Source organism: Acanthopagrus latus, chromosome 22 (genome assembly GCF_904848185.1).
Source record: "Acanthopagrus latus isolate v.2019 chromosome 22, fAcaLat1.1, whole genome shotgun sequence".
Lineage (NCBI taxonomy): Eukaryota > Metazoa > Chordata > Actinopteri > Spariformes > Sparidae > Acanthopagrus > Acanthopagrus latus.
Window position 1 is genome coordinate 19,519,411 of NC_051060.1, and position 115,626 is coordinate 19,635,036.

The following is a 115,626-nucleotide window of genomic DNA, read 5'->3' on the forward strand; positions in this document are numbered from 1 at the left end:
TTTAGTGGAACAATTAGCCTCACAGCCTTCAGCTGTGATAAATGACTCCGTCACATCGTATACAGTGTAAACAATGGACTGACAAAACTGTAATAAACACTTTCCTAAATTACCCCAAAAGCCACTTTCTGTTCATTTGCTGTGATAAACACCTGCTGACAGGTGGGTCCAAAACACAAGCGCTGATTGATGGTTTGTAAGTCGCGCTTCATGTGATGTTTGGGGTAAGTAGCAGGAGCTCCGATGGCTGGGGACGCCAAAAAAGGAGTGGTCGTGAGTTTCTCTCTCAGCAGAGGCAGATTGGTCCCATCAGCCTCTGAAGTACTTTGAATTAATGCCTCGGGATGCCTGTAAACATAAAAAAAAAACCTGATCCGCATCACAATATAAGCTCAGGTGTAGAGATGATAAACAGAGCTGGTGTTGTCTTCTCTCAGCACATCAACAGGAACACGTCATACACATCAGCGATCCATTACACACAAAAACACAATAAATTAAGCCTAACAAAAGCACAGCAGTGGGTCAAAGTGCACAGACGCGGGCACTGACAAGCAGCACTCGTTTTAATGAATTGAATTTTCATCCGGCAGATTTTGAGGCAGGTTGAGAGAATAAAAGGAGAGTGCGGAGTGAGAGAGGTCGGGCCACCATGTGTTTTTTAAAAAAAGCCATCAGAAGAAAGTGTTTGTGAGCGTCGACAAGACATGACGGGTGTTAACAGTCCATTTGACTGAAATGTGTTTGTGCGTGGCGGGAAATTTGTGGCGGCTGTTTGTTTTCTGCGTTTGAACTAATATTGATTTGTGTGTTCTGTGTTGATGTGCATGACACTTAAAAGCAGCTGCATACAGTGGAGCTTCTGTTTCCACTTTTACTCAGCAGGATACCAGGCGGATTCATTTGTACTGATAAGCTCCCCTGCTCCCTAAATCAATCATCCTTTAGAGATTCACTGCATCAGGACACTTTATTTGATGCTATTCATGGTCTGCATCTTTTTTCTTTTTTTTTTTCAAACAACAGCCATTCAAGGTATTTGCATTTTGTAATTGCCTCTGTACGTAGGAGTCTCCTTTGTTGCTGGCGGGGTCCACCACTCCCACAAGATTCAAACTGCATACTAATGTCAAAAGGGATTCACGAGAGAGGATGCAAACATGAATTTTACATTATGCCAAAGACAAACACGTGCACATTTATTCCACAAAATGCAGAGGACAGATTTGAACATTTTTACACTATTATGGGATGTCCAAGTGGTCCTGGGATGAAGGCCAACCATGAACAGTGTCATTTCCTGTCAGTCCCTATCTGTATCTGTGTCATGATCATGAGATAACACTAGACTGTCCTCTAAAGTCCCCTTAAAACAACAGTTCAAATGAAATGATTTGTTTGACTTCACAGGAAACAGCTTAATAAGTTCTGTTGGACTTTTGGGGTGAACATGTGAGTCCAAACAATCATTATGAACTTAAGAAACATTTTTGATTAAAACATTTTTTAAGGAAATTTAATTTTTTTTATTCTCCACCTTAGAAGACGAGAGAATAAACTGACGTCATACACACTTCAACTAAATTATGTTATTTCTCAGAGTCTGGGTATGATTTTAATTAGATAATCAGTGTGCATGTAAAACCAGACTGCATGTGGATTCTCCTTCAGCCACAAAAACAGACTAAAGGACGTTAATGAAGGTTTTGTATTGGCTCATTAACTCCAAATTTGAGTACACTTAGCCTCACTCAATTGATTGTCTGCCTTCAGGGGAGACTTTGGTTTCATTCCAAGCCGGTTCAATATTAACATCAACTGGCAGTCGCTTCTGTGAGATGCAGAAACAATCCATCACGTTGAGCGTGCAGCAGCCCAAACTGCACTGAGTCGAGTCACACAAGATGTTTTACTCACAGCGGCTTCTGGACATTGTTTGATTTCAATTCCTCCCTATTTTTAGCTAATTTTAAACACACTTGATCATTTTACTCTGTTGGGCTGCCTTGAAAAAGTGGGTTGGCTTTAGGGATTCAAGTCTTATTCATCACAGAAAACATTTTCAGTGTTGGACTGTAATAATTCTGGATTATTGTGCATAAATATTGCAATAAAGCTGGTTTAAGGTGATGGTAGGAAAGGTGTGGTTATTAGAAATTAGTTTTTATTAATTTGATTTAAATAATTACAATCATAATCATTCATTTCTAATAACCACATCTGATCTACCATCAGTTCCAACAATGGTGCCCAGAGTGAGGTCACCTGAAACCAGCTCTTTTCTGATTCCTCCTCCTCAGTAGCCCCTCTGATCTGTGGCTGACCCCAAGGCTCCTTCCTTGGCCCTTGGTTAATCCTTGTGCACACAGTGCCACTGGGACACATCAGGCACTAATCCAAAATTCAGTATGCATCATGGTTACACAGCTGAAACACATTATACAACATGTTTAAGACAAATCTCGGCTCTCTTTTTGCAAATGTCAGACCTTCAGGATAACGATTCTGGTGGCCTTTAGTTTGAAAAACAAATTACAAAAGATGTTTTTATCAATTTGAAAATCCGTCTTTTCTCTCTCTTTGTCTGATCTCAAGAAGCTGTTTCATCATGCCGATGTCCTACTTTACAGGGTCGTTGCATTCAGGGTCAGCCCGAAGAATATCCCACAAGAACAAAAACCCAGCTGCTTGGCTTTAAACAAACACTTTCTGATGAGATGGTGTCATGCCAGATATAACCTCTCTTCCCTCGTTATCTGTCAGTTTTAGTATTGATTTTAATATTCTACTGAAGATCTTTCAAGCACTTCATGGTTTAGCTCCCTGTTATACTACAGGGTTTCTTTGCCAGTGCTCAGTGTCAGATCCTCTGTTAGCTGTTCTTAAGTCCCAGCTCAAGACTAAAAGCTGACCGCGCTTTTACTGTCAGATCCCCTGGGCTCTGCAACGCCCTGCATGAAGATCTGAAGCTCACAGAAGCAGTGACATCTTTCAAACCACTTCTCTCCATCACTCCACATGTTGTTGTTATTGTTCGTATCCTTATTGTCGTGTATTTAATCATTTTTGAGTGATATTAAGTCTCTTGTTTTATTTGTCTCAGTCCGTAAGTGTTTTGATCCCCTTCCGACCATGTAAGCAATTGTAACTTTGTTTTAAAAATAATTTTGTATAAATACAGTTTATGATAATCAATTTTTGGTCTAAATTCATGTCCAGCACTTCTTTGTTGGTGTGCGTTCAGGTGCTCATGGGAAACTCTTACATAATATTTTAAAGTCAAGAGGTAGGTAACAAGATTCTTTCATGACTTAAAGTAACTTTTCTCATACCGTTTTAGCTCCTGTCTCTTTAAGGATCCCCTCTTCTCCTCTGATTGGTCAGCTCAGACACGCCTGAGCCAGCACTGCTAACAACAACAGAGTAGCTGTGCTAAATCGAATCTTACATGCCACACCAATTGGAATTAGGCGGGACTACTGACGAGGTGTCTCAGGAACAGTGTTTTCTGTGCGAGAGAGGAGCTTCGGCTGGTGAGGACTTTGACCTTTTTAATTGTCAAGACCTGTTACATGCACAAGAACATTTATGAAACACTGAAGGAAAGGAACAAAGAGAAAGCACAACAGGTCTCCTTAGAGTTGTTGAGCTGCAAGCACCGAATCCACAAAGATACGATATTTCAAAACAATCTCTGCAGCGGCATCGGCAAATCGTGAAAATGATTTAACACTGAAAAACCAATTAAAAAACGGATGCACACTCACTGAGAAGCCAGTTACAAAACATTGCAGGGTAATTTTTATGCCAGTGCCTGGAAGGCAGAAATCCAACGAAAAAAAACCCAAAAAAAACACAACTGCACTGTGCTTTTGAAAAATGCTCTGGCTGTGATGTGAAGTGATTTATAATGAATGAAAAACTGCTTGCATGTTCTGATTCTGGGCTCTGATTGTGGCATTATGAGCCCGGTCATTAAGAACAGGAACACGGTGACATACAAGGAGGAAGCAGAGGATTTATCGATACGTCATCACCCGCCAACGACTGAGTGTCTGACAACCTCGAACTGAGATTTACGTGTGTAATAATAATTGCAATTTCACTGACGCCGGCTAATTGCTCTGTGAACATCCTGTGTGTGTCTGAGGGTGTGATACAAGGCTGCTGTTCTGGTTTTTCTTTTTTTTTTTTCTGTCTAAATGCATCTTGTGCAGCACTCTGAGCCATGAGAAATGTCCTTGATGCGGGCACAAAGAATTGGATCTGAAATAATAATCCCTTCTCTGCTTTGCCTCAATCGGAAGTCACTGTGACCAGAACATACAGATTCATAAAAGCTGCTTGAAAGATTTTGTCCCTATTAGTGAGACACACACACTTGCAAATGTAACCAAACATTCCCACCCACGCAGCGCGGGCACACACACACAAACGCACATCTAGTATCGGCAAATAACAGCTGCTGTGTAACTGTTGATGCTGCAGAAGAAACTTCCAAAGCCACAAATGGCCAGAGTGCACCGACAAAGAAGTGTTTACCATAGTTCAGGATGCTTCAGTAACACACAGCAGCCGCGCCGAGGCTCCAAATACACCCAAACCTCTTGTGAACAGACAAACACACCCTGCTCGGGCCGTTCTGGACAGAAATGAAGAAACAGACTCAGGACAGGCTTTTGTCACATTGTGGGTGTTTCTATCATCTGCACGTTCAACTTTGTCATTTCCCTCCCAAAGCTCCGTCAAATAATCCCCATTTCTTCAGAACAATGTTGCTGATTTCCTTTGTTCAAAATGTCCAACTCGTCCTCGAGCACCCATCAACCTGAAAACTCACCGAGCAACGGCAGAGGACTGAGGGTGTTGTTTTCTGCTTTCTTAATCAGCAGCGATGAAGGTGAGGATGTTGCCCACTCTCTTTATCATCACACCATCTGGCCACACACACACACACACGCTGCAAGGCAGGTGGGACTCCTTCAAAGTGAATTCAAAATGGTTCACAGTCACAGAAATGAGTCACCAGCACTCACTTGAGTGAGCTCTGACTAAGCACCAGGAAAAAAAAAAAACCTAAAAAAACAAAACACCTATAACTCACTTTTAGTATCTGCTTAGCTGAGTGTGTGCATGGTGTGTGTGTGTGTGTGAGTGTGTTCAGATGGAAATGTGCAGTGTGATGATTAAGGCAGCAGTCAGTGCGTCAGCCCAGGACAAAAATAAAGCCTTTGTTCTCCGATCCCTATATTCTGCTGCGTTCATCCTACATTTAATTCAACACGTTTCCATGGGTCCAGTCTTTTTGTTCTTTTCTTTCATCAATTCACTGATAATCGCGCGGCGTTATTCTGTGTGTAATGGATTTAAAAGTTTTTTTGTAATCAGCCGGAGACACGCTGCTGGCAATCAGTAATCTACAGAGCGCAGAGCCGTTTACGTTCCAGTTCAGCTGGAAATGAAGGATTTCTGCCGCTGCTCTGCACGTTCGGTGTTGGCACAGTTGTACGAAATCTGTAACAGTCGGTCTGTGACTCGGGGGGACGTCAGGCTAAATATATATGTTGTGAGGTCCTACTGGATGTGGACATTAAACATTTAAAACACACCATAAACTCTGGCTTTGATTTATGTGACTCCAGCAGCTGAGTGCGGTGCAGTCAGTGCAGGTTTGACTCCGACATTAACTTTTCCAGTCCCACGTTACAGCAGACATCTGTTGTCGTGTCCCTCCTGAATTATTCGGTCACGCAGGTGTCTGGATCTGATGGTGGCCTGTCAGCAGCACAGATGCTACCGAATGATATACTGAATATTACAGGAATTCTTCCAGCAGCAATGTTGGGACTTCACCACTCTATAAACAATAAGCTACAATATTATATAGTATTGACGATTTTGTCCATACAGTTCAGAGACAATTACAGATCCAAGTCCAAACAAATCTGTCTGCTACTTCAGCACCACGGACAGCGCTGTAAGTGTATTATTTATCGCATTCAAGTTTTTAATGGAACAAAAAACACAATAATGGTGTCACTCTATGATAAAATGTATTCCTTTCAGTTCTGCAATTACTTCCAATAATCAAAACAAAAGATGTTCGCTGCGTGGGAAGGACCGCTGCTCAGCCGGCAAACTCTTGGAGAAGAAACTCGGGTGACTGTAGAGAAAATTTACTTCACCACTCGAATGCAAATACAGAGAGGAGTGAGGAAAAGAGGAGTGAGAGAGAGAGAGAGAGCCGGAGTCTCTGGTGAGCGTACAGACACTTTCAGTTTGTGTCATTGCTCGCTGTCTTATGGCTGAAAATGTCATATGGCTGTTTGGGTCGAATGAACACACAATCCTGTGGTAGAACTGGCCTCGCAGTGGGTGAATATCGTTTAACAACCACCTTTGCTGATGCTGAAAATCAATCTGACTGTTCACAGACGAGGTAATGTTGAAGTTTAACTCACTTCAAGTTAGATCTCGTTTCGCGACTTCCCAGAAGTGTCAACTTGGGACCAAATGAAACCGTTTAATTCCTCTTTTCTTTGGGTTAATATCAAGCACACAACTCAGAAGTGTAAACTGAAGTTGTCTGATAAACATCACAATTGTTACATATTTAATTTGCATTGTTTACTGACTGTGAACATGCAGCACTCTGAATAAAACGGTCAAAATCAGTGATCAGTGATTTTGGATCTATAGATTTCTTGGATTTGTACAGATTGCTTAATTCTTTACAGCTTAATTCATTACTCCATTTATATTTAACACTTCAACTTTGATTGTTGTCTTTAAGTGCAAACTATCAACATCATGTGTCACTGAGTGCAGACAGTGCACACAACTTGTTGCCGCTCTCTTCATCTTCGTCCATCTGTCTCCGTCCTCCACAGTAATCCTAATTACTGATGATAATTACGTCAGTAATTGCTTCCTCTCTGGCATCATTATAATCCTTTCTGCATTCTTCAAACACACACAAAGACACACCTGTAAGACGAATCCCATCTTAGCCTGATTTCTGCTCTGACTTGAGTGCAATCCAACGTACAACAGGTGTGACGTTCAACAACTGTGTGCCGGGAACGATGAAAAACAACACCACACTTCCTGCTGTCACTTTTCTCAACCCATCAGTCCTCTCCACTTGCCTCCCCTTCTCTTCACACCTGTCCCCCCCCGCCACACACACACACACACATCCCCCATCATCCTCTTCTACGTGTCTGCGGTCCTCGTCACAGAAAATAAGATCGTCCGATGAGATTCAGGATGATGGGGTCAGGAGACCATCACCTGCGCACGCACGCACACACACACACACCCACACACAGATACACTTAGAGATCAGGCCGAACACCGGGGATGCACTCACCCCCCCTCCCGCCACCAGATGCACCCTGTAACCATGACAACCCCGGACGAGGAAACTGAGTGCTCTGTGTTTGTGTGTTTAGCTCAGAGCTTCCCATTTAGCAATAATTGAATGTGAAGGAAGGACAGAGGAAATGCTTGAGTGTGCACACTGTGGGTGATTGCGGTATCGACTTTACAAGGCTGCGTGCACGCTCGTGCATGTGTGTGTATGCTTGTGGCTTTTTGTGGGGGAAATAAACAAAGAGGCCAAAGATGGTGTCAGTTAATCCTGGGGAAAATAGTTTACGACTGTAACTGCAGCATTAAAATCAATCAGTATGTAAACTGAGGCTGTAACAGCACGATTTTGAATAAATAAATTGTATATAACCTCTGAACTATGTAGCATATGTGGTGATTCATGTCCTGTACAAGTAGCAACAACTACCTGTGGTACGTCAATTGACTTTATTTCCGGTCTTCTGGTTCACTGAAATCATTTTAGGCATTAAAATGACGTGTTGCTTTAACACTCGTCTTTCAATCCTGCAGGCTTGATGCGTATCCGCCGACTTTAACAAGGCGGTGTAATAAATTACTACCAATGTTTCCACAGCGTGGCTCGGAGACCTAGATGAGTTTGTGAAAGAGTCATCTCCTCTCCGCGTGTATTTTGGTTGTGAGTGGGAGGCAATAATCTTTTACTGGAAAACATTTTCATAGACGTTTTCTCTTGCTGCGAATGTATTTGCTCAGGAATTTTATCTGATGTGTGCACATGAGAATAAAAATGTTTCGACTTCTGGGACTGAAACTCGAACAATGAAGATGAGGAGGTTCAAGTAAGAAGAACAGAACGGATGATTTTCTTCTTTTTTTTTTGAGTCCACAATCAATACTGGATGACACATTCATGCTGGAAACCTGTCGGTCCACAGCTCCAGCTCAGCCTTATATACAGCCAGGCTATATATAAACCCGGGGCTTCCCACGCGACGCTAACAGAGCTGAAACAGTGACACACATATGTGACGACAGCTTTACTCGACCATGCTGCAATATGAAACTAGCCGTGCATCCACATCACACAGGCCAACGTGTTGTCACACTACATTTAGGGCCAGAGTTTAAAGGGTTAGCCACGGGGGCTAACAGTATATAGGATGACCTACATCTGAGCCGGGCCTTATACAGAGAACATGTTATGACTCACACACACACACACACACACACACACACACACACACACACACACACACACACACACTCAGAGAAAGAAGAATGGGATTAAAACGCCCAGAGTACATGGCATGGGCTGTGATATGATTAAGTCACAGTTGACCTAGTATGCATGAAACTTTAATGAAGAGGAATAATGATATCAAGCTTCGTGTTCGGAGAGCTAAAATCAATGTTTCTCAACATGGAGCCGCTCGCTTTTTAAACCACAAGCGAGGACGACCAGGAGCTCAATTTGCACTGTCATCTCGATGGAAATCACAAGAGATGTCCTGGTCTCTAATGGACTTAAGTAACAGCTTGCATAATGTTCATGTAATTCACTTAACCGCTGACCCAGTGAAGATGCAACTCAGATTGGTTGAGTAGGAATGATCGATTACGGGTTCTTACTTTACCCAAGTGAAACCCAACTGGGATATTTTTGAGCACTTATGGAAACATATAAGTGAAATATATGGTTTGGTACCTGAGCAATTTTAAATGGTACAGATGGTACCAAAAAGTGCCAAAATGGCACATTTGGAGATTCTGCCCGAGTGCTCTGGACTCAAACCTCATTTTTAAAACCTAATTTTATCCTGATTCACTTTAATAGCATAAAAGTTGGCAGAGGTGATGTTCAGATGTTTTGCTGCAGCTGCTTCATTCCTCAGGGATATTCATAATAAAATTGCAGTTGAATAAAAAAAAAAAAAAATCAAAAAGGCTTCGTGCCACCACAATGTACTGGGACCGAGTGACATATACACTGATATTTACCTATCTGACCAAATATTCCAAGTGTTCCCTTTATTATGACACTTCGATTATTCAAATAGACCTCAGAGTTGCAGCGATACACTCATACACTACAATTATCGAGCGGAGACACAAAATAGAGTGTAGCTCTTAACTGGCTAACTTGAGAGGATGAAGAGTTCACAGAGAGACTTCAGCGTCACTCAGGAGAGACTTGATCGTGCTGAGAGGAGGTTCGTCCTCACATGGAAGTTAGACATCCATGTTGGGTCCTTACAGCTTCGTGATTAAATAAAACAATTTAAACTGGAAAACTGGCCGATCACTTCACAACATTAACATATATTATCATGTATTAAAGGTGCGGTATGTAAGTATTTTAACTTAAATCATCCAAAGAACATAAATAATGAACAGTTCAAGTGTTATGACGTTTACATCAGTAGCCTCACAGAGATGTTAGCAAAGTCTCTTAGTGATGATGATTGTGCTGCACTTATTTACTTTTGCAGTGACACAGACTTGACGCGATAAAAACACTGCTTTTCAAGTAATGTGGTGGTTAAATTACTCCTAAAACACCTGGCGTTTCTTAAGTTTTTCAATTTTCCTTTTTCCACAACACAGAGCTCGACAGTTTCTGAACGACTGGTCCTTAACTTCATCCACAACATCCGACAATTCGACAGATTTGACAAAACAAACTACTTCTGGCAGAACGAGAGCATCATCGATGGCTCAACTCTCCAGTTTGCTAAAAAAAAAAACAAATGGCATCGCTTCAATTATAATCTAATTTACTGACTGGAGAAACATACATTCCCTGGATTTGGTATCAGGCCTTTCTCTCACCGTTAGTTCCATTTCCAATTGTCAAAATGGCAAAAATCCCAGATCTAACTCACTGCCAAAACTCCTAAGTGTTCTTGGCTCAGAATCGGCCTTTCCACCAGTGAATATCTGCTCAGATGTTTCTGAGATACCCCTGTGGCAGAGAGACAGGAAAATAAAATCTAATGGGGCTAGTGGGATCAATGTTTCTCTCTCTGTACTCCAGCGACAAAAGGCAACTTTAAATGTTCAACTCCCCCTACTGGCCTCAGTTACAATGTTTTTGTATTTCTGTGACACAGAAACTAAGAGCTGCCTTCTCAGAAATTGGGATCATCTGTGTCATGACCTGCCTCAGCGTGACTCACCTGAAGATAACGGTGTTTCTTCAGAGTGCGAGGTGAGTGTAAGCTGACCTGACAGAGACGCTGTCGCTCTCACACCACAGGTTATCACGACTCCGGAGCAACACGGAAAACCAGCCAAGGAAAGACACCTGTTATAAATATGATTAACAGATTTTGGGTGGATTAGTTCAGAGACGACAGGTGTTTTGAAAAGTGCTCACCAGGAATGACGGATGCTGAAGGACCATCAGTAAAGAGTTGAACCCAGATTACCAAAACCTTTTTTTTAATGAAGAGTCAAAATGTACAATATAAAAATTGACTACAAACAGAAAAGTAAAACAGATGGCATGATAGTAATGAGAAATTCTGTGTGTTTGTGACCTTCTTGAACGCAGCAGAGCAAGAGATTCTCCACTTCAAAGATGTCTTAATGTATCAGTACCTCTGAATTCTGTTCATGATTCATTGTGAGAGTTTCCTAGAGAGCAAAACAATTGTTTTTACACACTCATGAAATGTTCCAAAAACACAAAATATAACAGTCTCTGATGTGGTCACATGTAAAAGTCAAGTTGTCACGACTGTGATGAGCTAAGTCGCCTACATAGGTGTGTGTGTGTGCTGTGTGGAGGAGGGCGAGGCGGCGGCGGAGGATGACGAGAGCGAGGAGGTGGACGGCTGAGGGGTGGAGGAGGAGGAGGTGGAGGAGGAAACGGAGGTGGCGGTGGCAGCCAGCGACGAAGTCTCTACGATGCTGCTGTGTGTGATGAAGCGCAGGCGCAGCTTCATCGCCGGACGTAAAGTCATGATGATTTTCTCCACCTGGGATAAAAAGGAAACACAGAGAAGATGATGACAACGAGAGAGGCAGAGAGAGACGAGATCAGTTCAGGGAGAACAACATGATTCTGTTCTGTTGTTTGCAACCGAGTCAGCACAAATCACATTCATTATCTGTAACATCACTTAATTCAATCACAGCTCCTAAGTTATAAAACATTTAGCTCAGGTAAAGTCTACTCTCGGTGTTCAATAACTGCCTTGTCTGTTAAATTAATTACTTGAAAAGTCACTTGTCTGAGCCTCGAGCACAAAGTAGAGCCACAGCTTCATCATCTCTAATTAACTCTGGTGTCAGGTCTGGACCTGGTGGGGAGTTGTCTTACTGCACAGGAGGTGACAGATTCAAACTATAAATGGAAACTGGGAACAGAAAACTGTCTCCTGAAAAGGCTGCCGGTTCATAGATGTCATCCGACTCTGAAGTCTGGGTGGCGAAGGTCTCCATTTTTAGTTTCACGTCAGTTTGTTATTTTGCTGTGTGAGCTTGTTGCCGTCTACTGTAGTTTAATAGAAGACAGCCTCACCTGCTCCTTCACGCTGTCTCCAGTGTACATGTATTTGATGTGATAGAGGAAGTCACAGATTGGATCCATGTAGCTGAGATGTTGGGAGTGCTGGTCCACCGCCTGGAGCATCTCATAGAAGGCCACGCCGATCTGAAATACACAAAGTAAAAACTTGACACAAAGAAGTAAATCTGAAGATCTTTTGCTGCACTTGTTATTAGAACTTAGGCCGATCGATATCAACTACTGTCCCACCCTAATATCACAATATTTGATACTACCTAATGCAGATTGAAACAATTGAAACAATCTATTTTGATAATTTATCGTTTGTTTAAGTCATTTTTCAGGCAAAAGTCTCAAACATTTGCTGGTTTCAGCTTCTTAAATGTAAAGATTTGCCACTTTTCCTCATCATTTATGACAGTCTCTGAACAGTGTTTGAGTGAGCATAAGGACAAAGTAACCAATTTGATGACGTAACTTTGGACTTCAGGAAAATAATCAGTAGATTAATAGATAAATAATCATTACTTTTGCCATCTAATAATCTATGGTCAAACTTCTCTGTGTACCTCCAACATGCATCGGGTCCTCTCCTGCTGGAAGCGCTGCAGGAACGGTCCCACCAGGTGATACACGTAGAGTAACTGGAACTCTGTCTGGACGACGGGCTTCAGCGTCTCTGACAGGAATCTACACACACAAACACACACAGCCAGACATTTAGGATGACACCAGAGCCACAAAGAGCTCATGAAGAGTGACAGAGGAGCATAAAAAGAAACTTCCTTACTTGGGGATAAGAGACAGCTGTCCGATGGAGGAGTGATGCCAGACAGCGTGCGCTAATGCTAGCACATAGCTGCAGTTCATTTCACTGTAGCTCTGGTGGCAGGCTGTGAAGTCCAGCAAGGCGAAGGGACAACCTGCCCACTCTGTCTCAGACGTCAGCGCCGGAGAGCTGATCACAGACACAATGCGGTCGTGGAGAACGATCCAGTAGGGCTCCTGGAAGTGGGTCATGGTGAACAAAATCAGTGCTTATTCATCAAAACAGTAAAGGAATGTGATGGGACTGTATTTCTTACAGGAAGTGCAGTAATCACAAGCCCAATGGCATTCATCCAAGCTATGATGCTCTCCCTGGGAACCAGAGGTTGGCTGAAAGGTGAAAGAAAACATTGTGTGACTCATCAATAATCCAAACTCTTATATCTCCAGAACACACATCCAAAAAGTACCACAAAAATCACACGATGCTCAAAATTCTCAAATCAGAGCCATTAACAGCCTAAAGATGGCAAAGCATTTGTCTGTCGTACCTCTTCAACACAACGTTGAGCAGAGCGTTCCCGACATCTTTTCCTGGCACGGCCAAAGCCATCAGCTCCACGCAGGTGACGTGCAGGGCGTGGGCTGCGGGGTTGGGGAACTCATTGAACCTCCAGTCACAGTTGGGGAAGGGGCCGGGTGACTTGCCAGCCATGGGTGAGACAGAGAGTTAAGGAGGTCTACAGGTCACTGGAGGAGAGGCATGAATGAATAAAACACATCTAGTTTTCAGTAACTCTTCCCTATGAAACAGCTACATTGCTGGTGATAAAATAAACTTAAATTGAATTAACTACAGATGAAAAAGCTATTTCTACGTCCCTTTAAACCAAAGAGGCACTTGGGGAAATCACAAGTATTGGCAGCAAGGTAACTATATTATTCAGGTGCCCCAGAGGCCCGTGACTTTTTATTATCCAGGTTAGAGGGAACAGTGGTGGATAAATCAGCCAACAGAGGGAGATTAATGAAGGATATTGTCCACCAGGCGTCCAATCAGCTTGCAGTAGTAGGTGTCATCAGGGATCCACACGTTGTCCTCTCTTGGGTTCATGCCAAACTTCAGGTAGGTTTCACTCAGGCACCAACCTGGCGTACGGTTGTCCTTTAAAAAGAAAAAGAAATACAATGTTAATATGACCAATAAAATGCAATAAAAAAGTTGTAATTCAATTTGACGTTGCTACAATTGCTGGTAAACATGGCTTGTAAAATGTCATATTTACTCTAATAACTGCATAAATATAAGTTGTTACATAATGTCTGTGTGTCTCTTTCTTCTTCCTCTGCCTACCTTCAGTGACGACATGATGGCGTGCACAAGCTTCCTCTTCAGATTGGTTCTGTCTCTCAGATGTCGCTCGTAGTAGTGAAGTGTGTTGTAGAGGTAGGTGACTGGGCGGTCTGCACACAAACACATACATCATTTTTACATCAGTGTGCACAAACAACAGCCTTGACATTTCATCCATGCAGTCCTATTTCAAGACTCACCATGAAACTTGTACAAGCCTCCCAGATGATCGAGGAGCGTTTCCAGAGACTTGGAGACAGGAAGGAGCTCCAGGAAGCGGTGGATGACGATATCAAAGACGGGCAGGAAGCGCAGGCACACGTTGCCGAAGTAGATGGGCAGGTACTGAGGCTGGAGCTGCATGGGAGGGTTGACTTGGTCTGCAAGGCCCTCGAAGTACAGCTTCTCTGGGTATTTCTGGTAAAAGAAAATCAGAAGAATACTGAATGTTCTGTCCTGGCTCTCTCTATTCATTTATCTTTTTTTTTAGATTGAAGTGTAGTCTGAATGAGATGGATGATTAGGGAAGGTTCTGTTACATGCGTACCTTGTGGTAGCTCATGTGCTTGGTGTGCCAGTCGCTCTGCAGCCAGTGCTCAGGAGCGTTCTCCTTGACAAAATCGTTAACTCGGTTCCTGAAGTCGTTGGGCTTCAGCAGCAGCAGCTGGATTATGAAGTAACAGACCTGAGCCTCGTTGCCCTCGTGGCTGCGCATCGCCTGTGTGAAGATGAGAGGAAAAGAGAAATGAGACAACTAAACCGTGTCAAACAGCAGACTTGTTTTTCTGTATGCAAGTTTCTCCGCACCAGACACAGGATGAGTCTGTCCAGGGTGACTATGTTGTATTTCCAGACCATGTCGTTGAGAATTTCGATGCACTTGTTCAGCTGCTGCCCGCCGGCAGATGTTGAGAACTCGTAGACAAGGAAGTCTGCAAATGTTCGCACGTGAGCCACCAGTGCACGAGCCCCGATACGCTCCAAGACCCTGAGGGACAGAAACATCAGGCGACGGTTCACTCATCATCTCACAAATCACTGTTTCCTCCCTCTGGATTAATTAACTACGGATGTTATTTAGAGACTCGGGAATGCCCAACCTCGGGCTAATTAGTGGAAAAGTTAAAATGCCAGAACATCAGTGAACAGACACATTATTAACACATGCCTCATAAATACACACCCAGGAGTGTCACTAACTGTTACTGGTACTGTAGGAAAAAAAAAATTGTAAGCCAATTCATAAAGATTTGTTTTTAAGTTGATGTTTAACAATATTGTTTCTGCTGATGAGCATGAAACCTAATTACTTTCAGTGGTGTTCAGAGATAAAACACGAAAAGGAACACGTTCTAAAGACACTGTTTGCACAATATCTGTGACTAGAGCTGCAGCAATTAATCAATTAGTTGACAGCTAATAAATCAATCAACTATCATGATAACTAATTTATCTTCTTTTAATTTTTTCGTTTATCAGAAAATAAAGGCAAAATACTCTGACAGCAGATTCTTAAATGTCAATATTATCTGGTTTCTTTACTCCACTATGACAGTAAGCTGAATATCTTTGTGTTGTGGATCTAACGAGACATTGGATGACGTCATCTCAGGCAGTGGGAAATACTGCTAGACATTTTCCCCATCTTTTGACATTTTATAGACCAAACAACTAATGAAATTAATCAAGAAAGTGATCAACAGATTAATCAACAATGAAAATGATGGCTGCAAAGGTATATATAAAGAACATAAAATAATGACATCAAACCTGAAGCCTATCTGGTTTATGTGGTCTGTCTCCAGCAGCATCTTCCACAGCAGACAGAGGAACAGTGGGGGCGATCCCTGCATGGAGAAGTGGGTAATGATGTCGTTCTCATTGGCCATGGACTTCCACTTTCTGTACTCCTCTTCCACGTTCTTCTTCAGGTTGAATCGAGACTCCTGAGGAACGTTGTTCTGTTTGAAGAACGCCTGAGAATAAGAGAGACAGAGATAGAGGAGTGATGGCTGTTTCGACTGGATGAATGCATCTGATTTGAATCCGTCAGTGTTATTCATGCCTCAGTGGCCACAGCGCACCTGTAGTGGAGCAGGGAAGCAGGAGAGTGTGTGTGATGCCCAGTTATGAGGCGTGAAGTTCATGATGGTTTGGAGGATGTCTTTACACCAAGTCCCATGGATGGAGTCGGACCCTGTGAAAAAATCTACACAGAAAAACATAATGAAGAGAAAACAAGATACAAGGGAAAGCAATAAGTAAAAGACAAAGACAGAGAGGAACTACGAATTCAAGAAAAGAAAAGATCTGAGAAAGTGCTACCAGTGACGTGTGTGGCTCTGGCCAGGGTGAGGATCAAGGCTCGGTTCAGCTCCTCAGATTCAGCTGACAGAACCGTCTTTGGGTCGTTGAGGAAGCGAGTGAACTGGGGCTGCACTTCAGAGCTCCCCAAGGCTGTGATCAACCGCAGAGCTGTGCTCTCAACACTGGAGGAGGAGACATATACAAGAAGATTGTCATTATGAAGATTTTCCCTTGAGTTTTTGTTTTTCACCACCATCAGCGGAAGTGGACACAATATAAACAATGTGTGTACAATGTGAGGATGATGCTGGATTTAGGTGACAGTGTTCTTCCACATTACCACAGATGCAGCTGGTTCTGGTTGGTCTGGGGCACAGCAGCCAGACTGTGCAGATGACTTAGCAGTTGGACTCTGTAGTGTGGCTGGATGTGGTGCATCCTGTAGCTGAACATCTCCAGTAACGTGTGAAGGATTCCCCAAGCGTGACACTTAAACACATTGGGCAGCAGCTGGCCTGAACAGACACACACAGTCACACTATTCAATATGTGTTCGCTGCCCGGAAGGGAGTCGAATTCATGAATAACTCAAATGTTCTGAGTCAATCTGCTCAAAATGCAACACAGAAGAGGAGCAGCGATGACTGAATTTAAATTGGACTAAGAGATGCTGCCAGTCGTGCCAAATCACTCATAAAAACGTTACTTTCTTGATCATGCTCATGTTCAGAAAGGCGCGTATCAGAGACTTAAAAGGGTAACTGAGATTATCCTGCTGCCACCTTAAATGTAGCTGTAGTAAGAACTTCAAAGTGAATAAATCCTTATAAATGTGCATAGTAATGCATGTCAATCATGGTACACTGGGGAAAAAATATTAATAGGGAAAATGTTATCATTAGTTGGACTTATAATAAGTTACTTCACAGAATTTTTTTTATTGTTTTTTAAAGGTAAGTTAGTCTAGCTAGTTAGTTTTACACTGGTTCAAACTATGACCTGTATACTGTATGATTAAGAGGAGTGGTTAATTAAACTTTTTTTTCTTTGCATTCTGAATGAATTTACATGTTTCAATGACTCACTGATGAATCCTTTGATGCCCAGTGACTCGATCTCCATGTAGACCAACAGTCTGCTGTATGTTTCTACCAGTGCAGGGGCCAGAGCAATGCTGGATTTGGCCTGGGCCAGTTTTATTACCCGTGTGGCAATACTGTGGATCAGACTGGAGGCAAACAGAGTGGGACAAAGAGACACAGAGAAGTTTAAAGTCACTGTCTATCATTCTTGAAATCATCAACATATACATTTTTAAACTCAGTTTATTCATCTGCACATCCCTCCTCACCTCATCTTAGCGTGCACTGTGAGTGAATCCAGCAGGTTCATAGGCAGCGGGGTGACAGATCCTGATGCCATACAGTTGGTGCCGGGTAGGTTGATCCTCATTGATCCGTTCCCATAGATGGTCTCCACCAGGACGCCCATCGGCAGAGTGAAGCACTCCGAGTTGGTGCTGTAGGCGTTGCACAGCAGGGCGATCTTGTAATCGGACATCCCCAGAGTCTTGTTACGCAGCGACTGCTGGAGAAACCTAACAGATGGTAGGGAGATTAGCGGAAAAGCGTTGTATGTGTGTGCAGTTGTTAGGAAGCACTTGCATGTGGAGGTGCGCAGTTTTAAGGTATTTATTGATTTATAGCACATATTGGTCCAGTTATTTAAAGATACGTACTCATGGTGCAGTTTCAGAGAATGTGGTATTGGTATCTGGAGTTTGGAGTTGTCGTTCTGAGCTTTGCGGTTCAGGTGGATCCAGATACAGGTCATGGCGAAGGAATGAGTCGACTGGGGCTTGTTAATGTCTGGAACTGGAATACACTGGAACAGGAGAGAAATCAAAAATACATCTGATGGAACTGCTGCCAGTAAAAAAGACACACAGTACAAAAGGCAAGAAATAACAGAATAAAATGGGGCAACATTAATAATGATCGTAGCAAAAAACAAAACAATTTCTTGGCGGATGTGCACCTCTTTTTCTGGGTAAAGCAGGTCAAAGAGCTTCATGACAGGCAGGAAGTCAGCTAAGGCGTTCTTCTGAATGCTTCCCGATATGAACTGCAGCAGGACCCACATCAGGTGGTCTCTACCTTTAATGAGACCTCTACCTGCAAGCTAGAGAGAGAAAGACCAACTCAACAACAAGGGACGCAACAGCTGACACTTGTTTTATAATTCAAACACTCACTTTGTAATACTTTTGTGTTTTCCAGGTTAATTTAGCTTTATTTGTTGTTTTTACTGCAGTTCCTATTAGCAGTTACTGTTTGTGGATGTGATATATATTGTTTTTACACATGTCAGGAAGGGCAAATGCATCACGTGGGTTTTATGACTTCTGAGTATGTGTGACTTAAACTAAACCAATTGTACACTTATCTTAAGAAGGGTGAAATAATTCAGTCATAACTCAGGGTAGAAAAGGTAAATCTTTACTTGAGAAAGCGTTTCTCCGTCTTGGTGTCATGGGATTGATGAGCTACCTCCTTTAATTAAGGTCAAAATCTCCAGACAGTTCTGACATCCGTGACAGTTTTTTTGTTCTTGTTTTCTTAATGTCAGATACTGAATATCTGTTTCCAGTGATAAAGGTTGGCGGAGTGTGAACAAACCAAATCAAATCAGACCTAAATTACCCTTTATTTGATAATGAATTCTTACCCTCCTCTACATATCCCTCCTCTTACCTTCTGGTGCAACGACAGCACCATGTGAGGGAAGCTTGCAAACTGAAACAACACAAAGAAGATGAGCTGGGAGGAGAGGTGCTGCCACAGCAACTGGCTCGTGCCCCCGATATCAGCGTCAAAGTGTTCCTCGGTCTCGGAGCGCTCCATGGCGTATACCACGAGGTCCACCAGCTGCTCCTCTAGCACCGGGCAACGCTGCTTTTGCTGGCAGGGGAGGAGGGGAGTGTTAAAGACAAAAAAAAAAAAAAGAGGGCAGGAGAGAGAAGTTAAATGGAGAAAGGGAGGGAAAGACGTCCACAGACAGACAGACAGAAAGAGAAGGGGTAGAGGAAATGAGGAGAGACAGCGGGAAAGGAAGGGAGAGAATGAGAAGAAGATCATCGTTAAGTAACTTCACATACACATTTTCATGTCAAAATAGTCTCCAACAGTTGGCACACTTTGAAATCTTTTCATCCCTTGCATGCAGGACAGCAACTCCCTCCTGCTTCTGTCAGCTGGGTAAACATTCCTCTGGCCCCATGTCCAAATTAACCTTCAGCTCCAAATGTCCTTGTTTTTCTGCAATGATGTCACTATGCAAGAACAATTGCTAAACTTTTGAGTCCACGCAACTCCAATAATTTGCCTCAATTTGGACATAGTGAGGTTTTTGTCTAATCTTCTGCCGCAAAATGTTGCAGCAACTTCACATGACGATATTTCACAAAAGAAGGATCATGTGCTTTTTAAGACATCTGAGCCTCAAGATGTAACACTGTATATAACACTACAGTTGAAAGTCAGCTGGCTGGCTGATACCAACATACTTAATAAATAAACCAATATCTTAAATTACTTTGAAATAATGTAACTAATGCTGATGCATATAACATATAGTCAAGTCAAGCTTAGCCAGACATCTAGTGAAGGTACTACCTGCTTTCTGAAATGATCCTAGAATATAGGAAATCATTTATAATTTAAATTATACGACGCTCATTTGGGTCACCAGCCAGACTTCCATGTTTAAAAAGGAGTATTGATGAAAGACGGGAGCAGAGAGGGAAGAAGGGGAGGGGATCAAGAGAAAGCATGAAAATTTGCAGGGAAGGCAGGTTATCAAGATCCTGCGGATGATTACGTAGACGTGGCGATTATTAAACCAATGGACTGAAACATTCACAGAAATATTTCAGACCTTATCATTGACTATTAACTGACATAATGTCATATCAAATCAAGACCGTGTTCATTTAAAAAATTTGGAAAGATCAGAAGCTACTAATACTGACATTTCCTGTAAACCCATGGTGAGAAACTTATCTTCACCCATCAGTGACAGAGCAGGAGTGTCAATCTCTGCAATGGGTACAACGAGGGACTTAAAAGAGCATTTTGCTTCTTTTTTTTTTTTTTTTCACGTAGCATAGCGAGGAACAGCACAGCACAGCACAGAGCAGTTCAATATATCACAGCACAGCACAGCACTTAACACCAAACCACAAAACAGTGCAACGTGTTCCTGCATGCAGGCTAACGGGTCTGGAAAGGTGGGGAGGTGGTGTGACTGGGAAGAAGAAGAAGAAGAGGAGGAGCTGCGAGGCTGACTGTCACCTCTCTTCCTCTGCCACCAAACACACACTGGCACTCTTGCACACAATCGCGCACACAAAAGAGTGAGGGCAAGAGAAAAAACGAAAAAGAAAAGAGAGAGAAAGAGAGAGGGATCGACAGGCACATCATCCATACTGTACAAAAAAAATAAGCCCAGTGGCGAACCTAGTTACACATCCCAACCAGAATAAACCACAGAGAGACAGATCTACTGTTCTTTATAAATGTGAGTTCATGTATTTTTATGCAATTTTCACAGCAGTATATCTGGTAACAATTCAACTGTCTCTTGGCCCGCATTTATTTCAAAATGAGTACTGACGAACTGATTGTGATCACTGCAAGTCATTAGTTGTTATCAAGTAAACATGTCACTTATCCTCCACTGACATTTCAGGCTCTGTATTAAATTAAGGAATATATTGGACTCAGTAGTTGTTTCTGTAGGATCAAGATTGAATCTAAATTATTACTTGATTGTTTACAGTAAGTGTGTTATATGAGCAGCTGAGAACAACATGACATGTTGATGACAAAACACTAAACATTTAATTTGGGGCCTGTTGGTTCACTTTGCTCATTCAGTAATTGGCATAAATAAATCAGACATAAAATAAGATGTTTATTGTGCACTGCAGCACAGAGCCATTATAGATAAATATCTATCAAAAGGTGCAATCTGGAGAAAATAAAACAAGAAGTCAACCACGCGCATCTTCAACCAATTCAACCAATGAACACCACAGCACAAAGGTCAGACTACACTCATCCAGTCAGACAGCCAATCAGAAACACTCAGCAGACCTGGGCAAAACACTGTTCAATACAGAAAAACAAAGAAAATAAACGTAACGTTCATTTGGCTTCCTAATCCACACTTTGCCATGTCTTCTTTATTCTGTGACCTGCTCGTGCTCATGCCATTTAAATCTGCACGCTGCTGCTCAAAATTTTATAATTACAAAAGTATCCCTCCATCTCTCCAACCTGGAGAGACTCTGGAGAATGATTAGGTTTATATAAGGATGAAAGTGAAGTTAGCAGAGCATGAACATTGCAAATTACAAGCCGCTTATTAAAGAAGCTGATATCAGTTTGGATGTTAATTGACTGGATGGCATAAGTTGCATAGGAATAAGGTTCACTAACATACTGCAGCATCGCAGCACAGAAAGTTTAGCCTGGAAGCAGAAGACATGACAATCAGAAAATCGTTAAGGTCCACCAACTAACAATGCCTACCTTTGAAACTAAATGTTTTTAATGATACACAGGCCTGCAGACTTCTTAATATACTGCCTCAGTTTGGTTGCTTCTGGTAGCCTGACAGGCCTGACCACTATTCAGTCAACATGGAGTAGTTTTGCCCAGGTCAGCGCAACAGAAAGCAGCGTAAAAGATTAGACACGAGAGGACCTCACTAACAACAGGCAAGGACCAGACTACATTCACACATGCAGTGCAGCAGGACTTGAAATGTCGACAGCAGGGTTTAAAATCAGAAATACTTCATGGGAGCCTGTCAGCTGGGACCACAGACGTATGCACTGAATGGCTAAAATAAAAACTGCAGTGTGGAGAATCTGCAACCATCTCAGTCTGGACGACAGACTGTTATGTCGTTATCAGTTGGCTCAGTTTAATTAAGGGTTGTAAATTAAAATCTCATTAAGCTTTGGAAACTGGGCCACAGCGCTGCGAATATTCAATATAGCAAATGAGGTGTGTTAAACATGAACATAACAAGCAATTCCAATAATGCAGAAACATTACTGAGTATACATTTTATGCAGTAAAGCATCAACAGCTCTCTCTCTATGAGCATTAGTGGTGACGAGTTAGTAATGGCTAATGCCTTGTTTTCATTTATAAAAGGCACCATTATAATGGGCATTTAATTCTATTTTGGGGGGGATCAGTGTTTTCCATTAAATTTTGCATTTCTAAATAAAAAAATATGCAAGTTCTACTTATTTTAGACCATTACTAATGTCATGTATATGAGAAAATAGTTGGAAAAGCTAGAGCAACTAATAAATAATCAACACTTGACAATAAAACTCTGCAACCATAAGTCATTTAGTTAGTGTTGTTGCTCTCCACATTGATTTCACATTCATCTGGCTTAGCTGGGTGCTGCGCCTAAGCCCTCTAATGGAAGAGATATGACTTGTTTTTCCCAGAATATCATCTTATATAAAGAAACTGAATATCAACGGAAAATATTGGACATATGTGGCTTTGGTCAATAGACTTTTTATTGCTACTGAATTTATTCTGCTGCATTAAAGACAGCGATAAGGCAGCGTGTGACGCAAAACTAGAAGAACAGGAAACAATTTATTTGCACTCCCCCCTATTATCTGAACAATTTATCTATGGTTAATGATACACAAACAACCCGCCTTCCCACCAAATGTTGATCTGCTTGTCAGTCTGTGTGCCTACCCAGGATTTATCTGGCCACATCTGTCTCTGTCAACTAAGTGCATCTCTATGAAGCCCTGCTGTGACCATTTCAAGCTCTGTAGCATTTCTCTTTACTCCATTTAAGTTTTCTTTTCTTTTTTCATGTCCAGTTTTCAATGTTTTTGACATCAGAGTGCCTAAAAAAGCTAAGCGTCCGATGGGCTGGTTAGTTAGGAGGTCGGGCGACCAGGAGGAGGAACAACGACATACCTGGGCAATGTTCAGAGTCTAGAGAGCGTATGGCAGAGAGACGGACAAACACAACACACAACCAGAGAGAGAAAAGAGAGAGAAACAAAGAAAGGAGGAAACAGAGAGGGGGGAAAAATGAGAGACAGAGAGAGAGAAAGTGGTGACTAAGGAGCTAGGTTGTTCACTGTCTGTTCAGCACAGTTAGCATCAACTCAGCCGATTCAAAACAGACAAGATGGAGTCTGGGGGCTTTGGTCAAAATCAGAGTTCTGGTCTGTGCAGATTATTCTGTAAGCGAAGTGAGAGCTGGTCAAACTGTGTCTGAGGTGCTCAGTGAGCTGGGCTGAGTTGAAACTGCATGAACCCAACAGGGAAAACTAACACCAGTGCATTATGGGTCAAGCACACAGCATAGGTTGCTTTACATATGGTTTCATATAGCTGTGTTACTAGGGCAACAAAGGAGGGGAGAGGGGTCAAATGAGAAAAAAAGGTGGGGAAGAAGAAGGGAACACAGGAAATTAACAAAAAAAAGGAACTATGAAGAAAAAGATGAGGTAAAGATGAAGAAAACAAGCAGCAGAGAGGAGATAAGAATGAGGGAAGAAGGAATAGCAAGAGCAGGCAAGGAAAGAAGGGAGCAGATAGCAATTAAAAAGAAAAGGGAGCATGAAGGGAGGAGGAGAATTTAAGGCAGATGGAGGGCCTGGTGCAGAAGCAAAGGAGCAGAAGTAGAAGAAGAGATTGTCATACCTGTTTGTTGAGTCCTAACATGTTGCACACCATTTCTCTCGAATATGGTTGCTCTAACACGTAGCGCAGCAAGCCCGTCTGTGGCTCAAACAGGTCCTACATAGTGAAAAATATACAGTTTAATACTCTGTACAAGTGTGTGTGGAAATGATTGTATAATACATTTATGTTAATATGGTACCTTGTCAAATGGCAGCATGCCCTTCAGAGGGAAGCGTAGAGTAGTGGGGTCTAATTTCCACGAGTTACAGATGGCCCCGCTGTTATTCACTACTGGTAACAAGCTGCACCGACCTGCACACATTCACACAGGAAATAACTTAACAGGAAAACTGCAAATTGACGAGTTGCATTTTGAGGTTGGGTTGATCTTTGGAGTTGGAAACTTTCAAATGTTTTTCCCAGCTCAGATTTCCCTTCATCCCCTTTTGGTTTTAAAAAAAGGAAGAGGAGAAAATGTTGCCAAATAACAGGAACCCTTGAAAATAACACAAGTCTAAAAACTATTTTTTCAATCAATGTTTTATCAGTTTGTATGTGCTAATGTTTCTCTTACCACAGATGGAGTTGATTCTGGCTGTGGGTCTGAAACTGTCCTCAAAGTCTGATATCATACTGCCAAGAAGCTAAAAATAGACACCAAATGATGGAGAGAAAAAGAGGGAGAAAAAGCAAGGACGGATGAGGTCGGGGATAAAACTAAAATATTTATTGGATACAGATGACATGATTGCACACGCCACACATTTACACACAAGAACCCCACACTTACCCAGTGCGATAACTGTCCTTCTGGATATAGTTTTCTGATTTCTGTGACGGCAAAGTAGGCTGGCAGGAGGCAGGCATTTCTGTCCAGGATATATTCTACCACCTAGAATACATAAAGAGCAAAACATTAGAGTGATAGACTTGGTCTGCTTAGCGATGTGTAATGTAGAGAAAGATAGACAGAAAAATACCTCTCTGGCAGCCAGAAGCTGCTGGACTATAGCTGAGCTGACAGTGTTAGGAATGGTTTGAATTTTATCCAGTACAGGTTTCAACAGATCTCGAACACCCTGAAACAGACACACACTTTAACATCAAACCAAATCTGACGATGGAAGATTTCAATTTCGACAGCAGTCTGTTAAAAAACTTATTTTAAGAATCCTAAAAAGCAAATAAGTGTCATTTTTGGGAACTTCGAGAAGTGCTCAAAAGTAAACATATATTGATCATTAAAAAAATAAAACAAAGGTACTAGTGGAAATTATCATCCAAAAGCTTCTTATCATTGAGCTTGTTGATGAATGCTGTGCTTGTGTGTTTGTGTGAGACCTTGTAGTCCACTCCTCCGATGATCTTGCGAATCAGTCTGAATGTTAACGCCCACAGTTGAGTCCTCTCCCACTCCAAACTATCTGAGCTTATCAGAGCCACACACACCATCCTTCAGATACATGCAAAGAGATTCATTATAGAGGGATGATTATGAGAAGAACCAGACATAATAGATTAGAGTTTAACGGATTACCTGCAGAGACATGTTAACATGACTAAAATATCCCATAGATGAAAAATAATACTTTCAATTTAAGAATTATTATAATCCATATAGAAGATCTGTTTTAATGTCACCTTAGGAAACAGACAGTGACACTGAGGCCTGGACAGATACCTCAATTAATTGTAACCAATGAACGGGATAATAATGCACTCTGTCAAGCCCCAGAATATAATTGAATGTATACTTTACTTTCTAGGTGTGTACAAGTCTGTGTGTGTTTATACCTGGGCGTTAACAGGCTGGTCTCAACCGCCATTGCTAGACAGTCATAGAGGAAGGAGATCCTTTTTGGACTGTGCTGGCTGTGTATAAACCGCACTATCCACTGTACACACTGTTCATGAGACTCCTGCACAAAGATACAAAGACAGTTTAAAATCAGAGTTAATCACTCAGCCTTGTTGTTGATTCAGAATTATACTTTCACGCTCTGAAGAGACAGCTAACCAAGAGCAGGTTATTTATTCTTTTACAGTAAACCAATTTGTAACTCTGTTTTCGAAAGGTGCTTTATAAATAAAGTTATCATTATTACTATCTCATTATGATCAGATTAATTGTGTGTGAGCGTGTCTGTGTGTGTGTGTGTGTGTGTGTGTGTGTGTGTGTGTGTGTGTATATAGACCTGTGGTAGTGTCCCCCAGTAATGCCTGAAGGCTCCGAGGCAGCTGATTAGTTTGGTCCTCTCATCCTCTGGAGTGTCCATAAACATCCTAATAAACACAACACACATGTTATCTTAGCCTGTAGTGCTTTCAGATTACACTGTACACTTTGACACATTATTGTTGAAATACATGAAGTGTTTGTCAACTCTACAACGAGTCAGACCTGTTTTACCTGCATAATAACAAAACAACAGGAGATGTGTGATGTGGATGTCTGGAGACAACTTACCCAGCAAAGGCCTCTTCGATCATCTCAGTTTTCTGCGTAAAAGAAGAAGGCAGCAACGTTTAATCAACTTCTCAACTAATCAGGAACATCCCTTATTCATTTTATACCTTTCTTCTGAAGGGTCCTCTAACAGCTTTCCATTTCTTTACACAAGAATAGTCAGCCCAAGAATAACAGTTCTCACTGCGACAGAACAACACCTGATGTTTCAACAGATTAAAGTGCCTTGCTCAGGGACACTTGAGCAGGGTGGATGCCTGTCAGCTGCGGGTTTGAGTGCAGGTGCAGTCCTATAAGTATGTTATTCAAACATAGTAATACGGCGATTTCCACTTTTATCTAGAGCTGTTCCACTCTCTTGGTGCTTTTTCACCATTAACTTACAAATAAAAGAAAAACACTGGCAAAATTTGGAGCTAAGTTATAAGTGAAGGCACTTATATTAAGTAATGTTACAGAGGAAATGTGGATTGTTGCACTGTGTTAACACTTCTTGCGAAAATCAAATTTCAAATGTGACATGCCATTATCATGACTCGCATTGTAATGGAAAATTGTGCCAGTTAATACTTTAACTGAGTTGCAGACATAAAGCAGAGTGTCTAAAACCTTCCAACAATTTTGAAATATTAGCGCTACGTTAGCGATAAAACCCGTAAATCTTTATAGTTAGCTATAACGTAACTGCATTTAGAAATAAAAGCTGCCTAGCTGTGTTATTTGAACTCATATTTGTAACACCACATCGGGTTCATGTGTGAAAATGTATTGAAAAGCGCTAACACTGCCGGAAAATGCTAACTAATACTAGCTTTAAACCCCGTTAATAAAGATGCAAACTTACCACAACATCCTCAAAGATGCTCTGGAGCTGCGTTTCCATGGAGAGCGCCATGTTTGCACCAAAAAGTGTCCGTTTTTAACGAAACATCACGCGAATCAATGAGGTTAACTACTGCTTCCAATGGGCGCAGACAACGCTAACAACAAGCTACATGCTAATAGGCACCCGGAACGAAACCGCCGAGATACGCGCAACTGCAAAAACAGTCCGGAGACACAACAGAGACACACGATGCGTAGTTCCGTTTCATTTTGTCACGACATTATGCCTCGGTGATTAAAGCTTATGATAATGATATTGTGTAATCGACGGTTATCACATAAATATACAGCATCATAAAACTAAACAAGTCTGTATTTTTCGGTGTAAATCTTTAGTGTATTAAAGGCGAAGTGAGACAATGACAGTAGTTGTCCGCCAGATGTCACTGTCGACGATATTAATGAAACTTCTTTCTACTCATTGTGATGCTGTTTTCTAATTATTGTGTCGTGTTTTTTATGTTACATTTTCGGAATGCCAGTGAAGTTAGTTGTGATTAAGGTGTGGCAGAGACAGTTTTCTGTCTAACTTGGAACCTGGACAGCGGTGAAACACACAGAGTCAGGTTTTACACACCAAGGTTTTCCAGATAACTCATTAACCTGCTTCTTGGAACGGGTCCGAGAAGAAATATATAACACAAGGCAATGTTCATGCTCCAAAAGGTCGCATGTAACATCAAGCTGACCTAGTTTTATATCTGCAAGAGGGCCTTGGTGGATTCAGTGTCTTTTTCAACCTTAGAATATTAACTAGTCTACTTCGAGACTAAACTGATAATTATTTACTGTTTTTATTTAAAGGGTTTTAGTTTTACATTTCATAACGCGTAAGTGGGCATAGTAATTTTGGTGTTTAGCGCATCAATTTACTCAATTTTGATGTACTTGTATTTCTACCTTTCCTTTACTACATTTGGGAGAAAAATATTCAACATGTTCTGTTCTACATCATCTACAACAGCTGTAGGGGCATTACTGATTAAGATTGAACCTCCAAATCGTTATGTATGTGCAAATAAACAATGAAACTATTAATAAATGTAGTATTTACATACAGACCCAATGAAATATACTTGAATTAAAACTAAAATCAGGCTTGTGTAGTACAGGTAGGAAGCTGTAGTTTATATAAACACTTTTTCTTAAAGCCCAATGAGAGTTTAAGCTTATTTGATAAAATAAAAATGATAAGGGATGGAAATAAATGTAGTTTACTAGATTAATATATAATATAGTAAGTATGATCAACCTCTAAAATATACTGCATTGTTATCAATCAAACTTGCCATAAACGACTTAAAGTATACGTTTATAAATGCTTACATGTTGATTAATCAATAATAATAAACCACACAGGGGACATTTTACATGATCAGTGTTATGTATTCATGTTGTGTTGGTGATATAAGCTGCTGCTAAGATAACTATAATTTGGAGTTTTTTTGTGGGTCTTCTGATGAAGTAGCTTCATGGATCTGATTACTTCTTCCAGCGACGCACTCACGTGCGCGTGCACCTTCACCTGCCACAGGTGTAATGTGCACAAACTAGTGAGGTCACATTCCTTCCTCGTTCACGGAAACCTGTCGCGCGGCTTGTTTTACTTTAAACAGTTAAGAGTTTAGCCGGCTGCCACTCACCTGTATCCAACTATACAGACTTAATCCACTCTTTCTGCCTGGACGTAAAAGCGCATGTTTGTTTTGTAGCTCTGCTTCTCTTCTGGTCTGTTTGTTTTGTTGTATCGTGTGGATTAACACCGGGCTGCCGACAGCTGAGCCGCCGGAGCAGGTGACCGAGCCTGCAGAGCCGTCAGGCCGCTGGAGGAGGCGAGAAGCTGCCGGAGAAATGTTGTGAAAACATGAGCGCCACATGCAGAGATGTGGACTCTGGTCATTCTCCTCAGCCTGGGGGCTCTGCACTGCTCAGGTAACTCCACGACCACTCTGGGTTTTGTATTTTATATGTATTCTTTACCTCACATTCCTGTTTCAACAGGTCATTGCTCATTATTGATTTTTGTGTTAAGGTAAAACCTAAATTGTAAGTTTTCCACTTTATGTAACAGGACATTAAAACTTAAAAGATGGCTGATTTTTAGTAATGCAGTGATGACGACACTGATCATGCGGACTGTCACTGAGCTTTGTGATGCTGTAAAATGATGTTAAATGAACTTTGATTTGGACTGGAGCTTTTATTGGGCTATCTGGTTTCTGTGAACAACTGATTCCACTGACAGCCTGTGTGTGTGTGTGTGTGTGTGTGTGTGTGTGTGTGTGTGTGTGTGTGTGGTGGGCTGATGTGATTACAACCACATGAAACCACAGACAGAACATCTCTCTTCGTCCAGTTGCTATAATAATAATAATTTTAAAAAAAGATTTATCATTACAACATGCAAATGAATGTGTGGTGTCTTATGCTCACACAGGCTGGATGACACAATAATAAAGACTTGACTTATATTATATAAAATATTCCTGTTAATAATCTGTCCATGTATTGGTGTCATCGCCTCTGTAAAGTAGGTGAAACAATGGATCACAGCTGTTTCTTGGGTGTGTATGTGGCATTAAAATCACGTTAATGAGTCATGTGCAGAGTTTCATGTTAAATCAATCATCGGGTCACATGTCTGCAACCAGCTTGGTTCTCATGATGAAACTCTCATCAGCTGTGTCTAAGTAATCTAAGTTTACATTGTCCTCAATTACTGTGCTTAAGAGCAAATTTTACTGCTACTTTATACTCCCACTCCACAACATTTTGGAGACAAAATATATCTTTACTGCACTATATGTACTGACTATTTAATCAAAGAAAATGCTGAATATCACATCCAATAATCATTTTATATTTTATTTATTTTTCATATAAGTGGTTGAATCAGAACAGCCAGTGGTTTGACAGAACAACAATGTCGTGTATTAACAAGTCACAAAAGGAAGTTAACCAGCGAACCAACATGTGAGATTGAATTGTGTAACCAGAAGCTTGTAGAAAATCTAACAACAAACACAATGATTTCACATTACAGTAAACATGTGTCTCTTATCGTTCTGAATCTCAACTTTTTATTTCCTCCTCAGTCTCCTCCGCTCCTCCCAGCCCCATCAATGTCATCTTCTCCTCAGTGAATTTAAGGAATACACTGCAGTGGGTTCCAGGAAATGGCACACTGGATGACACACACTTTACAGTGCAGTATGCTATGTAAGTGAAGATTTTGGAGTTTAAATAGAAAGAAAAAGGAGTAAAAAGCCGTACAAAGATATTGTATTGCATTGGTAATACTATAACTTTACCTGGTTAAAGCTGAAATGAATAGACTTAAATTTGCCTTTCTTTAGAACACCTCAAAGGGACCTTCTTACACACACAAACAGAGAAATAAGAGAGGAGGAAAAACAAAAGAAGAATGTAACGAGATCTAACAGCCTACATAAGCTGAAGTTCTTCTTGTTTGAGGGGGGATTGAACGAGGAGTGTATTTTCAAGTTCACTCCCTCGGTACTAGTTGTCCAAGCTTTTGCCAGCTTTCAGAGCAATCTTCCTCTGATCTTGTCTTTCCCAGCTACGGGGACAGCGTTCAAGACAGCAAAAGAAGACGGGCGCACTGGAGGACAGTACACCGGTGTACGGAAACGGTGCGGCACTGGTGTGATCTGAGCAACGAGACATGGGATCTGGACCACGGATATTTTGCCAGGGTTCGGGCTGTGAGCAGAAGAGCATCATCCAAATGGGTCATGACACGGAGATTCGATCCGAAGTTGGACAGTAAGTTAAAGTGACATTCTGTCAAAGAATATCGGCTGTGACATAAATAAGAACAGACAGACACACAGGAAGGCTGGACAGAAAGACAGGTGAGATGTCCCCACTTCTAATCTTCAATAAAGTACTACAGATCAACCCACTGAACTTGGCTCCAATAGTGCCCAGTGGTTCAGTCAGGATCCTGTATGACATTCAAGGGAAAATGCAGACAAGCTCTGTTTCCTCTTTCATAATATCAGGCTCCTCAAATGGAATTTGACACACTCAAAATCAATCCTATCTAGATTTTTCAGTTAGTTCGATGTTCAGTTCCAAGGAGAGCTGCTGCTCCTTTGCAAACTATCTTATTTTATTGGCCTTTAAAGTCTGCCACTTGCCACATTTACGTCTAACTTGAACTTTTTATTAACTCAACATTAACATTTCAATCTGAAATGTTTCAAATCTTTTTTTCTATTTTTGCATATCCCAATAGCTACTTTTGGTCCTCCACTGGTTTCTATCGAAATTGAGAACAACTCTGCCGTCATCACTCTGAAGGGTCCAATGAGATATCAGCCTAACAACCACACCCCAGTGGTTTCCATGGCAACACTTTACCCCCACATGAGATACATCCTCTCCATCCACAATACCCATCGTGGCCAGATGGTGAGTAAAAACATAGCTCATCCATCTTGCACAGAGAGGCTGTTAAATCAGGCACACATGAAGTTCTCCTAAAGCACTGACTAATCTCTGAGTGTTGGTTTGTAGAGCCATTTCCCAGTGGTCTCCAGTCCGTACAAATATCGCCTGATGGACTACAATACAGAGTACTGCTTCTCTGCCAAGGCAAAATTCCTCTCTATGCCCGTCCAGTGTCATTCCTCAGCATGGCACTGCATAACCACACCTCAAGGTACAACCACACTTGCAGCAAATACTTTCCTCCCTGTTTGACAGGTAGAAAAAAAGGAATGTGACTCAACCTGATGCAAAAGCGAAACAATGATTGGTGTTTGTTCCTGAGACCTCTTGTACTGTTTGTGTTTGTTATTATCAAGCGTTTGTTTGACATTTTTCTTGATTAACCTCTCCAGACCCTGTGATTGACCAGCTGAAGAGGGTGGTTGTGGGTATTGTTGTCCCATCTGCGTGCATATGTATTATGGTGGTGGTTGGCTACCTTCTCCATCACTACCTAGCAGGGAAAGGACAGGAGAGCCCATTATTCCTGGTAATGCAAACGCACACACACTTTTACCCACGCTGCCTTTTGTGTAATTACTGTCCTTAATGTAATTACAACTTGTCAACTTGGACATTTAACCCTCCACCACCTGCTGTTCCACCAGCAGGATGCAAGCGCAGTGCAGATTTTAAAACCAGTTTGCTTGCATGGTTGTAAAACCTGGATTCCATTAAAAAGTTGGGACGCTGTGTAAAATTTAAATAGAAATAGATTGCAGTCATTTTCAGACGAACTGTGGCTATTTACATACATTAAGTAATATCCTTTACACAGCCATGTGTTTTACAAAGTAGTGAACATTGTCCAATCCTTGTTTGTGAGTTACTGAACCTTCCAATGCCACTTTCATAACTAATCATGAGACTGTCACCTTTCAGCAACTAACCTGTTTACCTATATTACAACTTCCCCAGTCTTTTGTTGCCCCTGTCCCAATTTGTGTCAAAAGCATTGTTGTTGTTATCAAACTCAGAACAAGCATTTATTTACCAAATCAAAGAAGCTGATGATCTAAAACATTTTGACATGTCATGAGAAATTATCAGCCTGGTTTTGGAGACAACAGATGTTTAATTCAAAGCCAGCCTTAGAAATAATACAGTTCTGACTACTGTCCACTCAGCATGTCTTTATTTTTTAAAATGTTTCAGAAGCTAAAGGTCCATTTTTTTTCTAATGCACACTCTTTTAACTTCCAGAATCAGCCTTCTTATAATTGGTCTTCTCTGACGTGGCCCCCCGTGACGTCCTCCCTTGACATTCATGTCATCCCCGTCCTATGCAGCATATCAGACCCTGAATGGCCCAAGCAGCAGCCACCTATCGCAGATTCCCCCCCAGGATACGCCCCCCAGAGGTCCGAAACACCCCAAGAACCTGAAGGACCCTTTGACGATGTATCAATTGACTATGCGTTTGTTGGCAGAGCTCCTATCAATGACAGAGATTGGCGGCCTGACGATGGAGAAGATGGTAACAGTCTGAATGGTGAACATCAGAATGGCGGATCAAGAGCAAATGAGGGGAGAGTTGAGGGCGATGACTCCACTGGAGTTCACACTCCTCAGAAAAAGTCCTTCCACTCACAGAGGTCCACACACATACGTTCACAAACACATGCACAGACAGAGATGAATGCACTTACACAGGTGCAGGCATGTTCACAGGTAAGTTTAGTTCCTCTAACCCAAATTCAGGCACCATCACTGTCTTTTCAGGGAGAGGTGGATAGAGAGAAGGAGGATAGAGAGTTTCCAGGTTTGTTTATAAACAGAACCCCACAAAATGGCCTTTTCCACATTCCTCTGAATATGCAAACAAAGGAGGGAGAAATGGAGGATGAAATTAACCAAAACGTGAGCGTAAGAGCAGATGGACAGAGCAATGGCGGTGTGGAGGAAGTAAGTGAGAGCGAGGGAGTACCACTTCTCTCCGCTTATGCCTCTCAGAACAACAAAGTAAGGTCCTCCTCCCATGTTAACCAATCAAATTACTTACCAGATGACTATGGTGTTCTGAGACTGGCCACAGCAGATGAAATTGGGAGAGATGAGGAAGAGGAGGAGGACGAGGAGGGAACTAACTTTATTGACTGGGATCCCAACACAAGGAAACTAGTGTTGCCAGACATGGCGATGGAGATCACCAAGGTAGCAGGATTGGATGGGTCGATGCAGGGAGAGAAGGGGGACAGCGGAGTGGTAGGAGAGGAGATGAGTGCAATGAAGGGCGAGTTGAGATTGGCAAATGTGTTTGTCAGACAAGGGTCAGAGGAAGAGGCAGAGGCACAGAGAACGAGGGAAAGAGGGGAGGCAGACGATATTATCGCCAAATGGAACTTGGTAATCTCGATGGACCCGTAGATGATATTCATCAATATATTTACCACATTATTACAGAAATGCTTGTCTTCTGCACTTAAGACTTACATGTCATGATGAAAATATAAATCCTTAGAAAATTGACGGAAATCAGTTTTATGTAAAATACGCATGATACTATGAAATTCTAAGGTACACTTATTACTGTTGTAGGGTTTGTTTTTGTATCTTTGAATGTTGATTCATTATTATTATTTTTCTGTTGATACTATTATTCTTATCGAGATCAACAGTTTTAAATTGGAATTAACTCTGAAGGGAAATTATCGTGCCTAGAGAGAAGTATTTGCCTTGACTTTGAGCAAGATCTGTTGAGATGTAGTCAATGTACTCTGTATGTATTTGTGCTTGATATGAAGTCAAAGGTCTTCTGACCTCGTAGCAAACTTTTGTTACTGATATACCATATGCACCATGGTCACCAGTGCAATATCTTTCAACCCAAACAGAGCACTAATGGACTGTTGTGGATCAGTGTCTGTGACATGATCTTTCAAATTCATTCTTAAAATAACAAATTGTGGAAGATTTTGTGGTCAGGTTGAAAACTCTTTAGGATTTAGGGTTAGGGTTAGGGTTAGGGTCATAGGGTTAGGGTCATAGTATGAAAGCCCTTATAAAGACACGTTATCTTTTTACTTTTGCAGTTTGTATTCAATATTTTGTTTGTCAGTACTCCATGACTGGAATATATGTGTTTACTTGATAACACATCAAGCAGAAGTCGTTGTGGTTAGTTTTGGTCTACTCTGTTCCTGTTTTAGTCCCTGGTGAAGCACTTAAATTGCTCTTGTTAAACCACCCTGGGACTGTATTTGTTGGTCTGTTGGCGGTAAACTGGTCCGATTCATAACTTAATTAAGTCCTTCTTTCTTCACTCAGTGTTTGAAGCATCTGTTTTATACTACCACACCATTTTTTTTATATATATGAAGGAAATTCAGGTGTTTAGATGAATGTGATGTGCATCTTTGTGACTGTGCTCTTATACTGTATAATGAAGTAAAAACAACAGCACTGTACTTAATATTTTTTCTACTCAATCGAGTGATTATAGTTGCAGCAGTATACATTTTTCAAGGTATACCATGGTATGAAGATAGATGATTATAATAACACATATATTTGGTCATCCATGATATTGAATTTTACATTCTACAGTAGTGTTATAAAAATTAGAAAAGAGTAAAAAGAGTATTTTACATTTGTATTGAGTTTTATGTCTGACAAAACATAACATTTTGTGAAATTATGATATGGAGTCTGTTCAACCAAAAAACCTCCTCATTCTGTCAAAGGCCTTTATAAATGGTTATAGCAATTGTAACAGTTGTGTAATACCATTTACTGTAAAATCGTGATATATCTAAGCTGGTTATTGTACCTCACACCATTCTACTAGAGATTCTATGATAGCTGAGATTGTCAGGATAGTTTATGTTGTACGTCTAAAGGTTGTTAGACTTAATTATCTACTACTTTCCCTTGTCAATTCCATGAACATAAATATTAATTGCACTTTTGTACCTTTGTTATTCAAAAGACTGCCTTATGGATTATGTTTCAGTACGTAGCAAAAGAGGAAATCATTCTGCTCTTTACTGTTCTTCTTTTTTGTTTGTTATTCTGTCCACATGAAGTCATAACCACTCAAAATGATATATGAAGGATGTCTTGATCTTTCATTAGATCCATACAGTAGTTATCGGTGTTTTGCTTCCTCATAGTCTGACCTTGGGAATTTACTTGGCAGTGAATTACAGTAAAACCTCTTCCTGTATACTGGTAACGTGCGTGTATCCAAAGCCACAGCAAACATGAGTAATGAAAGTCTGCAGGTTCATTCGGTTTCAGGTTTATGTAAATACAGAACTCAGGTTATCTGCAATCTGATGAGAAGTACAATACTGCGTGTGAAGTTTCGTTAAAATGATTTCATTCTGGGAAAAGAAGTCATTGATTTTTTTTTTCATAGTTTTGTATGATTTAAGAATGATTGTATATTCAAAATAAAATGTAATGATAAAGTCAACTTCTCAACTGTTCTGTTTTGCTATTTATTTATTCTTTTACCAATGTTTTCTTTTTCTCAATTAAAGTATTTTATTCTCACTAGATTATATATATTCTCAGGAAGAATCTACAGTTCTTAAATATTCTTGCAAAGAGGAAGAACCCTAACCCTAACCCTAACCCTTTGCATGGGCCAATGCTGACCTTTGTTTTACCACTTTGATTACCTTCTCGTCCAAAAGCTGAAAACAGAGACATCTGCTGGCCAAACAGCAAACACATCATGAACTTGTATTTTATGTCACCACTACAGATATCAACACTACATTATAATATTAATATGTATAAATTAACAATGTAGTTTTTTACATTCATGAACCTGTGGTCCATGCTTGACATCTCTGGGAAAATATGTGTAATTTGTAGTTTGACACAACATACAGTAAATATATGACATCAGCACTTATACACCAGTTTGAACTGATTATAGAGAAGGCAGATGTACATCCTGCCAGCCAATATTTTCAGAATGATTGTAAACTTTATGAAATGTATCAATGACACTGGTGGACAAAAAAATATTACTTTACTTATAACACAACATAGAAATGCTTTATAACAAATGAAAGTCCTGCATAGAAAATATTAAGTAAAAGTCTACAAGTATTATTATACTCAAAGTGACAAAAGTAAAAGTAATACTTATGTAACATTAATGGATTGGTAATAACAAAGCATTAATATTTAAGTAGCATTTTCCTGTTCTGGCACGAAAAGGTAGTTAAAGCTAATGCTACTTTGGCTACATTGATCCATAACCCTTTTTAAAACGTGTTGTGAATTAAAAATCTCAATGTGAAAAGAAACGTAATATTTGTCAGATGTATTTTAGTGAATTAACAGTAGAAAGTTTCAACAAAATTGAAATATTCAAGTACAAGTAAGCTTTTCATTAGCTAGTGTTGGCTAACTAAATATGGCTACTTTCCATCGCTGACATGGGTTATTTCAGTTTTAGGAAAACTATTGATAATGTTCTTATTTAATGTGTATGTGTATGAAAATAAGCTGTATTATCCCCTCAGAGCAGGGGACGTTTGTATCTTTACCTTTAGGTGGCGCGCTGTGCCTCAACGGAAGCTGCACCTCCAGCTCTCCTCATCCATCATGGCGTCGTCCCGCCCGGCTTCAGCTCCAGCATCATGGGCGGGACCGCGGAGGGTCGGACTGCCAGCCGTTGGGCACTTCCGCCGGGCTCGGGTTTCCTTCGACTCGGCATTTAAATTGAGCTGCAGGACATCAGCTGCTGCTACATTCAGCGCCGTGCTGTGACAGAAAAACCGCCCGTATCACCAGCCAGACAGGGCTGCTCTTATTTTTTTTAGACACGAGTTCTGGTCCGTGTGAGGAGGTCCGGCTCGGTTTTTGCGAGCAGGACAGCGGGAGCCGTTGAACAATAACGGCGGTTGCGCTCTTGACAGCAGCTCGGTGCATCATTTTTTTTTTGGAGGGGGTGATTCCTCTGCTAGCTCCTGGACGAAATTGAATCGCGGTAACGTGATGTTGTGCATGTGAACGCCACGATTTAGGCTTTTGTTTGTTTTTTTTCTCCTGGGCAGTGTTTGTTTACTGAGAGATATTGGTAAACAACAATAAAGTCAGTGAATGCGGTGGTTTTCGGCCCAGCAGCACAAGTGGCCTGGAGTTGGGAAGGATCGATGGACTGGATGATGAGAGTGCATTTGAAAGGGTCACGTTTACGGTAAATTCAGATAAAATACACAACAAAATTCGATTATTTGCAACTATAGACATTAACAGAGACAGAAATTCTGAAAACAGATTTCAGCTAGGCTGAAAATAACATCAGCTCCGATCAATACTACCATCAATAACAACAGTCACCACCCAGTCAGTGCAGCAGGACAGCAACACTGACTATTGATAAATCTATATTTTCCTCCTGAGAGAGAATATCTTAGATTGTAAGATATTTTTGTGCATTTTATTTTTCAGAACAGACTTTTAATGTATTTTTGAGAACCTTTCCAGAAAAAAAAAACAACCTGGAGGAAACTTCAGTATAGATTGTTTTTCAGTGTGTATATTGCACTTTTATTTTTTTGTTTTTAATTAGGTGAGATTTTCACACAACTTTTTTGAATTAGTTTTTAATCAGTCGGCGACAAATTAAACATCAACATTTGACCAGTTACACCCACTCGAGGCTTTACTAGTCTGAAAAAATAAGAAATTAAAAAAGCAACCAGCAACGATGTTCAGCTGGCTTGGAACCGACGACCGGAGGAAGAAGGACCCAGAAGTCTTTCAGACGGTCAGCGATGGACTTAAGAAGCTCTACAAGACCAAACTCCTGCCGCTGGAGGAGAGCTACAAGTTCCACGAGTTCCACTCTCCGGCGCTGGAGGATGCTGACTTTGACAACAAGCCCATGGTCCTACTGGTGGGCCAGTACTCCACTGGCAAGACCAGCTTCATACGGTGAGAAATACAGCACACGCACACGAAGAGCTTCATATATATCGACGGGGGGGGGTGAATGAGACAGAGGGGCCACCAGAGAGATAGGACGGGAGAGGCTGACACACCCAAACTGACTCTTGTCAAGTTCAGGCAGTAAAACACAACTGGCATAAAACAATTGATAGAAAACAATAAAAACACAGATCAGAGTGAAAAGAGGAAGAATAGCTAAAAGGTCACAGACTCAAAAACACTCTGAGGAGAACTTCTAGCAGCCACACCTCTGCAAGCTCCATTAAATCCAGTAAAGAAATAGTTTACATGAAAGCCAACACGCTTAAATCATTTGTATGTTATTGACAGATCTTGTTTTCAGCAGAGGACGTTTCCTTGAAGGATCATGTTGTGTTATCATGTTGTGTTTCCAGAGTTGTATGAAGAGCAACTTATGACCTGGAGTATATCTGCGTGTGTGTGACAGCGGGAGGCATTAGCAGTTTGGTGTTGGGCCTCTTTTGAACTGCGGGGCAGCTCCTAACGACTTGTTCCTCTCACACAAACACTCACACACTCTCAGAGCATAGTGGGTAATTAGTGGGGTTAGCCTTTTGAAAGCCAGAGAGAGGATGCTGTTAGCGACTTCCTGTTGGAAGACAGGACAGCGCAGACATCCCTGATCTCTTCTCCTTCTCCTTCTCCTTCTCCTTCTCCTTCTCCTTCTCCTTCTTCTTCTTCTTCCTCTTCCTCTTCCTCTCTCTGTCCCTGACACTCAGTCTCACTTGCTTTCTATTTGCTCTTCTACTCTTTCACTGATGATGACAACACCCACAAGTCAGCAGCCTGACCGACATTGTGACAGTAAGATGCAGAATGTACAAACTGCTGAGTAACCCCTCAGTCAGAGCTGCCGCTACAAGGTTTCATATCGCAGCGTCTCAGGCCCTGAAAGTTACCATGATGATGATTATTTGCATCACATTTTCTCTTGAAGGGAGTTTATAAAAGTGATGGAAGGCAAATTGATGTCTGTCTGGCAGCTAAAAAGGAAGAGAAAGTGGATGTGAAAGATAAGAAATGCTGGAGGAGGCAGCTATAATCTCTCTTCTTTGGCAGTTATTCAGAGATCAGTAATGTGAGTCTGTCTTCATTTTAGGGCTCAAAATTGTATTGATTTACCACTTCTGACACACATCTGCAAAAGACCCCGAACATGACTGTAGCATATGTTTTCCTTCAAGGTGACTGGACCGGTATGCACACTCAGACATGCAGTACAGACAGCTGTACACGTGCGTGGTTTTGCATTTGCATTGCACAAAGTTCCCACAGTCGTACAGACAGGAGGGCTCGAACTACACAGACACGTTTGCAAAGAGACTGCTCTACCAGGCACTGCTAGCTCCTCTGACAAGGTGTATGTGTGTGTTTGTGTGTGTGTGTGAGGAGGAGATGTATACGTGAACCATTCTTCTTACATCTGGGAGCACTTTAAAATGCATTCACATCCCGCACTTGGAAATTTATGGCCCTTTTAAGCTGTAAATCTTTTTTTTTTGCCTGCACGTCTTTTTCGTGGGCGGCCTTCATATAGTCGGAGTTGTGAAACTCAACAGAAAAATGATCCACTAATCCTCATTTGTATCACATGTGATGTCACCAAATTATATCAGATGAGAAATCTGCACTTTCACACCCAAAAACATATGTGTTGTTTCTTTGGGTTGTTTTTATTGTAGGTTTCCCTCAAAAAGGGGTTCCTGTCAAAACCGTACGTACATAATATTTAATGGTTGGTGTCCTCCTTAACCTTTCACCCCAGTCAGCTGTTTCCCATCATCAGTAAGCATCTGGAGAGCAAAACATATTTGACCATTCTTCTTGACCATACTGAGAGACGTCCACCAAATTCTTGTACAGATTTGTCGTCTGAATCCAGTTTTTATTTGAGCCCTATTATGTGTTTAAGGTCATTTGTTCCTTAAGAGCACTTCAGGTTTTCCAGCTTACGGTTATACTGAAAAACATTCATTCAAACATACACAAGTGGTGTTTTCGCCAAGTGTTTTGTGGGGAATAGCCGCTGGTCAGAGGTGCCAGCTTCTAATTGGATTGTGTTTGGATCTGGAGCAGTTTACAGATGGCAGGAGACCTCAGAATATTTTTATTTATTTATTTATTTTTTAGGGATTAAAAAGTGGATTTATCTTCAGTCCTATCAACCTGACTGCAGCAGCAATGTCTGCGTTAGTGTCACCTCGCCAAGTAGTGTGAGTTGACCTAAATATTAACACGCAGACAAACACACACGCTCTCCTTGCTGGCTAACAATAGCTGAGGGCTAACGGAGTAAAGTGATCAGGCTATTAGCGGTGGATAAACACTGCATGAGCAAGGCAAATAAACGCAAACAATTCTGCGGTCAAACTCGTTTTTGCTGGTCGTGAACACACCATTGAACAATCAGCACTGCTGCCGAAAATCTATCTGACGTGACTCCGACACAAGTGTTCACAGACGATTAATTTTTTTAAAGTTTTGCTCTCATTGAATTTAATATTGCTCTCTGACTTCCCTATCCCGGAAGTAACGGCAGGTGACCCTAATGAAACATTCCTTTGCTTTTATTAGACTTTCTCTGGGTTTGAACTTTGTTTGGAACAATTGGAATAATGCACCTACACAACATTTTAATACAGAATTCCTGCATAATATATCTTTAATCTTTCTATGTACAGTTTGATGAGCTTGCAGTATGTCAGTAAAAGAGTGCGATGCTGTTGCTCTTGGGGTTGAATAAGTCACTATTTCCCCCACAACCAGATTTTTCATCCTTTTAGTCCACTTCTGGTAAAACAGGCTCCACCTCAACTCTCTTACACAATATAAACTTAATCAAATGTTATGCTGCTCATTCTGGAGCTCTCCTGTCTACAATGACGTAAAAATTCCCCTAATCTTTGTTCCAGTAGCTTCTAATTCAAGGCAGACCTGTTTTTCTAACTGTGTCCGACCATCCAGACCAATTTCCTTTGCAGTGTAATCGCTTTGAAAAAAGGCCTCGCAGCACTCGTTTTCAAACTAGAGACTGAGGGGGTAACGCACATCTGTCCTGCTTACAGCTGACTGTCAGGATTCAGTCAACTCACAAGAATAATGGAACTAAGCAGATGGGGAAGTGGTTGGTAACCATTCTCTAGCTAGAATGCTTAATGTTATTTATGATGACATAATTTTCCTCCAAGACAAATTCTTTGGATGCTAATATCTTTAATAAAGTCAAATGAATCTCTTGTAATTTCATTTTACAGCATGCTAGCTGCACACTGCCCTCTACACCATTGTTCATTGTCTTGGGTAGCATCTTCTGTAAGGATTAACTGTGTGTACGGTTGATCTATTCTTAAAAACACCTCATATCTCGGCTTGTTTTCTTTAACGCCACGTCACACTATCTTCCCCTGCAGCTACCTGTTGGAGCAGGATTTCCCCGGAATGCGAATTGGCCCTGAACCCACCACGGATTCCTTCATCGCGGTGATGCACGGCGACACGGAAGGAGTCATCCCTGGCAACGCTTTGGTGGTGGACCCCAAGAAGCCCTTCAGAAAGCTGAACGCGTTCGGTAACGCCTTCCTCAACAGGTAAACGTGCAAACGCACACCTTGAGAGAGTGCTAGATAAAGCGCACTGATGGCAGGTGCTGTCAGATGTCTATTGGGAAGGTGGTGGTGGTGTGTGTGTGTGCTATAAAAAGTGGCGGACGAAGGTGAAGTATGTGGACACAGAGGGGGGAAAGTGTGGAGAAGAAAGAGAGGGTGAGAGTGCTGGTGAGAATCCACACCGCAGCTCTACATTCCTGTGTGATTGAATTTCCCTCTGCTCACTGGTCAGGCTTTTCTCTCCTAATGGCTGGGTCTGTGTGCGAGAGAGAGAGAGATAGAGAGAGTGAGAGACACAGCCAGTCATCTTTGCAGAGTCATCCTTCTGGAAAAAGGAAAAATGCCAAAAGATTCTTGCTCTTGCGGTAGTGTCCTGGCTGCGAGGGCCCGCCGCTGCAGAAAGGAGACAGAAGAAACGCTGACTGTCAGAGGGGATTAGGGGGGTTCAGAGTGAGGACGACTGCTAACCTGTTAGTATTTATACAGCTGGAGACGAGGGGGAGAGCTGCAGAGATGGAAGACAGGGGGCGAGGGACGACCGGAGTGGGATGATGTTTGTTATTCAAACGTTTTACACTTCTGTCCAGTTTCTTTTAACTCTCCTCTGCGTGTGTGTGTTCTAGGTTTGTGTGCGCCCAGCTGCCTAACCCAGTGCTGGAAAGCATCAGTGTGATTGACACACCGGGGATTCTGTCTGGAGAGAAACAGAGGATAAGTCGAGGTAAGACACACACATTTTTATCCTCTTCTGTGTGTGTTGTGTGTGTGTGTGTGTGCGCACGCGTGCGTGTGTTGTGTGTGCGTGTCAGTGTTCGTTCACTGGACCCATTCAGCTGCAGCCCCCTTCATCCCACTGAACTCTGGACTACCATGTCAGCATTTCCTTTGGATGTTTGCGTGTGTGTGTTTATTTTAGCTTTTAGCTATCAGGAGGATTATGCTTCATTCATTTCAAAGAACCGGAAGCAGCGAGTAAAAAGATGAGCTTTGAACGTGCACGCTCTCTCTCTCTCTCTCTCTCTCTCTCTCTCTCTCTCTCTCTCTCTCTCTCTCTCTCTCTCTCTCTCTCTCTCTCTCTCTCTCTCTCTCTCTCTCTCTCTCTCACTCACACACTCACACACTCACACACACACACACACACACACACGCATGCACACAGTTCCGACTTAACATTTTCTAACAATGCACCATTCAGTACTGAACCTGGGAGTTTGTGAGACTACAGGACACTTATATTGGCCATATTGATTTAAAGCAAGATGCTAAATTCTTGGACCTGTTTTCTGCAGCAGCCCTGCAGACCACCTACACATCTCTGACAGCATTTTAGAACCTGACCCTCAGAGACATGTGACGCATTAATCATCTGCAAAAATCTGAGGTAACTGAGACATTCTTATTTTTATTATGATCATATTGGGAGGACAGACACAGATTTCTTTTCATAAATTGATGTCTAAATACATACCAGATGTTCCTCTCTGTAATGCAGGTGTGCATTCATTGCAGTGAAAAGAGGAAATGGAGATTTTCTTTTATGGCTTGTTATAAATGTCCCCCATCTGTCCAAATAACTGCAGATGGAAGGCAGGAAGTGATTTATGATACATGTAGTGTAACATAGGATGCACTTTCACAAACTCTGCACATGTAAAACACGGTTTGCGTCGTTTGTTTACTCGCCCCAAACCTCCATCTGCTCTGTCAGCCGCTTTGTCAAAGATAACTTTGTGCATTCTATGTAGTCCCGTGTCCTTACCTTGTTACTTTAAAGGTGCACTATGTAGTTTTGTGAAAGACCTGAAAGATAATATTTAACTTTCCATAATTGCATAAACGAGCTGTTCGCAGTGGGTAAGTAAATTCTCCAGCACACAGTTTGAAGCTAGAAAGGAGGCAGTTGTTGATTCAGTTCACTGACTTATGAAAATCAGTCAGTGAAGATTTTCTTTTCCAAAACTACGTAGCGCACCTTTTTAAAGTTATTGTTTTTACTTATTTCCTGTGCTGGACTTTGTCCCCCTGTAACTGAACAACAAGACAAAGCAACAATAACCAACTTTCTTCCATCTCATCCATTCTGTGTTTCCCCCTCCATTGCATGTTGCTGTTTATTTATCCACCACTGCTTATCTCAGGTCAGCTCATGGGAATTTACCATAACTGAACATTTTTGATTGAAAGATTATTCTCCTTATCTATAAAAAGAGTGAACCAGCGGTGCACAGAGCCCAGCCGTAGTGTTGAACTGAATGCAGAAACCGCAGTGTGAAGAGAAGTTTAGGTGTGAAAGACTTTGTTGCAGTTTGATGTGTGTCCAGCACGGCCGGCATTCCCCGAGCTGAATGCTGGCATTGCCATACCAACAGCTAACAGGAACAAAAGAGCTGGGATAATTAAAGACAACTGTAATTTAGTCTCACCCACATTCACTCTCTCCCTCTGTCATCGTCCGTCTTTGAATGTCTTTCATTCCCTCCTTTAGTTTGTTCTCTGCTGACAGAAGTACATTTGCACAATTTCTTATGCTGAGTAACTCCCACATGGATTGTTTCTCTTTGATAAAACATTGTTGACATTTGTAATATTGACTGTCATCACAGTACACTTGGCATCAATAACACCTCAGAGTATCACAAAAAAAAGCTGGGTAATTGGGAAATTACCTTGAAATTGAATTACTAGTAAGTGGGGATGCATGTATTAATGCTTGTTTTTTGTTTGTAATAGTGCTTTTATCAATATTAAATGGTTAATAGAGTATTGATCAGTCTCAGTTGGGCCTGATTACATTCAGATCGAAGTTAAACTTGGATTATTTAATTGGTAAATTGAGATATCGGCAGTCAAAACTGTTTGTAAGGGCAAAGTGATCATTTCATTTCCTGATAATGTTATGATTGCATAATGGTGTGATTATGTCATTTTTCCATATATACATCTGGCAGTATTTCAGCTGCGCCTGTTGCACAAACACTTGCAGAAGGACTATATCATTAAACAAGTGTTGACATTATAAAATACATAAACACACTTGTGAAGTTCCAAAAGCTAAATAAGAACAATGAGCATGTTCTGGTCATTGAGTTCAGCACATTACTTCATCGCAGGGCTGGGTCTGGATTCATGTTTGACATGAGAACCTTGTTGTTGTCTCGAACACTCTTGTCAGCACCGGCTGAACTTGAGATGTGTCGTTTACGACAATGATTAATTTGATTGAAGCAGACGGACATCATCTCCGCTCTACTTTGTCTTTGTTCAGCCAGGCTGCCCTCTGAATGCTGTCAAACCAAATAAACAGCACAGAGAGGTGTAACCCTGCTATTGTGGGTTGGATATAAAAAAAAATACAGGCTAACATCAATCTCTACTGAGTCAGCACAGCTGTGTTGTCTCTAGGGACGGAGAGAGAGTGTGTGTGCATGTGTGTGTGTTGTGGGGCTTTTGTTTGTGTGTTCATTTTCTTTTTTTCCATCTGTGTCTTTATTGCATGTCATGTATATACTTTCATGTTTCATTTGTACACATGTTGTGTGTACGTGTCTTATTCTTTTCATTCTTTGCCATTATTTTGTTTCTTCCACCCTGTTGCATTGTTTTATCAATGTCTGTATTCGTGTGTGTCTGTGTGTGTGTCCAGATGAGGAGTTGTCAGGCTATAGCTGCCTACATAGATGTCCTTATGGAGGTATTGTAGAAAAATAAAGCTGAGCATCAGCCAGCTGCAGAGAGGTTACTAAAGTGATACTTTGAAGAATTTATGGACTGCTACATGTTCTCCATCAGGCTCTTGTCACATGGTTCGGGGGGGGGAGAAATAAGTGTTTGTCCCTGAGTTTACCTTGTTTGCAAGCCAATTGGATAATTTCGTCCCATTTTTCACATGGACAACTTCAGCTACAATGTCTGTTTTTCCCAGTCCGCCCAACACTATCAGAGCTAGATGTTTCAACATTTACTTTCCAGCTGCCTGTGAGGTTCATATTACTGATTCCCAGAAGGACAAATCATAGTTTTTGGGGAGATGGTTTTAGTGATCTTGTGGTCTTTCTTCTTTGCCACTTACTTATAAATTCCCCCTTTGAGCAACACCTCTGTCCTTGACCTGCCCTAATATTTTTATTTGTGATCCCCTGACCTTTATTCTTCCACCACCGTCAGAACAGACTTCCAACTTCAACTTTTTACCCCCGCACCATGTGAAAAGTTCTTTTGTGTGAAGAACTGTCCACTAAAGCTCAAAATATCGAGTCATCTATCTCTCTTAACCCTCCACAGCTTCGGCCAAGCAGCAGCATGCCCTCTGTTTCCTCTCAGCTGTGCTCCTACAGGACACAAAGACGCAGCTTGAACCACTTTCCACCTTTTACGTACTTATTGCTACAGCCGCTGAACTGCTCACATCCCAGTCATCTGTCCCTTTATAATTGCTTTTGAGGCAGAATTTCAACATTCAACAGCTTGCTAACACTAGAGTTTGAGAAGTTTTCATTTTCATTGTAGAAATCATTCAGTGTTCTATAAACTGTTGCGTTACTGGGAAGAGAAGCAGTGCAGCCACAGCACAGTAGCAAGAGCAGGTTGCTTCTCTAGAAGCATATTAATATTATATAATTATATAATATTAATAATATATTTATATGGAATTTAGAGAGAGGTTTTCACAATTGTAGCTCCTCAGAAAATCCTTTTGACCTTCACTTTATTAACATAAAGCTTGTAACAGCTGATGCCTCCTAGTTGCTCTCCCATAACTTCAGCTGTAACAGGTTCACCGCTGACTCAGCGTCTCTTCTGCGTCCTTCAGTTTTGGTTTGGAAATCTTAGCTGACTAATCCTCCATCCTGTCCTTTGTCCTTTGTTCTCCTCTCATATACTGTGGAATTTCTGCAGGTAAGTTTTGTCCTTGTGTAGGACAGAAAGTCAAAGGAGGCAGTGATGTAGTCCTGCTGACAGACTTGACCACTAATTCATTTATTGGTGCATTCATTACTCTGTTCATTCATGTAAAAAGGCCATGAATACGTTGAACTTTTGCCTCTCAACCTGTTCATTAGTGATGCCAATTTAAAAAAAAATAAATCAGAGCCAGATTTGCAGATAAAATATCAATGTTTTTGGTTTCCCCCCTCATTATTTAGTCTTAAAAAGCCTCTTAGTTGAACCCTGGCTGTGCTGCCTCCATCTGTAAACAGACATTCTTTCCTCTCAGCATGTTGTAATATGGGCGTCCTTCTTGTTGCCTCCTCTATGACATGAAGCCATTGTAATGGTTTTCCTCTTGGGACTATTGCAACATCACAGTTGCGCTTCATGGCCCAGGTCAGGGATTACAGATCATGTTGCTCCTCGTAAAGACTAATATTTACCACAAATTCAAATGCCTCTGTTTAATGCAATTTTCACACTGGTATGGGATGGGAGCAAAGAAACAGGAAGTAAACTGATGCACAATTGACTCTCTCTTACACTCACTTTTTATCCAAACCTACCGTGTCTATCATCTTTAATCTTAATTTCACAATATCGCCTCCTCCCCTTCCTTGTCCTCCTCTCAGGCTATGACTTTGCAGCTGTCTTGGAGTGGTTTGCAGAGCGAGTCGACAGGATCATATTACTGTTTGATGCACACAAACTGGACATCTCTGATGAATTCTCCGAGGTGATAAAGGCCCTGAAGAACCACGAGGACAAGATCAGGTACTGTAGGGTTGCTCCGCCAGAAGAGGCGGGAATTCTTTTTGTACATTCATATCAACGTCAGTGGATGTTTATGCAGCGTATCTGTCTCTTTCTTTGACACAAATCAACGTGTTTCTCTTGTGCTGATTTATTTGTAGGGTTGTGCTGAACAAGGCTGACCAGATAGAGACCCAGCAGCTGATGAGGGTCTATGGTGCACTGATGTGGTCACTGGGGAAAATAGTCAACACCCCTGAGGTACTGTTCAAGTCAAAGCCTTGAGTTTGGGCTCCATGTTTCCAGCTGTTTCATTTGGGGAAACTGAGATAATCTGGAGTCATTTTTATTACCTTGTTTAGTTAGAACACAGTTCATTTCCGTCTCCTTCACCCCGACAGGTGATCCGCGTCTACATTGGTTCCTTCTGGTCCCACCCTCTGTTGATTCCAGACAACAGGAAGCTGTTTGAAGCGGAGGAGCAGGACTTGTTTAAAGACATTCAGTCTTTACCCAGAAATGCAGCGCTTCGAAAACTCAATGATCTGATCAAGAGGGCAAGACTAGCGAAGGTAAGGTGCAAGTGAAAGAGGGAATTGTTAAAAGAGGATGTGGATGTTAAAAAGCACTGTTGTATAGCTCCAAACCACATTTTTTACCTGTAAAGTAGGATTATCAATTTGGTATTCCATTAAACTGTTATTATTACTGTTTAATCCCAAACATCATCTTATTTACAATCGTTTTCCAGGTGTGGGTGTTTCCTATTTATGCTTCCCATCACTCACCCGCTCTCCCCGCCCCGTCCAGCTGTTAACCTTGACAAAATAAACTTGTCACTGTCACAGACCCAATACAGCCAGACAAATTCTCTAGGCTGTGTTCTCCTCTGAGTGAATTGTTTCCTGCTTCCTCTCCAGACAGGAAGTCAGGTATGAGAGGCGACTGTCTGCTCTAGTTTGAGGAAACAAAGAGGATGTGCCCGTGGAGACACTCAAACACACCCACACACACACACACACACAGATGTATCAAACCGAGAGCTGAGCGCAGTTTTCCTGTTCGACAGCTGATGGGGTTTGTGTGTGATGAGCATCAAGGACACGAGATGGATTCAGGGAACGGCTCCCAACATGTCGCCACAGCAACATAACAAATAGGGGTTTTCCCATCCCTTTTTCTGAGGAATATTAAAAACAAATCTAAACAAAGGTAATGTGAGAGATTCACTGCATGACTAATCTGGTCGAATGAATGTTTGGTGTCCCCAGACTCTTGAGTTCAAACAGTCCGTTGCTTCTCTGTTCGTTTATTCAAAAATTTGTATCATCTTGTCATGATGCTTCAGAACTGAACAATGATAAAACCCGAAGAACATCTTAACTTTGTTGATCCTTTATCTGAAGATAATTTAATGATTGTATCCTTCATTGTTTGTGAAAGAAATTGTAGTTTTTGCTGGTCCCGGGCACTCTGAAGTGGAAACATGATTGCGTTGATACAAGCAGAGCTACATCGATATATAAAGACATGTCAACGGATCAAGAATGGGTCCTTTGCTAAATCTTTAACTTCAAGAAGCTGACCTGCTCTCACACTAAATGCATCTTTCCCTCTCACAATGCAGGTCCATGCCTACATCATCAGCTCACTGAAGAAAGAGATGCCGTCGGTGTTTGGGAAAGAGAACAAGAAGAAAGAACTGATTGCCAGTTTGGGGGATATTTACAAACGCATAGAGAGAGAGCATCAGATATCACCTGGAGATTTCCCTAATCTGAAGAAGATGCAGGTAAACGGGAAAGAGCAAAGGAATGTAGATTCACTGATAGAGATGGTTGAGATTGATAAGACCTAATAGTGTTGTTTTTTGTTTTCTGTATTTGCTCTTCCAGGACCAGCTTCAAGCCCAGGATCTCAACAAATTCCAGCCCCTGAAACCCAAACTCCTGGAGGCGGTAGATGACATGCTTGCAAATGACATCGCTGGCTTAATGGTCCTGGTCCGCCAAGAAGAAACCCAGCGTCCCAACCCAGTTGTGAAGGGCGGTGCGTTCGACGGCACTCTGGACGGCCCGTTCGGCCACGGGTACGGCGAAGGAGCCGGCGAAGGCATCGACGAGGCCGAGTGGGTCGTCGCTCGTGACAAACCTGCATACGACGAGATTTTCTACACATTATCTCCCGTCAACGGGAAGGTGACAGGAGCCAACGCCAAGAAGGAGATGGTGAAGTCAAAACTGCCCAACACAGTGCTGGGAAAGATCTGGAAGCTGGCAGACATCGATAAAGACGGGATGCTTGATGATGAGGAGTTTGCGTTGGCCAATCACCTGATAAAAGTGAAACTGGAGGGACATGAACTGCCATCTGAACTGCCGGCACACCTGGTACCCCCATCCAAGAGGAAAATCCCAGAGTAAATGCAAGCTCGCACCTTTCCCTGCCCCCAGAACCTGTAAGTACACCCCACCCTCCTCTACCCAGAGAAGAATATCCCAATTAAAATAGGAATATTCCTGTAGCATTATAGCAAAAACCACATTTCCAACTCCAACATTTGCAACCTCTATTTCCCTTCATGAGCAAAATAGTCTGTTACACTTAAAATAAAATCAAGATAAAGGTGCAATATGCAAGTATTGTAGTTTTAAACAACAGCAGTTTTGATGTTATCTCAAAAGACGTCCATGTATTGTTTTGCAGAGATATCTACTGACGTTAGCATGTTAGCAGACAGCCCATAGCCACTTTGTACTTCAACAGGTGACAGTCCTGATATTAAACAAAAAACAGCGCTCCCAGTCCGAGCTAGCTACACAGGTTACTGAGCTTACAAGCTAATGGCAGCTGCAGTAAGCAGCAGTCACTTTGGTGGTATGCTGTGCTTTACTAATTCTTACATACTGCACCTTTAGTGAATGCTTAGCAACTGATTCAAACGCTCCATTTCTGCAATACTGAAACAACTTTTACAAGGATAGAAAAACTGGATATTGACATGTCTGCGGTAAAGTCACAGAGTGAATTATTTTGTATTTAGGGGAGATATATGGGGAGTTTTTAGGGTAGGACAGATGTTAGAGATGTTAGGACAGATTATTAGTGAAGAGTAACAAATGAAAAGTCTAAAAAAGAAACACTGGAAAACAGCAAAATGTGAGTCGATCCAAACTACTGGAAGAAAATAGGAGAGTGAATACAAGAGAAGAAGAGACTTTCGTTCAGAAGACTGGAACATAAAAATGCAAATGAACGGCTTGCGCCCATTAACACTTCATATATAATAGTAACTATTTTATTGACTCTAGTATTTCACACAGCCGGCAGAACATTCCTCAGTTCTTTTCTCTCCTCTCTCCTGGGCTGGCACGGCTGAGGATTCTGGCTTTTGTTTCATGGCGACACATTATAAACAGCTACAAAGACTTCCTGACAAGTGGTCTGAGAATACACACATACAAACATGTAGAAGCACACACGCAAACACACACGCAGGCCTGGTTACTAACCGGAGGAGATGATGGAGCGTGTGGAGCAGTTCACATTCGGTCACACACCTGATATTATCATAGAAAGGAAAACGGCCGACATCAACTTTTTAAAATTGTGAACGTGATATGCAGATGTTGATGTTTGTGCGTGTGTGTGTGTGAGGTGGAGTTTATGACATCACTTATTGGATTCACCCCGCTGCGTTGACGGAGAAAAGGCTGATGATTTTAAAAAAAAAACCATTAACAACGTTTGGAAATACTGTGACTCTGATATGAAACTCTTTATTCGGGTATTGTTCAGACACATTCTGTACGTGTGCTGACACTCTCAGTATAAATGTATTGTAAGGACTGTATTGAATGTTGAATGTGCTGACGTTCACAGCTGTGTGTGGCCACATCCTGACTATTTGTATGTGCGCATCTGACCACATGTATCAGTGTTATTATTTGTAACATATATATATGAAGTCTCGGGCGCTCCACATGCCGCTATTGATTAATTGAAAACTGATGAATCAGTTCACCTTCTGAAAGTTATCTAATCTAACACAGCTTGTTTTGTGGCGATAACACGACACTAATTGACACATATTTTCGAGTGTTTCTATTTCATGTGTTTAAATCGTATACATGTAAGAAATGTAATCTGTCTGATTTACTGTAGCTATATGCCAGTATGTATATATACTTCACGTCAGGACCATGTTTGTGGTTGTTATCGGTGAGAGATGTTGATGAAACTAACTAAATTTGGGTTCCCACATGATAAGAAAGTGTTCTCTGTGTGTTTTATGAGTGAGGCTGTATTCATCCAGGTTGAGCCACAGAACTGAAACATTTTTCCAGTTTGGTTTCCCCCTCCTTCTCCATGTGTCTCTGTACTGTTACTGTGAATCTTCTGTACATAGTAAGACTGTTTGCGATCCATGAGCGCAAATTGGGAAATCATCGGCCTCCATCTTGGGTGCTTTTATGCATCACTGGCTCATATTTCACAGGCGAGCCAGATCAGATCAACAGAATAAAGATGTGGGGGGAAAAAAAAAGAAAAAAGGATGCTTGTTAAATGTGTGACTCTGCAAAACAAAGTCCTTCAGATTCACAGGTTGTTTTCATAATCAGACGGATTGCAACATGGAGTCCTGTGTGAGTGGAAACACTGGTGTTATGGTATTTTATTTTTGCTGTTTTGAGATGATTATGCATTGCAAAATCTGTACTTAACCGCTTTTCTGTCATCATAAACAGTCCAAATGTGTAATAAAAAAAAGTCATTACTCAACTTTTTTTTTGCCCTGCTTTGTGCTTTATGTGTGTTGGGAGAAACTGAAACTTGGCTGTAATAGATTTTACTGGATCCAGCCGTGAGAATAAGAAACCATTTAACAGTTAAATAGTAGAGTTACATTTGGAGACTTTGTGTTTTCCACTCTCATGAGATGTCTTGTCTGAGAAACCAAAAATACTAACTCAATAATGACGGAAGACTTGAAAATGTCGTTATATAATTAACTATTTTAATGAAATTAGAGTGAACTCAGAAATGATTTTTCTAATCTGCAAGTCATGAGATTCACATTGGACAACCTTAATGTCAGCAGTAATGTAGGAGGCAAAAAAAGTCTAGACATTTGGATTTCAATGTCAGAGAAACATTAGGTCATGTGTTTATTGACCTGTCCGATAATCAGCTCCAATTTTCCTTCTTCTGATTACTGTAATCTGTGTTTTTTGCCAATAAATTCATTTATAAATGTATAACGTTGACTCTGATCCAGCTTGTATAATGCAAAGTAACTAGTTACTAAAGTTATCAAGTAAATGTATTGGAGAAAAAAAAATGCAATGATTACATCTAAAATGTTGAGTGTAAGTATATAAAATAAGAACATAGAAATAGTTATGTAGAATACCTTAGAATTATACTATAACTACTAATGAATATACTTAGTTACATTCAATTACTGTTTAACAGTGTGATGCCTATAAACTGTCTGTGTTCACAGAGGAGCATAATCCTCTGTCTGTAAACACAAAAAAAACCATAAAAACTCCTCAATAGAATTTACATGAAACAACACAAGGGTTGAATAAATTCACCCAGGAGAGTCAATGCATTAAAATACATGTTTAACTCCAGCTAAAGAAAAATGGAGGGAGGATACTATTTCTCAAGGGGTCCTTCTTTATCTTGGATCAAGTTTAGGGAGGTTTTCTGTTACAGTAAATCAGCGAGAGTCATTCAGCATCAATTTGTTTACGCAATGCCCCTTTAAAGTGCTCCATTCTGTAGATAAATAAGGAGCAGATTTATTACATGACATGAGCCAAAAATGACAGGAAACATAGCATTAGATATTAGCACGGCATCCTAAACGTGACTGTATTATCAAGGGACTTCTGTGTGTGTGTGTGTGTGTGTGTGTGTGTGTGTGTGTGTGTGTGTGTGTGTGTGTGTGTGTGTGTGTGTGTGTGTGTGTGTCCTTTCGGGGTCCTTGAGTAACAGTCAGAGGGGATGCTTTGACTTCCTGCCACACACACACACACACTCCATGCAGGGAAGAAGATGCCGCACTCTCTCCTCTCACACAGGAAGTTCTGTTCTTGTCCACTATTTCCTGTCTGTCGCACCTTGACCCTCACACACACACACACACACACACACACACACTCACACACATCCTCCATACATATATATATATATATTAAAGTTAATGTTTGTGTTGATGTATGTGGATCAGTCATGCGAGAGTCAATTCCATTTTTATTTTCATCTTATTTTTCAGAAGTATGCATATTTTTGATGATGGAAACACTGAAAAATGAAGCTGAAAGTGAAGCTTTTAATGTCGTAATCCTTCACTTTTTTTTAGATTTTCCTTCTAGAGAGCAATTAACAGCCATCAGAGAACAAAGAGGCGACTATTGTTGGGTTGTTTGGATTGTACAGGAACCGTCCCTGGATCATAAAATGGACAAAAATAAACTAAAAGTAAAAAACACTATAACTATTTTAAGAGTAGTATTTTAGTCTTTCCTGGAAAATGTAGAAAAGTAAGATGGGATGAGCGAGCGAGAGAGGAGAAAGAAAGAGAGAGAGAGAGAGGAAAACACACAGGAGGGAAACAGAGGGAGGAAGAAGTATTTGGAGTTGGAGACAGCTGAAATGTGTTTGTCTGGAGTATTGGATGGCATCTTATCTATGCAGGAGGCAGAGAAGTTTATTGTGAACTGGCGTGTCAGAGGTAATAAATGTGGGACGTCCGTCAACAGTGATGTATGGACGTCTGTGTGTGTGTGTGTGTGTGTGTGTGTGTGTGTGTGTGTGTGTGTGTGTGTGTGTGTGTGTGTGTGTGTGTGTGTGTGTGTGCGCGCGCAGTGGGTGCATGTGATCGATGTATGTATTTGTCTGGCGGAGAGGGGAAGCTATACATCAGGATTAAACATAAACAACAAGACACACGAGGCAGCTGCTATCTGAGAACACTGGGCGTGGATGATGCTCTCTCTCTCTCACACACACACACACACACAAACACACACTCAAATTAACACACACACACACAAACACACACACACACGTCACTGTCAAGGCTGTTGTAACACAAGCTTATGACATCGTCCAACTTCAGGATAGAGAAGAATACAAAAACTACAAAATAATCTCAACTGAGAGTCTGATTATTAGCTTTCTTTGAGCTTTCAACTGTGTCTCACAGGGAAGAGAGTTGGCTCAGTTGTCAGGGAGGAGAATGTGCTGTTCTTTACTGTTCTGATAATTAATGTTAATTAAAAACTGATGACAAATTAGTGTCATGGAGCATTTTTGTCTTATATAATAAGAAGGTTGTATTGTTTTTAAGCTCTCAGTAGTTACATTATTATTTTTCTTTTCCTTCAACCATTGGAATATTGTGTTTTAGAAGCTTTAGAAATTGCGATAACCACTGTACACGTGTAACGTATTAATGTCTATTTATCATTAATTGCAACGTAATATAATATAAAGGCAGAATGTTTGACCGCTGCAATGATCCTCAACAAAGTGATGAGCACATAAAAATTGTGGATAATGAGTGACTTTAATATTTCTTGGGTTATAATCTATGTTTAATTGATCTGTTTCTATTCATACAACATCTAACTTTGTGTCTGTGAAGCGTATTCGTATGGTGGCCCTGAGGGTCAAAACTGAGAGACTTCTGTCCAGTCACAAAACATACTGTTTCACCTGTTCCGTAATATGACGTGTTGTCTTGCTTCGTGAAATGTTGTTGTGTTTTGTAAAATTGTCTTAATTTTATGAGAGTTGTGTTGTGATGTATTGTGTTTTGACCTTCAGGGCCACCACAAATTCTTGCCCTCTGAACTCCTTGACAGTGAAAGCCTGCACATATGTTAGAGTCAGACAGATGTTCTTCTTCTCTCTTAAAACCAAACTTTAAAGTCATAATCCCGAAGATTTTCATTCGGAATGCTGATGGTAAGTCACCATTAAGAAGCGGATGTCTGTGGCAACATTCCTCGGAAAAGAAATCCCAAGCAGCACACAGTTAGTGACGCATGTTCCATCACCCGGCAGCGGTCGGTCTGCCAGAGACGCAACGTGTAGGCGAAGCTACCGCAACACACTCATCAACTCATTTGTGTGTGAAGCAATGCACTGTTTTCTGTGGTCTCTGCTAGCGTTGCAAGTAAAAGATTGCTACGGCTTGACAGACAATGAAAGGATCGATGACTACAGATGATGAAACACCGTAGGTGTTGTCAAAAAGAACAAAGGGGAGAACTTTGTGATCGTTAATTTCAGTTAAACGTGGCTTCTCCTTTATTTAAAACCAACAGTTCTCTTCTGACACACTGCAGTCAGACCTGAGAAGGCCTGCAGACAGATGGACGCTTCTTCTGTGACAGTTATAGTCGCCATCTGTTTTGTTTCACCTGCCAGTGTTGAGCTTCACCAGGAGGACACACTTACTCCTCAGATTAACCCCAACTGTGCAGGCAGTGGAGTGGCAGTAGGAGCCCTCACCAGCTTCCCACCGTCCACTACTGCTGATTTTGTTTGACCGACCACGGAGATCCCTCTGCCCTGGGGTAGCCGGTCGCACTGACACATCCACTTGTGACTCTCTGTGACTCACCGCTGCCCTGATGCGTGGGTGCTGGAGGGTGGAGCAGTCACAAGACGGCCGCGGGGTGACACCCTGCTGTTAATTGCCCGATGTCTCCATGGCAGCATGCATGTGAGAGCAGGACGTGATAACAAACGAAGAACAAACGCAACAAAAAAATCAGACACAGGTGAACTTGCTGGCGCTCTTCATTACCCACAGTGTGTTTCAATAATCTGATTTTATTCAGGTTAGTTGTAGTCGGACTTTCTGTTTCCATTCTGCATGAAAAAAAAAGGTTGTTCGAGATCAGATCCCAGAACAGATGATTATGTTTGAGCTGGTGTCAGGTCAGCTATTTCTGCCATGTTTATATCCTGTTACTCAAGTGTGTAAAAGGTCTGTGTATGTGTGTGTGTGTGTGTGTGTGTGTGTGTGTGTGTGTGTGTGTGTTTGTGTGTTAAAAGTAACCCTAAGTCCTGGTGGTCATTCCTTGAACCCCTTCCTGGCTAAAACAGAGGCCATGGTCGAGGTCAGCATCCTGTGAAAACACACACACACACACACACACACACCCACTGCATTCATGTTGCTTTCGTTCATTTATTTGAATGCTCCTAAGCACGTCCATCTCAAGCTGTTCCTTTCTCAGAGAATCTCTCGTGGCCTGACCTTCGACCTTCAAAATAACAAGCATCATTGTTCATAAACCAGGAAACATTTCAGGAAAAACACCAACTTTTGACCCGAGAATGAATTTAACCGACCCGTTTACGCTGTTGCGATGCCATTTCAGACTCTCGGGGTGGACAAATAAAGGTACTGTTGTGCTAAATTAAGGATTTCTTCCCAAAGTGATGTGCGGCGTCTCAAAATAAGTTAGACTTTCATCATTTTATTGTCTCGATCACTTGTTTTAGTTGTTCTGAAGACTCCTGCCTGCCTCTGGGAAAGACAACAACACCCCTCTTACACAATACGATAAGACAACATATCACACTATCATGATCTAACATTTCCTCTAACGTATTATAGTTTCCACCTGAGGACCTTCAGGATGTTGCTGTACGAGAACTTCAGATAAAAGGTCTTTTTTCATCCTTTATTTTTGGTAAAAACAAGCCACACCTCAGATATTCTGCATTCTAACGAGCCAATCGTTCTTCCTGACATATTCAGTCATTCTTTACTGCGATGCCAACCCAAGAGGCCTATTAAAATGCTGATGTCCATTTATTTTCAGTATATTATTCATGTGCGCCTGAGTGGAAGCGGGAGTGTGCACGACCTGCAGGAACAGAGTTTTCATCATTCTTACGTAAGTATTGTCTGAATGAGGAATTCTCTGATATGTTATCATGTTTTTTTAGGGAGAACAGGCTCCAGTCTGACTCAGCTGTAGACAGCAGAACGTAATTTTTATTTTTTTCCAGACGTGGACGTAATAACAGGTCGTCACTATCATTCACATTCACATTGTATTCAAATCAATCTAAAAACGGTATTTACACAACCGCCCTCATGGTTGCTGTTATGGCACGACCAGGAAGATTTTACAGAACAGCCGCTAACTGGCGCTGCTCACTACAATCTTTCCTGAAGCTATCTACGGATGTAGCTACTATTTGTCGTTAGCTAGCTGTTCGGTTTTTATTTTTTCGGTTGCAAGAATATTTCCTTTCTTGACATGTTGTGAGTTTGTTTTATTAATTAAGCTGAAAAAGCGAAGAGAACTCGCCACTAGCATACATGTGCAGTTTAAGGCTACTGGAGGCAGGACAGGACAGGGCTAGCTGGTTAGCATGCTAACCTCAGTAGATATCACTGTAACGAAACACACAGATGTCTTTAATGTAACATCAATACTGTTTTCTTTTCTTTTTAGACTAAAAATCTTACGGAGATTTTACATATTGCAGTTTTATTTTGAAAAATCTCAGGATTCTACAGCAGTCCTTTCACTGTCAACCACCTGTAATAGTGAGTTATCTTAGTATCCAACTCCAACAATCTCACTTAAATTTGATTTATGTGAAAAGTAATCAAATTCAAATACATTATTATGTCACTTCCTATAACTTCTTCTCCAATTTCTCTAACTTACTGTATGAGATGTGACATTTCCAGCCAATTTATCCTTTTCATGTTGAACAATGCAATAACACGTATTGACTGTCTCAGATTAAATGCAATCCTTGTAGTTCATCACATGTATTCAAAGGTTTTACTCTCCACAGAGCACTTCTCCTGTCCAGCCTCACTTCTCAGATCCAGTCAGGCCCTCTGGATCTCTTCCCACCAACAATTCCTGCTCCACTTGTGATTTAAACTCACTTTTACAGAGACAAATGGACGTATTGTGCTTGAATTGTCTTATTTTGCCTTTATGTCGGTTTATATGAAGGCTGAGCATTTTTCTGAAGGCAGTGTAGTCGTCCTGGGGAGGCAGCACGCTGATAGAAAACGGGGGGGAGAACAGTGTACCACTTGATGAATGAGCGTCTGTTATCTGAACTGGTCAAGGGCCAGGATGAGGAGAGGATGTGCAGAGAGGAGATGGTGGTTATTGTTTGCTAAACATGTTCCTCTTTGAGACAGACAGACAAGCAGGATGTATTCTCAGAAAAACTTGAATATGAACAATTTAGTCCTAAGAGCACAGCAATCCAATCCTATTAATTCCTGATATATATATGTATAAAATAGCTCCCATCTTATTTCAGACTTCCAGAAGGATTTCTGTGGACTTCATATTCGAGAAACAACCACAAGGTGAAAATATGAGAGCTTTGAATGTCCCCCGAGCATTTATCTAAGACACAATTTCCTCATCGTAATCCGTCATCTGTTGGCTTCTCTGGCATTAAACTTAACCAAACAAAAAAATGCTTAAGATCATCTGTAAACTGTTAGAATAAATTGAAAAGGAGAAACAGCAGCGACTAAATTCATTCTCAGTCTTAATTTAACTCTGCCGCCACCTAGTGATCACAGAGTTCCTGCTTCACGCTCAGAAATCTGGACCAGATTATTCTTCTGTTTTTGAGGTAAACATCACGTCGATTAAATAACGCTTTGTTCTTCTAAAGATATGATTTCTCTGTAGTGATATTAAGACGGAGCACATTTGATTGTCTTCGACGTTTAAACCTCTCTTGATGATCCAAGTTGATTGTCTTTGTTGAGGAGAGGTAGTTACTGATGATCGCAGCTCTGCTTCAGTGTCTGGACTAACCTCTTAAAAACCAATATTAGAATATGTCTTCCTCCCCAACCTCTATATTTATATTTATTTCTATATCTCACTTCAGCCTACTTCCCGAAAATTGAAAGATTCACATCAGTTGTTGTTTAAAACCTAGAAAGGCTGCGATAGAATGAAATAAGTAGACGAGTCGGAAGAGTTAATCCAACCTGCTCACCCACACAGTCTTGAAATGAAGGCCTAATTAGGCAATGAGTGACAAAGAAAGTGTTTGTGATCCTTATGTCATCTTTAATATTTAATCCAGAGGCTCACAGATTATCAACCTGTTGTCAGCCCAAAGACAAACAGAGCTGTAGGTTTTATTTCTGCCTCGAGAAGAGTCGGATCATCAGGATTGTTGTTTTCATTGTTTAGTGAACACAAACGCTGAGGAAAATCTGCCTGCACGACTCAGGCAGAGATGTTCAAGTGCAAGGAAATGTTTTAAAGTTGAACTCAGGTTACGTTCCGTCTCGTTCGGTGACTTCCTCCTACTTCCCCCGAAGTTGTAATGAGAGGAGGCAGAGTGAAACGCAATATCTAACAATACATTTTGAAGAATGTTGGAAACATTTGGGCTAATGTGAGAACACAACTCAACAAAATATATATTAAAGGAGTGAATGGTTTTTTTTTGTTTGTTTTGACATATTTTCATGCAGACATACGTTTCCCTGAAAAACTTTGAAACTTTCTCCCGTGAAGGACTCATGACGGACCTGAGCTGAGTGTTTAGTGTGCGATACAAGTTATTATTTCACCTCAGACTCACAACGTTACCTGCTGGCTCAACTGCATCGACGTGTCGGGGTTGTCAGTTCCGACACCACATCTTGACTTTTGCTGGTAGTTTGCTGAGGTCACCGCGAGCAGAAAAGTATCAAAAAGGTCAGGAGAAATGCTGACATGAGCTAATTAGATCTGTGATGCTGGCAAGTAACGCCCTCTTCTTCCCACCACCCTCACCACTGCACCACCTCGGGGTTTAAAGTGGATTTTTTATCATGTCACTCTTTCCAAACCACATATAATGATCGAATCTGACCACTGATTCTTCCACAGGAAGCCTTTATACAACTTCTCACCCACATTTCTACCACCCGTGATCAGTCAACGGTATTGTACATTGATTTGTAGAATTGGTGTTTCAGAATATTGAATTCATTATCTAAGATAATCTCAGGTTGTTTTAATAAACACATCCGAATTTTTACCCTGTTGGTTTTCACACGTTTGAGTGCAATCGTCGTTGCTCTGTTCTCCTGCATCGCTACAAACCACAGGTTTCAGTTTGAGTTAGCAGAAGGTAGATTTCTGCAGCCGTCAGCCTCTGAGGTTTTGTGCTCTGAGTGTGCGTCTGTATTAATAATCCGTATGTCTACTGTCGAGCTACATGTATTTTATGAGTTGTAACCAGAAGAACGCACACTCAGGCTTTGCTTCTCAGCAGAAGTGACTTTGTACAGTGCAAGACAAGTTTAAAATACAAATCGTGGACTGTGAATACTAGCAGGTGAGACGCAGATCGATCAGGCTGTTTGAAATGAGGCAGATGTGTAATTACTACACATTTAGGTGAAAATCTAAATATTAGTGATACTTGTCTATAATGAAGTGATCGTGTCAGGATGATCTGATATTCAGAAAGTCAAATGTTCACAAATGAACCCTTTTCACAAGTGTTTTTTTTTTTTCCACTTGATATTGACCTACATGGTTTGTTATGTGTGTCATGTCGTATGGCCTTGTGGTTTCCAGGTGAAAGTGCTGTTGACCATTAACCGCAGCATCCTCTGTTCGAGTCGGGTTGGGGGCGTCGCGTGTTCCTCACACCTTTCCTGTCCCCTCTCGACTGTCAAGGAACAAACACACTGACCCAATTTTGATCTCAACTCACACGCCAGTAAATTTCATGACTGCATCAACACGAATGTTGAGTGTGAACTCTTTGCTGGCACCACGGCAGTTTCTGAATTTGACCTTCATTCGTCCTCACCTCACCTGCGGTCCACAAATCACACTGACGACAAAAAATCTGTCCACCGGCTCGACAGACATGATAAACACATTGCAAAGAACTCAAAACTGCTTCTGTGACAGTTTTCGCGACCACAATTTGCCATGACGACACACACACACACACATTCACACACACACACACAACGCCGTCACTGCAGGTAATAACTGCAAAATCAGTCGCTTGTCTAGTGCCGACAAGACAAACACCAAGTTCGACACAATAATTCTTTTCTAGAGGTTCTTTTATTGCTTCCAGGCAGGAGCCACACACCAGCAGCAGGTAGATGACGACTGAAGAGAAGCCGTCGCTCCTCATTCTTCATGATAACCCAAAACAATAAAGCATCATTCCAGTCATCTCAACATCCGCCTCATGATACACGTAAGACTTCTTATACACTTCAACCATTGTTGTGTGTCATACGTCAGCCTAAGGACAGAACACTTGTACATGTAGGAGGCTTCACCAACCCTCTTAAGGAATAACTCCTTTACCGAAGTTCCTTATGTTTTCATGGCACATTACACCATATTCAATACATTAATACATCACTTCACACTCTGCGACCACATAACTGTCATAAGACAGAGCTCGTCACTGAAGCCAACAGACATAAGATTTCATTTTCACATAAATAATTATGTTGTATCTATATATGAGTTTCTTATGTAAGAACAACATATCAGAATTATAAGGGACATTTGAGAATTTCCCTCACCACCTCTAGAGAAATGTGACGGAGCGATTGTTAAAAAAAAAATTGCATCATTATAGTTAAAAAACGCCCGTAGATGTTCTTAAAGCGCCTCTGAGGTTCACACAGATCTGTTATCCAGCTCTGATGCTGCTGCTTCGTTTCCACTCCGCCATTTAACATACAGCACAGAAAGCTCTGTGGTGAAAATATAGAATAAACTGCCATGGTCACAAAATCTCCGTCGTAAGGCCTTTGATTGTCAGTCTAGTCGAAGGAGGTTTGAAAATAAAACTTTAATAAAAGTTTAGTTTTGTCAGGATACTAGAGGAAAGACAGATTTTAAACGGGCTTTGTAACAGCTGCTTAAAATAGACATTATTTACGACAACATGTTCATAAAAGCATTTAATTTATCGCGTTTTATCATTTTAAACAATATCCTTTTAAAACCACATGAACTAACAGCATGGAGAAAGCTTAAAACCACAGTGCATCTGCAGACACACACACACACACACACACACACACACACACATTAGGTGTGTGAGGTACAGACAGTGTTTTCTATTCGACTCACCGCGTCCCCCACCCCCGACTCTTCTTCTACACCTCTTCGTACTGAGAAAGCGTTGACCACATGACCGCAGTGTTTGCATGCATGCTGGGTAGTTTCAGGTTATTTCTTTCTTTATTTTGTCATGGAAACTTTTTTTTTTTTTACCACCTGTACACACACACACACACACACACACACACACACACACACACACACTGCGACTTGCATAATAAAAGAGAGGGACTGTGAGTGAAGCGGGCAGAAGGAAGACCGACACCGTTAAAGAGGACGAGACAGACAGCCAACAGCCTCAAGCATGATGAAGATGATGTTGATGATGATGAAGAAGCCCATCGTTCTGGTGGCCTGTGTCGTGCTCGTCTCGTCTCTCGCTGTTCTGGCATCAGACAGTAAGTTGGCTGTGTCCCACTTATTTTTCTCTTCAGAGGCAAATCTTGGCTTTATTTTTTTTGTTACAATTTTTTTGAATATACTTTATGGTTTTGTGTTGAATTTTCTCTATAATATGTCTGTTTCTTTTCTCGGTTTCCCAGGCAGTTCGGCTCCAACTGAATGCTGTTTTGAGTTTTTCCCCCGCAGGCTGCGTACGAACAACGTGGTGAGCTACCACTACACAGATGACCGTTGTGCAAAGAAGGCCGTGCTGTGAGTAAACTTGTTTTTTGAAATTAATCTCAAAGACCGAGCGATCTGTCTTCTGACTACTGAATACAGCATCAACAATCTTTGTCTCTGTCTGTAGTTTCACAATGAGGAGAGCTACTGCCGCAGTCTGTGCCGACCCGTCGGTGCCTTGGGTCAAGAACATCATCGAGGCCAAAGAATGGACCCATATTAAGAAAGGGAACAGCTCTGCGTCCGCAGAAACCGAGTGACTGACTCACCGCATGTGAAACTCACCGAGGCTCTGAACGTTCAACCTGCAATTTATCTTCTCAGCTTTTGCAGTTTTTATACAGAATAATTTTGAAAGTTTAAACAATAATAATAACTCCTAGAATGTCTTCTTTTGTCTGTTCTCAAGTGATGTACTGAAGGATCGGATAAAAGATATTTTAGAGTTTGGCATGTGTGCAAAATGTTTTCTGATATGTTATTAAAAAAAAATCATGATGAAATGTATTTTCTCTTTGCTCTGATCTGTCATGTGTAAGCCAAACTTCGATAAAGAAAAAAATAATGACAAAAACAGAACAAAACAAGTGAACATTCACCAATTCTACAAATTAAATTGTGTTTTCCGGCCTTGAGGAGTCCTAACGTGTTAGTGAAAAAGTAACATGAAGTCTTTCGTGGCTCCGGAGGAAACTGCGTGTAATCCGATAAATTGCCACCAGTGATGTCACTCAGTGGCTGAGTTGCATTGTGGGTAATGTAGGCTCCAGGTTTTAAAAAGGAAGACGAATGGATGGAATAAAAAAAAAAAAAAGTGATATCGGCGGTTCTGCTGCACTGATTTTGATGGTTTGCTTATTCAAACTGTCCATAATGATTCATAGGAAAGTCCCGTGCTGGACTTCCTCGCCTACATTACCCACAATGCAGCATAGCCAAGAGGGAAGTTAAAATGAGCGACTTGGATGAATTTTGAGCAGATTATTTCCAGTGAATGTTGCATTAATGCTGAGTTTTCCTGATGTTTTATGAACTTTCATTATGCAATTCACTGTCTGTATTGTGTGTGTGTGTATTTTTTAAAAAGAATTATGTAAAGTTAAAAGGCTTCTTTCCTAAAGATCACAGTGTTTTCCTCCCCCTGACACCTGGCCAGTGGTCAACCCCCCCATCGACCTTTGGCGACCCCTAGAGGCTCCAGAGGTTGTGATTCTTTGCTCTGGATAAGTTTTGGTTCAAATTAGTTTTAGAAATAAAATCACTTTATTTGTATTTCTGTATAACGCCTGATGAATTCTACTTCAGCTGCCCTTGACTTCCAGTGTCGTGTGTGATGTTGTTCTGTGACCAGCAGATGGCGCTCTTCTCCCTGTGACGCATTCTCTCAATTCCAAAATGTTTCTTGGCGGTGTCTAACGCTTCTTTTGTTATTGCTTTGTTTTGACTGCAGCAAAATGAGGAATTGTTTAATCTCACTTTTGTAATTGCGCCCCGGAGAACAGCAGCTCACTGAGATCGTGTTTGAAGTGTCTCAGCTCAACCAAACCACAGCGCAGTGAATCATGGAGATATTCTAAATGTGACAGCTAAAAAACCCTCTCTGATGAATACAGTCTGGCCTCAGCGCTAAAATGAAACAACTGAGGTGAATAAGAGGAACATAAAAGTTTAAAGGTGCACCACGTAGTTTAATCGGAAGAGATTCATTCAAACAAAACAATTTCAACAGCCAAATTTGGAGCTTCAAACAGCAACATGAGAACAGAACAACATCTTTTGAACTATTTGGCGTTTGAATTTATATTTCAGAACTACATAGTGCACCTTTAACTCCTCGTGCTCTTATTTGTTTGACAAACTGACCCAAAAAAAAACCTCCTCCTGGCCCAGAACGACTCTTCAAATGACGTCAATGCGGTGACATCATCACCCAGCTTTTCTTTAAATAGTTTCAGACCCAGATTTTTAACCGCATGTGCTGCGAGCCTCCACGCTTCATGTGCGTGTGTGCACACAGCGTTGACAACCCACTTACTCAACGAGAGCTCACGACAGAGGCTTCACACTCTCACCACAGGTGACCTATCAGAGAAGATGGTCTGATTAGATTCTGGAGGACCTCACTGCATAAATTTGCATATTAATGAGGAAATAAATCAGGCATTAGACGGGGCAGCTCGAGTGCTACTTGTTTGCAATTGTGATATCATCAACAATCATGTTTCTCAAAAGCTGATTAAAAGCCGCCGTTTATCATTATCATCTCGAGTCAGCGCTCCGGATTTGACGAAAATGTTCACTGGAGGGACTCTTTGAGATGTCCGGTTGAATTTGCATGCGAGGACGTCTGTCGGCGTGACCTACCTGTGGCGGAATGAGGACACAAGCAAGCAGCCTGAGGATTCACAGTCAGCAGTGGTGGAAGAAGTGTTGAAATCTGTCTGAAGTAAAAGGTATCATCGATGAAATACAGGAGAAACATGGCTCAAGAGTTATATATGACAGTGCAGTAACAGGTTATTAGCATTAGCAGGATTTCATTGTTGTTAATGTGGAGCTGCGACTTTGTTTTGGCCTCGAATAATAATTTGAATGAAACCATCTGAGAGGTTAAGAAGGGGAATCGCTCCTTAGTGGAATTACCAACAACTCAGTTTAAACTGGAACATGTCAGTCGAACATTTTGATACATCCCAACCTGCAAAATAACCAAAAACTACGTGAAGTACAATTAAAAGTATAATACTAGCCTAAAATTGCAATACTTATGTACTTATGTAACTTCAAAATTGTGTTTTAGTCCTAAAAGTTGCATATTTAACAAACAACGATGGAGCCCTTGGTACAAGGAAATAGGGCAGTTTGCAAGAGCTAGTGTGTTTTAGATACAAAGCTTTACGTTTGTTGGACTAATAATCTAAGTTGTTCCTAAAAAAGTTACATATTTCACCTTTAATATCAAATGGATGGATTCTTAGATACAGGTTCGGTGTATATGGGCATTTTTCATGACACTCAGTACAGGTTTAAGATAGAAAAACTATTTGCATTGTATACGAATACTGTGGATTTAAAAAGTGTTCGATTAACTGCTTTGTATTAACATATAAGTGAGACTGTGATCTTTTCACTTACACTTACCAAAGTGAATCTTAAAGTTTGCATTTCGTGGCCCTTTCATGAACTGAAACTATGTTTTCCTAACGTGTTGATGAAGCTTTCTTGCTCATTTATCATACACTCATATAAATTAAGGAGCTGTATCGTAGGCAGCCGGACTTGTTTCAGTTTCTTGAAGCAATTCGTCTCTCATCCAAAAAGGCTTCTTCATTTCTTACTAACCGGAGGGGAGTTGCTGGGCTAAAATCTGGATTCTGGTGTGACAGTCCTGCATGTTAAAAAATCTGTGTCCATGTAAATGAATCCTGTCTTTATGATTTGTGATGATTTTCACAAGCTGCAGCGGTGATGTTGTGCTGTTTGCGCTGGTGTTTACTTGCTATATCAGATGCGCTTCGACCTCCTCGGCCTTCACATTCAATTCAACAGTTCACGCCGCGTGGATGTGTCAGCAAGTGTGTTTGTCTACCGAGGTATTTGTTTTTTAAACATGAAGTGATGCACAAAATAATCTGATGATCTCTGAAGCTGTACAAACCGTGAGTCAGTGACCTCTCAGTGAAGAATCACCGAGGTTGGTGAGCACAGAGAGAGAGAGAGAGAGAGAGAGAGAGAGAGAGAGAGAGAGAGAGAGAGAGAGCGTTCATGATGTCTGTTTCCACAACAAATTGGAAATGAATTGGAAAGTCAATCAGCTGAGACACACCTGTGCATGGACGTCACATGGTGTTTAAAGGAGACTGAGGGAAAAAGACAAAGTGTGTGAGAGTGTGAACAGTACAGATACAGCCTGGGCGTGAGGGACACAATGGGGGTAAACACACACACACGCACACACACACACACACACACACACACACACGAACACATGAACACATAGATGTATATAAATAACCAGTGTGTGATGTCAGCTTTCCCTGACAGATGGGATCAACATGAATTAAACCCTGGGAGAAAGAGGGAGTGTGTATGTATGTGTGTGTGTGTGTGTGTGTGTGTGTGTATGTGTGTGTGTGTGTGTGTGTGTGTGTGTGTGTGTGTGTGTGTGTGTGTGCAGAAGCAATAAGGCAGACGTGGCGGAGAGAGAGAGAGAGAGACTAAAAGTGGTTGTGCAATTTTAGCAATAAAAGTGTGACAATATGACCAACACCTGTCACTCACGCATGCAAGCACACACACACACACACACACACACACACACACACACACACACACACACAATTACAGGGTTATTAAGCAGCTCGTCATTATCTGCACCAGGGGAAATTAGACTGTAAATCACCTGTCTTAATCACTAACCAAAGAGAGGAACGGTTCTGAGTCACTGGTGTAAACTCTCCCGACCCCAAAAAATGTCACTTTAAGATGGCTGCCGCTGAACTTTTTCCTCGCCGCGTTGTCATGGTAATAAGCATCAGCGCGTTACACCGCATGCCTTTTGCCGCCGCAATCCAATGGTGATTGAGTTCAGCCATCAAGATTACTCAGAGTCCTTTTCCTGTCAGATGCAAGATAACGCTGCTTTGCATGACAAAGGGAAAAGAAGAAGAAGAAGAAGGAGGAAGGGAAAGCCACCTCGAAAGAGCGGCTATCTTCTGTGTTTCCAGGAAGATTAAGAGGAAATTAAAAAATGGGAATTGGACAGAAATTAAGAAAAAAGAGAAGAGGAGCAGAGGAAGAGGTCGAGAAGGAGGAGGAGGAGGAGGAGGAGGAGGAGGAGGAGGAGGAGGAGGAGGAGGAGGAGGAGGAGGAGGAGGAGGAGGAGGGGTTTGGAGAAGAGACCAAAAACCTTGAGATCAATATCATCTGTTTAATTACCTTCAGCTTCCCTGGGTTGCTTGGAGACCAAATGGAGAAGAAGAGGACGAGACAGACAGAGAGAGAGAGAGAGAGAGAGGGAGAGAGAGAGAGAGAGAGGGAGAGACATAAAGCATGAGGATTGTTTCAAGGTTGCACTGATTTGCTTTGTGTTTTTTTTTTTTTTTCAACTCTTGTGTCTGAACAGAGCTCACGCTGGCGGAGCGGGAAGAAGACGAGGAGGTGAACAAAGAAAAAGTGAGAACAAAATGAAAGTCAGAGGTGGAGTTGAGGGAGGAAGGAGGAGGTGGGGAGGGGAGTGAGGGGACGGAGAGACAGATATGTCTGATCTGTAGGGGATTGGCTCGCATGAATAATTCCTGAGATATTGACACAGCCTGCCTCTTCGTCATCCATCGTCCTGACCGCCCTCCGCTCCTTTTTCATCTCCCCTAATCCTACGTACACTTTATCCCGGCTTCATTTCACTTCTCTTCTTCTCTTTGTGTCTTTATTCACGTCTATATCTTTTCCCTCTTCCTCTCTCTCTCTCCTTTGCTGCCTACTATTCCCTGACGTCCTCTCTTTAACATTTCTTTCTCTACCCTCCAGCATCTGTGTTTATACCCTCACAGCAACGCAAGCAGCAAGCTTTAAAGGGGCATTGTGTAGTTTTGGAGAGGAAATTCAAAATCAGGATATCAATGTTTATAACATGAATGAGGTGATAATATGAATTCAGGGATGTATTTTTTTCCATAATTAATTAAACGAAATGAACAAGCTGCTGTCAAAGGAAATAAGGTCCCCAGAAACCTGTTTGAAGCTTGTATCACTGGCAGGGTCCGCCACATATAAACAGAAAAATTGTGTTGACCTTCAAGGTCAGCTTGTTTAATCAGGTTATTCAGCCATGAAAATGAAGATCTTTTATTCATGTAGTTTGTTCATCAGCTGTAATGAACTATTATTTTACAGACCAAAGACAAATGTTTCTTTCTTTTCAGCTCTTCCTCCTCACTTCCGTGTCTCCAGAATGAGTAAATGAGCTGAATAAACAGGCTGACAATAAACTGTATGAGCATTAAACTGCGGCAAACATTTCCAGGTGCTCACGTTCACTCTTTGCATTAATAATCTGAATGAGCGTCAAGCCATTAGTCAGTCATTATTCAGATGCACCGTGTAATGGCTCGAAGAGCGAGAGCTCATTAAACGGGGGAGCGTTTTTTTTTTTTTTTTATCGGCGCACTGTTCCTTTAAATGGAGGGAGAGGACGGGGAGTGGATAGAGAGAGAGAGAGAGGGAGAGAGAGGGAGACGTAGTAAAAAGAGGGGGGGTTGTTGTGTGCACTTTGTCTCGGTGAGGTGTGTGGGCTGCACTGAGAGAAAGAAAAGAAAAAGAGAGGATAAAGTGACTTCGGGGGAAATTACTGAAAAGAGCCGCTCATCCCTTCGAGGAACTGTCATCGACTCAACATGTTGGACGTGGGGACGAACGGCAGATCTCACTGACCTGTGATGAGACACTTTTAAGGACCAAAAAAGGTTTTTTTTAAATGAGGCTAAATCAACAGTTGCTCTAAATATTCTTGCTTTCACTCCAAACTCTTTCCTTGGTGGGACTGTGAGGTGACTCTGAGAGGATATTTCAGAATTTACTTGGGAGATTATTGGAGATGAACGTGGTCCAGTGGGGACTGAAATCTGCTTGAATATTGCGGAAAAAAGAAAGCAGGATATTAGTAAAATCGAATATTGCACAGTATTTAACATCTCTGGTTATTCTCTGAACAAATAGTGATTTTTTTTTTCTCTTCACCGATTTGCCAGTTTGAGACGACTTTCAGACAACTTGTTGACATTTTTATGAATTTTGTCAGTGAATGTGACAAAGGCGCTGACTTGCAATCTGATTCTTTAAACAAATAAAAGAAAGACAGAGGAAGAAAGACAGAGAGATGGCACAGAAGGAAGGCAGAACAGAGCAGGGGAGCGCCAAGACCGGGGACAATCTTGGGGCCAAAGCCATGGTCGGGGCCCCCACAGCCGGCGGAGGGGTGGTGGTGGAGGTCAGGGAGAAGAAGGGACCTCTGCGGGCTGCGATACCCACAATGCCTTTCCCTGTGGCCGTCATCTGTCTGTTCCTGAACACCTTCATACCCGGGCTCGGTAAGTCCTGAAGTCCGCGTTCCTTCCTCTGTCTCTCTCATTCACGGTTTCTGTGTTATTCTGCATTAAAAAAGACAAACAGATGTTGAGAGAGCAAACATGCAGAGAGTCACACGCAGGGTCGAAAATAGCGAAACGAGAGCGGTCGTGAAACTGGAAGAGCCGAGCAGACGTGGAGAGTTTTATAGCTGTGCTGCAGGCAGGGCATGCCAGCAAATACCAAGATAAACAAACAGGAAGGGAAATAATAAAATATCAGAGAGGAATGTAGAGCGGCATGGGATGTTTTCATGCGGTGACTACGGCCAAAATTAGACTGGAAATAAAGCTCCTGTCCTGTCCAGCTTCACATGGGAAACAAACTTCTCTCAGATTTGAAGGAACCAGAAGGGACTTTTTTTTTTTCTTTCAATATATTTGGAAATATATGCCTCAGTCTGTGTTTGCCTGTGTATATTCCTGTGTACAAGAAAAAGGAAATTGGTGACAGAGCTCATTCACCTGGCCTCAGTCTGCTAGGTGTTAATGCACACAGTTGATTCGTTGACATCACTGCAGGTAAAAAAAAACACATCACCTTTTGGGTCCATCACGTTCGCACTGCTATCATGCAGGGAAACTATGACATGACAGACATGTGATCGTTTACATTATCTGTTCATCAAGAGTTTTATCAAACACAAAATTGCGAATTCTCACAGTTCAGTCTGTGTTTCCGCCCTTCTTTTGGCTGCGGAATGGAACTTGGAGATACGGCTTGTGACTCTAAGTTTAACCGATCAAGTCCCTCTGAGATTAGCTGGTAGAAAAATTTGGCTGTTCACCAGCCTGCTCTGATGAACGGATGTGTTGCCTCTGAGGAGATGATTCACTCTGCAGCTAAGATCAATCGCCAGAATGAATGTTGGCACAGTAGGCTTTCTGCACACAGCGGAAACTAAACATCTAATTCTATTTCTTTGGGTTTTCTTTAATTTATTTTATTTATTTTTTTAATTTTACATTGTGACAAAGCTGTGCTTATGATCCAAACAGGCTTAGGCACAAAAAACACTCGGTTAGAGTTAGGAAAGATTTAAAATACCAACTTTGTTCACCACAAACAGCTACAGACGTCCTGAATATCGTTTTTTTTTTTTGTCACCATGAACAAACTCGGTTGGAAAATGTCTCTTGTTGCCTTGTGAAAAATATCCTGTGGTGTCACACTTACAAATGATGAAACACAGTCTTGAAGCCAGTCACGGGGTGCAGGGAGGAAAATATAATATCACTTATTAAATCACTTGTTTCTGCAACTTCAGTGAAAGATTTGCATGGCCACTCTTTTAAGTACACTTGTAAAATCTAATATAATCCAATACAACAGCTCGGCCATGAATTCTGCTTTTACTAGAATTAGCGCTCACTGCCACTCCCAGCAGTTTTACCTCCAGTGGTGTGACAAAAACATGACAAATTCATGTGGCTGTAAATCAGGAGTGCCGAGTATGACCTGTGTCCAAAGCCCTAATCCTGTAAATCTTTCTTATTCTTTTACTGTGTGTATTTGCATCCGGAATATCTCCTTTTATTCGGACGCCTCGGCCTTTCGTCCTTCCCTTCCATCTAATCTCCAGTTCCAAGTTTCAAGTCTCCGCGTTTGTGTCTGTGTATAATAAGATTATGCAACAACATCTGGTTGCTACACACACACACAGGCAGCGTCAGCCTCATCAATATGTCGAGACTCTCGGCAGACACATGAACACATACACACACTGTAACATATGACAGGTAGTATCTCCAAATGACACACACTTTACGTAACCCACATACAGCAGAGTCACACAGTATTTAAAGTCACACACTGAGCTCACACATCTCATCACAGTCATACATTCACACACAGTCATTCACTAATCTGGATTAGCTCAGTGGTTTAGCTACAAAAAAAAAAAAAAAGATAATTTGGAGGATTTTTTTTCAGGAATATGGAGCAGTTCATGAATTAAAAGACCATATAGTAATCCTCTATACACATAACCTCGCTCCGTCTTTGCTTGTGAACGATTTGAAGACTTTTTGCGGATGCCCCTCCCATACCCAGTCACAGTACTATCACCTACCAATGAACCTGCTTCCCCAGTCATTTGTTGCCAAAAGGGTTATGAGGGTCAACATTAAATATATTGTCTTTGTACCATTTCTGTTGTGGTCTTAAGGGTTGGTTTTGTGATTTCCTGTTTTATTTTGAAAGTCCCTCCTGTTACTTTCCACTTCCTGTCTCTGTCTCTTTCCCAACCTTCTCCTGTTCACCCTCTGTGTATTTAAGTCTGTGTTTTTCCTTCATTCTTTATTGGTTCATCCGTGTTCATGTGGTTTTGTTTTGTATTCTGTTGTCTCACTTCAGCTTGAATCAAAACCTTTTGTGTTTTATCTCTCACAGTCTATCACCTGCTGTATCTAAATAACCTGCTCTGTGTCCTCTCAGCCCCTGATTTGTTGGTCATAAATCCCGGCAGACTTCTGCTTATTCATTCATCTCTTCCCCTCTTCCCTCTTTACTGTCTCATTGTTATCTTCTTGAGAAAGGCTTAAGATGCCATCTCTAATTCATTCATCCTTTTTTCTTCATTCAGAAATCTATTTTTTCTGCAGCCCTTTCTCCAGTAAAAGTCAAATCATTGACCGCTATGTAACAATGTAAGAAAAACATGGTCAGTGAACACACAATGGTCCAAATAATAATTTTTCCCCCTGGCTTGGCGGGACTGAAACCCGACACGCTGCCTTAAAATGTTGTCTGAAAACCATCAAGGCAACACCTCTTCTGTGTACAATATGAGTGTGTATGTAGGTTGGTCTGAATGCCTTGACATTTCATTGAACGGCTGCGACTTGTTGCCATGACAACACTGACTGAAATGAACACAATACTTGTGTGTATGTGTGTGTGTGTGTGTGTGTAAGTGTGTGTGTGTCAATGCCATTTGGGTCTAATTGACTGAGAGTGAAAACAGCGGCTTGCTCTATTCATCCTCCAGCCAAAATAGAATTTTGAAATGTGTAATTGAATTTGGACAAGAGGCAGAGCCGAACACACGGGCGCGCACAGGTGCGTGTGTTGAAGTACACACACACACACGGAAACATGCACATATACAAAGACACACATTGGTGCTGTAAAATGACTGATAATGTCGGGCACTTTTATAGCAGAGCAGATCTACAGCGTCAGTTCAGGACACCTGGTTCCCTCTTATTGGTTTATGTCTGCTGCTGTAACATCACAGTGAACGAGAACCCGTCTGCTCCAGAACATTTACTGCATCACTGAAGCTGAAACTCCAATCTGTTTGTGATACACTTACACACATTCATGTCTGTTACTGTTGAACATTTGTCCACCATCATATCACGTGCTGGAGATACTGTACATACTAACAGCCAACAAGTCCTCCGGATTAAATGACAAAAGCACGTTGTTGGTCCACGAACATACAAGCTTTTCTCATCTGTCGCCACTGTATTCTTTCACACACACTTCCAGCTATTTCAGGGTGCTGACCGAGCTGCAAGTCAATGGTGTCCGAGTCATCTAGTGAAAAACAAAGATTGGAGCTCCAATCATGAATTCGAATATGAAAATATAATTTCCTGAAATCCATGAGCCATGACAAGGGTACAGAAAGAAGAGCGACTAATTAATCCGTAGGGACAGTCCTGCAGTCCACAAAGTTTAAACTTTTGTTTATAACGTGCCAGAGCGCTTGGCTCCAGTGCACAAATGTAATTGGATGACGTTTTCTCATAAGTACTGCGAGGAAAGATAAATATCGACTCTGTATGTTTTCGGGTGCTTGAAAATGCACCTGCTGTCTGTTTGTTTGGACCTCGGCCAGTACGGCAGATGATATCACATGGAATTGTGGGTAGATTCAAGTGAAAATTAGGATAATTTTCTCATAGGCTTACATACAAGCAGACTTCTATTGAAACCAGGAGAGTTGTCACCTGCTGGCAATTTAAAAAAACTGCAGGTTCATATTTCACATTTGGTTTTTTTTGTAATAAGAAAAAAATCTCAAATGTGGATCCTTCAATCAGCCTGGATATGTTATAAGTTAGCCTCAAATGTGAGAAAAAGTGTGAACAATGTAGTCCCACACCACAGACTATATATAGAGTTTATTTTCCACACACAGGGATCCACGGCGAGCTGGAGGATTCAATCTAACGAACTCCTTTACCCCCGGTCTGCTTGTTTTTAACTTCACATTAATCCTGCCTGACGTCAAGTTGCTGGACCCCCTCACACTGTCCTCACGGTGTAATGAAGACGGAGTGAAACTGTAGTGGAGAGCAGCACAGAAGCTGTTAGTCAGCGCAGTGTAAACTGACTGAGGAGCTGTCGACTTGTTAATAATTACACATACTTGTTGTGAAGGAGACCACAGATCGCTGCTCGAGCTGTGTCACCGTCTTTGCCATAACAGGACTGGAAAGGCTTTGACACGGGGAGCTAAAGTGAATATATGTAATTTAGCCCCCAGTGTGTGTGTGTGTGTGTGTGTGGGTGGGTGGCCGAGGTCACGTGTGTGTGTGTGTGTGTGTGTGTGTGTGTGTGTGTGTGTGTGTGTGGTGTGAGTCGACGCATGTGCGCACATGTGTGATTGATGGTTTGTGATATTAGAGACACTGCATCGGTTTACGTGGTCATGTTGACATCTTGCCTCTGGATATGTGTGTGTGTGTGTGTGTGTGTGTGTGTGTGTGTGTGTGTGTGTGTGTGTTTGGAATTCCATCTTTATGAGAACCAAAATGGACTCACCGTGAAAGCGAAATAAAAAATAAAAAACCTCCAACACACAGACATTTATGTTGGCCCGTGTCCATGCTGACCTGAGGTGAAAGGGCACTAACTGCATCAGGAAGGAAGCCCACATGGCACTGCTTTTAAAGGGCAGCCACGTAGGCCTCGCATCACGTTTCCTCCACTGGCACGCCACTCCGAAGGGCGCTTCATCTTCATCATTTTATCATGTGTGAGCTGTAGGTTAAAAAGCAACAGTTGGGTCAACTTTTACATGAGAAAGTAGGCCAGGCCAGAGGTTGCACATTCATTTTGACACTACCTGCATACAGGAAACGACTCTCACTGGTTTTCACTTTAGGGTCTTGATTACCCTGTCAGCATTTAAAGGTGCAGTATGTACGAAATGTGGCCACCCTTGGAATTCGTAGCCCCAGCAAACAGGGGCAGCACATCAACAGAGTGACTGTGCACTGTAGCTACGGTTGGCTTGTTAGCTTATTTTGCACTTACTGTAAACAGCTGTGAGGCTTACAAAGGGCTCTATACTGCACAACATGACTGTACTGCTGCAGCTGCTGATGCAACCATGTACAAACACTCTTGTGTGGAGCAAAGATGGTTTGATGTCTCTTCATGACCTGCTCTGTATCATCTACAACTCTCCTGATGTTGTTTTTATAGATAAAGACCAAAGAGCTGTTTTGTACTGTAGACGGAGGCTGTGTGTGTGTGTGTGTGTGTGTTTTTTTTTATGTGTACATGAGGATTTTCCCGACAAACTGTTCAGGCTGCAAATCAGTGAGCTTGCGCATTAATGTAGATTACCGATACTGACATGTGGCAGCCTCAGATACACTGTCAAACTGACTGCCGGTGGGTTGAGATTGGCAGGCTCACAAAACCAAACAGCTAAACAGCAGGTGAAATTTTGTTCCATCTCCGCTGTGACAGGAAGTCTGGCGGTGTTTTCTTTACACGTCAGCATCCAACAGTGTAGGAGACCTCGGTTAATATCCTGTAAACAGTTTAATGTAATTGGGAGGTCCAAATAAATCATTTAAAACAGTGTGTGCATTAACGAGAGTATATTCACTACTTACAGTAGAGAATGGCTGAAATTAGCTGTGCTGCTCTCTTAACCAACCCGGTAAAACTTCACAGTGACGTGATTCTTTTTTCTTTTTTCATCATTACAATTTCAAATACATTAGTTGTTTATTTGTGCCTTAAGTAGAGAAACATGTGAGAGAGGCATGTTAGCTTAGCAGAGTGCAGACTGGAAGTATAGGAGGAGATTTTTTTCCAGGGATAGCAATTAACCGCCCCACCGTGCGAACGTGATATTCTTACTTTCACTCCCATCAATTTCACAGAGACAGCAAATCAGAGTACTGCAGGTAATGACTTCGCCACCCAGGAATAAAGATGTTGCTGTGGGGAGTTCTCTGTTCGCTCCCGCCAAACGTGGATAAAAGGCCTTTTGATGAAGCGGGTCTTATTTTATTTAACGTGTGTTCTTAGCTGGTGAGCTGATGTTGTTCGCCGGTTGGTTTGAAGATATGTGGAGCCGGCTGCCACACTGTGAGGACTTCATGCAGTCACCAGGGCTGAGCTAGCTGTAGCTGTCGGTGGTGAGACTTGATGCATGTTAAAACAGATTTGTCACAGGTTTTTTTTGTTTCATCTCTACACCTGTGGTCATAGTGGAACCATCAGGATCAGAACTGGGCTTCAGGGCAAATGACTGTATTATCATGATATGATGCTTCTCATCCAACACAATTTGGAAAAAAAAGAAAATGAATAATTTTTCTGTTGATAAATTGGCAAATTAATGTAAAAATGTTTTCTAATCGAATATAATTAAATTCTTTCTTTCTTTCTTTCTTTCTTTCTTTCTTTCTTTCTTTCTTTCTTTCTGTCCGTCTGTCTTGTCTGTCTTTCACACTCTATCATTAACCTCCCACACTAGCAGTGGGGGCTTTGTTGAGTTCTGTGTAATTATGGTCTTTAGTCTGAGTAATATCCAGGCACACACACACACACACACACACACACATACATCCCCCACATGCGACATACAGGGGCTCCAAAAGCTTTTTACACATAGAGCATCGTTAGAGTGGATTACTCGAGGGCGAGAAGATTAAAGATTTATTTAAACTTTATATTGCATAGTGGAGGATTTCTGAATCCAACGGCACACATTCATACACAGCAAGATATTTCCTTCATTGTTTGTTTGTTGATTTTGATTTGTGTCATGAAACTATGTTCAGAAAGACATGTGCAGGGTGATGATCTCTGAGATGCTTTTCCACTGCCTAACAAAGCGAGGTAAATGTGTACCTTGATGACATGTTACACAGAATATTAATATCTGGTTGACAAGACTTGATTTTACTGAAGAATTAGCACCACTAATGACAAGTTGCCAACTTTAGAGCAAGCACATTTGCAAGTTTTTCACAATAAAAGCATTCCACCAGGTCTCACACGGCTAAAAGTGATCAGTTAACACTGAAATAAGCCTGACGTATGAATCATGGCCTTTGTGTATCCATTCCGAAAAGAAAAAAAACATACTGGAGCAGCGTTAGCATAGCAGTGTGTTAGCTATATGCTAAGCAGCATTAAAGCACCATGGCTGGGCATTAACCCTGCATTCACGTACTCCCATTTCCCATGTTCAGAAGAAGAGAAAAAGAGGCACACAGGAACTGATTGAAAAAATTCTTGCCAAGATTCCGAGTTGTCTACTTGAGGGGGTGTTTGTGTGAATTTTTCCAACTTGGAACTCCAACATCACATTATCAATTCACTATAATTCAGTCTCTGTCTTCTCTCAGACACTGAGTATCTATCATCACTGTCCTTATCCCTAAAATATTTAGCAATCAGTGAAGCATTTGGCAGCTGAAATGCCAGATGTTTCGCTAAGTGGGTGGTAGTGACCAAAAGCAGAGCAAAAAGTCGAGTAAAGATTAAACTTTCATCAGTTGTCAGACTCCAAATACATAACTGCAAATGTTAATGTCCAAATAAATGTTAACACTGTATCTGATGGCTGTTTAAGACTCATCAGCTAAAAGGTTGCCAGGTGTTTTGTTTTACAGCTTGTTTCTGCCCCCAGGTGGCCAAATAATCCCTTATCATAGGTTTGAAATGCAAAAAGATAAATAAATGTACATTAACTTGTTATCATCTTATATAGATGGATTGATAATTACTAAGCTGTTAAATAAAATGAACACAGCCTGAGGACAGGAGGTGGTCTGAAGTCTGGTGGTACTGCAGCTGATACTTGTGTATCTCTTGCCAGGTAGCAGCAGGGTGCACAAGCTGTGGCTGGTGTGGGTGTTTTTTTTTGTTTTTTTTCCAGTATCCTTTCAGCTCTGTGCAGACACCTCACTTCACCAGTGTCACTGATACTGACGTTAGATTGGTACCAAATGAAATCCTGAGCAGTTTTAATCACCAGCTGCAGAGCCTTCCTGTCCTCGTCCGAGCACATCCCATGCCAATTTGTGGTGCCAAGTCTGGATGTGGATTTTATGGTGCTCCTCTATTTAATGGTTCCAATTTTCTCTAATGTGTATTTGCTCATTTCCGTAAGTATAGCTTGTACAGTACCGTCTGACGAGGCTACATTAAAAACGATGGTACTCTGGGCTCTGGGAAATTGCTTTTCTCTGCTGCCCGACATTTATTGACATAACAACAAACTGATGCTAATCAGAACATTCAACCAATTATGAAACTAATTATTAGCTGCAGCCCTAATGAATGCTCATGTTGATCGTGTTGGCAGGTACAGAAAATCTCAACTTCTTCCAACGCCACTTATAGAAAAGCCCACATCACACGACTGGTACCTGAAAAACTGAAAGAAGCCAGGCCGTGTAAGTCCTGCCAAAGATGGAGGTGATGTGTAACCACTCCGCCACCAGCTTGCTGTCAATCACGGCTCACGTCTGGAGGTGGGAAGCTCCACCAGGAGCCAGAGCATCTGCTGGTGGGTGTGGCCTCTGCGACCCGAACATTTATCTGTCTGATCAGACCAGATCGGCTTTGGGTGGTATCTCATTTTATCCTCACTGTTGCTCTTTCTGCGAGATGCTTTGGAAAATGAGCATCGGCTAATAGCTTGAAAGGAAAAGCAAATATCTAATTCATCTTCAACATGTAAACAAGCACTTTTTTTTTTTTTTATGTTATTTTTCCCGGTCTGCTTACTATTCTGGGAGTGTGCTCGCTCCAGAGTTGGACTTTTTGGAAGGCAATCCAGATAAGGCCAGTGAAGGCCATGTGAAAGTAAATATTATGTTGTACATTCAGATAAGTTGGAGATTATGGGGCAAACCAGAGTATATCTGGAATGTTTGTGTTTCTACAGAAAGATTGACTATGACAGAGCCCTCAGACTTTTTATTTGCCTGCTAATCTACAGTCAATTAGACAGAGCGATGAGTAAACACAGAAACAGAGAAAATGATAAGAAACTTCTCCACGAGTCGACTCGCTCCAGAGGAACAAGATGCAGCTGGCAGGCCGGCCGTTCCCGTCCCTCCCTCCCTCCCTCCCTCCCTCACCCCCCACCTGCTTGGCTTGCCCTGTTATTTGAATTCCTCCAATGTGACAAGAAATGGAGCAAGCAAAAAGAGAGAGGGCCAAGGCCGCGATGCACAAAACACCCACCGGGCAGTTCTTGTGTCGCATTCAGTGTTCGCAGCATTCAGTTCAATATTTTGCAAAAAAAAAAAAAAAAAAAAAAAACCCTCTGAGAGAAACCTTGGCAGATTCTGTGAATCATTTTTAAACGATTTTGTCAAAATGAAAGCTTTTCTTGGACTTTATGACTCGGTCTGTGAGAAAACAACCCTTATTCAGACAGTTCTGTGAAAGACTTTAATTTCACAGAAGGCTTTATGAATCAATACCCACTAATTAAAGGCTGTGATACAGAGCTGTTTTCATTCAACTCATCTGAACCATCCAGGGAAGACGCACATTTACCAACAATACCTGCTGTAATAAGGATAGTTTTTCAGTTTATTCTATTGAATTATGAATGAATGAACACGTCAAAGGGTTCCATAACAAAACAGAAGTTAATAAATTCCTTCATGCTACATAAATGATGCATTTTTATAGAGAAAATATAAACACGTAGTCCATCAAATGTGTCAGATAACATGGTCGGCATCTTCACATCAAAAGTTCGACATCTGGGAAACACTGTCCTTCCACTTTGCGAGCACCAAGCATCAATGTTACAAACACAGAGTCCACCTCTCCTCGTCCAGCTGTGATATAATGCTTAGAATAAAAAGAATATGCACAATTATACAAGGCCACTGGTCAGTAGATGAGTAATATAACATTAAATTACCCGTGAATTACACATATTATGCATCAAAAAACATTCTGCTGGGGACGACAGGCCCTGAAATCCATTGATTCTGGATGATTCACAGTTATATTAGCGACGGTCAGAGGAGTATTCTAATCAAAAGCTTTCTATCTTAAGAGGCATTTATATTATATATCTAGATTTATAACTGATTTTCTGCAGCTGTTGAGAGATCGGGCCCAGATGGTAAAAATGATTAGATATCAAATGATTTCCAGGAACTGCCTCAAGGGCGTCATTCTCAGGACTTTGCTAACAGACTTCAGATAAACTGCTGCGCGTAAAAGAACTTTTCCCAGAGTGTTATTGTATTTTTCCTATTCCCCTTTTCATTAGAAAGCCATTTTGAAGTTAACAAACTCAATAAAAACAGTCAATTACTTAACTTAAAGAACTTAACTGAAGGCTTCTGGCTGACGTGAAACCTCACAGAATTTGTCCCATTCACAAAAATGAATGTACTGGTGTCAGGTAGGCTGAAGCGACTCCTGCTACTAGTTTGTTGGCGAGTCAACTTGAAACAATGCCAAAGAAAACACTGTAGGCTGGAAACAACAATAGCAAAGCAAATCTGAATATATCATTTATAATATGAGGTAGATTCAGAGGGTGAAACTCATAGTTTATGTATTATTCCTTTGCACAGCACACACACATACACAGGGCGTTTACTGTCTATGAACTAGGCTTGGGAAGGTCCGGGTCTCCAGACAGGAGGATGAGGAGCGATATTGGATTTCGTTCAGGCAGACGAGGATCGTCAGCCGGGTTAGGGTTACAGGGTTACACTCCCCAAAGACGGCGGCTTTAGTATTGACTCACTTAATGATGGATGCTAAGTGACCAGTGTGAAGTATCACTGTGTCAAGTAGCTTCGGCCTAATCTGAATCACTGTGTTTGATTCTTTGAGGCAGAGAAAAGTTTTATCTATTTCTGGACGCCTGCTGATGGCTGACCCTGATTCTTTCACGTACACAGACAATCACTTTGTCCTGCTCGTTCTGCTTTCATTCATATTGCAATCTGCTGCATATGACTCGATAAAGATGATTTTGTTTCTGATACGTTATGAGTGGTGAATTCGTCAAATTAATTTTCATGCTGTTTTTCCATGTAAGCGTTTGTGGCTCTGGGGATGGCAGAGACTAACATGACTCATCATCAGCAGGGGGAAAAAAAGCCTCTTGTCTACAACAAAAGTCCATTGAGAGCGCTCCAGCTAGTTCACAGCAGGATCTGGCCGGCTATCGAGCTAGTTAACCCCTGCAGGAGACAGCTTGCTGTCATGTGTTTGTGATCTGCGGAAAACACCCATTTTCTATAAGCCACAAATTTGCGTGACATTGGCAATATTCAAAGTTACACCTTTGATTTCTTTGTCAGTGATAATAATAATAAAACACTCTCTGGTCTGTTTCATGAGGTTGATTGTTTTCCCAACAGATAACAATGTTTCTTGCTAATTAGCCAATGCTAACACATCAGAGAGCCGTTTCCTCTGACAACTGCCAGACATTTAACCACATCACTCACCCTTTGCTTACTATTACTTACTAAATAAATTTCAACCAAAACCATGATATATTCCTAAACTGGACCAAGTAGTTTTGGTGCCTAAAACTAATCAAACTTCGACCATTTCCACAGCGTTCACTAGCCAACGTAACATCATGTATATAAGCTTCAGTCTTTAGGGTTTTGTCAGGTGGCAATGAAACAAACCTCACCCTGAGCTGGGAGCATGTTAGCATGCTGATGTTAGCACAAACCTCCGCCGTGAATTACGCTGGAATGTGCTGGTGGCATGTTTTCACTGGAGGCAAACCAGCGTCTCCTCTGGTTCATTTCAAATGAAAAGTCTGCTGTCTGCCACGCTTCACAAGAAACTAACCAGAGTGGAAAAACTCCAAGGCGTTTGCGTCACTTGGAGCCGAACCCGCTGTTATTTTTCATGCACTGCGTTGTTTTCATTCACTGTAACTTGATTCATTCAGATTAACTTATGTTTTATGTTTTTGTCCCGTTCGCAGGAACGTTCATCTCGGCGTTCACGGTGCTGTGCGGCGCTCGCAGCGAGCTGATCTCAGAGCGAGGGGTGTGTTGTGTGTTCTGGCTCAACGTGGCGGCGGCCCTCATCCAGATACTGACAGCTGTTATCATGGTCGGATGGATCATGAGCATCTTCTGGGGAATGGACATGGTCATCCTGGCGAGTCAGTACTTGTCTAGCTCTGTTTGTTTTCAGCTCTGTTCGCTTCACCTCTCTTGTTTATTCCAGTCCTGTCTCCTTTTGTTTTGTCTGTCTCACACATGACATATAGTACAGTATGATCCTGAGCTCAAACAAGAAAATCACATAAGTAGGCTACTTCTATAAACACTCTGTACTATCCCAGGTTATTTTTTTTATAAGATATTTAAAAGAGAAGTCTGGAGATAATCTATACCTTTCTGGTTTTCAACAAATCTCATGGCATTGAACAGACCCTACAAGCCATATATACACAGACTATATATATCATGGTGTTCCTCTGCTGTAGAGCTCTGTTGTTGTCCAAAGACTATAAAAAGCACATCACTGATCCGACCAGTCGCCCTGAAACTGAATACCGTAGTTTGTTTCGACTCCATCCCGCTGCACAGTCCCGCTGCCCGATTGTGTATTAATCCACAGCTGAAAATAGTCCCAGACAAATGCGCTGTTTACTCCTGATGGAGTGATATTTGCTTTGAACTACTGTGCCACAACTGTGTACAACATATTTGTGATGTTTCCAGCAGGGGACCAGCAGGCTTGAGTCTGAGCGCCACACACAGGTGGACTGATGACTACAGGTTGGGGGGGTTTGGTTCGATCAGAGCTTGGTTCATAAGACACGTTTTGATTGATTTGTTCACACTGAAAACCAAAAGTGTTCATTAATTATTCCAAGCAGCCGAACTTGGAGGCAGGGCTGCGGTCAACGGAAGCAAATGTTATAAAAATACGCAGTGTCATTTGAATGCAGGGATACAGATGCAGATGTTACAACAGCCTCTCCTTAAAAAGTATCGCCATTTTCAACTCCATGTATATCCTCCACCCCTTAATCTGAGATGGGAAAGGTGTGGCAGAAGGAGGTTCAAAGATGTTTTCATAGGAAAGAAAGAAAGAAAGAAAGATGTAGATGTAGAGGACCACAGATGGAGAGGTTGGGTAATATCACCACCTTCTCTGTCAGAAAGTAGGGTCTCCTCCTCAGGCAGTGATGCATGAACAAGTGTAGACACACACACACACACACACACACACACACACACACACACACTCTTCTCTCATTGCACCCAGGCAGTCTTTGAATTACCACAGCATCGTCCCCTTTGTGTGTATGAGTGTGCCGGTGCGAGGTAATTGCTGCCTGTGTGTGTTAGCTCACACACACCTGCAAGGATCCCTGTGTGTGTGTGTGTGTGTGTGTGTGTGTGTGTGGGAGTGTGTCAGCCCCCCCGGGTGTGTTTTTGTTCACTGCTCCTCATTGTTTCTTCAGGCCGCTGGGCACATGTCGGATTCAACTGTTGCTGCTAAAAAAAAATCCATACTCCTGTTAGCGCTCGCGGCTGGCAGCTTATTGAATATTTATATGGAATATGAGAGCCGTCTCCCTGTTAGCACCGAAGGCCAGATTAACAGCAATTATCATTCACCTATTCATCATGTTGCTTTTTCTGGCTCTTTGGGTGGGGCGGGGGGTGGAGTTACACTGTCATCCAGCTAGTCTCCTCTTTTTATTCCCTCCGTGCCGTGAATCAATCTGATAATGTGGCATATTTATCGCTCCCCCCCTCCACTCCTTCAAATCTGTAACGAGTCTGTGTTTCATGTGATCTTCTGTCGCTCCGCACCATCTTTTCCCCTAACCACAGCTCCCTCTCCTCTCTCTCTTCATCTATCTAATGATGGTGGTATTTTCTTCCTCCCACTGATCGCCTCCCTTCTGCCTCTTTCTCCATCTAATGATTGTTCTTATTTGATCTCCTCGCTCGCTTTTCCTTTCTCTCTCTCTCTCACACACATTATTCCTCCCACTCCTCGCCTGCCCCCCTCTTTGTCTCCTTCTCGTTCTCGTCTTCGGCTCTTGTCTTTTTTTTCCCCTCTCGTTATACTTCTCCCTCTGCCCATGTCTCCGTGTACTTGCGTATCGATCCAGCAAACCAGGGTCATGTTACTGTATTTGCCTTCACTTTATCCCTGTTGTTGTACCCGGATTAAAGGTCAGCTCAGGTGGAAAAGTTAATACTATGATCTGTTTCTTTACGCTAACCCAGTCGATGCGTGACAGTCTCATGGCTTTTCTTTTGTCTCCTCTCTTCCCCTCATGTTCTCCTTCTTCTGCATCGACCAAAGTTTCTGACGGTAGGTATTTTTTTGTTATTTCTCTTCTCTTCAACTCTCTCATCGACAGTCCCAGAGCGAGATGATTAAAAAAAGCAATGTTAAGTTATGGAGATGTTGCAAGACATAGTAGCTTTACTAAATTTAACACAGATATCAACCAGGCCAAAACAAACAACCACAACTCCTGCAGGCTGGGAGCTTTCACATGATCTTTCACATACATTTTTCATTTGGCATCGAAGCCTCGATCTCATGAGCTCAAGCACTTAAAGTAACACTGTGTAACTCTTTTTTAAGTTAAAGCAAAACTCTCGCCAAAATGCAACCTAGGCTTTTTTGTGAATGTATACAAGTCAAACCTTCTTGTAAAAGCATAATTAAGACGAAAAAGGCACTTCTAAGATGTACCGTATTCTTGTTTTCGGGTCAAACTCATTTTCAGTGGAAGTGCTACGGGCACTTTTACGCTAGCATCAAAATCTTTAGTTATAAAACACTAAGAAGACTCGACACAACATGAAACTTTGCTCGTAGTATCACCAGGGTCGCTACACATGAACACCAGCATTGAGAACATTGTTTTTGTACACAGAGTTTACTTTAAAGAGAGTTTTTGAACAACTCACGTTAGCAGTAGCTTGTTCCGCGAGCCGCCGTCGTAGCAGTCGAGAAGTATCGACCTCCAACTGCGAATTAACGTGGAGGACAGTTAAGGTGGAACGCTGCTGCCTTCCGGCAACAACGCGACACGATATTTTGTTTGTAATATGAGGCTCCTTTTTCAACTTGAAGGTCAATATTGTTTTTTGGCTAGCGGAACAAGCTACTGCTAATGTGAGTTGTTCAAAAACTCTCTTTTTAGTAAACTCTATGTACACAAACAATGTTCTCAATGCTCATGTTCATGTGTAGAGACCCTGGTGATACTACGAGCAAAGTTTCATGTTGTGTCGAGCCTTCTTAGTGTTTTAAAAACAGAGATTTTGATGCTATCGTAAAAGTGCCCGTAGCACTCCCATTGAAAATAAATTTGACTCGAAAACGAAAATATGGTAAATCTTAAAAGTGCGAAGGTTTGACTCAGGCACTCAGGTACATTCACAAAAAAATCCTAGGTGGCATTTTGGAGAGAGTTTTGCTTTAAAGTAACAGCTGCAAAATCATTTAGAAGCTGCAGTGTCTTGTATTAGGGTGAACGGTGTCTCTGTCGCTTGTCTCTGCACTGTGTAGCTCCAGCGAGAATGTAGGATCACAGCGTTTCACACATGTTAGCTTCAACAGACCAGTTATCAACACGTGACATTGTTATGACAGAGCAGCTAAATATATACCTCTGCAAATATGCACGTGGATTTTTTTTTTTTTTATTTCAAATCATCGTAGTATAAACAGCAGCAGCAGTTGCTACTGGTTATGTTTTGCCATGGCTATAAAAAAGATAAATCACAAAAGAAAAGAAAACATCCCTCAGTGTTTATTTTACTTATGAGGGACCGAAAACGAAGACACTGTTACATTTTATTAAAATGCAACTGATGTATAATGTAAATGGAGTGTTTGATCAATTTTAAAACCATGATAACGAACCAGCCCGATGTGGTTTGCACCTTCGAGGGAAGTCGCGCTAATACCGGTGAAAACATTGCCAGGTAATACTTGACAAAAGCATTCGTTCCTCATGCTGCAGCTCAGCTCCCTTTTGGTTGCCAGCAGCCTCTTTTGCTTTCAGTTCTCTGGATTACATGAAATTGAGATGGAGGCAATTATTGTCAAAGGTTCGAAACAAATGAGCGGCAATTTCACGTTGCTCTGTGAAACCCTCCCAACAGGGCCATAAAAGCCAGCTAATAGATTGTACAAATGTGATTTCCACGGGCATTAAGAAAAGTCCTTCTCTTTCCGTCCTCAGGATACAGAGACCAGGGTCTTCCTCAGGACGTCTGAGAGAGGTCGCGCCCATGTTTGCCGATCGATCACAAGGACAGTTTGACCTCTTCACCCTCCCCGCAGCCTGGACCTTTGTGACGACCCTCAGCTGCCTGTCTCTTTAAGCGTCGGACAATAAGACAGGACCGGTGACGTGAAACGAATCGAGCAACATGGAGACAGAAAGAAGGAGAGCATCAGCTGACTGCTCTGTCGTGATCGCACGCAGCTGATTGGTCGACACCGGCCCACACTCACATTCGAAGCTGAAGGGAGACGACGAGGAAATACAAGCAGTCCCGAGAAATAAGCGGATGAGATGTGTTTGCATTTTGTTGAGTAAAAAGTGACTTTTGAATTCTGTCTTTGGATATTTTTTAATTTGATGTTTTTTGGGGCAAAACTATAAATCTATATATGTATCTATAAAGTTGTCGTAGACCAGATAAAGTGACAGGATGGAGGAAATGAAGAGCAGGGGGGGCGTTACTGAGATGTTGATCGCTTTGTTTCTGTATTTTGGGCTTGTGAACTTTGCCCAGATGTAAAATGAATTAAAAACTCGTGTCATGTCAGTGTTAAATCAGAGTTTCCACTGCCAACGTACTGACTGCCTGGTGCAGTTTAAACAGTTTATTTCAGTGTTACATGTCGAGTGGTTTACTTTCACATGGAATTTTTCCAGTTCCGACAAGTGTTAAACCTCTAGCCTGTTTTGGAGGCTTTTCGGTAATGCTTCATAAAAAAACATCATCAATGAATAATTAATTGATGGTTAATTAAACATTAGTAAACTGTTATTTCACTTCTAACAACCAAAAGAATGCTTTACAAGCCATTTGTCAAGCCATTGTAAGGATTTATGAATATCAGCTGCAACTTTACAATAAATACTTGCTTAATAAATGGTTTATATAGCGTTTCAGTGTTTGATAAGTTTAGTTAAAGGTGCTATGAGTAAGAATTTAGCTGAAAACATCTAAAATGTACATATATCCAACAGTTTTGACATGACGTTTATGTGTTGTGTACCTGAGATATCTACTTAAGTTAGCATGCTAACCAGCTAGCCTTGTCCTGTCCCAGTCCAAAGCTCCTGTGCTATACTGCATGGCAATTTGAGCTAACTAGCAAACGGCAGCTACAGTTTGCTGCAGTTTGCTGTTTTTCTGATGATATCAGTCGCCTAAGGTAGCTGTCGTTAGCTAGTCAGCTCAGTTAGCCATGCAGCTAGCAGTCTAGAGGACAGGGCTCTCCTAGCTGGTTAGCATGCTACACCAGAGCTCTTTAATATACTGTTTGAATGTTGTAATTTAAACTTCTTACATATTGCACCTTTAACTAGCATCGTTCAGGGTATAAAAAGTTATAAAGTGCTGTACAGCAAGCTTCATATTCAACGAGATCATTGTGATTTCACTGAACACATCATCAGGCAGCGACCGCGCAGCAATCACGTCTTCAACTGGCTCTGATAACGTGATCCTGACGGAGGTATCCATCAGACTGCACTCACTGCAGCTACGGCATTTTGTTCTTTTCAGGCAAACACGTCTTCAACACGCCGCATCTCACTGCCGATCACAAGATGTGTGTCATCCTAAAATTACAGGGCTGCGTTGGAAAGAAATGACTCATGCCTCCTGATGATGATTTGATTTGAATTTTTCACAGCTCTTTGGTGTGTAAATCAGTTGTCGGAGGCACATTACGTGTCATTAGAACATTGTGTTCTAATTAGCGGGTCCCCACTCTGGGGAACCGTAGTCGTCTGTCAAGTTATGAAAAAAGATATAATTGCGGCAATGTTATTTTAAATTTGAGGCTGAAGTCTTTTGTTTGAAGCTATTTTTTGACCGGGTGATGGTTATGCACCTATAACCAGTTCTAAACACCAGAAAAGGAAACATTTTATAATAATCATCATTAATAAACGGTTACTTTATGCTTAATTAAGCATTAGGTAATAGTTATTTCACTGTTAACGAACAATGGAATGATTTAGAAACCATTTATTTAACAGTCAACTATGAAGGTTTAAATAACAATATACTGACCATTTATTACTGATGATTATTATAAAGAGTTGCCTCAGAAAATGTTGTTGAATTCACTGTGCTGTGGTTACATTGTGTATATATTAACATGTGGTCAACAGTGTACAGAAATGGAGACTATGGCGTCGGTGTAATCATGTGCGAGACTCAAAACAAAACATGCAATTGTAACATTTAACATGAAATCTGCCTTTATCCAAACAAAGCCTTTCCCATGACACCACATTTAGCCCTTTTTTATCCTTGTGCGCTGTATCATTGGCTCGCTTCCCCCGACAAACACCGGAGAGAATCAAAATGTCAAAGAGCCTTCCGCTGAAAGAATTAAACCATCTCGCCTTAACACAAAGCGGAGAGCAGAGCACTATATATTGAAATCGCTGCAAGTGATTTCTTTTTTTTTTTTTAATTCGCAGGAAATTGAGTGCTTGGCACGCTGCGAGAGCCAGCTGAACGGGCTCCAACTGGGCTGCCTGACAAAGAAAAAAGCTACTTACAACACACGTGGCGAGCAGAAATTCAGATTATTATGTTTTGTTTTGTTTTCAGCAAACGTCATGCAGCGTATCTGGAAATAAAGGTGGAGATGCATTTTAAAAATCCCCCCCACACCTTGTATTGGTCGTGCCTCGAGATTAAACCCATGTGCTCCCTCCTTCCGCTGGTGATGTTTCCCCGCAGGCTTTAATTATCTCCACTATCTTCGCCAAATGCCTTTTTTTAAGAGTACTGCTGTATTTTTTTTTCGAGGACAACACCAGTGTTTCTCATGTTCATGTGCATATGTTGTGTAGTGTTTGTGTGTGTGTGAGACGGATTAAATGATGGTGATGATATTTTTTATGCCTTAAGAATGAACCTACATTCTACCACAAGTGTTTATTATCTGTAGCGGTGATGCTGGAGTTTTTATTGGCTTTCTCTGGGTTTTGGGGGGGGAACTGTTATTCTGATGCTTTATTATAATCAACCTAAAAGCACTGATGCTGTTGTGTGTTTCGGGGGACATATTCACTAACCGTAATGTTTTGTTTTGGTTTTTTTTTTAAATGATGTTGGTGTTGTGCTTCTGTAGCTCTTCGATTGTAGAATGAACATCCTGCCGTTGTACAATTCCCTGCATGCATTGCTTTGGTGTGAAGTCACTGTTTAGAGTAAGAAGCAGACACAGACTAACTTTAACTGTTCTAACATCGTAGCTTAGCTCTGTCACTTTTCCAGCAGTGCTTTTATTTTACGCCATTCGAGGCGACTGGTATAAAATCCTGCAATTAAAAAAAAGAAAAGAAGAAGTTTTGGTTCTAATGACTGAATACTTGTGACTGACTTGTGTGTGTTTTTTTTTTTATTTAATGAGACTCATTAAATCGCCTCAATCATTGGGTATAATCCATATTTATGGATTCATGAGACAGACGGACGTGAGTAGATTGTTTATCCTGCGAACCCGAGGGATTCTCCGGTCGCTGTTTTCATAGCGAGAGTAGCGCTCAGTATATGCACATTTCTCACTTATAAATAAATGATGTGCAAATTCAGGCCTGACTTATGAATTAGCACCATTTTCAGACTCAGCGAGCATGGAGAACACTTAATTGCTTCTTGAGCACTGCTGACGCGCTCATCTGTTAAAACACCGTTGTTCAAAAATGGAAACAAAACACCTTCGTTGGAATGGAAAAACTAACATTAGCGTCGGCCGCGCTTCTTGCTCAGAGCTGATTGGCCAACAAACTCACCGTTGATATTTACCCGACAGTGCTGCTAGCTCGGAATCTGTAATCTTGTCGAATGATGATTTTAAGGGGAAATGTTTACAAGCTGAGCGGAGTGAGGCTGCAGCTCCTCTTATTAGCAAAATTACCCAAAATGCATCTCCCCTTGTTAACCTGCCGTCCACCCCTCTGCAGCAGAGTGAGCGCAGGGAGGGAGGTCGTTTCATTCCATACGTTCTGCCTGACTCACTGATCTTGTATCTGACTGAGGATTGAGTGATAGTGTCGCCTATATGCTCATCAATAATGTGACCTTCATGATCGAGGTGACGAGGAGCAGCATACATTATGTGAGAGCTGAGACACTGTGGCCTGCAGGATCCTTGTGGACACTAAGAAGAATCTGTGCTGCTAAAAACATACATCCTCCAAACCAATGGGCCATTAAAAATAAAGAAAACACTGATTGAATATAACAGTGTCATCAGGTAAGCCTGCACCACTGGAGAAGATTCATTACGGTTGATTTGGATTTTCACTCCTTCCTCTTACAGCCTTCTCATTAAAAAACGCACAGTTGAACCAAAACTACTAAATCAAACGTGACTTTTGGCAGAAATGTATTGAAAACACACTACTGGCCCAGTCAAAGACAGATCAGTCACAGTGTAGACTGTAAATGCTTGGTCAGTCTTATTGACTACAGCTCCTGTGTACAGTCGGAGGAGTGTGTGAAGCTCTTGTCGTGAAGCACCGAAGACAAAACGCAGGATCTGGAAAGAGAAACCCGGCACATCTTGACTGTTTCCAGAGCTTCAGCCGAGAGCCGCCGTGTTCAGTCAGGAGACTGAGTTTATCCGATTTAGCTTAAAGGCTCAGAGGTGCACGTCTCGAGTGCTTCAAGCTAACAAACTGTCTGAATTTATTTTTTAAAAATCTGTTTCCATGGCGATAGTAAAAATAGTCTTATTAACCATCTTGCCCGTGACGAGGACGGGGAAAGATGCAAATCACACAGAGAGACGCTGGGTTTAAGTGGCTGAGTGTTTGTGCCTTTAAGAATCGGGCCTTGACTTGCTGACTCTCTCTCTCACCAAATAAGGATTTTCTCACAGCTCTGCTCTTTCTGACCAGACCACTAGGTGCTCATCATACTCCCCCCCCTCCCCCAACCACCACCACCACCCACCACACTCCCACCATCCTCTCTATAGTCTAAACACAACCGTGGCACAGTTGATTCCCAACGTCAAAACACATTCAGGTGATCTGGATGTAACACAGGGGACTGGGACCGGGTCCTGACCTTTTGGTTAATATATTCCAAAGCTGCAAGAAAAAAAAACCTTCTGGGAGTCGAACACGGTTCCTCGAGTACACTTTCAGCAAATGTATTCCAGGGGAAAACAGCAGATGGTATTTAACTGGGATTAATGAAAGTGCATTGGATCTCTTTGGCAGGCTTTGGCTTCCATAAGAAAATGAAATCCTTGCGGTGCAAATATACCAACTGAGGGCCGTGTATTATTAGGCTGGCAGCCACGACATCAGGACATCTCGTCCGATTAGATTATTCAGCCTCAGATATATGGCTTCAAGTGTCTGTCTGTGCATGTGAGTGCTATCAATATCATGTATGAGTGAGCGTGCGCCTAATGAACCCGGCCGCTGTGTGTAATTATTCCCCACTCTAATTTCTTCCATCTCTGCTGCTCACAGGAAACGACTGAATAACGACTCGCTAAACACGTTAGAGCGAACTGAGCTCTCGTCATTATCCGGTCGGCTGCAGGCTGCTGAAGTTTTCTTCTATTGGGTTGATGTATTTGAGGAACTGTCAGAACTTTATTACAAGTGACCTTTGAAGCGCAACAGCGCCCTCAGGTGGACACTAAAGGGAATTACAACAGGCTGAGAGATTTAAAGGACAAGTTCATCCAAAAGTAAAAAGTCAGTCCTGTTCTTCTCATTTTCTCTGTTGTGATCCAGGTCTCTGAAAGACATCATTTAAACCCTTTTTCAGGCAGAAATCTTCACTGCTGATGCTAAGCTAAAAGCGTTGTGCACGAGCTTGACTGCAAATACATAAGTTCCTCAAATCAAGTTAGGATCGCTGTGCTTCCAGACACTTGGATTAAGCTGTACAGAGCCACTTCTTGTTTAAGTTTTAAAACAAGTCCCCATCCACTTCAGCTGTTAAGGAGAATGTTGCAACTGTTTTCCTGTTGCAGAAATGTTTTGTGGTCTATGCCACAAAACATATGGGACAGTGACTCAATCTTAATTTTGGGGTGAATTTATCCTTTGACAATGAAAGACAATGCCTCAGGATACTTCGGGGAAAAGTGTGATTATAGGATTTTCCAGGCAAAGACAATAGTCACAGCCAGGGTGAGTCAGAGAGGAAAAACAGGGAGGAACGTGTTTGTCTACGTGTCAATCTCCATGCATTCACCCTAAACTGTACCCTTCTGTGCATGACTACTGGTGTGATTCATTTGACTCCATAATGAAGAGTGTGTGTGTGTGTGTGCATATTTTATGAATATTTGTACGTGTGTGTGTGTGTGTGTGTGTGTGTGTGTGTGTTCTCTCACTTCCCAGGCTCTCCTCCAGTTCCTCCATTGCTGGCCAAGATGTTGCTAAATAAGGAAGGCAGCCTCTCGCTCTGCGTCTCTCTGCTGCATTTTTTCCCTTTCTAAACACACATTACAACCTGCTAACGTACAGGCTGCATGGGGAAAAAAAAGCTTGGTTATATATACAGACGGTCCTTGATGTTCCCCCCCGAAATGAGCAACAGTCCTTAGAAATGGACTCAAAGTGTTCTGATCACACACACAAAACCACACAGGAGCCACGTGACAAGTGTAGATCAAACATTTACTCTTTTTCCGTACAACATCTTTATCACAACTTTCAGTAAAGAATGCATCTCGATTAGAAAACAATTCAAACCACCTTCTCACCGAGTCTTGATATGAAATATAAAGTCAGGAGAGTTTTAGCTAAAAGCCTACAGGCACCTTTTTTTTTTTTTTTTTCCCCTCCCCTCTTTCTCCAGCTTCACTCCAGAGACCGTTATAAGTGCGTTCACACAGCAGAGCAGAGAGAGATTCTCTCACAGCCACACACAACCAGCCAGGTGATGTTTGGATTTCACACCTGGAGGGGGGGGGGAGGGGACGGGCGGCGTGTGGAGGAGAGATTACCCACAAGGCAAAGGCGAGCCCACACGAGCTGGAGCTTTGTGCGATTATCAGGATGAGCTTCTTTCCATCTCGGTGGGTTTTTATTCAACATTCACGACTGAAACCGTCTTCATCGTCTTACAGTCAGCAACGCGGATCCATATGGTTTCATTTCTATATATGTTCATACAATCTCATACTAACGATGGATGAGATCAATCATGCTTTGGTGCTAAAAAAACAAAAAAAAAACAAAACACTATTGTGCACTATCAGCTGGACTTGAAGCTAAATCTGACAGATATGGACACTGAAAACAAAATCAGCTGAGACATGAACATGTACAGTCGAAGCTCTTCAGACTTTCATCCAGAGAGACAAGCTGAGTAAAATCACGCTCCAACACATTTAGATCCTGTTAATGGTCACTTTCTTCGGCCCCACAGATTTCTCCCTTACAAGCTACAAGCTATTAACAGCAACTGAAATCTACACACATTAAAAGTCAGACCTTTTGTGTACAGATGTGGACAAATTCCAGTTTGTCACATCTTCTACAAACGGTTAAATTCACCCGGACTTGATCGCTGTCTACATTTCGATCCAGACGATCTAGTTAGATTTCCTTGAAAAGCAAAGGAAACAGAAATATCTGTGACCCAGACATGTTGGTCCTGGTCAGCACTGTGACTCATGCTACCTGTGTGCTGTGTTAACCCCTGTTATTTCATGACTGCGGGTTTTAAATATACTTCCAGTCCCTTTTCCTTAATACAATCAATGCTTCATGTTTTCAGCCACTTTCTGGCAAACAGCAAACAGAACAGGACAGTCTGTGCGATTTTTCCAAACGTTTCAATAAAAAAACAAAACAAAAAAAAACACAGCAACGCAAAAAAACAAAAGAAAAAATGCACGAACCTTCTTGAACACGTCAGGAGAATTCCAACCTTTTTTTTTTTTTTTTTTTTTTTTAAACATTCATTTTAAACCTTAATACACAGGGAGGGCTCTTTACTTCTATCCACATCCCATCTCCTCTCTCGGGGGCCAGATATAGAGTCCGGTTTTAAAGCACTCCAGATGTCGCTGCTCCTTTCAAACTATGAACAGGTGGCTCTAAATATATGCCTCTTAAAAAACTCATCGTAGTGAGAAAGATAAGTTGGTGCCCGATGACCAGAACAGGTCCTCCTCTCTGCAGTTGTGCGTCTTCAAGCCCCCAGACCTCACCGTTGGCCCCAGGATCTGTCCATTAAATCACCTGTGACTCGGGGGCTGGTTCAGGCCGAGTCGGAGGGCGGCCTCGTGCGGCCTTCCCAGTACTTCTCATATGCAGTTTGAAACATGTCCTTGCACCTCAGCTTCGCATTCAGCCGGGAGCAGATGAGGAACGAGCCGCCCATCTTGCGGTGGAGCGAGTACGTCTCCTCTGGAGGCGGGGTGAGCCGCTGTTTGAGCATCACGGGGATGAGGTTGTGGATTCTCTCGGTGGTGGACTGAGAGCCAAATTCGAAGGCCTCCACGGAGGCAAAGGCCTCGCCAAGGATCATCACAGCGTCGACGTGAGCATTGATCATCGACTGGACACAGGGAGGGAAAAAACATGCATTTAGTCTGAGCTAAAGTCGAACCAACAGTGGCATCTTGAAGGCAGTAACATTACAAATGGTCAGATATTCTCTGAGTTTCAGTTGCCACTTCATCTCATCTATCTTGGCTGTACCAAGGGGGGAAATGTGATGTAGAGCAGACAGTCAGATTAAGACATATTTACCTTGGACTCAAACCCAGTCAGGAACTTCATCTCGATAGATTTCTTCAGAACTCCCTCTCTGTTGCCCTCGGCAGCTGAACGGATTATCTATGGTCACACAGACAGATTAGAAATGTTTCTCTTTCTCTGACACATGCCTTAATATCTTATACAAGCGTGATCAGTTTTACGCCTCATTAATCACTGCCGGTAAACCTCAACACACAACAGAACCCACTTTGATTAAATAGTACCGTAATAAAAAGATTTTACCTCTATGTAGACATCTGTGAAACTCTCAGCAAATCCTCTCGTGGCTCCGAAGTCCAACAGCGACACCTACAGAGAAACGATCCGATTATCTCTTTTCAATGCCGTATTTCTCTGCTTAGTCTTCTCATTTTTATTATCATCTGTAGCAGAAGTGACTCTTGTAACAGTGTCGTTCAGCCTGTAGGAAGACTCACCCTGTGTGTCTGTGGATCGTAGAAGAAGTTGGACCAGTTGGGGTCCGTCTGCATGTACCTGAACTCAAACAGCTCCCTGAGGCACAACATCAGGATGTTGTAACAGATCTGAGACAGAAACAAACAAATTTGTCAAATCATTTTCATAATGCTTGGCTGTCTTTTGAGGACAGTGAAGCGGGTTCCTGCCACCACAGACACATTCATCTATCTTTGCATCTATTGCTTCTTTTCCCCGTCAGCTAAATATTTGTCGTCCTGTTATCTGTCTGGTTCGTCACCTCGTTCTTCAGCTCCTGAGAGAGGTCATCGGCCTGGTCCAGGGGAAACCCGGGCACGAGCTCCGTGGTGAGGACGTGGCGACTGCTCAGCTCATCTATCACGTCTGGTACGTAGAAGAACGGATGGTCCTTCAGAAGCTCCCTGGATCAGACGGATGACAGAAAGAAGAAGGCAGACGTCCAAATCAGTTACAAAGGAGAGAGAAGCTTTGTGAGGGAAAACAAAGTATGTTACACGAGACTCACTTGAATTTCTTTGCACATTGGGCCTCTCTGATGTAATCGCACTCTAATGTTAGCTCTTTTCTCATGACGTCTATCAGGTGCTCTGGAAACAGACCTGAACAGAGACACAAACAGAGAGGCGGACAATGCAAGACGAGCCTTTACACGACAATTAAATTATAATTCAAGATTCAGTGGTTACAGGGGAAACCTGAATGACCACCTGGTGGCTGTATGTACGAGTTAAGCTGCAGTTTACATTCAGTGTATTCCAGACTGATATCACCTTTGACCGACCAAATGTAAAATATAGCAACAATCTTTCCTTTTGTTCCTCAATAACAACAAGAAAAGTGTTTTTGCACAACATTTTTTCATCACAGTGAAGTTGACCTCCGACCATTTGACTATAAAACGTCATTATTTGTGTGAAATTCTATCATAATTAACACGTGTGTTCACGTGTTCTATCTCTACCACTTAATTCTGATCAGTTCATTCCTGAATCTAAGCAGCCGTTTGTGCCTTTAAGGCCTCAGTTCCCTCAAGTTCTCTCAGTTTCTGAAATAATGCATTCACAGGAATGGGACGAACAAACACAATGAAAACATGAGGCCTCCAGCACAGCCTTTGTCAGCACTTATGCATAGAAACACAGAGGTGTGTACAGTGTTCCAGGAGCAGGGTGCAGTTGTGCATGTGAGTGTGTTTATGTATGGCTTCAACGTTACGTATTGCAGAGTTCCGCTGTACCTTCAGGCAGGGCATTGCTCATACTCAGCACCGTCATCAGGTTGTTGACGTCACTGTTGATACTCTGAGCCACACCGGGGTACTGGGAACAAATAAACAGACAGAGACAATACAATTAAATCATACTTTTAATTCTAATTTGTCCAGCTTTGATGTTATTAACTGGTCTGTTTCTTTTTCATAACCTCACTGTAATCTTCAATCTCAGGAGCTACTGTAGTCTATAATGATATTAAACCATATAATGAGATAATACTATTATCACGACCGGCAAATCCATCACAGCCCCGTGTCTAGACCACAAACGTGTCAAAGTCATGCTCACGTAACGACAGCATCAACATCCACAGAGCCGCTGCTGACAGCTGCATAGATTAAAATAAAAGCTGTTGCATGAGACGTGCGAGTAAGATTTCAATTAAATAATCTGTGAGTATTGTAAAAGTCGTTATATAACTTTAGCTCAGTAAGAAACCAGCAGCATCTGATGTTTACGCTGACTCAGATCTGATCTGTAAACACACCGGAGAGATCGGAATCTGCGTGTTTTCCCTTTAGGCATGTCCAAGGGAAACAGACGACAAACACACTCCAGGTACAGTGTTTATCTTCAAAACATGAACCTCGTACACACAAACACACGTTCGCAGCCTACCTGTATTTTCATGGCCACCTCCCTGCCATCCTTCATCCTCGCCAGGTGAACCTGGCCAATGGACGCCGCGGCAAACGGACGTTCCTCGAAGGACTCCAGCTTGTCCCTCCAGTTAGGACCCAAGTCGTTGTTCAACGCTTTCTACAGACACACACACACACACAGCTGCTGTTTTTGCTGCTAGTCTTTCTCCAGGTAAATATCTTGTCATCCCCAGACGTAAAACAGATTTTGTTTTATCAAACAATTACAATGAAAAGAAGAGATACGTACCGTCATCTGTTTGATTGGCATGAAGTCGGCGCTCTGTCGCACTCGCTCAAAGATCTTGGCCAGCTGAGGGTTGATGAAGGCATCATCTGAAAAACAGAAACATGCGACTTTACTACGAGGAGAAAGATAAGACGGCTACGCAGCCACACGGATGACATTGGGTGACTTTGTTGACAAAACAAGGTCAAACTTTATTATCAGAGTCAAAATAGTTTTCATACTCCTCAAGGTTAACTCTATTTTGGATGAGTGTTACAGTTACAGTCGAGACCTTTCTTGTCCATGATTTAAGAATGACTTGTCACCACCTGAGAGCGTACAAGTTCTGCAAATAACCACAAACATTTCCAAGTTCAATGTCCTTTTCCCTCCTGCTGCTGTGTTTGTATTTACTACCCTGTACTGTCTGTGTTAAGTCGACCCGAACATGTTATGAATGCAGGTTATGAATGCCAAAGGACAAGGGTCACCAGCCAAGGTCTTCCAGCGAGGGCAGCAGAGAAAAACATAATCAACGACGTGTTTAGTGGCGTTACCCGACCCGGCTGCACTCGCCCCCGTGCCTGGATGTTCACTGCCGACGGTGCTCTAGTCTTCAGCTCCGTCCAGCAAACGTATCAGCATTAACTTACAGTGTGACTCATTCTCACTGCTGCTGCCCGCTGTCTGCCCGTGTAGTGAACGTCATGGGATTAAACTAGTAGTGTGACAACATTTTGCAGGAGCTTGCCGGTTAGTTCAGCTGCAAAGTTAATTTTTTTGTGTAATTAACTACTCACACTGGAAACAATTTCTGGGCCATCAAAGGAAAAGGATTTTTTTTTTTTTTATGTTCACTGCAAAGACAAGTTTCCTTCTCCACTTGAAACATGTAAATAACAAACTATATGGCAAGGCTGCACCTTCATTTTTTAATTCTTTTGTTTTTTTCAAATGCTACAGACTTTTGCAGCACAGGCCATAAATCTGTAGCATGAATACAGAAGAATCAAGTAAGTCCACTGTAGTTTGAGACTGTTCAGGTTCTGTGTTGAGAGGGTTTAAAAAGTCATTTCCCACATGGCGAGTGTAAGAGAGGAGACAAGGTTTTACAGAAGAGAGGGGTTATGTAGCACAATTTCACCTCTATCGATATAAAGGGTATCGTCTCAAACTATATCTCATTTGTAAATATATCTATGTATTTTTTACGAGATACTGCCCAGTCATTCCCGGCCCTGCCTGCTGCGAACACATGCACCAACACACACTTGACCTTTGAGTAATGCCTGTGCAAAAGGCTGAGTGCTGCTCTGTGCTCACACAGCGACAGTGTCAACATGGATAAACCTCCTAAATCTCCGCCCGAGGAAGAATCACCACATCCACAGCTCGATCACGCAGTGAAACAACTGATTTTACTTGGGATCTATGCAGGCCGAGAGTACATAGACTCTCTACTGGAAAGACAAATACAAATCTAAGAAGATACATAATGGGACAAACTTAACTGAGTGGCATTTTGTGCTGGAAGGTAATTTTATTATAATATCACACATGTTAGACTGTAAATTTGATCTTTTTCAGAAAAAAGCAGTTTAAAGCTATTTAGTTCAACCACACTAGATTTCTCCTGAGGGGAGCTTTGCTGTAGCTCAACTTCTTTCAGTGTGATGTAATTGCTCCCAGCTACCTGTATGTTGGTGTCTGTGTGCAGTAACAGGTCAATGCTAATGTCACAACTCTGACAGAGCGTAGAGAAAACCATCAACAGCTCGCCAAAACTGCACTAAACCTCTGCTGAGTCATCATGCTGGCAGAGTGAAGTTGACCTGAACTGGACTCTTGAAGAACAATCAGACACTGTCAACAACAAAAAGGTTGGCACAGAAATCTGTGCTCCATCTTGTTTCATATAACATCACCTTAAATAAAAGTACACTAATAGTTTCCATCCTAAATATAGTTGGTGATCCGTGGCCTCCACAGCTGCTTGGAAAAATGTGTCTCTTTTTTTAACCGAGTTTCCTCATACGATATTTTTCAACACAGTTGCTGGACAATATCAAAACAAGGGACTCGTCAGCTTTCTCCTTATTCTATTTTTGTCCATTCTACCATTTGTCACTTCTCACTTTCAGTTCTATTCCGGCCGACTCTCATCCCCTCTTCTAATCTCTACCTCATCCATCTCGCTCCGGTGTACGTGTTCTTTCCTTTGTGGTTGGATGTGTGTGTGTGTGTATGTGTGTGTTCGTCACACACACCTTGAATGCTGAGCATCTGTCCCAGTTTTAATGCGGCTCCTCTGACTTTGCACAGCGTCCTGACGATGCGCTCGGCGTTGGCCTCGGACAGGAACGGGCTGGAGTCCAGAACGCCTTTCTTGTTTTCACCTGCAGGAGCACAAAATAGTCAACTATGTAACTTGTTTTGTTTAAAAAGTACAGGTGAAGTCATCTGGCACTGATCAATATCAATACCAACAGTTTAATGTTTTATAGTTTTATAGTTTTTATGCACTATATGCATGTGTTTACGTATATATCCTAGCAGATGTGAGAATATGTGTCAGTAGGTCGTCAGGTAGCGCGTTTTAGAGTGTCTGACGCTGCCTTCAGAGGCTTTAACAGAGATTTACAGCACAAACACAAACAGACACAGACTGCTGGGATTAACACACACACACACACACACACACACACGCACAAGTGCCACAGATTTACGTCCGTACGCTGTTTGAGCTTAGCTCCGTTTTAGGATTAGCAGGCTCGCGGTGCAGAGCGGGACTGGCCGTTTACAGTAGGAGACAGGTTTGCGAGGGAGGCAGACGACCTGTGTGGCAGGTAACAACACGCACGAAGGATGGGCACTGAAAAATGATGCCAGCCTTTTATGGTGTGAATCAATTAGAACAGAGTTGCAAAATCACCGAAGCCAACCACGAGCCAGAGACATACCTGTCCTTACAGGCACAAAACTCTGAGACTTGGCCTGAACAATTACTTTTATTGTATCAGCAATTTGGGTGTATCAGTTTCTGAATACACAGATCCATGACACGATAGACAACGACCTAGGGATGCAAATTTTATTCTATAAGAATATAATACTGTTTGATGTAAAATTAGAGTCAGCTACATTAGGAGACAAAAGAACAGATAAAGTAAACACCGAGTTACCTGCATTTTAAATGAATACACAAAATAATAAAACTTAATTTCTCTCATCTGTCGCTTTTCAGCAACTGGCTACAAAATCCAAGACATATTTTTTAATATTTTGTGTTTTATTTGGATATATTTGGGGAAAAAAAATGTTCGCAGAATTGCTTTAATTCAGCCACACTGGAGAGTTTCCAGGCATTGACTGCCTGTTTTAGGTCCTATTTTATATGTATAACTGTGGGTGTATTTACCTGCCGCACCATTGTGTCTGATGGTCTTCTTGGCGACTTCTGCCAGTGCTCCGATACCCAAACCTACGGCGAGACCTGGAGGACACACAGACAGAACAACGACACACTTATGAATGCGGTCCGGCCTGAACAAACACAGATGTGACATAAAGCGTTGTAAAAAATGAGGTTGTAAACTTTGTTACACATAAGGAAATTGTGCATTCAGACAGACACACACTTGTACTAACACAGACAAACAAGCACAGGGTCGCAGAGTCGGATATGACGTAGATGTTGACGTAAGAGACTCCAATTATAGATGATTATCAAAAAATCAAGGTATGTGGTTAAAAATATCTGGATATTTGATTTTGCCATCCTGTCCTGGCATTTATGAAATGCTTTTAGAACATTTCAAAATATACAGATATATATATATAGTTTACTCTACTATAGCTGATAACTATTACAATGTCACTTTGAGGTCGTCAGCTCTACAGTGACTCTGCAAAAACATCCTTTAGGTGAGCAAGTCGCTCTACTGGCAGTCAGCTGTTTTAATTCCAGCGTTAACGAGTCAGAATATTTCAGCAGTGTTCAGTGATGTCTGTGCGTCCATAAATAATCTGCATATGTGAAGCCATCTGTTGCTCTCTGAAGGTTGTTATTCTCATCAAAACAGCATTAACGTGACAGAGCATATGAGAAAATGTCAAACGTGCACAATGACAGAAGTGTTAACAGCTGCGGTTCCTCCAGCCCAACAGAGCACATGGAGATTATATCAGTACTCTAATTATATCAGTAAATAAGCTGCTGAAATACTTAATCTTCTAAAAAAAGAGAAACAGTTGAGCTTTTAGAGGGATTATAAAAAGAAAATCAAGCGTGCACGAGTTATACGCCGTCTGTGAGAGCATTCCTCTGAGCGTGGTCTCCACCTTACGTAACTCAGCATTACATAATCCATTAGTCAGCGGTCTCTGGAGCGACGAATCAGAGGTCCAATGGGTAAGATGTGCAAATCAGGCCACAGTGTGACTGGAATACAAGTCGACTGAGAAATTTTCTCATCAGTCAACAACACGCAGTCATCACCTCGATTGTTGGAGATGGGTCGGACCAGAGGAAGGACGGACGCGCACCACCATTTCCTGAAAAAAAACGTGTCACCTGATAACACTTTTATTCACTCCTTCCCTTCCAGCGTACTCATCTCACTGTTTTGTTTTTGCTCTCTGCTTCAGTGGCGATGTTAAATGATCCGGCAGCACGGTGCCACTGTGTGCACATTATCTGATACCATCTGGAATGTGTGCAGAGATCAGCGTTTCCTGCCGCATCTCGGAGCGACAAAACCTTTTCGAGACCGAGCACAAGTGTCTGTCAGTCATTCAAAACAGACATGTGTTCACAGAACGCTGCTGATGTACACACTTTAAAAAGATGATTACTGTGTTGGTCTATACTGTACTACAGAATATCTAGTCCAAACACCTGCAAAACCTGTCAAAGAAGTAACATCCATGGCAGCAACAAGATCTTTAAGAGGCGCTGTTGCTAGGGAACTTGCCAACAGATTTCTCAATCTATTAATAACTTGGCTGCTTGTTCTCAACCTAAACACCTGAAACCTTCCTCCATGGAACCTGCACAACTTCGTCAACAAACGCCGCAGAAGAGCGAAGGACGGGCCGAGGACACATTCCTCCTCCCCCTCGGCTCTCCGACACCTTCTACATGTTACAACTGTCAACACGCTGGATCGACTCGGCTGTGCCTAAATTCTGAGCTGGCACACTCGTGTGGACCTCTGCTCTGGGTTCACTTTTGTACACAGTCGACGTCCTCCCCCCCTCACACTCCTCTGCGCTTCTGGTCAACACAACGCCACCTGTTAACTTATCCCGCCGCCGGTCAACCTGCTGATCTGCCAGCGCTGATCTGTCACGTTCATCTACGTCCGAGGCTTGTTGCGAGCTTGTCACCGCGCTCGTGTGAATGTGTTTTTTTTAAGCCTCTGAATATCACTTTTAAAAAAAACATCCCCGTCTATTTAAGATTTGGGATTTGAGTAAGATTAGTGAGATTTTATTATTGGATTAGCACAGATATTATGGTTTCAATATGTTGCAGTTCAGAGTCTGAGAGAGCCGGTAAGACGGTCCAACAGAAGATTAACTAACACACAACAATCTGCTCGCACAGATTTTATTACAGCTGAAGTTCTGCTGAACTCTCTCACTCAGCCTGTAGCCAACGGTCAAGGAATGTTTTTATCTGGATAAGTGCGAAGGTCCAGTAATTGGCACCAGATACGTCTGACCTGATTTCTTGAATGGCTTGTTAAACTTGACTCATTTACATTCCTGTGTGTTATGGTTCTTTTGTCCCGGCAGTCATTTGTTTCTGTATATAACTGTGTAGAAGGTCACGCTGTACTATAACAACAATAACAACCGTCCTGAACCAAGTTTATCATCATTGTGTTGTTGTTAACTTCGAATGAGCCTTTTTATCTCTACACTAAAAAGGGTACGGAAGCTACAGAAGCCCAAAATGGACAAAACACTGGCAAGATTTTTTGGCGTGTACACGGCAAACTGGACCTTAAATTGTATCATCATTTTACTGTTCACATCCACAGGAAAGGGCAGACTTGTAGACTTGCACGTAGCCAGACACATGCCTACAGATACAGTCAGACAATCAGTGAATCAGCCAAGATTCAAACAGAAGAAGCTGAATTACTGTACCTCCAAAGTTGGCCAGTCTGCTGAGCCGAGTCACTGGCACTTTCCTCTCCCGGGCTCGCTCACTCAGCTGAAGAAGATAAGATACATCACTGTTAAACTATCAGGGTGTGTACGGAACGGTGAATGTTATCTTCAACGTCTGTGTGTGTTTGTGTTAAAGGAAATGAGGCGAGGAGCAGGAGTTACCATCTGTTTGTGTTGTTTGATCTCAGGGCTTTTTCTCTGTCTCGCTTTCTCGATGTCTTCGGCCGTCAGCCCTCCGACGGTGGTCGGATCCTGATGGTAGCTCCTGTGCTGACTGACCTGATGCTGACAGTGCAGCTGCCCCCACAAATGCCTGTTCAGGCTTTGGTTGTAAAGATGTTGATGTCCAACCAAATGTCTGCCACACCCAAAGTAAGAAAGTATCACCGTTATCATTCAAACAGCAGAAAAGACTTCAACACTGTAGACTGTAACTGAGCAGGAACTGTTTATACCTGACATCTTGGTGGTAAGATCGGGTCTGTCCGCTGAACTGTTTGCTGGGATCTTTGTACCCCTCAAATAACGTTTGCTTCCCGCTGACGTGGCTCGTTTCTGGTGCTGCTGTGCTCTGATGGTCTCCTGCTTCATCAGCACTTCCTGTGTGATCCACCGTGAAGTCAACACCTTCCTCTCTGAACTGTGAACTTGCGAACGCACCGTCATCCTTCGGGAAGTCGTATTCTGACTCTGATGAGGAGGTCTGCTGCTGACCAGACAGCTCCTGAGCAAGCAACATACATAGTGGTCATTTGAGATTGAATGCAGTATACAGATATCCATCAGTGTTTAACTATGCTGCCAAGTGGCACAATAGTATTCACACATACACCTACACACACCTGCACTTTCATCATAGCAGCAGAGAGGCCTTGTTCAGCTGCCGACTGGACACCTTGGACAGCAGCACCGACTATTGGGAGTCCTGGGTTACAGATAACAACAATACTTTTATTAGCTTTATTAGTGTACAAGTTAAGTATTAACAAGTAACCATACAGCAAAATTATCAATGTTATTGCCCTAGTGAGAGGTAATAAAAACACATGAAAGTCTGACTCAGCGTGAACAAGCTAAACGCCATCTACCAGGAAACTACAACAACCACAACAACACAAATGTGTTAAATGACACCTGGACTTAATTTCATTTACATTTTATAAAATAGTGGGTATAACATGTAGTAGAAACAAATTCCTGAAATATAATTGTAAATCTTCAAGCTACAAGTTAGCTAGGGTTTTTAAATACAGCTACCACTCCTTTTTAGAAAAAATAAACATTCACATGATCCTAAACTGTTTTTAATTAATAGCTTTTACTTGTACTTCTATTTGCTTTTCTGTGTTTGTTTTCTGTCTACAAGCTAGCGTAAATTAGCTACTAGCTAGCTCTGGCACAATTATTTTCATATAATGACTGAGACAAATAAACAATACTATTTATCACTTCCTTCCACTTCCTAGCAAACATTACTTTTGTAGCAATGTGTAAACTTGACCACAAGCTAGTCTGTGGAACAGTCGTGTGAGCTAGTAAGCAAGTTAGCTAATGGTTTTAGCACTGTGAATGCTAACAAGAAGCTCTAAGACAAAGTGAAACATTCACTTCTAACACATGATAATGTGTCAAAAAATGAGCAACTGGAGGACAAAACATTTAGATTTATACATTTTAAACTAAATATGTACATGTGGATTTACCTGCTCCACTGCGGAGGGCGGTTCCCTGAGTCTCTGCGACCGCCTGGCTCAACTTGGCCAAGCCTCGCATCAGTAACATCATATCGCCTGCCATGGTGGACTAGAGAGAGAAGGAAAGACAGAGGAAAATACAGCAAAATGAAAGGCGATTGTCTCCATTATTTATGGTGCATCTGAGGGGCAAATACTGTTCCGAGACAAAACGAGAGGCGAGATATCTAAAATGGTATCATCACCTTATCGGTGAAGACGAGAGGAACAGAGACAAATCCAGCCCGTAAAGGAGGCGAGTGGAAAGAGATATAAAAAATAAAAAAAACCTCGAGTCAACACACCAAACAGCAACACTCACACACACACTCACACATGCAGGCAGCTGTCACATCTTGAGATGACTCTAATACTTTGTCTAAAAATACTTATGCCCTGTAATCCTTGTGTGAGCAGCACACACACAAGAAAGGAAAGAGGGGAACACTGTGCAAGCATTCATGCTATGGAGCTATGCGTATGTGGTGGAGAACTGGATCTGAAAATGTCACCGGAGACTCTGACGGGAGGAGTCGGAGAGTTGCTGGCCGTTGCCTCTTCCAGCTATTTCTGTGCGCGAGCAGATGTATGTGCACATGTTTGGTGCATGCACGAGGATGGCATGTCACACGTTACCTCTACCTACTTCTGCCACCGAAAGGAGTCTGAGATTGTTTTTCTAAATCATTCCCGTCTCAGAATACTGTGGCGTTTATTTCCAGGAGTTAATCTGGAGCATCAACATTTGGCAGATGTAGCTTGAACTCTGACCTGATAATGCTTTTGAATATAACTTAAGGTCCATTCAGGACACAAATGATAGTCCAGTTCCCTTCAATCTTATCTCTCCAGAAACAAACAACAGAGCACCGGCTGCATTCCTCTGTGTTACAGAGTGTGTTTGTTGGTCTGTTACAGGTGCTGTTTCGTTGGGTGTGACAACGTGCTTCAACACAGTTCATCTGGGATTTGGGCCAATGGAAAAAAAAAACAACAAAAAAAAAAGGCCGTTTGCGAGCGCTGACACACACACACACACACACACACACACACACACACACACACACACACACACACGCACACACGCACGCACGCACACACACACTCGAGTCAAGTAAGTGGGTCATCCGTCCCTCCTTTAGGGCTGCTGTGGGTTTTCAACCGGTATTCTCTGTGACACAAAGGACCAACTGCCGGAGCCCGATACACAGAAAAAGACGGACGTGCACTTTGGAAGGAACTGATTTGTTATGTCATGTATGTAGTCATCTTTGATTTACCCTGGAATTATACTTTTTTTGTCAAGGGACACAAAACACGTCTCACTTTCCCTGAAGCTTTGCACAATAAGCTAGTGACTCACAAGCTGGTTCCCTAAAACCTTTCAGAAACAATCTCCATCCACCACTCTACTTTATTTGAGTATATCTTCATTTGACTCTATTTTAAATTTCTCTCCCTCGTACTTCACGCTGCTATTTTTTGTTGTTGCTGACACGCCGTTCACTCCCTCGTACTGCTGTGTCAACTGAATTCTCCCACAGCGATCAATAACGGCACATGTTATCTTATCTCACCCATACTAACACACCTGAGACCACATATGACCGGGCCATTCAGGGACACTGGGCATGCAAGTGTCAGTGTAAAGAACTCTTTCAAATCGTTGTATTATGAAGGTCCGTCTGTGTCTTTCTAAATATAAATTAATAATATAACATCTGTGCCATCAATCTGCAAACTTAAACACTCAGATATCATAACACATCCTCAGATTTTACATTCGCCAGTGATGATACAGAGACCGATAAGCCCCGGCTACGAAGCAAATGTGGCTATCTGTGTCACAGTTTTCCAAAAAAAAATCTCTGTCGCTGCCCGTAAACACTGCAAACAGAGCTTCTGAATATCGTCATCATCCCAGTAGGAACGTTTGTTTTCAGTGACCCAAAATGCCGTTGATATGTGCACAAAAGGCCAAAGCCCAAAGGAAAAAAAGCTCTGTTTGAAGAAATGCTCTCGTTCGTTTGGCCTAAAACAAGACGTCAGCAGGGACCAGCAGCTGCCCCAAAGTCAAAGATCAGTAAGACAAACAAAAAAGTAATTTCAAAGAAATAATTTAAGGGTGGTAAATATCTACAGGCCACTGAAAAATTGTGCAAACTTTTCTATGAATTTGCTGAAATGCCTCTAATTGTCTGTGCTGGCTTTGAGGTAACTTTAATATGCTGCCGGGACAGAACTGCTGCATTCTGGGTAACTGTAGGCAAACTCTTCACGTGCTGAAGCCCACGTACAATAACGGGCATGGTCTCTATTTTTTGTTCCTCTCCAGGGCTTGTGGTGAGTGATTCTGTTCTTTGTGAGCAAATCCTGTGTTTTCTTTGAAGTCATGGAAAAACACGGGTCATGCATTCATCCAGGCTTCCACCTCCACACACACACACACCCCCACACACACACACACACACACCCCCCACTCAGTTGATGATCTCGTGGATAATTTCAGTTCTAGAGTTGATGCCCGCTGCTCCCACAGAGGTCGAGTGGGCAAACTCGGAAAACTAGACAAGCTGTAATTTCCTCCCATTTCACCTATTTGCCCACTTCCAAGCGAGTCCATTAGCTCGACACAATTTGATCCCATCAGATGTAATACGTCGTAGAAAACTGCACAGCATTTTCAAATCCTGCTGCTCCTGCCTTCATATTCTAACTCGACCGCAGTGCATCAGATGTTCTGCAAATCTTCTGCGCTCTCGTCTATTTTCTGGGAGTTTGTTCCCCCACAGACCCTGAAAACCGCAGTAATAAACCCGTCTTCATAAAGAATCATCAAGACTGCTAATGAACAATTACAGCCCAAAAACTAACTTCTTATTTGTAAGAAAAATAATTAAAAAGGCTGTTTTTTCCACTACATCATAAAATGGTTCTGGCCCCAAACAACTGTACTGATGTTTTCCACGCAGGTTTCAACAGCTCCACAGACAAACCTATTCTTTAGATTTATACAATCTCCGCGTTTCCGTCGACCACAACATGTCAGTCGCGACACCTTTGATTGGACTTTCTGCGCAAGCTCAAGTGGTCTGAGTCCTATTTGAAGGACAGGGACTATTGTTCCCATACAAGCACTGAGTAAGTGCACTGAGCGGAGCTATAATTAGATGTAATTGGAGGGGAAAAAAAGACAGAGATGGTCTTTAGATCAAGAGGAGAAATTGAAATCAGCCTACCATCACTTTCAGAATATATCCATCATTAAGGGAGTTGTCTCAGCAGGAGTTAGGAAAACATGTCCACGCATTTATAATCAGTAGCAGCGACTGCTGAAATGTTGTCCTGACACATCTTCTTTAAAAGTTCGATAAGACAGTTGCGAAGTATTCGAAGCATCGCTCCAGCAGTAAAGAGAACAGGCACCTACATACAAAACTCCCAGAAAACTTCAGAGCAGCCTGAACTATCAGGACGTCAGGGCCTGAGAAACATTTTTGGCTGCAGCTGTATCTTACAAGACAGATCTAACGTCACGAAAAAAAACACAGACTACATGGATGGATGTATGGATGGCAGTGAGACTGCAGGTGTTTGCATGTTTCGTTCATGATGCACAGAAAATAATAACGGATTGTTCTCTGCATGTCATAATAAATACCTTGGTGCAACAGCGGCAAGATCCTGCAAGATCTTCTGGTATGCTGGGAATTTATTAAAAGGAAGTTGACAGCGAGGCAGAGCGTCTGCTCATGGAGAGCATTTAATCACATGCTGCATGCATAACCTAAAAGAAAAATGGGCTTTATCTACATGCATTTCTGCGAGATCCAGAAGTGTAAACAACAACAATTTTCACTCGCGAGGGCTGATACTACTGAGGAGAAGTGAGTGTTGCCAAATGATATCTATTGAGCAACTTCCCATTTGTCAAAGTGTGGGCGTGTCGCCTCAGTAGGTGGATACAAGCTGCTTTCTCTCTGCAGGTCAACAATCAGGGACGGAGGAGAGAACACTGTATACATACATACACAATGTGAGACCTGAATGAAAATGTAGCAGGCAGAGAGCGAGACGCTTTAAAGGTCAGTTTTTGAAGTGGGCGAGAGGTCACAGCAGGGTTATTTGTGGCTGCACAGTGACCAGGATTATAAATGGTATTGTACGGGGGACACACGCACACGCCTAAGCCCTCAGTTGTTGTCTGTCGTTCCAACAAGCCGTTGACTCACCGTTATGAAAATAGCCGGGCATCACGGCTTGAGTGGGAGTCTATATCAGAGCGCTGTTCAGTAAACCTCGTGGCTTTTCCGACAAACCTCTCGTCAGTGCCCGCCGAACACTGATCCTGAGCCAAAAGTGGGGAATGTTTCCAATTTACTGATTCAGGAAAAATGAGGGAAACGTGACTAAAACCATGTCTCCTGCAAGATTTCATTAATGAGGGGAAAATCTGTGATTACACAATTAAAAACATTTAACCAGCAGCTGTCGTGCAGGGCAGGGACACAGAGTACAGTATGTTGGTGGCCTTTAATGAATAAGATCATATAATCATTACTGTTGCATTGATGACTGTGTCACACAACATGAAGCTTTAATAACTCTAATTCTTCTTTAAATAAACATTATAAAGATTTATACCATTCTATTAATTTATATTAATTGCTTTGGTGACTGTCGGCACATAAACGGAGAAAAAACAACATGAACTTCAAATTGTAGCACACTTAAAAAAATGGCTCAGTTTAAAACGGTAATAAAGTTGTCACTTACTGTATCAGTATTGGCCACAAGAGTGTTTTTTTTTAAAGGCCGTTATCAACGTTTGTTTCCTCACATAATCAAAGCTTCCAGATAAGGATCCCGGAAATTTGGTCACTGAAGAACTGAGACCAGGTTGAACACCGAGCTGCAAACGTATCGGCGCTCGTTAATGGACAAACTACATACAGGAAACACTGATGACAACATCGGATATCTCGCGGAGATAAACCAAAATATCAGTGAGGCGTTTATTTATAATAGATTGTTCATTGGTGCACCTGTCATTTTGGATAATAAAACTTACTGTTAAACACTTAAATAAACTGCTTCAAATATGTACACATCTTTATTACAAGTACTTGTTAAACATATTTGAGTGGTCATTTAAAAAAATGTGTGTTCGTGCATATATTATGTGAATAATCCAGTGTGGTGGTGCTTTGCTTCCCTTACACGCTCGCTTTGAGATTGTGTGCAGATACAGCCACTTTGTTAACACGTATCTGAAGCTCGTATCAAGTGAAATTTGACGTTTCAAGTTAATTTAGAATATTAAGATGAATAAATATTTGAGTTGGTGAATTTAAAGGTGCACCATTTCAATTTAGTTTAATCAGGAGAGAAAGATTTCATTTTACTTTGACAAACTATATACATAAACTCTCTTTGCTTCCATGACTGATTGAACCGGATAAACAACTGTTTTACTTTGTTTACATGTGGCGGACCCTGCCACCTGTCTGGCCTCAAACAGAGTTCCAGTGACCTTATTTTCCTCGGGGAACAGCTTGGTTATTTACTTATTGACAAAATAAATATGTGTGAGTTTGTACCATCACCTCATTAATAATGCAAACATTAAAACAACTTTGAAACTTCACGCTGCACCTTTAAAGCTCCTTCCAGACATGATACACCTCCACAGTTTCACATCTCTTTCTGACAGGAGCCTCACAGTGACCCCGCTTCATCAAAACTACCCTCGTGCGTGTGTGTGCGTGGCCCGCGAGCCATTCCAATAACACCCGCGTGCTGCCATGTTGTCAATAAACCCGCGTTAGAGCCACCGTGCAGGACTCAGGCTGCAGGAAGTGGGCAGGATTCATGAACACTTTCGAGGTAATTCGCAGTCGACTTTTGCAGAGCAGGCCCGCACGTCACGCACGCCACGCGTCTGATTTTGCACACTGAAGGTGAAACAACACGAACAATCGATACATATTGAACTTGAGTGGCTACTGCATGACACAAAAATGCGATAAAAAGGATTATAGTTGCTCACCAGCAGCTCTCCTGCAAGGTCGCTCGTTTCCTCCAACTGTGTCGAACGAGGCTCAAGCAGCGAGGGACGAGTGTGATTGAGTCAGAACCAGAACCAGAACCAGAAGCTTCACGGGAGCCTCCTCTCCCACTGGAAGGTGGCAGTAAGTGGCTGCAGGTCGCAGTCGTCCTCCTCCTCTTCCTCTTCCTCCTCCTGCTGCTGTGTTTAATCCAGTTTGTCTCTCTCTCTCTCTCTCTCTCTCTCTCTCCACCACGAGGTCAAGCCTTATTTACCAACTTCAGCGAGCAGCCAGAGCCTTTCATTGACGCAACCCGCCCCACTTCTTCAACCCCTCACTGTTGTTCACACACACGTGTATATTATACATGAAACCACGAGCCCTGTTCCTTCATTTTCTCCCCTGATGTCATTAAATCTCCTCCAAATCCACACTGTCCCAATTTCGCCACGTTAAAGGAGGAAATACAGCGTGTTTTCGCAACCACACATGCGCCGAACTGCTCTGTCAAACTTTGTTTTCTGCACGGCTCTGGTCCCGCTCCTCCCTCCCGCCCATCCTCTGCTCCTATTGGTCCATGTCGTCTGTTGACAGGAGGCGGTGACCCCAGCGCGGCTTCTCATTGGCTCGGTTGGCAAAACAAACAAAGCGCATATTTTTTTTGGTGAGTATGTGCCTTGAAACGTGTTTTACGTGGACATGTGAGCAGGAAGAAGCGCTGAAACTGACACATTAAAAAAACACAAAAACCACACACGTGTCAGACATATAAATAGATAAAGCCAACTCTCTGCTGCCATCTGCTGTTTATACAGGGACAGCACCTGACACTGCTCCGTAGGGTTATTAACACATTAAATATGGCTGATTCGTCATATAAAATCATTTTAACAGAAGAAATTATAACATGAGAAATACATTTTAATGTAAATCATTACCATGCTTTAAAATAAAGCAGTTACTGTAATAAGATATAGGAATATACACATACAATATTTTTATACTTGTTTTTTAAAGACCTGAAGACACATGGTGGCTTTTATATTACTTTCATGAAGTAGTACTGCATTAAAGTACAGTTTTTAAAGCACTTTACTTGAGTATTTCAATTTTTTGCTCCTTTATTTTTACACTCTGCTGCATTTCAGAGGCAAAGATTTTAATTTTCACTCACTTAATTTCTTTGACAACTTTAGTTACATGTTACTTTGTGGATTACATGCTGCATCAGAGCCAAAGTACAGCACATTTTTAATTTATTTTATTGGCAGTCGAATGAAAAGGAAACACTGATTCATTACCCATAATATACAGTATACATGTATATCTTATATAAATGTAATTATCTGATGTATAATTTACTTTTACTTGTTTGTACTTGTACTTGTTTGACACTTAAAATTTACTTCAGTCTTTTACTGAAGCGCTACTCTTTCACTTTTAGCAAAGTAATATTTCTAACATGGTATTTTTACCTGTATTCAAGTGTGAGTTATGGGTACTTTCTACAACACTGACTATTACAAAGGCTTTATCATATTTACCTCATCATTTAACACATTTGCTTGAATCAGGATTGCGTCTGACTTTTTTCTATTATTCCTATGCTGCATGTTTTATGTGTGTTTCTGTGCTTGCTGCAGCACAAATCACCCCCAAATATTAATTTTACTTGGTAAACAAAAAAACACAACTGCAAAAATTATAAACAATAACAAGTCAGAAGTCTCCTGAAACAATAATCCTGCCATAAAGCAAAAACTCGTCTCGTCTCTGCAGTGTCAGTGAGGCGACAGCAGAGTGCGCCACAGCTCCACAGACTGTTGTGTTATGGAAAGGCGGTTAAACATTTTCTCCCCAGACTAAATAAACTCTGCGATCCTCTTAAGTGAATACGTCTCCTGTCAGCCTGCCTGGAGCGTGGTCAAATAGTCAACTTTGGGTCAATAACAACCCAGTTTTCACATAAGGAACCTAAACTAGGGGGAAAAAAACTAAAAAGTATCCCTTGTCTTTTGTCATATGGGGGCATATCAAAAGGAAATAGAACTGTGTGTTACATTTGAATCATATCATGTCTACAAAAGGATGTGTAATAGTGCATAGAAGGAGCAATAAGTAGTCACAGAGTTGGAAAAATGTAAATTTCTTTTGCTTGCCTACAGAGTTCACCTTCCCTGTCAACCTCCACGAAAAAATTCCCATCTCTGCTGCGGTTCCCCTTTCAAAAACCTGTTTGGTCCTGCATCATGTCCTTTCTTTCCCACCGGCTCCGGATGCTGCTGCTGTTGTGGACACGTGCGATTTGAATGGCAAAACATGCAAACACGGCTGTAATGTGGGGTCACTGTGGGACTCTGTCAGGTCAGGACGACAGGTTGTGTGTCCTCGCGGGGTAAACATCACCCCAGCAGATTCAAGCTTTAGCAGTGATTGCTCAAACTGTTCAAACATTTCAGATAGATAGATAGATAGATGGATAGATGGATGGATAGATGGATGGATGGATGGATGCCAGAAAAATAAAATGGACGCAGGAATTTTGTTCACCAAATACACACTTTTTTTCAAGGAACAATCCAAATAAATACACAAGCCGGCAAAACCAGAACAATATAATACCTACAGTACTAACAAACAACCATAAGTGCACATTGGGGAGCATAAGCAAAAGCCAAGATGGTTGGTCTTAAAGGCATAGTTGACATTTTGGGGAAATTCACTTAATCTGTTTTAGTTTCTGAGGGCCAAAAATTAGTTATAGCCAGCAGCCGGTTAGCTGAGCTGAGCTTAGCATGAAGACGGGA

The 115,626-nt window shown here is 41.8% G+C and overlaps 6 protein-coding genes across 8 annotated transcripts; 4 read left to right on the plus strand and 2 right to left on the minus strand.

The window, feature by feature from the left end:
- Positions 1 to 10,780: 10,780 nt before the first annotated feature.
- On the minus strand, positions 10,781 to 28,083 carry med23 (mediator complex subunit 23). Of its 2 annotated transcripts, XM_037086263.1 has the most exons (31): positions 27,358 to 28,083; positions 26,514 to 26,545; positions 26,242 to 26,329; positions 25,841 to 25,965; positions 25,388 to 25,499; positions 25,027 to 25,125; positions 24,837 to 24,938; positions 24,621 to 24,690; positions 24,246 to 24,358; positions 24,065 to 24,160; positions 23,330 to 23,347; positions 19,052 to 19,258; positions 18,336 to 18,479; positions 18,037 to 18,182; positions 17,650 to 17,895; positions 17,384 to 17,526; positions 16,639 to 16,813; positions 16,317 to 16,480; positions 16,076 to 16,200; positions 15,762 to 15,967; positions 14,799 to 14,979; positions 14,539 to 14,709; positions 14,192 to 14,408; positions 13,992 to 14,101; positions 13,676 to 13,802; positions 13,189 to 13,354; positions 12,955 to 13,027; positions 12,660 to 12,874; positions 12,439 to 12,559; positions 11,882 to 12,013; positions 10,781 to 11,336 (listed from the first exon to the last, which is right to left on the minus strand). In XM_037086263.1, exons 1-31 carry the CDS (start codon positions 27,406 to 27,408, stop codon positions 11,115 to 11,117), a joined length of 4,197 nt encoding a protein of 1,398 aa, XP_036942158.1. In that variant the 5' UTR covers positions 27,409 to 28,083; the 3' UTR covers positions 10,781 to 11,114. The 2 variants fall into 2 exon arrangements, with proteins under 2 accessions (XP_036942158.1, XP_036942160.1); XM_037086265.1 differs by lacking the exon at positions 23,330 to 23,347 and having other exon boundaries at positions 27,358 to 28,079.
- Positions 28,084 to 28,931: 848 nt separating this feature from the next.
- Positions 28,932 to 36,342, plus strand: il20ra (interleukin 20 receptor, alpha). Its single transcript, XM_037086266.1, has 7 exons — positions 28,932 to 29,330; positions 30,494 to 30,617; positions 30,979 to 31,184; positions 31,660 to 31,835; positions 31,941 to 32,085; positions 32,267 to 32,403; positions 33,117 to 36,342. Exons 1-7 carry the CDS (start codon positions 29,282 to 29,284, stop codon positions 34,278 to 34,280), a joined length of 2,001 nt encoding a protein of 666 aa, XP_036942161.1. The 5' UTR covers positions 28,932 to 29,281; the 3' UTR covers positions 34,281 to 36,342.
- A 1,232-nt stretch (positions 36,343 to 37,574) lies between these two features.
- ehd3 (EH-domain containing 3) lies at positions 37,575 to 52,922 on the plus strand. The gene is made up of 8 exons (XM_037086267.1): positions 37,575 to 38,813; positions 42,260 to 42,436; positions 43,078 to 43,175; positions 48,016 to 48,157; positions 48,298 to 48,397; positions 48,538 to 48,708; positions 49,764 to 49,928; positions 50,032 to 52,922. Exons 1-8 carry the CDS (start codon positions 38,587 to 38,589, stop codon positions 50,557 to 50,559), a joined length of 1,608 nt encoding a protein of 535 aa, XP_036942162.1. The 5' UTR covers positions 37,575 to 38,586; the 3' UTR covers positions 50,560 to 52,922.
- A 10,566-nt stretch (positions 52,923 to 63,488) lies between these two features.
- LOC119012581 (C-C motif chemokine 4-like) lies at positions 63,489 to 65,145 on the plus strand. The gene is made up of 3 exons (XM_037086549.1): positions 63,489 to 63,680; positions 63,825 to 63,936; positions 64,034 to 65,145. Exons 1-3 carry the CDS (start codon positions 63,587 to 63,589, stop codon positions 64,164 to 64,166), a joined length of 339 nt encoding a protein of 112 aa, XP_036942444.1. The 5' UTR covers positions 63,489 to 63,586; the 3' UTR covers positions 64,167 to 65,145.
- A 5,001-nt stretch (positions 65,146 to 70,146) lies between these two features.
- stum (stum, mechanosensory transduction mediator homolog) lies at positions 70,147 to 90,845 on the plus strand. The gene is made up of 4 exons (XM_037087323.1): positions 70,147 to 70,994; positions 83,237 to 83,419; positions 85,591 to 85,599; positions 87,491 to 90,845. The coding sequence occupies exons 1-4, from the start codon at positions 70,784 to 70,786 to the stop codon at positions 87,523 to 87,525; spliced, it is 438 nt and encodes a 145-aa protein (XP_036943218.1). The 5' UTR covers positions 70,147 to 70,783; the 3' UTR covers positions 87,526 to 90,845.
- Positions 90,846 to 94,141: 3,296 nt separating this feature from the next.
- On the minus strand, positions 94,142 to 113,342 carry coq8aa (coenzyme Q8A, genome duplicate a). Of its 2 annotated transcripts, none has more exons than XM_037086749.1 (17): positions 112,822 to 113,342; positions 106,743 to 106,842; positions 105,882 to 105,964; positions 105,495 to 105,763; positions 105,202 to 105,397; positions 105,016 to 105,082; positions 102,287 to 102,352; positions 101,127 to 101,255; positions 98,881 to 98,966; positions 98,608 to 98,748; positions 97,953 to 98,034; positions 97,221 to 97,314; positions 96,975 to 97,116; positions 96,694 to 96,801; positions 96,500 to 96,565; positions 96,248 to 96,334; positions 94,142 to 96,053 (listed from the first exon to the last, which is right to left on the minus strand). In XM_037086749.1, exons 2-17 carry the CDS (start codon positions 106,834 to 106,836, stop codon positions 95,754 to 95,756), a joined length of 2,010 nt encoding a protein of 669 aa, XP_036942644.1. In that variant the 5' UTR covers positions 106,837 to 106,842; positions 112,822 to 113,342; the 3' UTR covers positions 94,142 to 95,753. The 2 variants fall into 2 exon arrangements, with proteins under 2 accessions (XP_036942644.1, XP_036942643.1); XM_037086748.1 differs by having other exon boundaries at positions 102,278 to 102,352; positions 112,822 to 113,341.
- Positions 113,343 to 115,626: the final 2,284 nt, after the last annotated feature.

What these genes read in the sequence shown, in the direction of transcription:
- ehd3 (XM_037086267.1), top strand. Translation starts at nt 38,587, where the DNA reads ATGTTCAGCTGGCTTGGAACCGACGACCGGAGGAAGAAGGACCCAGAA. An exon ending in AACCACGAGGACAAGATCAG is followed by an intron (nt 48,158 to 48,297) that starts GTACTGTAGGGT and finishes ATTTATTTGTAG; the next exon opens with GGTTGTGCTGAACAAGGCTG. An exon ending in AAATAGTCAACACCCCTGAG is followed by an intron (nt 48,398 to 48,537) that starts GTACTGTTCAAG and finishes TCACCCCGACAG; the next exon opens with GTGATCCGCGTCTACATTGG.
- LOC119012581 (XM_037086549.1), top strand. Translation starts at nt 63,587, where the DNA reads ATGATGAAGATGATGTTGATGATGATGAAGAAGCCCATCGTTCTGGTG. An exon ending in CGCTGTTCTGGCATCAGACA is followed by an intron (nt 63,681 to 63,824) that starts GTAAGTTGGCTG and finishes TCGGTTTCCCAG; the next exon opens with GCAGTTCGGCTCCAACTGAA. An exon ending in TGTGCAAAGAAGGCCGTGCT is followed by an intron (nt 63,937 to 64,033) that starts GTGAGTAAACTT and finishes CTCTGTCTGTAG; the next exon opens with TTTCACAATGAGGAGAGCTA.
- med23 (XM_037086263.1), bottom strand. Translation starts at nt 27,408, where the DNA reads ATGGCGCTCTCCATGGAAACGCAGCTCCAGAGCATCTTTGAGGATGTT. An exon ending in ATCGAAGAGGCCTTTGCTGG is followed by an intron (nt 26,330 to 26,513) that starts GTAAGTTGTCTC and finishes TGTGTTTATTAG; the next exon opens with GATGTTTATGGACACTCCAG. An exon ending in ATAAACCAGATAGGCTTCAG is followed by an intron (nt 14,980 to 15,761) that starts GTTTGATGTCAT and finishes TCTGTCCCTCAG; the next exon opens with GGTCTTGGAGCGTATCGGGG.
- il20ra (XM_037086266.1), top strand. Translation starts at nt 29,282, where the DNA reads ATGTGGACTCTGGTCATTCTCCTCAGCCTGGGGGCTCTGCACTGCTCA. An exon ending in TTTACAGTGCAGTATGCTAT is followed by an intron (nt 30,618 to 30,978) that starts GTAAGTGAAGAT and finishes TGTCTTTCCCAG; the next exon opens with CTACGGGGACAGCGTTCAAG. An exon ending in CTGCATAACCACACCTCAAG is followed by an intron (nt 32,086 to 32,266) that starts GTACAACCACAC and finishes TAACCTCTCCAG; the next exon opens with ACCCTGTGATTGACCAGCTG.
- coq8aa (XM_037086748.1), bottom strand. Translation starts at nt 106,836, where the DNA reads ATGGCAGGCGATATGATGTTACTGATGCGAGGCTTGGCCAAGTTGAGC. An exon ending in CAGACACAATGGTGCGGCAG is followed by an intron (nt 101,256 to 102,277) that starts GTAAATACACCC and finishes GTGCTCCTGCAG; the next exon opens with GTGAAAACAAGAAAGGCGTT. An exon ending in ACGATCCACAGACACACAGG is followed by an intron (nt 96,566 to 96,693) that starts GTGAGTCTTCCT and finishes GTTTCTCTGTAG; the next exon opens with GTGTCGCTGTTGGACTTCGG.
- stum (XM_037087323.1), top strand. Translation starts at nt 70,784, where the DNA reads ATGGCACAGAAGGAAGGCAGAACAGAGCAGGGGAGCGCCAAGACCGGG. An exon ending in CACCTTCATACCCGGGCTCG is followed by an intron (nt 70,995 to 83,236) that starts GTAAGTCCTGAA and finishes TCCCGTTCGCAG; the next exon opens with GAACGTTCATCTCGGCGTTC.